General features: G+C 35.7%; 16 protein-coding genes, 3 long non-coding RNA genes and 1 pseudogene across 23 annotated transcripts; 7 read left to right on the top strand and 13 right to left on the bottom strand.

Moving 5' to 3' along the window:
* Positions 1 to 3,406: 3,406 nt before the first annotated feature.
* LOC110609854 lies at positions 3,407 to 4,262 on the bottom strand. The gene is made up of 2 exons (XR_002487090.2): positions 4,071 to 4,262; positions 3,407 to 3,782 (listed from the first exon to the last, which is right to left on the bottom strand). It is a non-coding gene; the product is annotated as an uncharacterized LOC110609854 (long non-coding RNA).
* A 22,600-nt stretch (positions 4,263 to 26,862) lies between these two features.
* LOC110609498 (probable isoprenylcysteine alpha-carbonyl methylesterase ICMEL2) lies at positions 26,863 to 34,411 on the bottom strand. 2 transcript variants are annotated; one of them, XM_021749096.2, is made up of 11 exons: positions 33,955 to 34,411; positions 32,959 to 33,035; positions 32,574 to 32,643; positions 32,361 to 32,441; positions 31,568 to 31,642; positions 30,892 to 30,993; positions 30,667 to 30,807; positions 28,036 to 28,101; positions 27,798 to 27,941; positions 27,396 to 27,486; positions 26,863 to 27,269 (listed from the first exon to the last, which is right to left on the bottom strand). In XM_021749096.2, exons 1-11 carry the CDS (start codon positions 34,275 to 34,277, stop codon positions 27,108 to 27,110), a joined length of 1,332 nt encoding a protein of 443 aa, XP_021604788.1. In that variant the 5' UTR covers positions 34,278 to 34,411; the 3' UTR covers positions 26,863 to 27,107. The 2 variants fall into 2 exon arrangements, with proteins under 2 accessions (XP_021604788.1, XP_021604789.1); XM_021749097.2 differs by lacking the exon at positions 26,863 to 27,269 and adding an exon at positions 27,585 to 27,643.
* Positions 34,412 to 36,557: 2,146 nt separating this feature from the next.
* Positions 36,558 to 44,518, bottom strand: LOC110609399. Its single transcript, XM_021748952.2, has 9 exons — positions 44,190 to 44,518; positions 43,292 to 43,412; positions 43,055 to 43,161; positions 40,301 to 40,426; positions 40,096 to 40,216; positions 39,893 to 39,977; positions 38,064 to 38,177; positions 37,923 to 37,962; positions 36,558 to 37,048 (listed from the first exon to the last, which is right to left on the bottom strand). The coding sequence occupies exons 1-9, from the start codon at positions 44,364 to 44,366 to the stop codon at positions 36,896 to 36,898; spliced, it is 1,044 nt and encodes a 347-aa protein (XP_021604644.1). The 5' UTR covers positions 44,367 to 44,518; the 3' UTR covers positions 36,558 to 36,895.
* A 3,710-nt stretch (positions 44,519 to 48,228) lies between these two features.
* LOC110608586 (cinnamoyl-CoA reductase-like SNL6) lies at positions 48,229 to 50,027 on the bottom strand. The gene is made up of 5 exons (XM_021747853.2): positions 49,731 to 50,027; positions 49,427 to 49,599; positions 49,138 to 49,323; positions 48,885 to 49,038; positions 48,229 to 48,776 (listed from the first exon to the last, which is right to left on the bottom strand). Exons 1-5 carry the CDS (start codon positions 49,939 to 49,941, stop codon positions 48,472 to 48,474), a joined length of 1,029 nt encoding a protein of 342 aa, XP_021603545.1. The 5' UTR covers positions 49,942 to 50,027; the 3' UTR covers positions 48,229 to 48,471.
* An 889-nt stretch (positions 50,028 to 50,916) lies between these two features.
* Positions 50,917 to 57,021, bottom strand: LOC110609016 (proline-rich receptor-like protein kinase PERK8). 2 transcript variants are annotated; one of them, XM_021748320.2, is made up of 8 exons: positions 55,330 to 57,013; positions 54,143 to 54,550; positions 53,345 to 53,431; positions 52,765 to 52,835; positions 52,426 to 52,508; positions 52,036 to 52,183; positions 51,526 to 51,687; positions 50,917 to 51,436 (listed from the first exon to the last, which is right to left on the bottom strand). In XM_021748320.2, exons 1-8 carry the CDS (start codon positions 56,336 to 56,338, stop codon positions 51,218 to 51,220), a joined length of 2,187 nt encoding a protein of 728 aa, XP_021604012.1. In that variant the 5' UTR covers positions 56,339 to 57,013; the 3' UTR covers positions 50,917 to 51,217. The 2 variants fall into 2 exon arrangements, with proteins under 2 accessions (XP_021604012.1, XP_043809960.1); XM_043954025.1 differs by lacking the exon at positions 54,143 to 54,550 and having other exon boundaries at positions 55,330 to 57,021.
* A 1,765-nt stretch (positions 57,022 to 58,786) lies between these two features.
* On the bottom strand, positions 58,787 to 61,562 carry LOC110609015 (probable endo-1,3(4)-beta-glucanase ARB_01444). The gene has a single exon (XM_021748319.2). It carries the CDS (start codon positions 61,262 to 61,264, stop codon positions 59,048 to 59,050), a length of 2,217 nt encoding a protein of 738 aa, XP_021604011.1. The 5' UTR covers positions 61,265 to 61,562; the 3' UTR covers positions 58,787 to 59,047.
* A 6,491-nt stretch (positions 61,563 to 68,053) lies between these two features.
* Positions 68,054 to 71,216, top strand: LOC110606810. Its single transcript, XM_021745800.2, has 6 exons — positions 68,054 to 68,513; positions 69,329 to 69,451; positions 69,650 to 69,835; positions 69,926 to 70,007; positions 70,547 to 70,611; positions 70,708 to 71,216. The coding sequence occupies exons 1-6, from the start codon at positions 68,229 to 68,231 to the stop codon at positions 71,002 to 71,004; spliced, it is 1,038 nt and encodes a 345-aa protein (XP_021601492.1). The 5' UTR covers positions 68,054 to 68,228; the 3' UTR covers positions 71,005 to 71,216.
* Positions 71,217 to 72,021: 805 nt separating this feature from the next.
* LOC110608721 (protein trichome birefringence-like 19) lies at positions 72,022 to 73,856 on the bottom strand. Its single transcript, XM_021748002.2, has 2 exons — positions 73,253 to 73,856; positions 72,022 to 73,138 (listed from the first exon to the last, which is right to left on the bottom strand). The coding sequence occupies exons 1-2, from the start codon at positions 73,706 to 73,708 to the stop codon at positions 72,329 to 72,331; spliced, it is 1,266 nt and encodes a 421-aa protein (XP_021603694.1). The 5' UTR covers positions 73,709 to 73,856; the 3' UTR covers positions 72,022 to 72,328.
* Positions 73,857 to 75,463: 1,607 nt separating this feature from the next.
* On the bottom strand, positions 75,464 to 76,818 carry LOC110603911 (annotated as a pseudogene).
* Positions 76,819 to 77,398: 580 nt separating this feature from the next.
* LOC110603897 (protein trichome birefringence-like 19) lies at positions 77,399 to 80,083 on the bottom strand. Its single transcript, XM_021741896.2, has 2 exons — positions 79,551 to 80,083; positions 77,399 to 78,374 (listed from the first exon to the last, which is right to left on the bottom strand). The coding sequence occupies exons 1-2, from the start codon at positions 80,019 to 80,021 to the stop codon at positions 77,541 to 77,543; spliced, it is 1,305 nt and encodes a 434-aa protein (XP_021597588.2). The 5' UTR covers positions 80,022 to 80,083; the 3' UTR covers positions 77,399 to 77,540.
* Positions 80,084 to 83,329: 3,246 nt separating this feature from the next.
* LOC110608624 lies at positions 83,330 to 84,025 on the top strand. The gene is made up of 2 exons (XR_002486908.2): positions 83,330 to 83,538; positions 83,660 to 84,025. It is a non-coding gene; the product is annotated as an uncharacterized LOC110608624 (long non-coding RNA).
* Positions 84,026 to 85,555: 1,530 nt separating this feature from the next.
* On the bottom strand, positions 85,556 to 87,346 carry LOC110610185. Of its 2 annotated transcripts, none has more exons than XR_002487174.2 (3): positions 86,999 to 87,346; positions 86,766 to 86,873; positions 85,556 to 86,579 (listed from the first exon to the last, which is right to left on the bottom strand). It is a non-coding gene; the product is annotated as an uncharacterized LOC110610185 (long non-coding RNA). The 2 variants fall into 2 exon arrangements; XR_002487173.2 differs by having other exon boundaries at positions 85,557 to 86,579; positions 86,766 to 86,900.
* A 564-nt stretch (positions 87,347 to 87,910) lies between these two features.
* On the bottom strand, positions 87,911 to 91,560 carry LOC110609841 (protein FLX-like 2). Its single transcript, XM_021749664.2, has 5 exons — positions 91,373 to 91,560; positions 89,785 to 90,364; positions 89,417 to 89,562; positions 89,225 to 89,334; positions 87,911 to 88,707 (listed from the first exon to the last, which is right to left on the bottom strand). The coding sequence occupies exons 2-5, from the start codon at positions 90,342 to 90,344 to the stop codon at positions 88,189 to 88,191; spliced, it is 1,335 nt and encodes a 444-aa protein (XP_021605356.1). The 5' UTR covers positions 90,345 to 90,364; positions 91,373 to 91,560; the 3' UTR covers positions 87,911 to 88,188.
* Positions 91,561 to 92,034: 474 nt separating this feature from the next.
* On the top strand, positions 92,035 to 93,510 carry LOC110608703. Its single transcript, XM_021747981.2, has 2 exons — positions 92,035 to 92,494; positions 92,563 to 93,510. The coding sequence occupies exons 1-2, from the start codon at positions 92,172 to 92,174 to the stop codon at positions 93,449 to 93,451; spliced, it is 1,212 nt and encodes a 403-aa protein (XP_021603673.1). The 5' UTR covers positions 92,035 to 92,171; the 3' UTR covers positions 93,452 to 93,510.
* A 324-nt stretch (positions 93,511 to 93,834) lies between these two features.
* Positions 93,835 to 96,680, top strand: LOC110610110 (tryptophan synthase beta chain 2). The gene is made up of 6 exons (XM_021749981.2): positions 93,835 to 93,990; positions 94,415 to 94,748; positions 94,846 to 95,062; positions 95,301 to 95,838; positions 95,920 to 96,018; positions 96,166 to 96,680. Exons 1-6 carry the CDS (start codon positions 93,921 to 93,923, stop codon positions 96,420 to 96,422), a joined length of 1,515 nt encoding a protein of 504 aa, XP_021605673.1. The 5' UTR covers positions 93,835 to 93,920; the 3' UTR covers positions 96,423 to 96,680.
* A 668-nt stretch (positions 96,681 to 97,348) lies between these two features.
* On the bottom strand, positions 97,349 to 102,110 carry LOC110609857 (probable 2,3-bisphosphoglycerate-independent phosphoglycerate mutase). The gene is made up of 6 exons (XM_021749682.2): positions 101,878 to 102,110; positions 101,059 to 101,377; positions 100,514 to 100,659; positions 99,776 to 100,052; positions 98,853 to 99,125; positions 97,349 to 98,354 (listed from the first exon to the last, which is right to left on the bottom strand). The coding sequence occupies exons 2-6, from the start codon at positions 101,365 to 101,367 to the stop codon at positions 97,875 to 97,877; spliced, it is 1,485 nt and encodes a 494-aa protein (XP_021605374.1). The 5' UTR covers positions 101,368 to 101,377; positions 101,878 to 102,110; the 3' UTR covers positions 97,349 to 97,874.
* Positions 102,111 to 102,394: 284 nt separating this feature from the next.
* LOC110605639 (uncharacterized protein At1g32220, chloroplastic) lies at positions 102,395 to 106,546 on the top strand. 2 transcript variants are annotated; one of them, XM_021744277.2, is made up of 10 exons: positions 102,395 to 102,667; positions 103,495 to 103,606; positions 103,695 to 103,783; positions 104,033 to 104,088; positions 104,172 to 104,227; positions 104,738 to 104,831; positions 105,279 to 105,358; positions 105,552 to 105,594; positions 105,988 to 106,079; positions 106,149 to 106,546. In XM_021744277.2, the coding sequence occupies exons 1-10, from the start codon at positions 102,609 to 102,611 to the stop codon at positions 106,314 to 106,316; spliced, it is 849 nt and encodes a 282-aa protein (XP_021599969.1). In that variant the 5' UTR covers positions 102,395 to 102,608; the 3' UTR covers positions 106,317 to 106,546. The 2 variants fall into 2 exon arrangements, with proteins under 2 accessions (XP_021599969.1, XP_043807234.1); XM_043951299.1 differs by lacking the exons at positions 104,033 to 104,088; positions 104,738 to 104,831 and having other exon boundaries at positions 102,401 to 102,667.
* A 2,568-nt stretch (positions 106,547 to 109,114) lies between these two features.
* Positions 109,115 to 109,889, bottom strand: LOC110610037 (protein RADIALIS-like 6). Its single transcript, XM_021749906.2, has 2 exons — positions 109,403 to 109,889; positions 109,115 to 109,321 (listed from the first exon to the last, which is right to left on the bottom strand). Exons 1-2 carry the CDS (start codon positions 109,687 to 109,689, stop codon positions 109,288 to 109,290), a joined length of 321 nt encoding a protein of 106 aa, XP_021605598.1. The 5' UTR covers positions 109,690 to 109,889; the 3' UTR covers positions 109,115 to 109,287.
* Positions 109,890 to 112,742: 2,853 nt separating this feature from the next.
* On the top strand, positions 112,743 to 113,213 carry LOC110603881. The gene has a single exon (XM_021741871.1). The coding sequence runs from the start codon at positions 112,743 to 112,745 to the stop codon at positions 113,211 to 113,213; it is 471 nt and encodes a 156-aa protein (XP_021597563.1).
* A 7,486-nt stretch (positions 113,214 to 120,699) lies between these two features.
* LOC110603863 (SEC1 family transport protein SLY1) lies at positions 120,700 to 123,024 on the top strand. Its single transcript, XM_021741846.2, has 2 exons — positions 120,700 to 120,874; positions 121,039 to 123,024. Exons 1-2 carry the CDS (start codon positions 120,844 to 120,846, stop codon positions 122,865 to 122,867), a joined length of 1,860 nt encoding a protein of 619 aa, XP_021597538.2. The 5' UTR covers positions 120,700 to 120,843; the 3' UTR covers positions 122,868 to 123,024.
* Positions 123,025 to 133,865: the final 10,841 nt, after the last annotated feature.

Here is a 133,865-nt window from a genome sequence, read left to right as displayed (position 1 = left end):
TAAATTTTATTATTAAAAAATAATATTATATTAAATGAGCCCATATTTAATTTTTGAGTAAAAATATAAATCCTTAATTAACTAAAAAAATTGAATTGGACTACAAAATACTTAATTAAACTTATATCCATATTATTATCATAGTACGAAAGAAAATCAAACTGTAATAATAATTAATTTCTGGGGAGAAAATAATAATTTTCAATTTCTTAATGTCAAAATAATCTTAATTTAAATGTTGAATGCAAAAGGTAAAATTTATTATATTTTAAGAGAAAATTTTAAGTTTAATTTTTGGAAATAGTATTATTGAGAGGAGTCACTACAATTTTTTGAATGATTAATATTCTATTAACTGTAAAATAGTTATAATTAGCTACTTGGTCATAAAATAAAAGAATAATTAATTTAAAATTTAATTTAATTTTCAGTTAAATGAAATTTTTAATTTTAAGCTCCATTTATTTTTCATAAAAAATATTTTTTGAGATAATTTATTTTTTATTATTTAATTTTAATTTAAAAATAAAATTTTATTAATAAATTTATATATAAAGATCCTAATAAATATTAAAAATCATAAAAAAATAATTTTATTTTTAAAGAGAAAGTTTTTTCTAGTATGACTTTTTTTATTAAAAAAATATTTTTTAAATTAAATTTTCTGAATGTAAAATATGAAAAATATTTTATTATTTTATTATAAAATATTTTTTGTGAAATAAAAAGAGGCTTAATTTAAATAACACGTACATGTGGAGACTAAAATTTTAAATAGAGAGAAATTAAGAAGTTGTTAGTAAATGTGATTATTATTTGATTTAAATTAAAAAATCGAAGGAATTGATTTAATTTAAAATTTTAGTTATTTTATATAATAAATTGGTTTGATTTAATTTTAAAATTAAAAAATTTAATTTATTTGATTTAATTTAAGAGAAATAATTTAAATAAATCAAACAGATATATTTAAATAGTCACATTTTAACTTATAACTCTCATGTTTAGCTTAGATTTTTTTGGATGACAATAGTTTTTTACTTTTTTACCTTTTAATCCTAACTATTTGTTAGTAGTTAATCTCAGTCATTGATTTTTCTAATATATGTTCGTTCTTTCCTTTCAAAAAACCCTAATCCCAATCGTCATCCATCCTTATTGCCATATTTTTTCCATATTCCTATTCCAATCGCTCCTCATTTGTTCCAGCCGCTCCCTACCATTGCGTTCGTCCGCCTGTGCTGTTCTAGTCACTGTGTTTGTCCGCTCGTGCCATTCCAACCGCTGTGTTCGTTCGCTCGTACAATTCCAGCCACTGCGTTCATTCGTCCGCCCATGTTGTCCCAGTCGTTGCGTTCGTCCGTCCGTCCATCCCAGACCCTGCGTCGGTCCGCCTATCCCCGCTGCTGCGTGGGTTTGCGTCCCTCCTCCTGGTGGTTTGCTCCGCCCGTCACAGCGGTTGCTTTTCTCCTCTACGGCGTCGGTCACAGCCGTTGCCTTTCTCCTCCACAGTGGTGACGGTGACAACGCAGATTTGCATGTTTTCTATTCTCTTTTTAATTTGTTTTGTATTTGAAATATTCATCTATATATTATTTTGTTTGAATGTGAATAATTTTAGTTTTGGTTGAAATTTTGTTCATCATTTTTGTTAATAAAAAATCTTTTTATTTTCTTCTTTTGAATGTTTGAAATTGAATTTTTTATTCAACATGAAAAAAATAACCGATTATTTAAATCTAATTGAATCTAGGGGTGTAATCCAGCCGAGCCGAGCCGAGCTTTGTAAAGCTCAAGCTCGTTTATTAAAAGAGTTTGGAAGCTCGAGTTCGAGCTCGAGCTCGACTCGAGCTCTAATATTTGATTCGAGTTCGGCTCGAGAATTAAATATTATAATCGAGCTCGATTCGAGCTCGACTCGTGAAAGGCTCGTTCGATTTAATAACGAGCCTAATTCGAGTTCGAAAAGCTCGATTAAGAAGCTCGTTAATAAAATTCGAGCTCGAATTCGGAAAGCTCGATTAAGAAACTCGTTAAAAAAGCTCGAGACCGAGCTCAAAATTAAAAAGTTTGGTTTGAGCTCAAGTTTAGGCTCGAACTCGAATTAATAATTACACTTTAATCAGTTTTTAATCATCATTAATTTAAATAATATAAAAAAAATAGTAAATAAAAAAAATTACGTAACACAATTTATAACTAAAATAACACAAATAAATATAAATTCAACAACATAATAAAATTAGATTACACACAAAGTTTAATATCAAACGAATAAAGTTGATTCCAACTTCCAACAGTTGAAACAAGCTAATATAATTTAATTATCTTTATAATCATCTTCATGCTTGTTCAATTAGTTAACTTGAATTTAACTTCAACATCCATATAACCTTAATTAATTATTATTAATAGACTTTGATAATTATTATCATCTTTTATATTGTATGCTTAATTATATACAAAAAATTTTTTATAATTATACTTTAATTTTAAAATGTATATAATTTTTACAACTCAACTCAATTTATCATGTAGTACTATAATTTTAAAGAATACTTATTATAATAATTAATATTAATTATTTGTGATTATACATTAATTTTATGGAATCTTATTATAATAATTATATATAAAAGATTTTTATAATTTAATTTTAAAGAATATTAATTATAATAATTAATCTTAGTTATTTGTAATTTTCAATACTATAATTTTCAAGTATTTATAATAGTTTAAATTTTATAACTTTATAGTTATTTTTATTTTTTTAATAATATATGAACTTGTTCATAAATTTATTTAACGAATTGGTTCACCAATTTATTTAAACAATATTACTCACGAGCCTATTTAACGAGTCTGCTCGTGAGCCTTCTCAGCGAGCAGGAGCCTAAAAACGAGCCAGCTCGCGAGCCTAAAAACGAGCCAGCTCGCGAGTCTTAACGAGCCGAATACTATGGAGCTCAAGCTCAGCTCGTTTAAGTGACGAGCCTCAAAATTGAGTTCGAACTTGGCTCGTTTAAAAAACGAGCCGAGCTCGGTCGAGCTTTTATCGAGTCGAGCCTCGAGTAGCTCACGAATAGCTTGACTCATTTACAGCCCTAATTGAATCCATTTATTTCGATACCATTTAATTTAATTTTATATATAAATTAATTCAATTTAATTATAATTTTAAATAAAAATTTAATTTTTAATTTAATTAATTTGATCACTTGAGAATATTTATTTATTATATAAGTGTGCTTGTAGGGAGAACAATATTAATATTAATTTTATTAAAAAGATGAGATAGACTCTATTATTAAATTGAAAATAATTTAATATTACTTTGTTGGATATAAAAAGTGATATTACTTAAAGAAAATATTAAAAATAGGGATAAAATATAAAAAGACATATATTATAAGAAATAAAAACACTTTCTATTAAATTATGCTATTCAGCAAAACACAAATACCATAAAATACAGAAGAATATAATAATGACTTTTAAACACTTTTGCCTCTTAATATTATGGGTGATTCTTGGATATTATAACTATATCAATAATAGCTAAACCCACGTCTGCAATAGAGCAAGGGTAGCGGATACCAATCAAGCCCTTTGATCGTTGATAACATTTTTATTCTCTGTTGAGTTGGATGACCCACATCACTTTTTCGGAGGAGGAGGTGGTGCTCGTGGCCCGCAGCGTTTGTAAATTCCGCATGGAGGTGAACCAGGAATGCAGTATCGCTTGCCTCGGCCGCAATTAAAAGGAACATTAGATCTTTTACCTGTATCTCACATGTTCAGTAATTAAAAAAGAGAGATTTACTGTTTAGTTTTTAGAAAAAATGTGAAGATTCAATTTTAAATTTAATAAAAAAAAAAAGAATAATTTGATTTTTTTGATATAATTTTAATGATAGAAAAAAAAATAAAATTTTAAAAATGCAAGAATTTAATAATGATAATATTTAAAAATTAAATAATAAATTTAAAAAAAAAAAAAAAAGACAACAAACTTGTATTTAGCATATCAGAACAATTAATTCATACAAATACTTGTCTTAAAATATTACCTGGGTCTTTTATTTCCTTCAATTCTCGAGCCACAATGAAAGAAGAAGAGAAGAAAATGTTTGCACAGAGAAGGCATACAATAATTATCATAAATCCTTTCATGATTTTGAGATTTTGATTTCTTCAATTTGTTCTCCTCCATCAGACTATCACTCTTATTTATAGCCCAACCAAATTGATTTATCAATATCTTTTTCAATTCAAATGGTTTGATTTAATACCCAATTAACCAAATATTCACTCTCTCCTATAAAAAATATACTTGTTTTATTTATTTATTTTAAATTATAACTCACTTTCATTTTTATGTGGTAAATTGTTAATTAACTTTTTAATATATCTCTTGAATATGCATTGAAAATGTAAAATTTATTAATTTTATGAATAAATTAATAATAAAACAGTATTAGTGAAGAGTATATTAAAAATGCAATATAAAATTTATTATTTTTTAATTATATTTGATTTCTAAAAAGAATATGAATGATACAAGAGAATAATTCTATCCACAGAGTTATTAGGATATTTGAGTAGACAACACTTGAGGCAAAAAACTTAAGAGGTCGACTTCCAAAGACCTAATGGTTGACTTGCTCCTACAAGTTAAAAGAGACATCACAAAAAGTAAGGTCCTTGATTATTTGATTTTATTATCATTTATCTTCATCCGACATAAATGATTTTATAAAAAAATAATTTAAATAATATTTTATAATTTTATTTTAAATAAATTTTTTTAAAAAATAATTTAATTAAATTAAATTTTTACAAAATGGAGGGATAATCACATGACATTTAAACATTGTTTTTTTTTTAAATAATTATTATTTATATAAAGAAATTGAATAATAAATACTTAATGTATAAAACTCAAAACCATTTCAATATAACTGTATATTAATTGAAATTCATACCCCTTCGAAAAAAAAAATTATATATTAATTGAAATTCATATAAATTCAATTGATATCGAATCTTGGAAATTAATAGACAGATTGCCATCATTAGTTTTGTTTTTTCTGTAGAAAAATTACATGATTATGACTCGCATCTAACTATACAAAATTTTCATTTTAAGAGTAATTTGGACTAATTATCAAAGGCCCAATTCTTGAATGTTTCGATTAAATCAATCGGACCATGCTGCCTTTGATTTGATAGTTGTGTCGATTCGTAATGACCATTATACTTCCCACACGAGATAAGAGGACAGAGCTAGATAGCATCAAAGGAGGTCCTGGTTCTTCAGCAACTCCAGAATTAAAACACAGCAGTGATGGCGATCTAAATTTATATCCACACCATATGTAAGGCGGAATTAACCCATTTATTTTTTGAAATAATGACATAATATAAAATATATTTAATATTACTGTTGTAGTCGTATGAAATTACAAATATTTTAATTCTAGATGTTTTAATTTATAAATTGATTTATCAATTTACACAGATAATGGAATACATAATTAATTTCATAAAAATATAATAGTTTTTTAAAATTGTTTCAAATTATATGCTGTTTTGCTTTTGGATATAATAAGTTATGATTATATAACTTTTTAATATGTATTGAAAATGTAAAATTAGTAGTCTCACCAATAAATTTTGATAATCTGAGATCCAATTGAATAGAGTTTTATAAGGGTTTTGTATTACTGAATAAGGCCTCAGCTTTCTGAGGAGGGGACTCCTCTTTTATACATTGTCTTGCTTGCTGGTGACGTGTAAAGGTCTCTCCAGGATTGGGCCACGCGTCTCTGCCATGCGGATTCGGAGGTACTAGGGTATCAGCCACCTGCTCCATGCGTAACGGCCTCTGATTCTCCTCGTGCGTACGTTCGAGTGGATCTGCCAGGCTGTCTGGTGAATATTACTCCGAATCCTGGGCTGGGCTGAGAGTTGGGCCGGATGCTAAGCCTGAGTGGGGAGGGTCTGCTTCGTGCGGGCCGGGCCGACTTGAGTGAGGAAGATGGGCCGAGCCCGGCCTTGAAGGTTGGATGAGCCAGGCTTGTTATGTACATCAGGTATGCGGGCCCCTACGTCGTGGGCCTTGGGCTGTAGTCAAGCCCCTGGTCTGGGGTGAAGGAATCCAGCGGTCATCAATTGCCCCTTCACCTTCTCGGCTGTTATTGCTCCAACTGCCGAGGGGGTGAATATCAAGAACTATTATGATCGCGTCTGTTCGGGTTTAAGTGCCTTAATAACATCCTTTCATCTTTCAGTCGTTGCGCAGTTTCTGAATTCTATCTGCTCTTTCCTTTTTCTGTCTTTTCTCTATTTTTCTTGTCCTCTGCCGCCTTTACTTTCTTGTCATCATTATCTGGACATCTCCTTTCTTTCCTTTTCTGTGAATATCTTTTAGAAATCTGACATCATTAGCTTAGGGTCTATTGTAGCTCTGCCCCATGCTAAGTCCTCAGGCTCCGAGTATATACCAGCGCCAGCTTTTCTTCATTCTTGGGCCTTCTGTTGAAGCGAGAAATTCTCGTTTTGTCTGTGGCAGGTCTATCCGACGCCTTCTTCAAACAGATTGCCTTGCGCCCCAGAGGTTTGCCTTGATTGTGCTCTCATCATCTTAAGGGAGAACTGTTTCTGACTTGTCCCTGTTTTGAAACTTTTGGCAGTTCCTGAGATAAAAATGGGTCAGTTCAAAATTCTTGAAAATTCAGTGTTACCTCTAAGGCGTCTGGATGGTGCATTGAAGATTCTTCGGATATGGCAGGCGAAGGGCGAGACCATTCAGCAAGCTGCTGAAACTGATTTACCCAGGTCGTCTGGCCGGCCTCCTCCTCTGCTTGTTGTCCGGGCTCCAGAGAAGTTCTGGACTGTTGAGGGGTTCGATCTTACTTTGCCTTTTTCCACAGAGAAACAGGGAATTTCCTCGATGCCCCTGTTGTCCTCTTTTGATATAAACGAGAGTGGCGCCGGCGCTCAGCTTGCTGTTCTTTTTGGTGTGAAGTACCAGTATTATTATTCCCTTTGGTGTGAAGTACCAGTATTACGTGAGACTGGGATCTGCTGCACTCAGTCAGGTCTCCAGCGATTTCTTCGAATGTGTACTTCGCGATCTCTTCGGGGCCATAGCCTCGAAGACTTATGTTTTTCATGTGTGATGCACGGCCGGCATACCATATCTGAGCTAGTTCGAATGTATCGTGCATCACACTTGGATAACCGGACGTTCGCCCAGGGGAACAGTGAGAAATGCTTATGGGAATCAACTTGTTCAGTTCCCCTGTAATAGCGAGACAGATCTTGGCCTTTTCTGAAAAACTCTCATTCCGAGCTACGAGAAGTCCTCCGAGCTGAAGACTAGAATAGTAGGGTAGGTAATAGTCGTAGATGAGGAAGTATCTGGATATGTAAATTCTTTAAGAATAGTCTTTTATCCCGTAGTGTAGGCCTTTGTAACGTGCTGTAATGTGCTTTTCTTTTAATGAAGCTCTTGTTCTGCTCTCATGCTTAAGCTGTTCTTCTTCTATTATGTGTGAAATACTTTAGATTGCTCGCCTTATCATTTTAACCAACTGAGCTCTGTCCTGCTTTTTCCCGAGCTAATCTAACCTATCTGCGAGCTCTGATGAGTTGAACTCCGGATCCACTTAGTCAACTGGGCTTCCAAGTTTTCGAACTGGACTGTCTGACCGACCTGTGAGCTCGGTCTTTACTTCGATGAATTGAGCTTTGAGTCTCCTTCATCCGATCGGGCTCTCAGGTCATGTTGTCCGAGCTGAATTGACCGACCTGAGAGTTTTGTCTTTACTTAGTGAAATGAACTCTGAGTTTCCTTTAGCTGGCCGAGCTCTCAAGTCATGCTGTCTGAGCTGGACTAATCCGACCTCTGAGCTCGGCTTTATATGAGTTGAACTCTAAGCTCTCAGCTTTGTATGACTCCGAGGTGCTTTTGGCGCCTTTTTCCGATCTTCCACCCTTTGTTTAGTAGTGGTAAATCAAATCTTATAACTTTTTAAGTGATGCGTAAGTCTGACCTTTATCATGCTCCCATTTGCTTGTACTTTTGAGTCTTTTCATGACTTGCCCCTCTGTTTCCACGGCATTGACTATAGGGATGGTAAAGTAGTAGGCTAAGTTGCTCTGACTGATGATTTGGGCCTGTATTATGTGAATGGCGAATGGGCTTTTAAATGATGGACTGTCATCGTATACTTGGCCCTTGATAGATGTAGAGAAGCCCAGCGATCATCCTTTTGCCCCTTTACCGTCTGGCCGGTGATTTTCTAACCGTTCGAGAGGGTAAACTTCGAGAACAATTAATGATCGCGCCGCTCCAAGACAAAACTGTTCAGTATCAGCGCTTTGCCTCATAATAGCCTTTCTTTCTTTCTTTTCGAATTCTTTCTGTCTTTTGAAGAACTAGCTCTTGGTTGCTCTCTGTCTTCCTGCAATTCCTTCTACGTCTCTTTTTTCATCCCATCGTGTTCTCAGGTACGCTTCCTTGTTCTTCCATGGCAAGTTTAAAGCTTCCTGATGTTTTTGACCTTGAGTCGCATATTACCCCTTCCAACATAGCTAATCACATTTCTCGGAGGCTTTTAGACACTCCGTTGTATCTTATTCGAGCACCTCTTCCGAATGAGAGGATAGTTCTTCCTTACCCTTGCCCACTTGGTTTAGTGGATCCCCAAGGGGTTCGTAGCATAGTGTTTTTCCTGAAGCAGAGAGAATTTGGTCTACCGCTTCCTTTTACCCCTTTCTTTGTTGAGGTGTTTGAATACTTTGGGGTAACTCCTCGAATGTTATCCCCGAATTCCATTTTGTTCATGTCCTGTTTCGAGTCTATCTGTCTGGGTTGGGGTTTCGCCCCTACGGCCTGTCTGTTTGTCACTTTTTTCCGCCTGGTTAGGGCGAAGCAAAACTTCTATTACTTTTCCCCCCGTAATGGGCTGTCTCTTCTTACGGGCTACAAGGATTCTATAAAGGGATGGGTAGAGAATTTCCTTGTGGCGGAGTTGAAATTAGGGTCCTGCCGATCATGGGATGTGGACCTAAGGTGGGGGGAGATCTTTCCTGGTTGCAACGATCTGCCCGAATTGAGTCTCATTGAGCAGGTCGGGCTGCTTCGACTGACTTCCGTTGAGAGGAAGTATGATGTCGAGAAGTGTATGTTTGCGTCCAACCTTGGGGATATCCGGGACACGGGTATAGTGCTTTGTCCGGCTATTCTGTTTCTTCTTTGCTCATGATATCAGGAAGTATGATGATTCTTTATAACCTCTGGTTTCTTGCAGCTTCTGAGGTTAGGATGGAGGGCATCAAATTCCCCAAGAATTTTGACCTGTCTCGGGAGAACATGCATGCCATTTTTGACGCCTTTGGGGATGGGCGTTCTGTAACTGAGATTGTTGCAGAGCTGGCTCAGGCCGCTTCCTCCAAGAAGATCAGCCGACCTCCCGTCAAAGCCTCTTCTCGAACTTCCAAGCCGAGCTCTCGCAGCACCAAATCAGCTCGGTCATCTAGCCATGGTGGGTCGAGCTCGACCTCGACGCCTGCTGAAGGGTTTAAATCCATTCCAGCCTCCTTAGAGGTCGTGAGGGAAGCTTCCCTAGCTGTTGTGGAGCAGACTCCAGCTACTGAACAAGTGGGGCAGGGTGCCGTTCATTCTACTGAGGAGGTGTTAGGGGGGAAATTTAAGTCCCCTGTTGAAGATAAGGAGATTTCTAGGACAGGGATGGAGATCGTCCTCCTGGAGGATCAAAGCCCAGAGGTTTCTGGTGAAGGTGCCCCTGCCCCTGTGAGGACTGAGCCTGAGGGATCTGAGGGTGTCCCCTCAAAGACTGGGGGCAAGCGTCCGACCCCTTCTGGAACGCCTGTCCCATCTCCTGCTCGGAAAAAATCCCGGACTGCTGTGGGTCCTTCCCCACCTCTTCCTCCCATTGGGAAAGGGAAGGGTGTGTCTACTGTTCCTTCGTCGTCCCCTACTGACAACATTCTGGACCTGTCAAGCATTTCCTCGGAGTCTCCGGCCTCCGCTGTTGCCGCACTTCTCCGGGAACGGATGTTCGGCGGGATAACAGAGGCTTCGGATCCTCGTCTTCTGGCCCTGACTGGTCACTTGGCCAGTTCTACCAAGGAGCAGGTGTCCTTCCAATCTCGCTCTCGTGAGGAGCTCGGATCCACGATTGGAGAAATGCTGCTGATGGTAAGTTATTTTTTCACCTTTCTTTGAGTTTGCTAAAATTGCTTTTCTTGACAATTGTTCTTCCGTACTAGGTGTTAGGCCTGGTTATGGAGGTGGATGCCCGTGATCTCTCTCTCCGGGAGTCCGTGGACCGCCGGATCGAGGAAGCGCATCGTGATGAGAACCTGACTGCCACCAGCGACGCGAGGGGCCACCTGGCAGCCGCCCGGGAGCAGATCCAGTCTCTCCGAGTGGAGTTGCATTCTGCCCTGGAGGCCTCTAAAAGAGCTGAGGACAAAGCAGTTGAGGCGGCAGAGCATAGCAAATCCCTGGAGTCAGAGCTATCTCGTACTCGCAGAGTTCTCCAGGAGTCTGATGAGAGGGCAGCTGAAGTGGAAACTCGTTGTGTAGAGGTTGTAAAACAGCTGTCCTCTATGACGACGGCCCTTCAGGAGAGGGATGAGGCTGTAAGCCAAAGGGCTGAGGTCCAGCGCCAACATGAGGCCTTAAAGGCTGATTTTGAGGGGCTTCAAGCTCACCTGAGTGGGGTGAAGGCTCAGAAGGAAAGTGCCCTAGCCCGGGTGGAGGTCCTTGAGCAGGAATTGGGCAAAAGTTCTGATCGTATCAAAAATCTGGCTTCATCGGCTGAAGAGTTCAACCTTCGCCAACAACAGCTGAAGAATGAAGTCGGGGCTTTGGAACGTAAATGTTTAGCCCTGCTTGAGGTGGTAAAGTATGCGGAAGGGAAGGCTCAGCTGAAGCGTGAACAGTATATAGCGGAGTATCAGGAGTCTGATGAGCTGAAGGTTAAAATTGATCAGGCCTGTGAAGCTCATCTTCAGGACTACAAAGACTCTTCTGAGTTTAAGGAATTTGTGGCTGAGGCTTGTGAAGAACACCTTGATGAGTATAAAGCTTCTGGTGAGATGAAAAAGGCTATTCTTGATAAGGCCTACCGTATGTATGTAACTGGCTACAATCGCGGTTTAAGAGAAGCTAGGCAGGCTCCTGATATTCCTTTGGCCGAGCTTCGTAGGCGCGAAGTGGACTCAGATGGCGAGTCAGTGCTATACGGGGAGGATGATTTCCCTTTGCCCCGAGGAGATTCTCGGAGGAACATAGACCGGCCAGCTGAGTCTTCGTCAGAGGAGTCTGAGGTAGGGTCGGAGGAAGATGATCTTGATTCTGAGAAGGACGGCCTCCATCTTAGGTCAGAAGTTGCCCCTACTATTAATGTTGAGAGCTCTGGCCCCAGGGACACCAAGCTTCCTTCGGGGGTGGCTGTAAATAGAGATAATGCGGGCGAGGGCGTTCTTGCTGATGTAAGTCCTTTAAGGACTATCTATCCTTCTTCTTCGCCGGAGAAATAAATTGTAATAGTTATTAATGAAATATTATTTTCCTTCTTGTTTTTCATATTTCTTGACATTTATCTCTACTCTTCGTACTTGTGATGTAAACTACATCTTTTCATTCAGAAGCTCTGAATTAAGCTTAAGTTGCGAGCTCAGCGCTTAGCTGATAATCTGAGAGATCAAGTCTCGTACCTTTTTAATGACAACTATCATGTCAGTTTTTGGCTTTTAGTCCTGCTTTCTTTGTTGTAATTTCGCATAGTTGTTTCAGATAAACTGATTTAGGCTGTAATATAGGCTTTGATTATAGCCTTTTTATCCTCCTAAGGATGTCGTCATTTATGAGTCCTGCTATGGAGAGAGCTCGGCCTTTCTCTTTGGCCTTTGTACCTTGATCCCTTAAGGATATGAGCCAACCCGAGCTGAGAGCTCGGTCTTGGGTTTTTGTGGACATCGGTCCGGGCTGGGAGCTCGACCTTGAGTATTGTAAGGATATAAGTCCGTTCGAGCTGGGAGCTCGGCATTTTTTTTTTTTTTTTTTCAGGAGATCTTACGGGATCCTGTTTTTCTTTGAATTTCCGGGACGACCTCGGGGCCTCGCCGGTAGTTTTTGTTTCCAGGAGATCTTACGGGATCCTGTTTTTTCTTTGAATTTCCGGGACGACCTCGGGGCCTCGCCGGTAGTTTTTGTTTCCAGGAGATCTTATGGGATCCTGTTTTTCTTTGAATTTCCGGGACGACCTCGGGGCCTCGCCGGTAGTTTTTGTTTCCAGGAGATCTTACGGGATCCTGTTTTTTCTTTGAATTTCCGGGACGACCTCGGGGCCTCGCCGGTAGTTTTTGTTTCCAGGAGATCTTACGGGATCCTGTTTTTTCTTTGAATTTCCGGGACGACCTCGGGGCCTCGCCGGTAGTTTTTGTTTCCAGGAGATCTTACGGGATCCTGTTTTTTCTTTGAATTTCCGGGACGACCTCGGGGCCTCGCCGGTAGTTTTTGTTTCCAGGAGATCTTACGGGATCCTGTTTTTTCTTTGAATTTCCGGGACGACCTCGGGGCCTCGCCGGTAGTTTTTGTTTCCAGGAGATCTTACGGGATCCTGTTTTTTCTTTGAATTTCCGGGACGACCTCGGGGCCTCGCCGGTAGTTTTTGTTTCCAGGAGATCTTACGGGATCCTGTTTTTTCTTTGAATTTCCAGGACGACCTCGGGGCCTCGCCGGTAGTTTTTTTTGTCTCCAGGAGATCTTATGGGATCCTGTTTTTCTTTGAATTTCCGGGACGACCTCGGGGCCTCGCCGGTAGTTTTTTGTCTCCAGGATATCTTACGGGATCCTGTTTTTCTTTGAATTTCCGGGACGACCTCGGGGCCTCGCCGGTAGTTTTTACAAAATTCAGGCTCATTGGCCTTACTGTCGCTTCGTCATCTCAGCTGGTTTTTGTGCCTAACTGAGGTCTTGTTTGCGAGGGATCTTTCTGAGCCCTGTTCTTTTCCTTATCATGAAAAATGTTTTTTCACACAGATAATCATATTGTATAAACAATTTTCATTTATTCACATTTGTCAAAATACGATGTTTTGTCTTTACAAATATTTCAAGGAAAATACCTTTTTAAGTGCTGGATGTTCCAAGCATGGGGCTCGGGGTTTCCTTGCATATATTCAATTCGGTATACCCCGGGCTTAACCACTTTTGTCACCTTGAATGGACCTTCCCAGGTCGGTGCTAGTTTGCCTGCGGCTGCTCTTTTTCCAGTAGCTTCCAGGTTTCTTAAAGTCAGGTCTCCCACCTTTAAGCTTCTTTCTCTGACCTTTTGATTGTAATATTTTGCCGCTTGTTGTTGATAAGCAGCAGTTCGGACTTGGGCTTCTTCCCTAACTTCTTCAAGAGCATCTAGGCTACTCCTTAATTTGTCCCCATTAGCGTTTTCACTAACGAATTGAACTCGATGAGTGGGGATCTGCAATTCAATTGGGACTACAGCCTCTGTGCCATAAGCAAGTGCAAATGGGGTTTCTTGAGTGGGCGCTCTGGGAGTGGTTCGGAGTGCCCATAGAGTGCTATTGAGTTCTTCTGCCCAATTCTCCTTTGCGCCATCCAGCCGTTTCTTTAATCCTTGAAGGATAGCTCTGTTAGTGACTTCTGTTTGACCATTAGTCTGAGGATGAGCCACGGAGGAGAATTTATGCCATATGCCCATGTTCGTCGTGAAGGCTCTGAAAGTGCTGCAGTCAAATTGTCTGCCGTTGTCTGAGATAAGTACTCTTGGTATGCCAAATCTGCAGATGATATGTCCCCATACGAAATCTATCATCTTACGAGCTGTGATTGTGGCTATTGCTTCTGCCTCTGGCCATTTCGAGAAATATTCCACAGCCACCACTACGAATTTCCTTTGCCCCGTAGTCTTGGGGAAAGGTCCCAGGATGTCAATTCCTCATTGTGAGAAAGGCCATGGACTGGATATGCTTGCTTGAGGAGTGGCAGGGGTCCTGATGGCATTAGCAAATCTCTGACATACGTCACACCTCCGGACAAACTCTTCTGCTTCTTTTTTAACAGTGGGCCAGTAGTATCCTTGCCTGAATATTTTATTGGCTAATGTCCCTGCTCCCTCGTGAGCTCCACATAGGCCTCTATGTATTTCCTCCATTACCTTTGCAGCTTCTTCCGGACTCACACATCGGAGCCATGGGCTGGATTTCCCTTTTCTGTATAAAGTTCCCCTTATTACTTGGTAATTGGCAGCTCGAGCTGCTATCTTTTTTGCTTCAACTTTATCTTCGGGGAGTTCGCCCTTCTCCAAGTATTTCAAGTATGGAGTCATCCAAGTTGGGCTCTGCTCCACCTGTAGTACCGTATATATTTTTTTGAAAGCAGGTGTGCTGACATGCTGTATGTAGACTTCATCAGGGAGCTGGTCTAACTCTTCTTTGGTCAGCCGACTAAGCAGGTCTGCCTCCTCATTTTCATCTCGAGGTATCCTCTGAAATCTCGTAAATACTCCTCGGCGCGTGAGGTCGGCTTCCACAGCTTTTACTTTATCAAGGTAACTCTGCATGATGGGATCTCTGGCCTGATATATTCCCGTCACCTGGTTGATCATCAGCTGAGAGTCACTATTTACTTCGAGGTCGGTTACCCCTATTTCCAAAGCTACCAACATTCCGTTCACCAAGGCTTCATATTCGGCCACATTATTAGAAGCTTTGAATTCTACCCGTAAGGCATAACATACTTTAAAGCCCTCCGGCCCCTTAAGTATTATCCCAGCGCCACTGCCCTCAGAGCCTGATGCTCCGTCTACATATAGCTTCCAGCTGGACTCTTGGAAAAGCTCTCCCTCTCCTTCTTTTCTTGGTATCTCCGAAGATGATCCTTCCTTTTCCTCGTTGAATGAGCATTCTGCTATGAAATCAGCCAGCGCTTGAGATTTTATAGCTGTCCAAGGTCGGTACTCCAGACAGTAAGGGCTGATTTCCACGGACCATGCTAACATCCGTCCTGAAGTTTCCGGCCTACGTAGGATCTTTTTTAACGGTTGGTCCGTCATCACAACTCCTTGGTGGCCTTCCAGATAAACTTTGAATTTTCGGACTGCTAACAACAAGGCATACGCCAATTTTTCAATGTTCGAGTATCTGACCTCAGTGTCTCGGAGTACCTTGCTGACGTAGAAAACAGGTTTTTGCTCCCCTTCTTCCACTCTTACTAGTACTGCGCTGACTGCTTGCTCTGAGGCTGCCAAGTATACCAAGAGTTCTTCCCCTTTTACGGGGCTGCTGAGCACGTGAGGTGAGCTGAGGTATTCCTTAAGCTCTGTGAAGGCTTTTTGGCAGTCTTCTGTCCATTCAAAATTCGGGACCTTTCTCAATTTTTTGAAGAATGGCAAACACTTTTCTGCCGACCTTGACATAAATCGATGAAGCGCCACTACTCTCCCGGTTAATCTCTGGACGTCCCTTACACAGGTCGGCTCTGGCATATTCAATATGGCTTCCACTTTCTCCGGATTGGGCTCAATGCCTTTTCCACTCACCATATACCCCAAGAATTTTCCTCCCCTGATGAAGAAAGCGCACTTTGCTGGATTCAGCTTCATCCTGTATTGATCTAACACCCCAAATATCTTCCTTAAATCCATTATATGTTGTTGAAAAGTTGAACTTTTAACCACCATGTCATCCACATACACTTCTACATTCCTGCCGATCTGATTTTTAAAGATTTTATTCATTAATCGTTGGTAAGTTGCCCCGGCGTTTCTCAATCCGAAGGGCATAGCTCTGTAGTAGTAAGTCCCGTCTTCAGTTATAAATGAGGTCTTCTCTTCATCCGTTTTTTCCATTGGGATTTGGTGGTAACCAGACATGGCATCCAAAGAAGACATATAATCAAAACCAGCCGTTGAGTCGACCATCTTATTAATATCGGGGAGGGGGTAACAATCTTTAGGGCAGGCCTTATTCAGGTCGGTAAAATCTATACACATCCTGTATTTGCCATTGGCTTTTTTGACTAACACAGGATTCGCCAACCACTGCGGGTACATAACCTCCCTAATAAAGCCTGCCTCTTCTAGCTTCTGCACCTCTTCCTGGGTAGCCTGCTGCTTTTCTCTTCCCACTACTCTCTTCTTTTGCTTTACTGGTCTAGCCTCGGGGAGGACATTCAATTGGTGTGTCATCACTTTGGGGTCGATTCCCGGCATGTCTGAGGGCTTCCATGCGAAGGTCGGTGAGTGACTTCGGATCAGGGCCATGGCTTCACCTTTTTGCTCTTTGGTGAGGCCAGCATTGAGACTGAAGACCTTACTCGTTTCTTCTTCTGATAGGGAGAAAGTCTCCAGCTCTCCAATGGGCTCTGTCCGGGCTTCCTTTGTCTCATCCCTGACCTCCAAAACTTCCGAATCAAGCGCTTCTCTGGTTGAGTTCGGTTCCGTCACTGTGGCCAAGTATACTGCCCTTGCTTCCTCCTGGCTTCCCCGGACCATTCCCACTCCTCCTTCCGTTGGGAACTTGAGTGCCAGATACCTGATGCTAGTGACAGCTTCGAAACTGAACAATGCCGGCCTCCCCAAAATCGCATTGTAGCTCAGTGGGAGTTTGACCACCAAGAACACCTCATAATGGGTGCGAGCTTTGGGTGCTTCTCCCAAGGTAAGGGCCAGCTTCACCTTCCCTTCTACAAGTACCGGTGCTCCTCCGATCCCTTTGATGGGTGACTGGTCCCGAACCAGCTGTTCCTCTGGTATTCCCATCTGCTGGAAAACCCGATACGGCAATAAGTTGACCTTACTCCCGTCATCCACCAGAACCTTCTTCACCCGAAAATTATGAATGACTGCTTCAATGACAAGCGCGTCATCATGGGGCATCTGAATGCCCTGTGCATCCTCCGAAGAGAAAGCGATGGTCATGGGAGAGTGTTCAACGATCTGCATCACCTCGCCATTGCTGGTCTCCCCTTCCCGGTTTCTCTTCTTTCCTCGACGGTTCATCCGTCCTCCAGTTCCTCCAACAATCATATTAATGGTCCCACTGGACCCATCATTCACTGGTCCAGCGCCAGTTCTCCTGGGCATCTGGGCTGCCGGACCGGGTTGAGGCCTCTGCCCCTCCGGTTTCTTCACAAAATTTTTGAGATGCCCCCTTTTTATCAATCTTTCAATCTCCGCGATTAACTGAAAACAGTTATTTGTATCGTGGCCATGCGTCCGGTGGTAATGACAGTACTTGTCAGGATTCCTCTGATCTGCTTCTGACTTCAAAGGTTTGGGCCACTGGAGAAACTCCTTATCCTGGACAGCCATGAGCACCTCGGCTCTGGACGCATTTAATGGGGTCAGCTTCTCCGGGACCCAAGGAGGGAGCACTCGTGATTCATGAGCCCTGGGAGGAGGGGGAGGCCTTTGATCCCTTCTTTCCCAGGCCTGCTTGTACGGCTCAGGCCTCTTTCCATGCTTCTTCTCGTGTTTCTCCGGTCTCCCCTCCTCCGGGGCTTTCTCTTTTCCTTCCCCCCCTTTGGCAAATCTACTCGTTACTAAGGCGTCGTCCTGCCTTATATACTTTTCCGCCCTCTTCATCAACTCGGCCAGTGAGGTCGGAGGTTTCCTGCTCAGAGAACCAAAGAACTCGGCAGAGGTTGTTCCCTTTTGCATGGCCTCTACCGCCCTTCCTTCGTCAAGCTCGGGAATCTGCAGGGCCTCCGTATTGAAACGGGCGACATACTCTCTGAGGGATTCACCAACTTTTTGTCTCACTGTTTCCAGATAGCTCGTCTTCCTATCTGCTGGCACCCCGGCTACGAACCGGCTAATGAAACGGGTGGCCAGATCTCCGAAACTTTTAATGCTTCCGGCTTCCAGGCTGTTGAACCATGCCCTCGCTGGCCCCGAGAGCGTTGTTGGGAACACCTTGCACATCAGAGCATCTGACAGAGTTTGCAACTCCATGAAGGTCTTATAGTTCATGACATGCTCTCTCGGGTTACCAGCTCCATTATAGGCCGCCATCGGCGGCATCATAAACTTTTTGGGAACGATCTCCTGCTGCATTAACTTTGAGAAAGGAGAAGAAGTAGGCAATGAGGTTTGACTCTGATCTTTCTTACCTAGCTCGGCTAGGAGCTGCTCCTTCAACCTTTTCAGCCTTTGGTTCATTTTCTCGTCTTCCGGGCTGGATCTTTTGCCCAAACTGCATTCTTCCTCCTCTGTTTCAGTTCCCGTTTCTCTGGTTGTTTCGGCAGAATAGTCGTTCACCTCTTCATTTTCTATCAACTCTCTTGCCCTTCGCCCATGAATTCGGGCCTCCGGTTCTTCCTCTTCTCTAGCATCGTGGTTATTAGTTCGGAGGCGGGCATAGGTAGGTTGGGGTTCATCGGTTCTGGGTTCCTCCACTACTGGGAGTGCGTTTACTGGGGTGCTAAGTCCCCTTTGTTGCATTATCTGGCCCAACCAGTGAGCAGTGGTTTGTAGCTGGAGAGCCATGGTTTGAATGTCTTGGTTAGACAGGGTCATGGTGGGAGTATTCCCTGCCAGGCTTGGCGAGGGATTAAGAGAAATAGGTGTTTGGTTATTCAACGTTGTAGGGCTAGAAAAGGAGAACTGCTGCCCATCTTGGGCAGAGCTCAGGTCATTTGGAATATTAAGGTTACTGTCTTGGTGGTTTGCCATCGTGGATCTCAGTGGGTTTTGAAAGTGAAAACTCCGGTGATGAAAAGATCTCCTTCATTTCCCACAGACGGCGCCAATTGATGATCTGAGATCCAATTGAATAGGGTTTTACAAGGGTTTTGTATTACTGAATAAGGCCTCAGCTTTCTGAGGAGGGGACTCCTCTTTTATACATTGTCTTGCTTGCTGGTGACGTGTAAAGGTCTCTCCAGGATTGGGCCACGCGTCTCTGCCATGCGGATTCGGAGGTACTAGGGTATCAGCCGCCTGCTCCATGCGTAACGGCCTCTGATTCTCCTCGTGCGTACGTTCGAGCGGATCTGCCAGGCTGTCTGGTGAATATTACTCCGAATCCTGGGCTGGGCTGAGAGTTGGGCCGGATGCTAAGCCTGAGTGGGGAGGGTCTGCTTCGTGCGGGCCGGGCCGACTTGAGTGAGGAAGATGGGCTGAGCCCGGCCTTGAAGGTTGGATGAGCCAGGCTTGTTATGTACATCAGGTATGCGGGCCCCTACATCGTGGGTCTTGGGCTGTGGTCAAGCCCCTGGTCTGGGGTGAAGGAATCCAGCGGTCATCAAATTTAATGAATAATGTACTGGAAATATAATATAAAATTTATTATTTTTAATTATATTGATTTTATTTTTTAAATTACTTAAAGAAAACAGGGTTATTATTTTAAAAAATACAGAAAATAAAATTTAAAAGAAATCAGTTATTAATTTGATTATTTTTAAAAAATTTTGAATAGTAAGCTATCATGGCAACCAACGCAAATTTGAAAATTAAAAGAGGAATTTTAGCCGCAAAGTTATTAAGATATTTAACTAGACTACACTTGGGGCCAAAGACTTAATTTTTTTGTTTTTATTATCATAAAATGACATGACATTAACTATATTTACATTTATATCCCTTGCGCATGGTTGATGTATTGCAAATGTTTTAAAATATGCTTTCACCTAAGGGTGTAATCGAGCCGTGCCGAGCCGAACTTTGTAAAGCTCAAGCTCGTTTATTAAAAAAGTTTGGAAGCTCGAACTCTAATATTTGATTCGAACTCGGCTCGAGAATTAAATATTATAATCGAGCTCGATTCGAGCTCGACTCGTGAAAGGCTCGTTCGATTTAATAATGAGCCTAATTCGAGTTCGAACTCGAAAAACTCGATTAAGAAGCTCGTTAATAAAATTCGAGCTCGAACTCGAACTCGGAAAACTCAATTAAGAAACTCGTTAAAAAAGTTCGAGACCGAACTCAAAATTAAAAAGTTTGGTTTGAGCTCAAGTTCAGGCTCGAGCTCGAATTAATAATTATACTTTAATCAGTTTTTAATCATCATTAATTTAAATAATATAAGAAAAAGAGAATGTACATAAAAAAAATTACGTAACACAATTTATAACTAAAATAACACAAATAAATATAAATTCAACAACATAATAAAATTAGATTACACACAAAATTTAATATCAAACGAATAAAGTTGATTCCAACTTCCAACAGTTGAAACAAGCTAATATAATTTAATTATCTTCATAATCATCTTCATGCTTATTCAATTAGTTAACTTGAATTTCAACTTCAACATCCATATAACCTTAATTAATTATTATTAATATACTTTGATAATTATTATCATCTTTTATATTGTATGCTTAATTATATATAAATTTTTTTTTATAATTATACTTTAATTTTAAAATGTATATAATTTTTACAACTCAATTTATCATGTAGTACTATAATTTTAAAGAATACTTATTATAATAATTAATATTAATTATTTATGATTATACATTAATTTTATGGAATCTTATTATAATAATTATATATAAAAAATGTTTATAATTTAATTTTAAAGAATATTAATTATAATAGTTAATCTTAATTATTTGTAATTTTCAATACTATAATTTTCAAGTATTTATAATAGTTTAAATTTTATAACTTTATAGTTATTTTTATTTTTTTAATAATATATGAACTTGTTCATAAATTTATTTAACGAATTGGTTCACCAATTTATTTAAACAATATTACTCACGAGCCTATTTAACGAGCCTGCTCGTGAGCCTTCTCAACAAGCCTGCTCACGAGCCTTCTCAACGAGCCAGCTCGCGAGCCTTAACGAGCCGAATACTATGGAGCTCAAGTTCAGCTCGTTTAAGTGACGAGCCTCAAAATTGAGCTCGAGCTTTTATCGAGTCGAGTCTCGAGTAGCTCACGAATAGCTTGGCTCATTTACAACCCTACTTTCATCCTCCTATAATTTTTATTTATTTTATTTTTTATATATATTAAAAATATAATTTTTTTATTAATTTTATAATTATATTCCTTTTAAATATATTAAATTTTATTAGATATTAAAAAATAATTTATAAAATTTATTAAAAATAAAATAAAAGAAGATTATAATAGTAATGTTATGAGATTTAGAAAAAAAAGAGTTTATAAATGTGTGTGTAACCTTAGTATGAGGGATCACATATTCTCTCTTTATTTTTTTGTCCTCTAGTGATGCATAACTGTTATCCTGTTACAGTATCACTTGTCCCTATCACACAGATCTATACGTACGTACGTACCATCGTACCCATCTCTGTCAGGCGGCCATTTAATTCCTCTCCGGCACGCATGTTAATAGGGCCGCGAGGTAGCTGGGTCTGCTCTCCTGCCTTTCGTCACGTCACCGAGCTAAGCTCTCCTCTGATGCATCCAAGTCTAGAGTCAGCCCGGCCTGCTTTGGTCACGGGCTGGATGGTGCGATGATGGGTCGGCCTGCTCAGTGAAGTTTATTGGGCTTTGGACATTTTTCCTCAGATCGGGTGTTAGAAGCCCAACGGTCATAAAGTGCACCTTTACTTCCTCAATAATTATTCCATAATTAATGATGAGGTAAATCCCTAGGTCCCCATTATGACTGTGCGGCCCTAGGGAGCTTCTGTAAAAAACGTCCCTTCTTCACTTTTACTCTTTTCAAATTCACATCCTCCATTTCTCTTCAGACTCTTCTTCTCGCTCTGTTTCCTGTACTATGTCTTTCTCACCTTCTGCAAAATCTCTTCAAGGTACGTCTTCTGCTTCCTAATGATTGCCCCTAGAATCCCTGAAGTCATAAATTTGAGGTCCACCATCACCTCTGCTTCCCTTACCAATTTCTTTTCTCGCGATTACCTAGATACCTCCATTTATAGCATTAGGGCTCCCTTCTACAATGGGATAATCGTTCTTTCCGTTCCTCCACCGCTGGGTTTAATTGACCCCCAGCGGGATTGCAACTTGATCTTCTATGTCAAGCAACCCGATTTTGGTTTGACCTTTCCTTTCTTCATTGAGATTTTCTGTTACTTCGAAGTAACTCCTCGCACGCTCTCACCAAGCTCCATTCTTTTTATGTATTCCTTTGAATCTATTAGTTTATGCTGGGGTTTTGCCCCTTTTGTTGTTTATTTTCTACATTTTTTTGTCTGGTCTGGGCTAGCCAGAGGTTTTATTATTTTGCTCCTCGAGGAGCATTGTCTATCTTCTCATAGTACAAGGACTCCATTAAGGGTTGGGTTGAAGATTTTGTGATGGTAGAGCTGAAGGATGGCTCTAGGATAACCTAGAGTGTGGATCTCTTCTGGAGGGATGTCCCTCCGGGTTGTAACGACCTTCCTCGGCTACCCCTGGTGGACCAGATCTGCCTTCTCCGACTGATCTTTGTCTCGTAGAAGCATGATGTCAAGAAGTGCATGTTCGTGTCCAGTCTTTGGGACAGCCAGGAAGCTGGTATTTGTTTATTGATGTTTTGTTGTTTCTTCTGCCTTTTCTTTTTTCCTTTTGTTTATCTCTGACTCGAGTTATTTTTGTTTTTTCAGCCTCTACTGTGCTTATGGAGAAGATTAAGTCTCCCAAGAATTTCACAATGTCCTGAGAGTACATGAAGGCCACCTTGGAGGGCTTTCGGGCTAGCCGATCGATGGCGAACGTGACTCGAGAGGTGTTTCATGCCGTCTCTCCCACCATGGCAGGCCGGACTGCTCCCTCTGCCCCTACTTCTTCCCAGGCGTTAGTGCCCACGTCCAAGGGCTCTTGTTCTACAGCCTCCCGGGCCTCTTCTCAAGGCAGGACTCCAGGCTCTTTCAAGTCTCCTGCGGCTCCGAAGCCTAAATCAACTTCCACTCCGGCTTTCCCAGAGCCTATCACCATCGACGAGACCATGGAGGGCGGTTCCAAGGGGGGACCGAGGCCACTCCTTCTGCAACTCGATCTAAATAGACCGCTGCCGTTGGCGCCATCATAATAGGTGGTGCCACTGGCAAGCGAGCCCATTCTTCCAAGGTTTCTCCTGAGGGCCAGGCAGCCAAGAAGGCACGCATGGCTGGGTCTCCTGAGGCTATTCTTCCTCCTCTTGCTGAAAAGGGAAAACAGGTCGTAGGGCAGTTGTCTTCATCCCCCGATAATGAGCCCCTCAACATTGCTGAGGTGACTCTTGGGTCCGCGGCAGTCTCTGTGGCCGGGATGCTGTGCGAGAAAATATTTGAAGAAGTCTCTGATGTCTCTGATCCGCGCTTCCTCGCTCTCGCTAGCCATTGGGCCTGCTCCACCAAGCAACATGCATCCTTATGCTCGTGGTTCCAAGAGGACCTAGGGGACAGTCTCAGAGAGGTGCTATTCATGGTGAGTTGTCTTACTTAGACATATATTATTTTTCTTACATCTTTCTCTGTTGCCTTTTTTTTGTTAGGCACTTGACATATATATGGAGATCGACGCTCGGGACCAATCCTAGTCTTCTTTAGAACTACATGGATAGGGCTTATCCATTTGCTGTCGGAGATTGGATAGATGACCCCAGTGTCTAGGAACTTTATTATCTCTTTCTTCATAACCTCCATCATGGGAGGATTCAGCCTTCTTTGAGCATCATGGATAGGTTTGCACTCCTTTTCCATGAGTATTCGGTGCATGCATGTTGATTGTGAGATGCCTTTTATGTCCTTTATGGTCCAACCTATGGCTTTCTTGTGCTTCTTCAATACTGGTAGGAAGCTTTCTTCTTCATGTTGGCTTAGTTGATTGGACACTATGATTGGTAGTGTCTTTTCTGCCGCCAAGTATACGTATTTTAGGTGTCCCGGTAGAGGTTTCAGTTCTGGTGCTGAGGCTGTTGGGTCTGAAGGTTAATGTCTGTTCATCGATTTGGGCAGGTCATTTCTTACCTGCTTTGCTGATTTGGTCAAATCGCCTCTGGATAAGTCTGTCTGTACTGGTGATTTGGGCAGATCAAAATCTGTCTATTCCGTTGATTTGGGCAGATCGTCTGTGGGCAAGTTTGTGCATCATGATCGTCTGTGGGCAGGTCGTTTTGATTAATTTCAAAAATTCCTTGACTTAAGCGATCAATAATATTTAAACTATAAACAAGAGATACATCATTGGGGAATTTAATGACATCATAAACATTAAATTTGATTACTTCCCCTTCAAATTTTATATTAACGTGCTATTGTGCATATCTATCTTTGTTTTGGTTGTACTCAAGAGTGGTCATCCGAATAGGATGTCCAAGGTGGTGTTGCTTTTGTCTTTCTCCATGTTACTTACATCAAAGTCCACTGGGAATACTAGTTGGTTCACCTGCACTAAAACATCTTTTAAGACACCTTTGCAGTAAACAATAGACCTGTCAGCCAACTGGATAACTATACTGATACCTTTTAGTGTACCTGCATTTAATGAGTTATAGATGAAAAGAGGCGTAACATTAATTGATGCTCCAAAGTCACACATAACTTTTTTTATCCCCACATTATCTATCTTGCATTAAACAAGAAACATCCCTCTATTTTTTGCATTTGGCTGAAAGCTTTCTTTGTATGACAGTTGAAATACATTTCCCTACATTTACCTTTTCATATTCAACAAGTTTCCTACAGTTGGTGTATAGCTCCTTCAAGAATTTGGCATACCTTGATATTTGTTTTACGGCATGAAGAAAAAAAGTATATTGATTTCCACTTTATGAATAATTTCAAGTATTTCTTTTTTCTTTTTTTTTGAAATCTTGTAAACTTTTTTGAAAAGTGAAGTGGTACTTTAAACTTTTTTTCCAGGTTACTGTTCTGTCTTTTTTCTGTTTTGACTTTGTTTCTGTCTGAATTGTAAATTTGGACAAATCAAATTTTACTTTTTATGGAGATTTAGGCAAATCGTTTCTATTAGGCAATTCTGTCTTTTTATTGATTTGGTCAGTAATTTGAATAAATCGATATCAAAAATTATAAAACTTAAATTTAAATTAAAAAATTAAAATTAATATGAACAACTTGAATCGGTATGCGAAAATTACCCGATTTCTACAAAGAATATGAAGGGTACAAGAGAGTAATTCTATCCACAAAGTTATTAGGATATTTGAGTAGACGACACTTGAGGCCAAAGACTTAAAGGTTGACTTCTAAAGAATTAATGGTTGACTTGCTCCTACAAGACAAGAGATATCACAAAAAGTAAGGTCCTTGATTATTTGATTTTATTATCATGTATCTTCCGACATAAATAATTTTATAAAAAATTAATTTAAATAAATTTATATATAATTATTTATAATTTTATTTAAAAAATTTTTAAGTTAAAAAATTTTAAATTCTTTTATTTTAAATAATTTTTTTAAAAAATAATTAAATTAAATTAAATTTTTATAAAATTTTAAATTTCAGGTGGACGGAAAAATAATGACATTTAATATTACTGTTGTAATTGTTAAATTTTTTTTTATGGAATTACAAATCTTTTAATTCTATATGCTTTGATTTATAAATTGATTTATTAATTTATAAGGTTAATCGAATACATGATATAATAAGTTATGATTATATAACTTTTTAATATGTATTGAAAATTTAAAATTAGTAGTCTCACGAATAAGTTTAGTGAATAATGTACTGGAAATATAATATAAAATTTATTATTTTTAATTATATTGATTTTATTTTTTAGATCACTTAAAATATAGGCCTATTATTTTAAAAACAGAAAATAAAATTTAAAAGAAATCAGTTATTAATTTGATTATTTTTAAAAAATTTGAATAGTAACATGGCAACCAACGCAAATTTGAATGGTAAGCTATCCTGTTAATTTCTATTGTAATTTTTTCTTGTGATTCCTCAAGTTTGAGAGTATTTTCAATTTCAACACTTTACTTCAATTTTTTTCTTAAAATTCTTCTAAGTTTAATATAATTTTAAATTTTAAATTATTGATTCTATTACTTTTAACATAACATCTGAAATAATTAAACTTTTATTAATTAATATATAAGTTATAATTTATTTATTATTACAATAAGTCATATTTATTAAATATTACTTATAGTTATATTATTAATTAATACTATTAAATATTTATTATATTTTTTTATAAATATTTATATTTTAAAATTTATTTCCATAGAACATTTAAACATAGTTTTCTTAAAAAATAATTATTATTTATATAAAGAAATTGAATAATAAATACTTAATGTATAAAACTCAAAACCATTTCAATATAATTGTATAAAAAAACTATATATTAATTAAAATTCATATCATTCAATTGACATCGAATCTTGGAAAATAATAAACATGTTGCCATCACTAATTTTATTTTTTCTGTAGAAAAATAGCATGATTATAACTGTACAAATTTTGAATTTTAAGAGTAATTTGGACTTGTCAAAGGCCCAATTCTGAATTATTTGATTAAATCAGTCAGACATAATAAGTTATCAAAATTTTTTAATATTATTATAATAAGATCCAAATAGGAAGAAAACTGAAAATAGCTATGGAATTATCCATAACCAAACCGTTGCTAAGACCTGCAGGATTGGAAGGAAAGATCCCAACTCGTAGCAATAAGAAAACATCCATCCTTTCCTTGTATCGTTCAAAATCAATAATTAGATGGAGGTTTTATAGAGTTCTGAACGCTAATTCATCACATATACCTCCCACACGAGAGAAGAGGACATATCTAAATATACACCAAAGAAGGTACTGATTCTTCAGGAACTCCAGAATCAAAATTGCTCAGGCTTATTCACTGGTCTAACAGCAGTGATGGCGATCTAAATTTATATCCACACCATGTGTAAGGTGGAGTTAATCCATTTATTTCTTGAAATAGAAATGAGAAGCCATACTTACACTAAAATAGTTTACCTATAATTTCCCAAGAAATTCATGCAGACGCAGTTCCTGTTAAAATTTTTGACTATATGCACAAAGCTGCCACGAAATATTTAAAAATAAGATACACAAAGGAGCCAGCTTAAGAAATAAAGAATAAAAAGCATGGAAGCTGCTATTGGTGTCAACCGTCTGAAAGTTGTAAGACCTAAAATGGACTAATATGACCAGCCAACCTTAACAACACTTCAGGAACGAGGCGTCTTCTTGGAGGTGGGTTAGCATCCTTGGCGAGAGCTTCCTTGTCATCGGCATGTATTAGTGCAACCAAATTGTCGAACAGGTCATCTTTACCACCTCTTAGTGGATCCTGCATGAATAACTTAATAATTAGGGATGGGTTGGATTTCTCGGTGCAACATAAAACATATTTTTAATGGAAAATTTCAAATTGGCGTTGAAAACTTGAAATAGAGATATCTGAGTCAGCACGCACTTGTAGAAACAAGTCTGTATGAGTTTTTCCCTCGTACAAAATTAGATCAGCCCGAGCTCCTAACCTTTGAAGAGCATCTACAAAAGTTTGACTGCAAAAAAAAAAAAAACTACCCGTTAATGTCTTAAAACAATGCAGTAAGAAGAATTAGAGAATTTATAAAATTGTCAATCATTAAGATGTCGATACCTAGGTGGATTAGAGTTTGTAAATTCATTCACATGCTATGGTATATTGTTGGCTTGAATCTGAATTCGGACAGATATTCAACAACAGTTAACCTATGAATGAATGTTGTGCAGCATATCAAATTTGATATACTCAATCTTGAATATACCCTAATTCTATATCATTGCATGAGAATACCACATTCATGCTAAAACAACAGCATCCAATTCTAACCTGGAAGTTGATGGCATGGAACAATCTGCAGTTCCGTGAAAGAGAGTAATACAAGGCAGGAGTGGAACAGCATCTTTAAAGCTTGGATCCTCTACTCTAACTTCAGGAGAAAATAGTTGCAAGGATTCTTCACCTTCCATTATGCTGTAACCATGTAAAGGAAAAACTTATAGGTATACAATGGAAGACGATATAATTAGTATGTACAGACTGGCAATCAGTAAGATATAGAGTGTACCTTAAGAAGAGAGAGCGATAGAGGCCTCGACTATTAAAGTGATCAACTAGCTTGCATAAATTGTACCTGTTGACAGAAATTAAAGGAAATTCACGAGTCTGGAGAACATTTCAACAACCTTCAGTAAATCACATAGCATTTGATAAACAAATGATTGTCAATTGCCAGCACCCCCTCACACCATTAACTTGCACATCAATCCTGATTGCATATTTCATATTTAGTTATAATTCATGTGCAAAATGCCTTTGGACCTTGTTAATTGAAACCGTTGATGAAAAGAAGAAGAAGAAAATAAAAGTTTTGTGAGAAAATATTTGATTATTCCCCTCAATCCAATTGGGGTATATATACTAGTTACAAGAATAGATAAGAAAATAAATTAATTCCCTAATTATAGCCTAATCATATCCCAATTATATCACACAATTATATCCCTAATTATGCACATAATCACTACAAATCTAGGTTATTTACAGAAACAATCTCAACATTAATAAACTATTAGCAAGGATATTGTCCATCATGATTTGAATGCAAAAAATCATGCACCATGTCCTTCATTATTATGAACTACAGTAGTTGTCTTTTACACTTTCCCTTTTGTTTCTGCATTATATTAGGTAATGCATAAAATAAGAAGGGAAAAAGTGATGTGGAATCAGGATTTTCTTTCTTCCTTTTTTTTTCCCTAGTTTCAGAAAAGGGAACAAGTTAGGGGGAAAAAACAATATTTTTTTCAATTTCATTTTCCTCCAATGAACTTAAACATCATAAGAACACCTGCAAAACACCAATAAATAAAACCTAGCCCTAGCCACTAATATTAAAATCAAACACTTTTTTTGAAAAAGTTAAACAACTGGAGATATTTAAAAAAATCAAAATACCCAAAGCACCCTTCTAAAGTTCTTCCTTATTATACATGGACTCCTTATAGGTGGCCCTACATGAAAAGAGGGAGAGAAGTGAAGGGACAGGCATTGAAAAAAACATAACATTGGAAACACAGTAGTACAGAGACAAGAAGTAGATATGCTTCACCTGGTCCCATGGTGTGCCATTACTAACTGAATGGGCCACTAATATTCCTAATATAGTTATGTTCTACAGTAGTATGATAGTAAGTTTCAGGTGTTCTGCAGTTAAAATTATTGTTTTTAGCATGTTTTAGTTAATTGTATTAGTTGTTTATTTGTTTTAGTTATTTAATTCTTTTAGGCGTTTTGGAAGCTTTGGAGTTCAAGTTTTAAAGGAGGAGTCGAGTTGAGAAGAAAGGAGGCAGCAGATTACACAAGGTAGACAGTCAACCTGTGTTGAGGTTGTGTAATTTCAAACCCATGTAAAAAGGTTTAAATTACACAGGGTTAAGCGTGTAATATCTGCAGGAAACATTGGTTGAGGTGCTGCACTGCTGCTTCCTGGCAGTCTAATACATGGCTCTAACTCATGAAATCTGACAGAATTACATGGATTGTGCCAACTTTGCTGTTTTAATTATTCAAAATATGCCTTCCCTATTTCTATTGGTCCATGAAGGTTTTCTGTTACCTGGAACTCCAATAAGGGTTTTGTTTGAACTATATGAGGATTAGGATGATAGATAGGAGTCGGGGGAGAACCAAATTTCACCGAGCAGAGCACATCAAGGGAGAAAGAGGATATAAGGGAAGAGACGAGATTTCTTTGAGGGAGATTCCAGCTGAAGTTCTACACTACAAGGCTAATATTTCTTTATGGTTTTTCTTCACTTATGTCTAGATTCTTTTACTGACTATTTTGGTTGTTTTAAACATGATGAGTAGATCTCTTTTATTCTGAGGTTAGGGTATTAACACTTTTGATTGCTGTGCATCTTATTTATGTTTGTTCAATATGTCCAGGATTTTATCTTTGATTTAATTTTATGTATCCTTAAGGCTTGCTTTATGTTTGGTAAGCACTTTGTATAGATCTAATATATTAATTGAATAATTGAAAGGTGAAAATTAATACTAAAAAAAAACCATAAAATTAAACCTCGTGTTTTAGATCAAGAGATAGCCATTAGCTTTTTGAGGAATTTATTGGTTAACCATAGATCTTAATAAGTTTTAGTTAATTAAATACCATAAAAATAGGTCTTAATTTAACTAGAACATAATCTTAAGTACCTTGAGAGAGGACTTTAGAATATCTTAGGATTAATCTCCTTCAGAGCTTAATTCCTCGTTTGTTAGATGGTTAAATTTTGGATTAATATTCAATTGAAGAGTGAACCCCTATCTCTGAGTGTTTTATTCATAACTGTTTGAATTAATTTGGTTAATTAGCATGCTTTATTTTAATTAGTTTTTATTTTCTCCTTCTTGTCATTTTGATATTCTAGATAATTAGTCATAGTTTTGGTAGTCAACGCAATCCTCATGGAAATGATACTCCATTCATCTCTATACTACTTTGTAGTATTTGTGCACTTGTAAATTTTACATAACAGTGCCATAACTATTTGAGCAAGAAGATCCATGAAAAAATGGCATTTGTAAGAGAATTCTGAATTTATATTGTTGAGAAGGTAGTAACTACTGATATTGCAATTTGGTATAGCATAAACAAGCACTTCTTTTTTAGAGATGAGATATGAAAATTTACCCCCCAGATAGGCCAAAATAAGCTTTTATCTGCGAGACACTCCAGGAGATGCTCTCTTCTCCCTTAGCTTCTTTGAGTGCTTGCTCCACAAGAGCACAAGCAGAAATATGTGCACCAGCTGATTGTCCCATAAGGTAAATCCTACTCAATAGGAATGAAGAAATAAAAAAATCATAGTTTTAAGACAAACGAAAGATAGAAAGACATAGAAAACTATTCTAGTACCTGTTAGGGTCACCTCCATAATCTGAGATGTTATTGCAGATAAACGAGATCCCTTGAGATGCATCATTTATCATATCACTTATGGTTCCCTGGGGAAAATTTCTGTGTAAACATGTCAACCAACATGATTGGTGAAGGTAGAGATCAAACATGTAAATGTTAAGACTAGAAAAATTGATAGTGCTCTGGAAATCAAGATTAACATGGATTCATGGAAGAAGCTGACTTCAACCAATGATCATCATGCATTAAACTGAAAAACTAATAGCAATAAGAAGGGAAGTTATCTAATGGATTGCCGCTAGCAAATATAAGGATCAATGAGTTAAAAAGTTGCCCTTGGATCCATCCCACTACAAGGACAGATGGTGGTTATAGCTTTTTAATATAGAGTGTGGGCATGCATGATCCTCTCCGCATTAGTTAATTTGCACACAATTGTAATATACATCATTGGTCAAATGAGGTAACCTATGATCCTTTCATTAACCATTTGTCATTTAGAGGATTAAAGAAGGAATAATGTACATGGTGAGAGTATTAAGGACTACAGAGATATCTCTTCACTGGAATTGGTGTTCTCAGAGTACAGGGATATCAGTACTAAATGTCTCACTTGAAATCCACGTACTAGCATAAACTGAAACATGGTACTGCTTGAACTGAAACCACATACCGATAATCTATACATGCAACTATGATGTCTCTTTCTGCCAACTGTTTTCCTAGAAGAGAACCCCAAGCTTTGTACCTAAATCAACATGCAGCTACAGAAACTTAATATCAAAGAAAAAAAAAGTAACTTCATATCATGCTAAGAAATATACAATTCAGCTACAACATCTTATTCAATATATACAGTGGTCAGTAGGTCAGAGACTTAAGTGATCATTACCATAAACACTTGCATTAACAGAGTCCAATAAGTGAGCTCCTTCAAAACCTATGTAAAGAACTCCAAAATTGATTTCCAGTTCAGTCTCCTTAGTATCATATATGGTTCTCATTGGGAAAGCTACACATCCCTTAAGCAGTGTTTAAATTCCAGAATACCTCCTTATGAATTTTAATTTTCAGTTATATTTGGTAAGAGCACAGATGATGACTGATAGCATTACTTCCCAGTTCCCACTTCCATGTGTGAACACAAATACCAAACCAAATTATAAAACTGCCTTACTAAAACAGGTTGAATTATTATTATTATTTCTTCTTATATAATAATATAGAAGCCATATTAATCTATCACATCCTTGAGCTCATATTCTATTGGAGGATCCTATGAATTCAATGAGGCAGCAATGCTGCCAGAAATGATTGATTTGTGCAGCATTTGCAATCAGTGCCTTAACTAACTTAATGAAAATCATAATAACTACAAAGACACCATGACATTGGCTCAAGCCACACCATACAGAAAAATCATGATAACTGTGAAAGAAACACAAGTAGATATTGAAATTACTGACCCGATAATCCAGGCACCACCAGTTACAAATGCAACAACTGGCTTTGGCCCATCTATATTTTCTGGTAAATATAGATCCAACCTGTAAAATAATCATTGCAACAGCAAAATTTAACTTTTAAGTCTCCAATATTGGATGCAAGCAAGTTTAAAGATGATGGATAGTAAGACACAAAAACTAATAGTTGTATCACAAATTCATGAACCACTGTACCTGTTTCTGGGTTGATATCCATAAATGATACTACGCCGCACCTGACTTGAGAAAAAATAATAGTATGCAACTGCAGAGAATACAAAGCAAGTAACTATTCACAATTCTGATATGTGACCAATGAATCCTGGAATCAGATTCTTTTCCCTGCTTCTATTAGAGCAACGATACATTTACAATTCTGCATAGATATGAACGTATAGTGATGTATTATAAGTGTACAATGGCTGATAAATATACCCCCCAGGTAAGAATTATGCTGGTATGCAATAAATACAATAAGTCTTCTAATGAGACGGAACCAACTCCAAATCCTCAATAAATGTATAATGATTTATTTAAGATAACAAGCTTGTATAATGAATTTATGCAACACAACACACACCTTGAAGGAAGCCGGGCATAAGTAAAATAGCATAGAATGCAAGTGCAGCTAGTCTCGTGATCCACCGGTATCCTAACCTGAATCAAAATAATTGATTAAAAGATGACATATTTCAAATAATACTTGCATAAGTGAAGTCCCATTCAAGGGAAACAACAAAGAAAAAAATAATACAGGCACTAACTTGTTAAAAAATTTTGCAAGTTTAACCTTAGAAAACATGATCTAGAGAAGATCTGAGGCACCTGATGGAAAAAAAAAATGTTTCAAGTAGCAGACCAAATGCAGACAGGAGATACAAGAAAATAATCAGATCTGTCCATATCCAATCACTTTCAAGCACTAAAACCGAATGGAGGCAATAGATACAAGAACAATAAGCAGGTCTCCATATCCCTTGAACTTGGATAAAACCATTTACTTTAAAGTATAGCAAATAGAAGAATAATCAAGTTCCACTCTTGCCCAGGAACTAAACATTGCACCAACTAAACAAGAAGAAGACAATACCATTCTTGAATTATTGCTCTGCAGCAATCACTGCATAATTGAGAGGTTTGAATACTTACATGAATGATGTTAAAAAAGAAGTTATATGAATGAATTTCACAGGTTTATTGTTTAATCAAAGCTAAAACCACAAAGCTTCCATCTTTGAGTTTCCTGATAAATGCAGAATAAAAGAAAACGTTTGTGTTTTGCAAGTACTTGATCGAATACCATTTCTGCAGAAAAGAAAGAGCAGAAACCTTCTTTTTAATGATATTTTCGTCTATTCTCCCATGAAACAATCAGACTTCAGATATAATCAACTAGGTATTCTGAACTGTATAACTGTTTTCCCCTTTTGTTTTTGTCAGTCAATCTCATAGAACACTTCGAATACATAATTAAATAAGAAATGGTACATCAACTGTAAAATCCAGAAGAAGTAGGAAAATAGTGAAGTGCACACATATCATAATTCCCTTATATAAATTCAATAAGGAAAGATACCCGAGATATCGGAGAAGCGTGAAGGTGAGCCGAGTGAGCAAGTAAGTTTCAGAGGCAGCATGCCCGATATCTCGGCTGAAAGACTGCTGCCTCTTCGGCTTAGAAAGCTTCCCAGCGGCAGCAGCTCGGCGACGTGGTTTGTGCTTAGCAGTACCATGTCCATTGTTGCTACTCAAATCCCTAGAAAGCAGGGGAGCATCAGTGATCTTATTATCAGCATCAAAGGATAAAGACGGAGATGGTGATGACGTTGGTGACAATGATGAAGGAAATGAACGGTCGAGATCTCGTGAACCATGATTCGCCGGCAGTGACGAGGTCATCTTCCGCCGGCGAGAGGATGCAAATCTAGCTACGTGAGATTCTTCTCGTGTTTATTTTGCTTTGAACGATTTACTGTAGAAAGCTAGAGCGCGTTTGTTTTCAATTTTTAATCAACTCACGAACGGTTCGAGTCAGAGAGCGAGGGAGAACACGTGTAATTTATCTTCATTAGCGTAAAAACATTTCATAATCAAGAAAATATTATACATATATAATTTTAAATTATTAATTCAACAATTAAATATCACCTATAATATAAATATTCACGATTAAATAAAAAAATTAACAGGAGATGGATGTCAGCCTTGTTAATTTAAATGAAATGGTTTTTTTTTATATATTTAGAAACAGATCAGTTAATATTAAATTTAGAGTCAAATTAATTTACTAGTACACGTAGGAAATTTCCAGTTCTGTTCTGGGGCATTCTGGATTGTGGAGGAGTAGCAGGGAGAAATTTGGTGGGGGAGAGACCTGGAAGGATAGGTAACCGCTCACGTTATGCCATGTGGAGCCTGCTAACGTTTTCTGACACGCCACGTCTATGGGCTCCACACAATTGCTGGTGATGGGTGATGTGTCACTCTAATAAACGACAAAAGATTCCCATAATTTTCAGTTTTTCACGACTCCGCGTCCACATATATTATCTTTTCCAACGTTCGCCTTTTATATTTTCTTTTATCCCCTTAAATTAATTTAATTAATATTTAAATTCAATTAATTAAAATTTCATGTTCTGATTTTAATTTAATAACTTTCTATTTTATGAATTTTGATTTGTCAATTATGATCTTAACCTGCTATTGAATTACGGTTGAATGAATTTTAATTTTAAATTTTATTAATTTATTGATAAAAACCACATCCAAAATTGTTAAAAGAAAAAACTTGGGAAAATGCAAGAAGGAAAAAGAAAAGGATGAGTTCAGTCGGTACAACAAGAAATGCATACACGTGCTGCATAATTCATTAAGTATTAATTATTTTAATTTTCAAAAAAATATATTTCTTAATTGATAATTTAGCAGTGACATACATCACATAATAATTTAAAATTTTCTGTCTTTCAATAAATTAATAAATAAGAGCGTAAATACTATAAAAAAAGAGAGAAAGAAATATAAAAATAAAAATTGGTTACCATGGCGAAGAGAGTCGAACAAGAAAACTCACTCTCGTTTAATAATAAAATTATTTTTTAAAAAAATTACTATTTAATTTTTATAATATAAAAAATTTACTGATTAATCTTTTTAATTTTAAAAAATATTTTACAATATTTTTAAATTTTTTAAATATTTATTAATTAATTTTTTATTAATTTTATCATTAAATATTTTATTGTTTAATTTTTTAAATTTAAAAAAAATTACTAACTAATGCCTTTACATTAAGATATTTTAATTTTTTATAATAATATATAATTAAAATTGATAAAAATATTAATTAATAAATTTTTAAAATTATAATTTTTTTATATTATAGAAATTAAATAATATTTTTAAAAAAATATATATAATATTAGTTGGTTTATCTGCTGTCCACAGATGCTGGGGCTGCAGGTACGGCTTAAAATATATCATCATTGATTAATTTTAAGTAAGTTTGGAAAATTATACATATTAAAAAGAACATGATCATCAATGGCTTTTTTTTTTTAAAAAAAAAAACCTTTTTTTGAAATTAAAAAAAAACATTTTATAATAAAATATTTGAATATTGAATTATATAATGCTCTATTTAAACTTTGTGCTACTTTTATTTCATAATTTTTATTTATGTTTTTATTTTTAATTATTTTACAAATATAAATCAATTATTATAATTTTATTTTATTTTAAAAAATTTTCAAAACAATATTAATATTTAATAAAATTTAATAATTTTAAAATAAATATAATAAAAAATTAATTAAAAAATTATTTTTTTTATATGTATAAAAAATTAAAATAGATAAAACTATAAAATGAAAGGAATAATTTATTTATAAATTAAATTATATAACAGTCCATTGGAGAAATTATCACTAATAACTTTTTAGTTCAAAAAATAGTAATTGCGCTTCTACAAATGATTACAAGTACCTAATACTTACTTCAGTAATTGGCAAAGGGATGAATCAATGGGAGAAGATCTACTGAGAGGATTAGATCAACGCACATAGCTGATAGCGCGACCCGGTAAAGACCTGCCTAGTCAAAATATTTGTTTTCAAGCTAATACTTCGATAATCAAACAAATAAAATATCCGCTAAATATGTGAGGGTCAACATTGATTTAACTAAAACCACGTTTCCATATAATTGATTCTCTTAACAATTGCATAAACCAGAATACAAGGTTTCAATTTCTTAAATCATTTGCAATGAATCATTTGATTACTCTCTGTTTTAGGGAAGAAGCTTACAGTAAACAAGTGAAACCCGGCACAATCAGCAGTAATGAAACAGAAACTTTAGATCTAGTAGTCCTGAGGTTTATTCATTCCACATAATAATGGCAGCTGCTTGGCCATACATCTGAAGTTAGTGCCCTACCAAATTTAATGCCAACGATAGAGTAAATACCAAGCTGAATAATTCTTTTTTCGGTTCCTATTCTCAACTTTTGCTATCTATCTCAACCACCACCTTTGAGCTGCAGATATTGGAGTCTTCAAGAATGGGCAATATTGGTGCACAAGTGGATTCACAGTCCTGCCAATCGCGGCCCACACACTCTGATGGTAACCAGCCGTTACAGGTGCATGATACATCAGCTTCAGAAGCTGCCAGAAAGCAAACACGCTTTAATTATAACATGATCTACATCATTTCAGGCATGGGGTACTTCAAAGTCACCCTTGGAGCCAAAAGAGAGAAGGAAAAACACAGCTTTCACTAAGCGCATCTCATCCACAAATATCAGACGAGCAAATTTTACAGTCAAATGAAAATTTGAGAAATTCCCATGATACATAATATGCAGTCCGCTTTAAACGAGGTTCCTTTTAAACATCACCATTCATGCACAAATGCAGAACCTTAAATTAGCACTGCACAAAATACTTTAGTACTTCTAATCGAAAAATCAATTAGATTTATTTCACTCAATGAGAAAACAATGAGAAAGTGAGTCAGATTCTAAGCAATTGGAACCTATTGGACTCAAGGAACAAAGAAAGGTAATAAAAAAGAAATAAAAGAAAAAAGAAACGAGGGAAAATAATATATATAAAATAAATAAAAATGAAGTACAAGACCTAGATTCAAAATGACAAATTCAAACTTGAAAATATCTTTATGATTCTCCAATTACTTCAATAGACCAACATTCAAATGAAAATTCACACATCATAACTGATGAAATTACCTAACGAGTCATTTTTATTGTGTTTGGAACCAAACGAACATTATGGTGCTGATTTCAGCATCTTTAGAAAATCCATTTAACATTGTAACTTAATATCCTTAAAGCAATTACCATAAAATATCCATCTTAATTCACTTGAATGCATGAGGGTATTTCATGAGGCTAGCCAAAATTAGATGCACACAGCTTTCTCATTGTATCTAAGAATGTAAATGAACCAAACTATATTTTTTTTGGTGGGGTGGGATTGGATTGGACACAAAATTGGTTACGATAGAAATGTATTTTACCTGCCAGTACATGAATGCTTGTATTATGTTGCGTTGCCACCTGCACGGACAAGTGAAAAAAAAAAAAAAAGACACGTTCCAAAGTTACAGGAGACAAAAACATCACAGTAGTAACAAGAGGAAAAGGCTCAAGCAACTGACGAGAACAAAGAGATAATTAAAAGGAAGCCAAGTCCAATTTCAGCATTGGAGGAAAGAATGCTCAGGGTAGTTGTGTTTGATTCCACCCACACACACGGGTCTTCAAGGTACTTCCTGTTCAGCAGAACAAAAATCGTTAAAAGATAATAAGTCACTTGCACACACCAAAAAAAAAATAGTAATACTAAATAGTAGAGAACACTGCAGGACACACCATGTAACAGAATTGTGTTTTTGGACTTCATTTCAAGATATTTTGAAGACTGACCTTCAATATTGTAAAAAAGACATGCATTTTGGTGAATTGTATTGCACATGTAAATAGATCTGTTATAGGTTATAGGAAGTAAATATGTTAATATAGGAAGTAAATATTGATAGATGGGTTAGTTGCTTAATCTTAGGGATTGTATAATCATAGGCTTGATTTTCCTTCCTACTTAGATACCGTCTCTCATGTATAAATAGGTTGTAATCTCTATTGTGATAGATAACAACAAATATTATCTTTCTACAAGATCAAAGAATTGACCTATATAATCTCATATATAATCAACCTGGAGATGCTTTCTAGCTTGTGCTTCATGTTCATTCTCCTTAAGTTGTGTATTTTATTCTAATTGAAAAGAAGCTTTTGTCTTTGTTCGATCTCTACTTGGGATTCCTTGGGTCCCTGTTTCTACAGTCTTGGAGACAATTCTTATTGGCATTGTAGCAGTGACAGGACAGAATAAAAGCTGATTTGGAGAATGGGTCTGGCATGTTTATAATGGGAAAGTAGTAGAGTATTCAATTGCAGGCATTTGCTACCAAGTAACCTGAGGTGGAGTTAAAATATACCTCTATAACGCTCTTCCTAAATAGATGGTGTTGGCTAGGCCTTTTTCTCTTTTACATCATAAGCTTTTGCTGTACTCTCTTTGTTTATGCTCTCCTCTTTTTCTTTGCCTTTTATATTGCTTTCAACATACTCAACACGCTACTTCATTTTTCAATCAAATTGCTTTTTTATCATGAAATGGGAAGGCAAGGCACAAGGGCACATTAAAGCATGTTAAGCAGTTGTTAGTGAAATAAAATATGAACAAGATAGTAAGGATACTGCTACAGCAATCTTGTTGCTAGCTTCCCCAGGAAAAGAGAAATATCAGGACAACAACCTAAATCCATGTTTAATAATTCAGACAAGCTGAAAGTGAAAAGATTAGTGGTACATGAGCATTAATGAAGTTAAAATGGCATAAACAAACCACCAATAAACCACAAATAAATGTTCTGACATAGCCATTCAAATCTCAGCAAACATTTGAACATGACAGGGAAAGAGAGAAAGCAGAAGAGGGGAGCGTCTTGTGTCTAATATGGAGGAGGGGTTTATTGGTTCCTAATAAACTAATAAAAAGAGCGAGTCAATACCTGCATCTGCAAAATGTTCCCAAGCAAAACTGGTTCACTTTTAGCAAATGAACTAGTCCGAACTATTAGGGTTTGCATACTGACAAAGATTAAACAGACAAGTGGCTCCTTTTATTTTTAATTTTCTCCAGCATCGACATTTTGATTCAAATACTTGATGCACATAACTGTAATCTAGATAGCATCCTAGAATCAGGCTGTTGACGTCCAATTTTTTTCAGAATAAAATCCTAACAGTAATTAGCCATAGTCCCCACCGTTCCAAAACTTGAAAGCCAAAATTAATATCATATTTCATTGAAAGATAAAGACAAATCACAAGGACAAAGTAACCATGACAAAACTTTATGATTCCCAAATGAAAAAAAAAAATAACAGTATATCCATCCAAGTAAACAGTATATCTCTTCTACCTGTATAAAGAGGAACGAGTGAAGTTGCGCCTTAAGAACTTTGCAACCAGCTCCAGCGCTCGGCATAAAATGGGAATTAAAGCAACTGCAAAAGGGTCATACCAATTCATCCACCATATTTATTGCAATCTCAGGAAACCCATTTAGATTCAAGAGCATCTTAGAAAACACAAATAAAATTACAAATTTAAGGTAATACTCACACTTGAGGCAAAGATGTGAAGTGACAAACGTAAGACAGTAGATGAAGTAAATAAAATCTTTGGTTGCAATTATTGACTGGAAGTAAGCTTGCACAGCCTGTAAATTCCATGCCCTTGGTCTCTAAAAAAACATAAAGCTAGTTACTGAAAGAAGAATTATTGGAGCATATTTAGAAAATTTTAAAACAATAGACATTTCGGTTACCCCATAAAGTGTGTACAAGGAATAGAGTGATGAACAAGCAGTGCCCATAAATGACAACCGATATGCCCTATTTGAGAGATTTTTCGGTACGAGAGGAATGATAGCAAGCACAGCTACAACAAAAACCTGTAGCAGAAAGCCATATGAGCAAAACTAACAAACATGTGCAAATGTCAAAGTCAACTGTTTACTTTCCAACTACGCCTTGTCTATAACACTACTGAATCTCTGTTCAGCAAACACAGACAAAGGCAGGGGGAATCTAAAAAAATGAAAAAAGAAAGAAGATTTAGGATGTAGAAGAATCTTAATCTTTTAAGCTGTGAATGCGTCTTATTCAAAGCTGGTCATTTGACCAATATGGCAAGCCAAAGCAATTCAAACTGCCATCAGAAAGAGTTGTTCTCTGAACAGTAATTCAAAGATTTCAAACAAAAAATAAGTTTAAAACAAAATGCATAAGGTATTAAGATTGACATTTTACTGAAGTTTTCATACAAGAAAGAAGATTTTCATGCCCAGACATTGCCCTTTGGACTGAAAGAGGAAGGGAACGGATTGGATTCAGCCTAAATTCATTCTTTTACACTGATGGGCACTGGAAAATTGGAAGTTCAGTGATGCATGCCTTAAGACACAAAGTTTAGTTCCATAGAAAACCATCATTCATGAATGCATAGAAAGATTTATGTGAGCTTTTTTTCACAAGCATTGATGCAGACGACTTTAAAACTAAAACTAGGGAAACAACTCAAGGAAAGAAGGACAATCAGAAGTGCATAAATCAACTCAATCAAGATGGCTAGCCTTGAAGGTGGTAGCAGTGGTTCTTATGATGGTGATCAGGGAACAAGAGCCCTAAACTCATCTCAGAATTGAGCATATAGAAAGACGCTTCAAAGAAATTGTGGTTCCCCTTAGTGCTTTGGGAAGTAATACAAACTGGAATTGGATTGATAACAGAAGATCAAGGGATGGTGCAGCCATATGACCCCATTGATTGGCCAAATCTGGCATGTAGACGATTTTGTCTACCATGAGGATTATCAAAGGAAAATTGATATTCCTTGTTTCTATGGAGATCTCAATATAGAATAATTCTTAGAGTGAATCTGCAAGTTAATGAATTCTTAGATCATGTGCATATAGCATGGGAAAAACAAATTAAATTGGTTGCATGTTGACCACAGGACAGTGCTTCTGCATGGTGGAAGAGACTGCAATCTAGAAGAGCAAGAGAAGGGAAAGATCTTGTTCGTACATGGTACACGATGAAATACTTGTTGGAACAAGAACTTCTGCCTCTAGATTATGAGGAACTTTTGTTCAATATAAACAATGTTGCCAACAAGTAAATAGAACTTTTAAAGTTTAGGAGAGTGTTTCTTCAACTAAATCACAAGTAAACCTTAACCAAATAGATGATTGCAAGGACATCAAATCCAATCAACTATTAGTGTAAAGGGAAGAACAAAGGAAGCTTCGAAATTCAATAGTCCAACTAGAAGTGGATCAAACTAAGTTTGAAGAATTTGAAATTAAAGCTTTTATTGAATTTCATTTTGCTATGATTGAAGAAGACGAGCTCGAGCAATGTGTCGCAGGGAGCAAATATCATGCCATGAAAATTTCAACAGAAATCAAAGAGGAAATCTATGAAAAAATATTGGAAATGAGGGAAACTCAAGCAAAGACGTTGAAAATTGAAAGTTTTACCAACTCTTTGGTTCCTATGGGTTTTATTGATTTTATAAGGAGCTCATGAAACGCAAAGATGGATAGAAGGTGCTCACTTCTATATTATTCAACTTCTCAACTCCTAACTAAACAATGGAGAAGGTGAGGTTTACATCCATGAATGAAGATTTTCAATCTTTCACACTTCAAAATTCGGGGAAGAGCTTATTTCAAGTGGGGAAGAATAATGCAGAGGCTGGCAGTAAATCCTTTTTATTCATTGCAAAAAATCTTAACTTGAGAAGAGCTTTTTTTTTTCTCAAATGGAGGATTATAATCCAGAACACTTTAGAACTAAAACATGGGGAAATGACACAAGGAAGGAAAGAGGATCAGAAGTGCATAAATCAGCAGCAATAAAGGGCTTCAGCATGCCCCAAAGTGTGCCATACATTCTAGAGCACGCCACAAGGTGTGCCCAAGGCAAGAAGACCTATTAGCTTTAGTCCTGCGCCCAACACACCTTAGGGCATGCTCCAGGGGCCAGGGTGTGTTCCTCTCAGTTCAGCTATGGAAGTCAGGACAAACAACACAAACATGTTGACTACATCTCCGAGAGGGTCTTCAACAATCCTAATACGATCGAACCTCTTATGGAAGAGTTTCTACCTGTTTTGGGAGAGTCTTTACCCTCCAAATCAGATTGGTTTATGTTTCCTTATTCAATTAAGATGAGTTATTTAATTCTAAAATTTAATTAGGATTTAGTTTTCTTATTTAGTTTAAATTTACTTACTTGTATTTTAGTTTATCTAGAGTTCCTAAATAGTAATTTTATATTCCCATAAGGATTAGGAGATTAAGAACTCTATAAATAAGCCTTAAACCTATGTACTTACAGTTCAGATTTTCAGTATCTTATTGAATAAAATATCAGTAGAGAGTTTCTCTCAAATTTCACTCTCATGTATTAGTGTGAGTTATTCTTGTGAGCTTCACGCTGTGTCAAGCATGTACATCTGAGAGTGCAAATTAAGCTTGAGGGGGAAAAAAAGGAAAGAGAATAAATTGCCATACCCAAGCATTGACAGAAAATTGTATAGTTTGCCGATCCCAACGGACAGAAGGTGGATTAGTATTTGGACCTGCAGTTGCTGATGTCCCAGAGGTTCTAGTAGTTGACCCTACAATAAAGTTTGACTCCATTAAATAAAAGAACAGAAGAAAAATGACTTCAGTTTTCTAAATATTATTGGCAAAGTGATTCATGTGATTTTTTCTCTTATTGAAATGGGCAGAACCAGCATCATAAACCTGTGTTACGTGGTCGAGTTTGGTCATTTGAAGTTGCTGATGATGTGGAAGAGGATGAAGATGGTTTCGTTGATTGAGATGAACCCGTTGAAGTCATTGCCTCCACAACAAGATCAGGATCCTGCCAATGAAACATGTGCAAAGTTAGCATATGTCAACCTTGACAGCCTCCAAAGCAAAATCAGCAACCACATTATGAAAGAAGTTTTGTCAGAAAAGAAATGGTGTTAACATATACAAGATAAGCATATGCAGCAGCATATTGAGTATGACTGCATCCACTCCTTTATCTCATATTCACATAGAACCTACTGCCAGAAGCATTAGATAAAACTAAGTACAACATAAACAGCATCAACAGTACTTCCAAGAAATATCAATAAAACACTTGATTTGCATATAGATAAACCAACCTATATACACAATTTTCAGGAGTTCAATTCAAAACACCAAATGACACCAACCTCAGACGAGCTCCTATTTAGCGTTTTGTCATAGATACGAGCTTACATACTAGAATTAATAACCAATAGTGACCGCCAATTCCAAATGCAATTGGAAAAAAAAAACATATAATCCATAAAGCAATAGAAAATAATCCAAGCTTAGATAAAAAGTTTACAATCCAACAATAACCTACAAAAGCGAGTCGGGAATCCAGAAAATGCCAAGAAACAAGCTCGCTTATATATAAGTCAGCGATGAGGGGTACAACAAAACCCCATCCCAAATCCCAAAGTTCATGGAGGAAAGAACATGAAAAAGACGCATAATAGATTCGTAATTTCCAATCCAGATATTCAACTAGCAACAGTAACCAAGAACATATGCGTATAGATATTCAAGGGGGGAAAAGAGAGACAATTATAATATAGAGGAAAAGGGAAGGTGAACGGACGATGTAACGCTGATAGAACTTGCGCTTGAAGTGGTCCACAACATCGGAGCGAGAGGCTAAGTGAGGAGGGATGAGGATGTTGGACCAGTAGTCGGCCCATCGGGGATCGTTCTCGTAATCATAAGCCGCCGCCGCCAACCTCTTTATCTTCTGTGGATCTTCTCTCTCTTCACCCATCTCGCTCTCTTATCTTCCCGTTCGTTAGCAGCACCGGTAGGTGGAGAACCCAATCTCTCTGTCTCTCTAGACTACTCTTAATCTCGCTGTGGCTGTGATGTGGTTGTGGAAGCTTTCGTGTTGTTTACTTGGGTTGAATGAGGAGAAGAATTTTGTTTTTTTTTTACCCACAACAGAATTCGCCCTTGCTTACCATGGAAACTTCCGGTTAAACGACGTTGTTTCTTTCAAAACGGCAATCCTTCTAGCTATAACTGAACCGTTTTCAATATCGGTGCAAAATTGCATTTAATACTGAGAAACTTATTTTTTAGTCCTAAATTAATAAATTTATTTTTTTATTTTTAAAATTTAATACTTTCATCTTTAAAATTTAATTTTATTAAAATTTAAGATTTATCTCTAAAAATTTTTTATTAAATCATTAATTTTAACTTGTTTAATAGGTTTAATTCTGTCAAAATTTAAAATACATCCCTAAAATATTTATGTAAATCATTAATTTTCAATTATTCAAAAAAAGGAAATAAATATAATTTTAAAAATATTCAATAAAAAATTATTTATTTAATGTTTATAATATAAAAAATTTGCTATTTAATTTTTTAATTTTAAAAAATATATTAAAATATTTTTAATATTCTAAAACGTGTATTAATCGATTTTTTTATTAATTTTATTACTAAATATTTTATTATTTAATCCCTATAATTTAGAAAAAAATTATTAGTTGATTTCTTAAATTATTAAAAAATTTATTAATTAATCATTTTGTATCAGAAGTATTTTAAATTTTTTTATAATATTTAATAATTAAAAATTAATGAAAAGATTAATTAGTGGACTTTTAAAATATTAGGAATATTTTAATAAATTTTTCAACTATCAAACAGTAAACACGGCCAACGACATTATAAAAGGTAATTTTTATTGAATTTTGATTTTTTATTTTTAATAATTTAAATTTTATATATTTTAATTTTTATTAGTTTTACTGAATTTAAATCTTAAATTTATTAAAATTTTTATTTGAAATTTTTTTCTTAAATTTTGATAAAATTAAATTTTAGGAGCTAAAGTATTAAATTTAAAAATAGAGGGATAAATTTATTAATGATGTAATATTTTAGAGATGAAAATATTTTTTTTTTTTCAATTCTTTGAGAGAGATCTATAAATATGTAAGAATTAAATTTCAGAAATTAAAGTGTTGAGTTCTAAAAATAGTAGTTTGGTCATTTTTTCGTTATTAACAGTATTTTTTATGAAAAGAACTCTTGACGCAGTTAAATTTCAGAAATGAAAGTGTTGAATTCTAAAATTAGAGAAATGAATCTGTTACTTATGTTATATTTCAGTGATTAATACGTAATTTTCCCTTTAATATTTATAATTTTTCTTTTCAAGTGATTGGATAGTCCCCACTGAAGAGTGCTGGGCGGTGGTTCGGTCTGGGCCAAAAGCATCGATTCCATTTCGGGGGAGGTAATGTGACAGAATCTAATTTGGTCCGACTCCAAACAGTTTTGGCATAAAATTGGTCCAGTTTCAGTTTGATTCAGAGAAAATTTCAATTTGAGATTTTAAAAATTGCAGTTCTATTTTTACATGCTTTTAATTCGATTGGGTTGGATTATAGGATAAATCCACAATTTTATTTTTTAAACTTAAAAATAAAAAATTTAATAATAAAATAAACAATCCCCTATTTCAAAAAAAAAATAATAAAATAAACAATAAAAATTTTGTATTTATCAGATTTATTCGATAAAAAATATTACAAGAGTGCTAATAAAGATGGAATAAAAAAATATATATAACGCTTGTCCAATCAGTCTTGAACTCTATTCCTATTTATACTATGCAATCTATTAAATTACCGGTGTCTATTTGTAAGGAAATGGAGCGGCTTTGTCGTAATTTTATTTGGCATGGTAACAGTGGGGATTCTGCTGTTCATTTGATTAATTGGCAAACTTTGCTATATCCAAAGCAAAATGGTGGGTTGGGCATTCGGAATTTTGGATTAATGAATCAAGCTATGATGGGTAAATTATGTTGGCGGGCATTTATGAACCCATCTGACTTATGGATCTCATGTCTTCTTTGGAAATATAATAATGGTAGAATTTCTTGGAATCTTCGAGTACCTCCTGGTACCTCTATGAATTGGAAGGCTTTATGCTGGGGCCTCCAATTAGTTTCTAGTGGTGTTTCTATTGACGTTCGTAGTGGTACTGATGTTAAGTTTTGGCAAGATGATTGGCTTTCGGTTGGACCTCTTTTCCGATTGGTTTCTGCTCCTATTGATCCTTTGGAATTAGAGGTGGTTGTGAGATATTATTGGATCCCTGGATATGGATGGGATTGGAATCGGTTGTCTTTATGGCTACCTGATTTCGTTTTAGCATTTTTACTCCCCATTTGCCTACATGATGATGCTAACTCAAGGGATGGAATAATATGGAGACATTCCATTAGTGGACAGTATTCAGTTAAAACGGGGTACTCTCTTCTAGTGGAGAAATGTGGTTTACCAGTTGCCTTACCATTATGGAAGCTTATTTGGAAAGCACCTGGCACGTAGAGGATGCGGGTTTTTCTATGGGAAGTTGCCCATGAGAAAATTATGGTCAATGTTCAGCGATTTCGGAGAGGATGGATTAATTCAGACTTGTGTATGAGCTGTGGTACTCAGTCTGAGTCGGTGCTACACGTTTTAAGAGATTGCAACTTTATTAAGAGTTGCTGGCTTAATTTATTACCTGCTAGTGAAGTCCAAACCTTTTTTGGCTTCGTTGATATCCGGGAATGGTTGTCTTGGTGTCTTAAAAGCTCTTTTTGTATTGGTGAGCTTCCCTGGCCTGTAGTTTTTATGGTTACAGTTTGGTGGGCTTGGAAATTTCGCAATGAACGGTCCTTCAATCTTGGAGTCCAAATATCAGTTTCTCGCCCACTAATCTTGGGCAAGGCTAAGGAAATATATCAAGCATGGAATGGTTATTTTCCTTCTTCTATTCAACGTCAATGTCGAGTGATTAGAGTGGCCTGGACACCAGCAGCTATAGGGTGGATTACAATCAACACAGATGGTAGTGTGCGTCAAAATTCAGGAGCTGCAACCTGTGCGGGTTCTTTTCGAGACAGTTTTGGTAAATGGCTACTTGGTTTTCGTTGTGTGTTGGGAGTTTGTGGTGTGGTTGAGGCAGAATTATGGGCCATATATCATGCTTTGAATGTGGCTTGGAGTAGGGGATGGCGGAAAATTGTTATTCAAACTGATTCTCAAATTGCTGTTCAGCTTCTTCAAGGTCAAGGCAGTGGTGTTTATAGACTGCAGTCTTTACTTATTAATTGCAGAGCTCTTATCCGGCGGGAATGGGAGGTTAAGGTCGTGCAAATATATAGGGAAGCTAATATGGTAGCTGATTATCTTGCGAATAGTGCGCATGGTGGAGTTTTTGGTATGAGTCTTATTGATTTGCCTTCATCTAGTATTAAGCTCCTCTTGGATGCTGACTGTATGAATATTTTTCATGATCGTATAATAAATTAAAGGGCTCTATCCCTCCTTTTCAAAAAAAAAAAATATATATATATAAATATATATTTAATTATACTTTTTTTTCATAATAAATATATAAAATTAATTATATTCCGTCTCATAATTTTTATCCACTCTATTTTTTCACACAACACTCACAAGTTTAATCTGATGTTAAATGTATCTAAATAAATGTAAAAAATTTAATGTTCTTATTCCCCAATCCCTAATTTTCGGTTCAAAAAAAATATATAAATGAAATCAAATCCTTTCCTATATAAGTAATACTTGCTATTCACTTCAAAGAAAATAAAGTGCTAATAGAAAATCACTTGACTATCATAATTTGAATTTTAAGTATTCATTAATTCTCATTACCAGTTTCACTTTCTACTCTGGCATGATTTGAATTTGTGCTCAGTCTTTTCTGCCTAGCTGTTTCATTTTCCATTTCCAGGAATAAATTAATGGGAGTTGCTGTAGATTATTGTATCTGTTGTGAGCCCAACATGGTTCATGAATTAGTATCACAAAACACGTCATCAATGATAGACTACTGAGTCACTGCCTGCAAGATTTGCCTTGAGAACCTTCAAGTAACAATTTGGCTAGCTTTGAATTACAAAGTTTGCTGTGTATTTCTTCTATTTCTTCAGCTAACACCAAACTTCCAGATGGCAGTCCATGCCTCTTCAATTCATTTTCCAGTTGAATCCCCTCATCCAATCTTTCTACTACCTTATCAAAGCAAAGATATCGCCCGAAGGCTCCATCATCCATGGCTTCATAAACCACGACGTGTGCTTCTGCTACCTTGTTAACATCTCCGGTTGCTAGCATGCCTCGTCGTAGCATGACCGAGCCCCCTGTATACCATCAACAGCAAATTATCATCAAGAAAGCACTCTTCTAGTTCTATTCATGAATGGAGCAAATTATACTAAAAAAAAAAGATCCATCACTGTGATCGTTACCCTTAAGGTACGGTATAGAAGTGTCTTTGTGAGCATAGGGGAACGAAGGAGCCATGAGAAGGCCAGGGCAGATTGCTACAAGCTTCACTTTCAATTCCATTGACTTCCTCCAAGCAGCCTTCTCTGCATTCGTCTTCCCCAAGGCAAGCCAAAGCTGTTCTCCATTTTCATTAGACATGAAGATTAGATGATTATTTGAATTTCATGGATTTTTCTGTTAATCTGAAGTCAAATTCCAATGATATTTAACTACCTTGTTTTCTCTGCAGAATTCCTCGTTGCTCCAACTACTCTCATCTATAGCTCTGTTTAGATTGTCATCATTCCAGACAGATGCAAGAAGAGAAGAAGTGAAAATACACCTCTTCACGTATGCTGCCCTACTGCAAGCTTCAATAACATTTCTTGCAACCTCAGTCTCCAGAAATGCCTTATTTTCCTGCACATATTGCACAGCACAATAGACTTATTTTTATTTTTCTTTTCGATTTTGCAGACAAGCAATATCACGATCCAGTTTTTGCATAGTACAGTAAACGTACTGAATAACCAGAAATCCCATGCGGATCTATGAAAGATGAGGTGTGGAAAATGGCATGACAACCTCTAAATGCTTCACAAAGACTTTCCAAATCTTGTAGTTTTGCTACTACAACACTTTCTAGTTGGTCTATCTCTTCATCTTTCATGAGTTGCTTTACGTCTTCAAAATCCACTAGTAACGCAAAAACCAAAGAATGGGTTTAAAGTAAAATCAAAATAGAAAAACATATAAAAGAAAACTAAAGAAGCATGTCTGTTAAAATTGACAATATCCATTTTTAAGCACAATTATGTTTTACCAACCTGGGTTTTGAATGGTGACTCGAACAAGGTAGCCATTAGCCAAGAGCTTCTTAACTATATGAGAACCCAAGTAAGAGTTCCCACTGGTGACGCAGACTAGCTTCTTCTCTCGTGCACTCAAACTGGAGCTAAAAGCTCTTCCAATGCAGTGGATTTCTTCTGCCTGGAAAGCTGGTAGGATTACCGGTTTTGATAGCACCACTTCTTCCATCTCTATCTCTCTTTCTCGTCTCTCGTTCTAAAGCGTAGTACTTAAGATAGGAGATGGCTGCAGGACATATGGGTGGCAGTAGTAGTAGATGGAGAAGGTTAGGTGAAATTGCACGAGGGTGGTAAGTGTAGTTTTCTTGAGACAATGAGGACATCATTCTGTTATCTTCTTATCATTTTTTCACGCTCATGTTACAAATGGCACTTATTCAGCTGATCCAAAGCCTGGACAGCGTCCACTTCCGGTCTCATTCAAGAGGTGCGTGCTCTGGAAAAGAAGGTAGAGAACGAGAAAAAAAAAAATCTAATTTTTATATTTTTTTAAACCTAATTAAACTATTCTTTTTAATTTTTTTTATTAAAAAGTACCAGTTCAACTAAAATGGAATTCTTTTTTGACGCAACCCTAGACTTATCCCTGAATTTCAACTCAAAATCCAATTTTATTTAAGGTCAAGAATCTGGTCCAATTAAATCAAAATTTCGTATTTAAACTTACTTATAACCAATATCTGATAGGAAATGTGTTACAAGAATAGTTAGGATTTAATTAAGATGGAGACAGAAAATAAAATAAAAGGATATTTAAATGAGTGGGAATGTCGGCCAGTTGTCAAGATGTTATAGATTAAAAATGTTAGTTGGCATGGCAGTTATATGAAAGGAAAGAAAGCTCCGTAGCTCTTTCTCTCCAGAGTCTGAGTAAGGTCTCTTTGAAATCATCTGCTGTGATAGGAGGAAGGGGATTTTGTTCCTCTCGTACTGGTAACACTCAGTAAAACTCACACAATATGGCATTAGTACATATAACTGTTAATTCTATGTATAATGATTAGATATTAACCATTAATTTTCAAAATGTCTTCTGATCTGGTTGATGAGACTGACCAACCAACCGTTATTCAGAAACACTGTACTCAGCTTCATTCAGTTCATTGACTAGAGTAGTATATGCATAACTGGGTTCAGTACAATAGAAAAAGGAGACTTGCATTAATTGGATGTATAAAATATACAGAAATTAAAGCTTTGTCAATGAATTGAAATAATAAAAGAATACAAAATGATGCAACCTTAGAAGAAAAAGCATATTGATTAGAGACTGTACTCGGTGTGCCCTGATTCCAAGATGAGCAAAATCATTAAGGGGTCTCAAAATCCAGGATTCAGCAAAGCTGTCAGCCTGCTATCAAGTTCTGTGTTATAGATTGGAAATTTAAGATAATTGTTTGCCATGGAAGTCTTGAACCTCAAATTAATTCTGTAGTGAGATGCATTTATGGCATGAAGTTACTCCGGCTATGCTGTCGACTCCTCCAGCTACTTCGACTGTCATCGAAAAAATCTGAACTGTAGTCTTGACTACCAAATGCCAACCTCTGAAAAATTCTGATCTCTGCAGAATGTTGTCTTGAGTCAAAGATTTCACTTTGGCCAGGTTTCATTCCATTAGATAGATCTGACAACTCATCTAATGAGTCCAAAGCTCTCACCAACTGGAGAAGTGAAAAGCAAGAATCTATTACTAGGTTTGCCCATTACAGTAAAGAAGCAAGGAAAATAGATATCAGAAATACCAAATCACCTGACTCATTCGTGGCCTTTTCGCAGCTGAATGACGCACACAAGCTGCAGCTGCCTCAATCATCCGAAACATTTCTCTAGGGACATAGTTCTTCTCCAGCCTTGGATCAACTAGTGCTCCAAAATCTTCACTATCAAGTGCTTCAACAAGCAGTGGTCGAGCCTGACAACATGTTATAAGCTGGGTTAAACTATATGATCAAATAAATTACTGGAGATCTTTTTATATAAAATATCTCTCCATGAAAGAAACCCAATAAAGGAGGGATAAAGCAGATGATGGTACGCATAATCATCTCCAAGTATAACATACGCTGAATGAGTGAATGTGGCATTCAGAACTGCTCTGAATTTAATAATTTAAAGGAAGTAGAAAAGGCAGATCAGATAATCAAAATCTGACACGGCATTACCGATTAGAATATATTACAAGCCATAAACTATGCATACATTATTAAATGTAAAGCATCTAAAAGACGATAAGTAACAAATTAACATTTTAACAGCTTACCCATTCAACTAGGCTTTCATCACCCAATGGCTGAGAGGCATCAACAGGCTTACGGCCTGTAATTAGCTCCAAAAGCACAACCCCAAAAGAATAAACATCAGATTTTTCAGTCAACTTGCCAGTTGTTGCATACTCAGGAGCCATATACCTGGAAATCGAAGATCCAATACAAATAAATATAGAGAAGGATTTGCTGGAACCTTAAGGATTTTTCTTATATGCATGATATTACCTTTGTACTAAAAAACAAAATCATACTTATAAAAGAATAATGTGGACCTTTAAAGTAATGCCAGCCCTTCTTTGATTTTTCCTAGATCAATGTCTATAACACTAGTTTTACCACACACTAGCATCTATTAAGGATAGAAGCATTGATGTTTCACCTACCCAAAGGTTCCCATCACGCGTGTTGTTACATGAGTGTTTGAATCCAGTTCCAGTGCTATCTTTGCAAGCCCAAAATCTGAAACCTGTGTTAGAAAAGAAACAATTTAAGAAACACAATTCGGTAGCAGAAGAAATTACAGTACAGAAGGAAAAACAATCAGCTTTATTTGCTAAGGCATTTTAACAGGAGATATTAGCTGTTCTCTAAAAGTATGCCATGTCAAGAAGACAATTAACATGTAGGTGAGATATTCCATCAACAATGTATCGACATTTGCAATCTTCTCTAGAACAAATTGTGGCTCCTAATAAAACATAGATTTGCAGAAACAGGCATACCCGTGCTTCAAAGTTGTTATCAAGAAGGATGTTTGATGACTTGATGTCCCTGTGGATAATGCGGGGATGACCTGATATGCATAACAAATTAGAGGGAAAAACATCTCAATATATATTGTAAATAGGAATGCACGAGAGAAAGGAAGAAATATAGTAAAATATGTAAACTTGAGAGTTGAATTTAAAATGTGCAGTGAGTAAATCGCCCCCTACAAAATTTCCTTTCTAAAGCTCATACATATGCTATGAGCATGTTAATTTTGTATAACAATCAAGAACCATTTCAATTATTTATGTCTCTTTGTTCTCATTATTTAAGAAGGTTATACACACATATTCACCAATCTTATTGTACACAATTTTGTGGATTTCCATTTAATTTTGCATTTATGGTTTGTCTCTGTATTCTGATTTTAATTTTGAACTCACACAATTGTAGGAGGGGGAGGAGATGGAGGAAGAGAGAACATCAGCACTTCAGACTTTTGGAACTCCAGATAGTGACCATAATCGTAATAAAACTAAGCAGAAAAGCTTGAAAAATATTTAAAAGAAGCTAGGAAAAGAACTAGGAAATTACAGTCTTCATGTAGGTAAGCGATGCCACGAGCTGCTCCAGCAGCAACCTTGACACGAATTGCCCAATCCATAACTGGCCTGCCTTTACCTGCAATAATGCAACAAATAAAACATTTTACTGGATTTGCAAGATAATGCAACAAAAGAAGGAAAAAAAAATACTAGCAATAATGAGAATAAATTAAGACTGATTATCATTAAGCCTAAGGAGAAAGCAGCAATACTTAGGAACAGTCGTAAGACAGCAACAAACCCTAATAATCTCAAGAAAAAAAAAAAAGATTATTCACCCCCTAGTCCATCCTTTTATCCAAATACTCCTGATTAAACAAATCAATTGAGAAAAAAAAAAACGACCAAAGCACAAAGCACACAGCTGCATCAACCCTGACAGAGAAGGACTAGGCTCTGAGAGGTTCAAACTCAAACAAATATAATTGTAGAAATACCATATTTCGAAGGGTTCAACAGATAAGAACAGCTCTCAAACAGTGGATTATTCATCCTTGCAGGTTCCCTTTAATGTTTGACTATACTTCCTGAGCAAACCCATTCAAAGGATGCAAATATGATAAGCCTAATAGCCCCTACTCAGCAAATATCCCGCAACCTAATATTATAATCCACTAACCCCTGTTCTTATAATATGTCTGCCAGCATCACATGAATTGACCAAGCAACTTAGTAGGAAATGATAAAGTTCAAAGTCCATAAGAAGACTAATATTGAAAATTCCACAACTGACACTCATGCTGATAGAGCAAAAGTATTCAAAATGAAGAATTTCTTCATATCTTACCATGGAGATGGTAGTGAAGGGTATTATTTGGGACATAGTCGTAGATGAGCAATCTTTGACTCTCAGATATACAGTAACCTACTAATGAGACTAAATGGCGGTGATGCACTCGGCTGATAATCTCAACCTCTGCTTTGAACTCACGCTCTCCTTGAGAACCACCCATCTTTAATTGTTTTACCGCTACTTCTCTACCATCCACCAGCTTACCTTTGTATACACAACCAAATCCACCTTCACCCAAAAGATTTTGTATTGAAAACCCATTCGTGGCTTGGACTAGCTCCTCATATGTGAACCATGACCTCGAAGTGCTTACTCCTGGCTCTGGAGGCCCATACATGAAGTCACTGCCAGAAGGGCTTCCTCTCAAAGGTCCATGAGAATGGGGTCTTACAAATACTGATTCTGCATGGTAAACAAAACTTCTTCATCAATTTTTTTTCTTTTTTTTCTTTTTTGCAGCAGTTGCACTACAATTCAAAATAAATGCCAGCTAACTCAAAGTTTTAGGCTGTCATTCAACAAAAGTAAGTTCAATAATTCAAATCAGTTTGGAAACAACCTAAAGAGAACACTAGCAACTTCTGGAACTTTGAAAACAAAATATAAGAACTTTCAGACTAAGTTTATGTTCTTATCCACAAACTAAATATTCAGAAGATGAACAGAACTGAATCAGTCTGTTTCAAGTGAAGGCTATACAAAGATTATGGTAGCTACTATTCAAGAATTGAAAATGGATATGGCCCAAGCAGAATGTAGTTGGAAGAATAGGAATCACGACCATAAGCCAAAAGGCTCAGATAGATTTTCAAGTAAATTTAAAACTCAATTAATTTGAATAGGCCATATAGCTGTTACCTGAGTTGCCAAATCGCTAGACCTTAGCGTCCAAGATCAAAATAAAAGAAATCCCTCATAACTCATCCATTAAGCCTCGTATTTCTTTATATATAAGATCATACATCCAGTGCATACATATAAACTTAAGAAAAGAAAAATGGATAGACTTTTTCAATTGACAGACCGCCCAAAGTTTATGACAAGATTGAAGTTCAGAGTCTGCATATAGTAATTATAAACTAACAGAGCCTCTACCAACAAGTATAACTACTTTGGAAATTCTACAGAATCAATAAATGATATCAGTAAGGTATTAGCAATAAGAAAAGTCAATTCTTTACCTGAATTCTGGGAGGAGGCAAATGGGGAAGGCATAGTGTACCCAATTTTTGATTTAGCATGCCTTCTCTTTCGTTTATGCACAACCCATACAGCCATCATGAGGAAACTGAGTACAACAAACCCAACCACAATGCCTATTGCCACTGCAGTCCCAGTGTTTAAATTCCGCACACCAGTGGATGTTGTCTTTGCGGAGATATTGGTATCATTAGTTGACGTTGCAGTTGGCTTTTCTGTAGGGATAGAGGGCATGGACGACAATGGAGAAGTTCCTGTTGTTGATGAATTATCTGGAGAAACAGGAGGCATTACAGGTGGCATAGAAGTTGACGGGACAGAAGGAGGTGGAGATGGCAATGCAGACGTGGGAGGAGAATTAGTTACAGGTGGAGGACTACTAGGCAGAGAACGAACATTTGGAGGTGCAGCAGGGGCCTTTACTGCTGGTGGAGGTGGTGAATCAACAGGAGGAGGCGTAGAGACATTAACAGGAGAAGGTTGAGAAGGGGCAACAGCTTGAGGGGAAGGCGGGGATGCAACAGGAGTAGGTGGGGAGAACTGGGGAGAGAGAGAGCTGCTCGCTGGTGGTGGAGGGGGAGGTGAAGTAGTGATAGCTGGAGGAGGGGCAATAGGTGTTGATGGAGGTGGTGATGTTGGAGGGGCTGGTGGTGGAGATGCCGGGGGTGATGGAGGTGATGTAGATGGTGGTGGTGTTGAGGGCGTTGTTGTAGATGCTAGCGGTGATGAAGGGGGCGCAGCCGGAATTGCTGTCGTGGGAGATTGAGGGGGTGGAGTTGAAGAGTTAGAAGGAGTTGAAGGGACCGTGGGATCAGTGGTCTGATTAGGCAAACTTACTGTTGGCGGAGGTGAAGTGGATGTAGAATTTGATGGTAAAGAAGGGGCTGGGGGTGAGGCAGTGGAGGAAGCTGTTGGTGGAACAGCAGAAGGAGAAGAGTTTAGTGAAGGTGATGTTGTTGAGGCCATGTCTGTATCCAACAAAATGTACATGAAACTATACCTCCATATCAAATCTAGACATCTAAATCTCAAGCAAGCAACTTTCCCCACTGCATATATCCAAACACCTCAATATAATTCCAATTAAAAAATTCTCCTCCTAATTACTGATGGCTCAATAAAAATCCAAATTCACAAAAACCAACCAAAATTCAGCACAGAAATCCCTATCTGACCAACACTAGAATTTGAATCCTAGCTTTAACTTCTTCTAACCAAAAATCCAAATTTTATACACTACAATGGAGTGTAAACTGTCAATGGACAAATGCAGCAATACCCTGATCACCAAAATGAAAAAAAAGAAAACCCAGAAGCTCAAAGTTCAAAAAAGCCTTACCCATCTTCAACATGAAGATGTTTGGGGCAGGCTTTTGTTGTTACAGGTTGGAATATTAGAAATTGAAGTGGATTTTTCCAAGAAAACAGAAAAAAATGGAAAGAGGAAGTCCGCCCATAAAATATGCAAAGAAAACGTGGGGGCAACTTTGGGAGTAAACTTTACTTCACATGTGCAGTAGAGAGGAGAAAATTCTGTCTTTGCTAAATTCATTCACACCATGTTCTGAAGCAGAACACCATCATCATTCACCACCTTAACTTGTTTTCTATTAAAAAATAATAATAATAATTACATAACATGAAAATATTTTTTTAGTTGGAAAAAGAAAACTTTTATTTACTTGAATTATGCTTATGAGATAAGAACATTGGGAATTTGTCAAATTCTTATCTTGAAATAGAATAAAATCAAAAATTAAGATTTTGCCTTTATCATTTAATTTTACAACTTTCTTGAGATAAATTTTTAATTTAAACACATTAAACTTTTATTTTATAATAAAATAAAAATAAAAATTATTTTGAGGCAAATGTCTTATATATATATATATTTCATAATGAATCAAGCACATGATGTAAGACTGAGTGGTGGTGCTGAAATAATTGGTCATCGTGTGCATGTAATATCAAGAAAGTCAGCTTCCCTTCTGATGCCAATACCATTCATATGCAGAGGAAGATTCTCAAGCTTCAAGAATTATTTTGTATTTTATATTTGTTCCACCTGCAGAGTCTTTCAACTGTCAAGTTGTTTGAATGTGAAATCAAATAAACGAAATTATTAGATTGGTGTGAGTGGCTTTTCTTTTTCAGTCTTTATGTGAGGCAGTTTATAACATGAGATTAAATAATTGAAAAAAAAAAATTACTAATGCATTCTTAAGTTTAGGTTTTTTCTATAATAAATACTCAAAAAAATAGTTATCCCAAAATAGTTGTTGAACTAACAATGAATAGGTTGGTTTCTTAATAGTTGAGCAAAGAAAAGTGTCGTTTTACCAGTTATAAATTTCAAAATTCATTACAAATATAGTTTTTAAAATTTTAGATTTTTTATATATAAATTACCATTATTTTAAATAGAATATGACATAAGCACTTACCTGATCACAAAATTATTGGCATAATTTGGTGGGGCAAATGCTGCTATAAGATGCTGAAGATATTTTATTTTTCACAAGTTCTATTTAAACTTCTAAGCTATAAATATAATAATGTAACAGAAATTTGTTATGGAGGGCTTAATTCTAAATGAACCACCAAGACAACGACAGTATGTTTAATAGACCATAGTAATGATTTTTCTTGCCAGACATTATCAGATTAGTAAACCAAACACATTATAAATGAAGAAAAAGAGCAACCTATTGAACAAAAGAAATAGTAACCACTGTCCATTCTGCAATTAAAGAACAAGCAAACAAGTAAACTTGGACGCAATTGCACATTCTTGCAGGCAGCCCTGAGTGCCTGTGAAACTCTCCGGTTCAGATGCAATCTGAAATTGTTTGAGCTTTGCATATCAAACGATAAAGATTGCAATTTGCAGAGTCACCATTGTTGCAACTCCAACCACTATCACAGTGCATTTGAACATTTTTTTTCCCTGTTACAAAGTCTGAGGTAAAAGCTTTAAGATATTTACATATCCTACACAACCCAAAAGAAACTTATTTTTGACAATGGTGACAACTTTCTTTTTGTATTCAAGACAAGGGAACCTGGAGATTTTTGTGATTCAACAAATATAAGTATGCGTACAGAATCAGTGTATTGTGAAGTGTAAACTTTTCCTTGGATGTGATTCAGATGAAACATTGTAAACATCAAGCTATCTCACTTTGACATCCTTTGAAATTAAATATATATGACATGCCAAAAGCATACATGGTCATTTACTCAATAGCATGTTGCTGTAAATACAATAAGTAGATTGAAACAGTACTTTTTCATGGCAAAATAAGTTCACCAAAGGCTTCAATAGAATAAAAAGAGGGTATGCAGTAGTTCTACTTCAATGTTTCCTTTTTCCAAATAAAATAATTATGGAGATCAGTTAATGACCAACAATTTGGCAGGAAGCTAAAGCAGGGACTATGCTCGTAAGCAGCTCAGTATTTATTGTATAAAATTTGCATATAATAATAAGGGTAATGCATTAGAGAAAGCATATCTCCAATTCATATTTGATATTCATATAGACACTCACTATAAAAAAAACAACATAAACAAATTCACTGAAAATGAATTAACATAAATGCCCAATTTAGTCCTAAAAAACAACAGTTTCCTCTTTAAATACTCTGATGAGGACTTTCAATTCTTTTTCAATCCTGTGTCAATTATAAGGAAACAAATTCAGTGACAATAGTGACCAAACCAGCAGAATTTCCCACCTCCCTCACACCATTCTTCCTCTTCATAACATCTGCTGTAAATCCACCATAAGAGATTAGTAAGTGAGTTACCATCATCATGACCATTCAAGTTTCTGACATTCTTCAAAGCACTTTCTTTGTCATAAATTGCTTGCAATGCATAGACAAAGCCTTTCCACCCTTCTCCCACTCCTTCTCTTCCTAAAGCTGGCAATGTCCAATTCACAAGCTCCCTTACAAAGCCCACATCAGAGAACAAAACCTCGCTGATAGGTAATATGGGCAATAACTGAATTCCAAGCCTACACTCTCTCCATTCAGCAGGTGCAAACCAAAGCCCACTATCCCTCTTGTTAGCCCACAAAACACCCACCACCCTATTCTCTCTAGTGAAATCTTCCTCGTACAAGTTATCACCCTCTCTAACTTGCCACCATGTTTGTGCTGCATGAATCTCCATTGCAGCAAGCATTGATCCAATGGACACAAGATGGGTATCTCCATAGGCTAATCCCATCAAAGCTGCTGAATAGTACGCATTCACTGCCTCACTTGTGCTCTCCTGGTTCCTTCCATCGGCAAATTCAGTTAGGCCTCCAGCCCAAGAGTGCAATTTATACAAATCAAAGCACCTCAAACGTGGATAATTTGAATTTGACCGCCTGCCCAAGTTCATAAAATCAGCCACAAGAGTATAAGCTTGTGGCCTATACTTCCTCCCCCACAATGGATCAAATTTTGCAAGAACAGCAATGCCATAAAGAAAGTAGCCTATGTGATAATGGTGATCATTATAGACTCCAAATCCAAAATCTGCACCAGAATCACTTGAACCTTGTTTTGTGACAATTCCACCCCACTTATCATCATAGACAAAACCATTGGCACCAAATGTACCATCCAGCCATGGCTCAATTGTTTCCTTCAAGTACTTCCTTATCACCGGAATCACATCAAGAAAACCTACCTCCTCAGCGATCAAAGCCAACCTTGCTGCTCTTGCAATCAATTTTCCATAAAAATAAGATGAGGTGGTTGCTATAGCTGATGCATTTAAATCCTGAACATCCTTACAAAGTGCAGAGACAATTTCAGCAAATGATTCCTCTTTGACACCCTTAATCGAATGCCAAGTTACTGAAATGGGATCAGATTTCAACAACCAGGAATCTCCAACAACACCAACAAGATCACCATCGATACTTTTATACTTGAAATCATTTAACACAATAACGTTTTCACCCGATAAAAGCTTGACATGTAAAGGGTGTGCAAGCATAAGCAAATCCCCCCACCCTTTCTTTTCCCATTTATACTCTAAACAAAAAGGTTTAGTGAAGACTGCATCACCTGATACCGCATAGCAAGAACTGAACCGATCAAGAATTGCTTCATATCTTGGGTCACATTCCGGCAATATTGCAATCCTGATCATGCCCGAAAACCCATCAGAAGTGATGGAAGAAAGGCTGTGACTCAAATTTATCTGCGAAGAGGAATATATAAGCCATGTTTGACCGTTATTAAGCGTAACGGTATGCTTGGTCAGTGAATTATTGGAAGAAAACGAAAGAATGGCGTGGATCGTTGATATAGAAATTGCAGTATTGCCAGTTACGGAACATGTCAAAAAGGGGCTTCCTCTAACAAGAAAGAAACGCAAATTTGAATAGGGTATATCCAAAGTGACACTAAGATCACTATAAGAAGAGATGATATGACTTTTATTCGAACCTGGGTAGGTTTTATTGGATGCAGAGATGGTGATATCAGGAATAAAAATCTGGTAGATGAAAGATGGATTATGAAAAAGAGATGGGTAAGATACAGAAATCGAAGATTCAGAAGATTTAACGAGATAAGGGTGGATATACTCAGGCTGATCACCATTTTTAAGAGTAAAGTTCTGAAAGAAAGTGTTTGTAGGCAATGGGGAGGAAAGAAGGGAAGGAGAAAAGAAGAGAGAAGGATCAGGGAGAACAGAGGATTGAACCTTGGGGAAGAGAAAAGGAAAAGTAGCAGGCCTGAGATGGGATTGTGTAGCCATGGTTGAAGCTGTAGGAGGTGATGAAGCAGGTGGTGGTGGTGGCGATGGAGAGGAACTTGGCGTGGGGGATTTATAAGGTGGATGTCTACGAGGCTTTTTGAAGGACTTGGTCACTAAGGTTTTGACCCGCCTGCCCAGTTTTTTCAGCATTTCCTGCAGTGGGGACGCGTATTTGGTGAATTTCTTCGTTAAGATAATAAATTATTAGTTGGGATTTCGTGCAGAGGAAAGAGCGAGGAAATGGAGGAATTTGTTTGACTAGTCTGTTAATTTTTTATGAGTTTCCTTTCAATGATTAGAGCAGGATTGTTGGAAATGCAGTGTTTTTGTGGGGCTGAGGCTTGGCTTTGAGGTATTGTTGAAGAAACGGAAATGGAGGACAAGGGAAGTAGAAGACGTAAGTTGGATTTGAAGTGAAGGTGGTGAAGGATTCGAAGTCAGGGTTTAAGAAATGTGATGATTGCAAGATGCTTGAGAAAAGGTCCATTTGATCCCAACAGGAAAAGAAAAGAATAAGAATTTGGGATTTGAGTGTTGTATGCTTGAGAAGAAAGGAAGCCAGGAAATTGAAGAGCCTACTTCAAGTTGTTCTTTGAAGGCAGAGTTTGGACGAGATTGATATTATTATTATTATTATGCAATCACTATTAGTAATATGTAAAAATTGGCAGCAGGAAGTTTGTTTTGGTAGAGAGGAGATTATTGTGTTGTTGCTTAATGGGTTTGTATTAAGGTACGTAGTATGGTGATTTGTCAATTGCATGCTTAGATTTTGGGTTGAAAAAACAAGCAATTTATATCCTGCAATATCATCTTTTTTTTCCCAAAAATAATTCATTACTACAAGAAGCCAGAGCTCAATATAAACAAGAGTCATAAAAAAATCCAGAAGTACAATGCATATTGATGAGAGAGGCCCATAAAACTTTTTGGAAGGCTTTGTTGAAGATGGTAAAGATCCGGACCACTAAACACTAAAAGTTCAATATCGGATGGAAACACCCCTTATACCAGAATTTTACTGATGCATAATATATTTATGAAACGTTCAATATTAAATGATAGGTTCTGTCATTATATTAGATAATTATAATTCATTCCAAAAATTAGTTTAAAGAGAAATAGTGTTTATAACCCATATAAGAGATATATTATTTCTTTCCACCATAACCGGTATAGAATTCAACAATATCAAACCTCACAACCAAAAACGCTTTGCTATGCCTCCCTTATTGTTTCACTTGCTATGGTATTTCTTTTAGTATCATTAGTATGACTCTCTTCAGCTCGACAATATGACCTTAAATTGAGGTTGGTGGCATTTTTGCATTTTAGAATTTCACATGTTTCAATATTTATATAAATAAATTAGTTCTATATACTCTCCATTTGTGTATATTTATAAGTTTTTTATTATATTATTTTAAAAAATTCTATATAAGTTAATTAATAAGACTCGCAAATAACAAAAACTTTTTATCTGTTATTTATATTCATTATACAAATTGTAATTTAATTTTTATGTATTTTTTAATAATATTTTATGAAATATAAAATTATTAAAATACATAAATTACAACCAACTAAATTTATAACACTCTTACTGGATTATTTAATTAGCCCAATAGAAGACCTCACAGGTTATAGAGGTTCTCTTATTATAATTTTAAATTAATATCATAAATTTATGGTAATTTTTTTTATAAAAAATCAGATAAGAGTTTTTTCTGTAACATGAATTTAACTTCACATTTAACTGATGAAATCACACTTCTATAAACTTCCACATTAACTTTCAAATTTCTTTTAATATTAACACAAATTTAATTCAAATCAAACACTTTATATACTCTCTTATTAATTTCAAAATAAAAAATTTATACTAATAATTATATATTTACACTAAAATTAAAGTTTTTAAATATATCTAATTCACAACCATATATAATTTCATATCTAAAATTTTATATTTATACCATATTTTCAAAATCAACTTTAAACAAAATTTACAAAAATATATTCAAAGATAGTTAACAATACAGCTCTGATCGAATTCATGCAAATTTTGATTCTTTTGAGGGCTTTTTGCAAAATTAGGGGCGGAAGAAAACTTATTTGTGGATTTAGGGTTGAAGATAAATTATTTGCGAATTTGGGGTTGAACTGCCGGGTGGCAGCCGAAAAGAAAACCTGCCGCTTGTTTAACCGGCGCCAGGCATTATGTTTTTTTTTTTTAAGAATGGCCTGGCGCCACTTAGAGTGGCGCCAGGCCATTCTTTATTTTTTTTTTATTTTTTATTTATTTTTTATAAAATTATAAAATAATATTATTATATAATTAAAAAATTACTGATATTATTTAATAATAATATTATTGTATTAATTTATTAAAATAATAAAAATTTTTATCATTAAATAAATATATATAACATTATTAAATTATTTTTATATATCTAATTACAATCGAATTGTTTTTATATATCTAATCGCAGCATAATATTAATTTTATAATTATGAAATTATAAAGTACAGTAATTTTTTATTTAAAAATTAATAATAAAATTTATTTAATATTAATATATTAAAATTATAAAAAAATTATTATTATAAAAATATCTAATATTATTTAATTACAACCGAAACTACTTAGATCGTTAGTACGGAAATGTCACGACTCTTTTCACGTCAGACGGTTATTTAATTTCTTCAGCGCGAGTTGCGAATTGACTGGGTTTGCTGTCCTTCTTCAAGTCACATCACAAGGCTGGACTCCTCGTGCTGGATCCAGACTCGCAGGCAACTCGATCTGTCTCGTGTCTGGATCAGGACCGAATATGCTGGACCGGCTAAATAAAGTGGGTTTTTGAGACCTTAGACCTATTTCACTTTTTCGGGTTTAATTTCCCTTAGAGTGAGAAAAGTCCGGCAGTTATCAAATTATATAATAATATATTTCATAACTCTCTAAAATATTAGGACATTAATATTATTATATACGATCGGATAATAGCAATTCAATAAAAATAAATTTAATTTTTATAATTTTAAATATTTATATATTCATATATTAAATAATTAATATAATTATAATATTTTAATAAATAAAAAATAAATAAAATAAATAATGGCTTGACGTCACTTAGAATGGTATATTTCATAATTCTCTAAAATATTAGAATATTAATATTATTCTGTACGACTGCATAATAACAGTCTAATAAAAATAAATTTAATTTTTATAATTTTAAATATTTATATACTCATATATTAATTAATTAATATAATTATAATATTTTAAATAATATATAATATTATTGTTAAATAATATGAATAATTTTTAATTATATAATAATATTATTTTATAATTTTATAAAAAAAAAATAAAAAAAAAGAAAAGAATGGCCTGGCGCCACTCTAAGTGGCGCCATGCCATTCTTAAAAAAAAAAAATAATGTCTGGCGCCTGTTAAACAGGCGGCAAGTTTTCTTTTTTACTTGCCACACAACCCCAAATCCACAAATAATTTATCTCCAACCCTAAATCCACAAATAAGTTTTCTCCCACCCCTAATTTTGCAAAAAGCCCTTCTTTTGAACTACAACCTGAGCAAGAAAAAATAAATTTTTGCACATTAAGCAATTTATTTAGTGGTACTCAATTTTTTTAAAAATAAAATATTTAAATAAAAATTTATTTTACAATAATACTGATTGATAATAAATTATATAGCAAATAATTTAAAATAATTATAAATTATATGATTATTTTATGTATTTAAATTTTAATTTTAATTTTTTTTATAATATAAAAAAATTTATTGAGTTATATCTCTAAAGTACAAAGTGTGAAGCAATTAACTCAAAAGATAATTGTAGCAATAGGACATATCGGCCGTTTATGTAGGGTACTTTATTATATCCAAAACAACAATATATTTATATATGACATGTACCACTCTTAATTTAACTCATAATTTTCATTAAATTCATTAAAATCAAATTTTAAATTATTTTATATATTTAAATATGAAGATAAAAATTTAATACAATATAACTTTAAATTATTTTGTTTATGATATTTTATAATATTATAATTATGATTTTAAGCATTTTCGTGTAAAGTAATACTTAATTATATAAATAATAAATTCACAATTAAGTTTTTAATTAATTAAATATTATATATATATATTTAATTTAATTTAATATATTTTTTAATTATCACATTTACCCATATCTCACTTTTCTTTTTTTTAATTTTAATTTTTATCTTAATTTTATAATTAAATCAATAATTTTTTAAAAAATTAATTATGTTCATTCAAGTCCAGAAAAATTACTTTTAATTACATAACTTTTTAAATTACAGACTTATTTTCAATTTAATTCTTAGTATATTTTCAACTAAATACCTAATCCACCACAGATTTTTTTTTTCTTTTATCTAACAACTTTTTTTTAACTCTAATTTAACCTAATTTATAATATTTAACATATAAAAGTAATATTTCTTATTTAGTCTAATTTTAACTCTTTTTTTAATTGAATAAAATTCTCTTTTAAAAATTTCTTTTTTTTTAGTCTAATAAATTTTTATTATAACTATATTTTAGCCAAATTATATTCCTATAAAAAAAGTAGAAGCATTCTATTTGAACTGTATAACTTGAATTTTAATTATATTACATATTAATTTTAAAATTTTCTATCTACCAAATTTATTATTTTTTAAAATTTAATTATGCAATATAACTAAAATATTATTTACTTGATTTAATTCTGTTAACTTAGTAAAATTTTCAAATATAACATAATTGACAAAATTTTGATTTTATTCAAGTAAAATTGTACATAAACCTTAAATTTTTAAAATCTTTCACAAATTTTAATTTTCTATTATTTTTTTTCCTTTTACTTCATTTTCATAAAATATAAATAAATAAATTATATTAATACAATGTTCTCCATAAATATTCATATAAAAAATAATAAAAAATATTTTTATATCAAGACTTTTAATATATTTTTAAAATTTTTAAACAGCTGGTTACTATTAACTCTCTTTTAATTTTGAATCTTCTCATTAATTTTTCAATTTTTTTAAGTTATATATTGAAAAAGTGTTAAGTTATATATTGAAAAAGTGTTGGGAGAAAATAAATATTTGATTTAAAGTGAAAATTTTAAAAATTTAAATATAAAGAAAAAGACGGAGTAGATGGGAAACTTTCTCCTTAATTCACGGCAAGAAAATGAAAAAGAAAGTAGATGGTTTTTTTTTGTCTTTTCTGTTTCGTATAAAAGTTTTATTTTTTTCTTTTCTTTTTAGTAGAAAAGTTATTTTGGTTTAAGTTGTTAGTAGTGGACGACATGTTGTTAATTTAATTTTTAATACTTTTTTTTATTTTACATTTTAAATTAAAAATTAATTCATTTAAATATTTATCTCTTATTTTTATTTTTATACTTAAGTTTAATCTTGTTAATTTTAATTAATTAATTATTTATTTATTATTTAAATATACACTTTTCGACTGATACTATTCACTTTCCGAAAATAATATTATTCACAGCGGAATTGAAGTATTACAAAATTTAATGTTATACATATTGATGCAATGACTATAATATTTTCAGATAAAATGTGAAGTGGAATATTTATATCTGTGTTTATATTGGTAATATAATATATGAACATAAATACAACGTTGGAGTTTGGATGTTGGAATCTTAAAAAGAATAATTGATATATTTCATCAGAATTATAACTTTTAAAATAAAAAAAAAAGTTAATTAAAATTTAGGAAAAAACACAATAAATCAAGTTTAACTAAATTATGATCTATAAGTCATCTCAAATACACCAACTTAAGATTTAAAATTTAAATTAAAAAAAATTGGAATAACATTATAATGAGGAAAATTTATAAAAATAAAAATAAAAAATTACAAGAAGAACACAAAGACTCAAACCATGAATTACTAGTGCAATATTCTATCTCTATTCTAATTATATTCTCCGATTAAATTAAAAATTTATTCAAAATATAAAATTAAGATGCATAAATAATTTGTGGGAATTCAAATTAAATTAAATTAAATTAAAAAACAAGATTTAATTATTTTAATTTCAACAACTAAATATAATATATAAAGAAAACACAAATATATCTAAAGTCTCAACAAAAGCTTCACACTTGCTCAGTTTTGAATAATGAAATAAACTCATATTTCTCCGAAACAAAATTCAAAACCCAACAGCCAGTTCAAATTTCCAAAACTGGCAACCATTAACATAAACACAAGCTTGTGAGTTGTGAACTCAGAAGTAGATCAGACTCACAATTTTCGCCGCTGGTGGCGGCGTGCAGATCTGCAGTCTGTTCAATTGAGTGGCTCTTTTGTTGAAATGTTTCTCAAGCTAAGTGTTCTCTTTTTTTTTGGGCTTGGGTCCTTATTATTTGGATAGGGTATTGGACCTTTGGCCTCCAAATTTTTATGATTGAGCCTCAAAGTAAAAATTAAATATAAAGGTAAGGAGTTTCCTCTAAAAGAAAAATAGAGAGATAATTATGATGGTAGACAATGGGAGATGCAAGAAGCTCAGCAAGTAGAACAAGTAATCGAGGGATGAAAAACAATAACAATGGAGGCAAGAAATGAGCATAGAATGTGAGAAATTGTCAACAAGAAAAGGACAGGAAAATTTAAGATTTGGAAATTAGAGAAAGGCAACAACATTTCCTTATAATTAATGGGTAAAAAACAGAATAAATTAAATTGAAATCAAACTGGTTTAACTACGTCATTTTTTTAATCTTACTAATCTAATTAAGTTGAATACGTTTTTTTTTTTTAAAAAAGAATTATAACTATTTTTTGTAGAAATATAACTACTTGTTATAGAATAATATAATACAAATTATTTAAACTGAAATCAAAATGAAAGCAACACTATTCAATCCAGTATACGGTGCTGTTCCGGGTCACTGCGCGATCTGAACCGGTGCCGTTCCTTTTTTTTTTTTTTTTGATCGAGCCCGTTCCAGTTTAAGCCTGGCTATTATTCGTAGATTTTTCCCAGTTTCAGACGGTAGTTGTACGGATTTTGAGAGATGGCGGGATTACTGGCTTGGGCAGCGGATGTTGTCGGAGGTCACGGCGGTGCCCAGACCAATGAAGCAGACGCCATCCCGATGATATTTACTGAAGAGCAGCAAAACTATGTGCGAGAATTAGATCGAAAGGCAGCCTCTTTGAGCCGCACGATCCAGGATCTACGGCTCAGACTTCCTCCACCCGATATCTCCCAACGCCTTCCTCACCTCCATGCTCACTCTTTAGCTTCCAATGCTGCTCTTGCTCTGCAGTTGAACGCGCACTCTGCCACCAAGGAGCAAGTAATTCATCCATTTTTATGCTAATTGTGCTGGATTAGTACCCTGGTGTTTCTTTTTCATTTTTTTGCGTTTTATGCGCATTTTGGTATATATTGCAGTTTGTTATTTTTGTTCATGTTTTTTATCATATGGATCTTTCTGGCTTTGTAATTTGTTGATGTTTATGAATTTATATGCTGCAGAATTCTTAAAATAAATTTGTAACTATGATTGGGATTTTTTGTTTTAGTTGGGAATCATTATGATAAGATTACATTTTTTTCTCCTCCGATATACGTTTTGCTGTTCTTCTGTTCTTGGCGTCTTAATTTTGGTTCTGATCTTTTTTTTAGGTAGTTATTCCCTATAAATCTGTTTTTGTGGTATATATACACTCAAATTTCAGGTTTTTTCTGTGCCATATTTGAATTTTGGTGCTATGTTTTCATTTTGCCCTAGAGGTTGCTGTACATCCCTTGAGCAGAATATGTGAATTGCGATTGGAATTACATTTTCTGTTTAAGTTTTACTAATTAGAGCTTTTTAGTTACTGAACATGCACATGTGGTCCATTTAGTTCATATAAAAATAAATTTTCATCTATTTACTCCACTCATTGAAACTCTTTAAACACAGACTTTGCTGCTTCTGCTTATGATAGTGTGACCATGAGTTATAATAACTGTGGGTGGCTTGGATTGAGATTTGATATAAAGGTTACTATATCTCGGTGTATTATGTGTTTATCTATTTCTTGAAGGCTGATATATCCCTATTTCAATAATTGATTATTTCCTTTCCACCTATTAATACTTTGAACTCATCTTTTTGACCAGGCCCAATTGAGGGAGGTAACTTTGCAAGAAGAAAATGTTGCATACCAAAAGGCTATATCAAATTGTGAAAATAAAATACAGGAGAAATTTCAGGAAGCAGATTTACTTCAGAGGAAGTTACAGGTTGGTGCTGAAACTTTGGGCGTGCCTATATGGCTTTGTTAATACCTTTCACATTATGTGTACCTTTTTTTTTTTTTTTCTGTCAAAAGGATTCTCTTTGACTGATTTTATAGCCATGAAATGTCATTAGATTTAGGTGAATTTTAATTACTTGAATTTATTAGCATCTTCGATGTTTTTTTGAATTATTAATGTCAGGAAATGGATGAGAATGAAAGAAAATTGAGACAGGAATTAGTAAATGCAGAAACTGCATTGAACTCCAGTCAGTCTGCAAGGTCTGGTGATTCAGTTGTATCTGAAACAAAAGTTGAAACTGGACTAGATACACAAACTACAAAGTCCACTTTATTGGAGAAGTTGGAGAACAAGAAAAAAGAACTGGTTTGTTATTCCTCTTTCTCTAAGTCTTTCAAATTCTCTCCCTGTTAGGTTTGCCATTATTGAGTAGTGAAATCTGCCTGATCCTCTCAGATTTCAATGGAAGAAATTGTTCAAGATTTAGAGAAAAAATGGGCCCAAGTTCAAGACAGTGCACTGAAGCAGCCAATGCCAGGTATTCATATCATATATTTTGTAGCTATTTTGCATGAGTTTCTTATAATTTTGTGTGGGTGTGTTTGCATACACAATCACTTGAATGCACAGCACACATAGAGGGGCTGAGGTTAGGCTTCCAGTTTTCATCTTTCCCCCTTTAGCAGAAGGTATAAAATTACAAAAATGAAAAGCTTGAGTTCGATTCTAGGACATTAAGGCTTAGTTTTGCTTTCACCGGCAAAGGAAAAGCATTCCTTTTATAGAAAAATTTTTTAGGCATCTTTCTCAATCTCTATTCCTTTTTGGTGATAGATCACAATTCAGAAAGGGTTTATTCCTAGGCTGCAGGCTGACTTCTCGAACTTTATGATTCAATCATATGTGGTTATCTTATGACTTGGTCATAGGATTGTCATTTTCTCAGTTTCTTTTCTTGCAGTTTCGTTAAAATTCAATGTTTAAATGTGTAATGAGAAAAGCTAAATGATTAACTTGCAGGCTGGAAGTGTCAACTGTTATTAGGGAATTACACTTACAATTGATTTCTTTTTGCAGCTCAGAGAGAAAAGATATTGGATAAACAGCTTCATAGCTTAATTGAGCAACTAGCAGCAAAGCAGGTGATATAATTATTCTTTAAGCTATTGTACTTTGTTTATTAGATGTCCTCTGAAGTGAATGGCAGCTTTTACTAATATAAGCCTTCTTGTTTATAGGAGCAAGCAGAAGGCCTGGTCAATGAAATCCATTTGAAAGAGATGGAACTAGAAAGATTAAATGGCTTGTGGAGGCAGCTTGAAAGCAGTAATGTAGAGGCCAATACCACTAGATATCGGTTTGGAAGAACCAACTCAGGCAGGGGATCAGCTTCTTCGGATTCTATTTCTGACAAGCTTCCTTATTCGACTGGTGGTCGAACAGAGCAACAACAGAGGCTTATGCTACTTAGGTCGGCTTTTGTGCTTTATATTTTAATGTTGCACATCTTGGTCTTCATCAAGATTTCGTTTTGAGTTGCATCTGGATGTACTCTCTGTTGTCTTCAAAAGTTTTTTTTTTTTTCTTCAAAAAAAAGTATTGCTTGTTGGACGTAATGTATTATCTTATTGTATAGAATTTATTGATATTTTTGTACACAGAAGAATTTTTGGCAGGTGGTTGTACTGATATTCTCTCATATATATTGAATGAAGTCCTGTTTATCATGCTATCGCATATTATGATCTGCCCATCTTGTTTTCCGCTTCCATTTCTTTTCCCTCTTGATCATCCATGTAAGACTCATCACCTCTACCTCGAATCCATCGTAATAGATCACCATCTGAATTCCCAGCTGGCACTCTTTGCCCTCTGTTGGTGCAAGAACCTCCAGGGCAGCAACAGGTGATTTAGAGGCAACAGGATGGTTGTCTTTGCATGCATAGTGGAATTCAGCAACATGAAATTCCTAATAAGATTTATTTTTATTTTAAAAAAATTATAATTTTTTGATTGTTTGGGAGGAAGAAAAGATTTTTAAAGATTATTTTGATGGTTTACTTTAAAGAGAGACACACCCCTTTTCAATTCACTAATTCTCTGAGTTGGAAAATGGAGGTTTTTAAAGTTACCAAAAACTGTTAGGTCCTAGGCTCATGAACTAGACCAAGCTACAATCTCCCAGGGAAGCAAAGGAGATTAACAAGGAGAAATTAAACTTGTTTGATTGATTTCATTATGTTTTATGGAGAAAGTTGAAGGCAAAAGTGGAAACTCAAAAGGAAAAAGGAAGAGAAGAGAAGAGAAGAGTAGAGGATTAAAGTTTGAAAAGATTTTAGCTCTACATATTTATTTCAACGTAATTGTGCCTCAATTAATTCACATTCATTAACAAAGTATACTACCAATTTGAGCATAATTGATAAATTCAAAAGTTTATTCAAGAAAAATGGAGCATAAACCATAGGCTAAGAGAGGAAGTAGAACAAAAGTAGAAGAACAGAGAAGATAGAAGAAGAAGAGAAAGAAGAGTCGATAGAGAAATAGAAAAATAGTAGAAGAAAGGAATTCCATAGATATCGTTCAATGCCTGTAATTGTACATTGAAGCCTATATATATACTCTCGTAATACAATTCTCCCTTATTTTTCGGTTACAGCTGATTATTGACTCCTGAACCACTGATTATTTATACTGTGGCAGAACTATTGAAATATCAATTTTCCAACAAGGAAAATCTGAGAGATATCTCAAATATAAGCTTTTAATTTACGTATAAATAACAAATCATTACATCACGAAGAACACTCATTAAATAGTATCTGCAACATATATGTGAAAATATATCCATAGAAACAATCAAACAATTTTCTGCAGCTCCCCAAGAAAGGATCTCTGAGCTTCCCTCTTCATTACATAAAGCAGAAACTCATTCCAAGTGTCAATGGGTCCTGGCAAGCACCAATGAACACAGTCGGCTATGGTCACATTCCGATGCAGCAAGGGCCCATAATGGTTTGGATGTCCATCAGGCCTCAGCAGCATTGCTTCAGTAGTCGCTAGAACCACAAATTTCAAACCTCTTTTCCTCCCTTCTTTCTCTGCCTTCTTTAGTTCCTCAACCTGTGTCAAGTAGAATTCAAAGTTATAATCATCTGGCTTCATTTCTTTGCTCGTATAGGGCTTCGTCCTTGGACAACTCCCTCCTGCATTCCAAGCCCCATTCTCAAAGTGGGATGGGGAAAATGTCCTTAAAAATGTAATACCCTTGAATCCTTTTTGTCTCAGAAGGGTCCTAAAAGCAGTTCGAAAGGCCATCCTGTATCCATAGTACTTAGAGACAGCAGTAATGTTTTCTAAATTGCAGTCGTGACAGCCAACAATATGGCCATTCATGTAATATATCAGAGGACGAAAGAACCACTGTCCAGCAGAGATGATCACATAATCAAAATTTTCAATCTGAGTCGCCCATGCCTCATCAGCCTGGTCTAAATAAAGGTTCATGAGACTGTTGAGAGAATGACCACTGGGGTCTGCATCACAGGCTTTAACCAGGAAGGGAGACCACAGAGTGGCTAAGGTAAAAGTGTAATCACTATAGAACCAGAACCTGAAATATGTTGTGTCTGATGTATATTTGTGAGAAACATCCTCAGGTTGGACCACCTAAAAGATGTTGCAGGGTAGAAATGAGAGCACATTCTTTTTGGGTTTCAATTTAGAATCATTATGCTGGAGCATGCTTAGTAATTGAATGGAAATGAGCAATTGAGAGCTTACACTGGCTAGGAGACACAACAGTGATTGCATTTGGTTCCTTCCCACAGAATCCCCAACGAAGGCCATAGATTTCCCTCTAACAAGCTCCAAGAACTGCACTGCATTAAAGAAAGGAAGCTCACATTCATCTGGTCTCCATCTCCATCTCATGAACTCTGTATCAGGCCTCCCAAATTTCATGCAGTTCTGCTGATCTATCATCAAATTGCATGTTGCATTAGTATAATAAGGTCCTTTGAGATAAGGCACCCATTTTCCAGTAAAAATATCACACTCCTTCACTCTTACTCTGCTTCTCAACTCACTGACATTAGCACCACGAGATGGTAAAGGTGAGCGTGAATTCTTCAACAGACACAGAGGGATAGTGGCAAGGAAAATTAAAGAAAAGGCTAGCAGGAACAGCCTTTTGTGGGAGCTCTTCCCACTGGAAAGTTCAGTGGCTTGAAACTTCATGGTGGAGGGTGATTGAAGTAAACTTAGCAGTTGGTGCAATTTTATACAGGTGCAAGTAATGATGTGATTTAGTTGTGTAATTTGAACATGGATGCTATGACCATTCTAATTAATTTGAAACAGCTCTTTTTGGTTGATTAGGCAGCTCTCAAGAGGCGAGGTTTGTGTGCACCAGCTAAATCCTCCAACTCTAGTCACCTTTATTGTTTGGTAAGTCATCATGACTCCTTAGTAAATTAGAGTTTTTGGTAGTATAATACTTTCATTATTGCCTGTTTCGTCTTTTACTAGTAGCACACTCCAGGGCTCGAGTGTTTGATCTCGTAATGCAGAAACTCTCAATGCCCAAAAAAAAAAAATTGTTGCTTGACATACACATAATGGTCTGTTAGTATACAATTAGTATCAGTTCAAATTCAATAAATCGTTGAAAAGTATGATTAATCAGAGAAGTATTGATATACTTTTCTTGCAGAAAACAGTATTCAGCAATCATAGAGTTGATGAATACCTTGAGACAGTTCATGGTGGTTGGGTATCTTGAGATGTAAGTAGATGGGTTAGTGCTAAATGACAATGGCGTGGCTTAGGAGGAAAGCAATTGAACTGATGACCCGAAATTTTCCACATGTGTGAATATGGTTCCTTACCCTCTTCTTTTCCATTTTTCTTTTTCTAGAAAAGAAGGTTAATCTCCTTCTGCTTTTGACAAACCCCCGTTTGATTGATTTTCTTTTAAGAAAAATTTAAATAAAATTCTTGTGAAATTTTATAAGGTGATTTGATAGAATGTCGAATGCTCATTTGTATCGTTTTGCACTAAAATTGAAGAGTCTTGCGAGTCTGGTTAATGTCAAATAATACTTATTATTACTTGATAATTTAGCTAAGATCAAATATTTCTGCCCCACCAAACTTACTAAATTTTGGTACATCAAAATGTTAGAAATGTTATCAATAGACCAAACTAAAGAGGCACTGGCTACTCAAGGTTGTTTGCTAAACTTATGCTTCAGTAGACAGCAGCCGCAAGACCTACTTGATATAATACTAAATGTAACTACACTGCTGAAGGAAAGGGATATTTCAAAGAAAAATGCTAGAGATTTCAAATTTATTTGCATTCATGTCGATCCATCTATTGGCTGGTCGGCTTCAATATATCACTTTTGCTCGGCAAATCCTTGGGCCCTGTATTTTCCCTGTCAAAAATCAACAGTCTTACCGTGTATTCTCTTGCAATTCTTTTTTTTTTTATTTTTCCCTTAGAATTGGGAAGTCTGATTAATCTTTCTTTATATAAAACGATTGTGTTCTAATATTTCATGTGCAAAGCAAAATGATTCCTAACGCACTTGGGAACACCATAATTCCAGTATATAAGTATAAAATAGAGGTATTTGAGTGGTGGGGACCTTATATTATTACATCTAAGTGTGCTCTAATGCTATCATATTCTTCATCTTACCAGGCTAACTTGGTCTTATCAGAAAATTTCTAACCTTTTAATTGAATCTTCTAGAGTATAAACACTTGAAGAGTCTCTTTGAGAACTGCACTTGTTAATGGACTTTTCTGCATTTGGAAAAGCCAAGAAACTTAATTTGAACAGAGAATTACTCTGTTCCATTCAAGTACTATCTTTGCTAAAATGATATTCAATCACTTACATCATATGCTTTTTATAATTCAACTTTCATCACAAGATTGAAACACAGTCATAGCCTAATGGCAGCAATTAAATCTAAAAATTTCTCACAGAAAGAAAACTTCTGCAACAAAGGTTTGGGCTAGCATAATCTTAGAAATCAAATGTCCTCTCAATAGCTTTCCATCTTTATCAACAGGACCTGGCAAGCACCAATGCACACAATCAGAAATGGTCACATTCTCATTTGGCCAATGCACATAATGGTTAGGGTGTCCATCTGGCTTCACAACCATTGCTTCATTTATGTCTAGCAATCTAAACTTCAAGCCTCTCTTCTTCCCTTCCCTTTCTGCTCTCCTTAGCTCCTCCACTTGAGTTGAATATAGCTTCAAATCATCCCCATCCAATTTCATTTCTCCTCTTGCAACTGCCTTTGTTCCATTCCCTATTCTCAAAATGTGCGCGCAGGTGATAATGTCCTCAAAATTGTCACCCCATTAAAATTCTGTATCCATATAACATAGTAAGGTTTTTGATTTTGTTATTGAGGCATAAATGGCAACCAACAACCTTGTCATTTTCAAAGAACACCTGTGGTTCATAGAACCATCTTCCAGCTGAGATGATGACATAGTCAAAAGCTTCAACTTGAGATGCCCAGACATCATTTGCCTCATCTAAGTAAAGTTTCATGAGGCGATTGTTGGTTGGGCCATTAGGATCTGTGTCAATGGCTTTAACCGGGATCTGTGTCAATGGCTTTAACCAAATGAGGTCACCAAAAGAATGCCAGTGTGAAGTTGTAGTTAACATAGAACCACCTTTTGAATCTTGAATTTGATGTGTAAGAAACATCTAAAGGATAGACCACCTGCTAGAAGAGAGAGATAACGGTTGGGATTTAATTCAAAATTTCAAATATTTATTTTGATATTTAGTTTTTTTTTTCTTTTAAATTTTTAATTATTTAAATAAATTATAGGATTTGTTAAGATGTTTTGTTGAAATTTTTAAAATTTTGAATCATGATTGTAGCATGATGAGCCATGAACTTACAGTGGCTAAGAGACAGAGAAATGATTGCATTTGGTTTATTCCCAAAGAATCCCCGACAAATGCTATTGACTTTCCTCTTACAAGCTCCAAGAATTGGTTTGCATCAAATAGAGGAGATCACTTTGGTCAGGTTTCCATCTCCATTTTAAGAAACCAGTGTTAGGTCTACCAAATTTGAGGCAGTCCTCTTAATCAAAGATTTCAAGATATGTTGCATTATTGTAGTAAGTTCTGTTGGGGTACCAAACCCATCTTCCTTGGATAGTATCCCAGGTTGTCTTCCCAAAATTTCCAGTCTTAAGAGTTCTAAAAAATGGCCATGGTAAAGAGGAGTTGAATATGCAAAATGGGATAATAGTAACAAGAAAAAGAATAAGATTAGTAGGAGAAGTTTAAACATCATAATTTAGCTCCGAATATGTTTTAAAGATAATATATATGAATGATTGTAATATTTGAAATTCACATGTTGGTGACATGTCGACTAGAGTTGAAGTATCACCAGAAATAAAGTTTAATAAATGATAATAGTAATGAAATTGAATAAATATTTCAAATAAATTGGAGGAAGAGCTAAAATTAGAGAAAGTAAAAGTAAAATTTACTTTTTTTCGAATAAAAGGACTATACATAACTGAATCCGTATAAAATAAGCTTATTACATTTCTCTTTAGAATGGATAGAGAGAATTTCAACTTAATTTTTTATATTCTGATGACACGATATGTTAGAATTATCATCGCCTATCATCCACATATTTAATGTTTTGTATATTACTTGATGACATCGATCCAAGTATTCTTGTGTCAAACTTTTAAGATGGTCAAATCATTCAAAACTCTTATGAGCTATTTCTAAATTTTATATGTTAAAAAAACGGATGTCATGTGCATTTTGATAGTTTAATTATTTTTTTTAAATTATAAAAATAATATAAATGTGTCGCGGAAGGAATATATTTTATAAATTATCATAAAGATAAAAAAAAATAATTAAATTTGCTTCCATTCGATTTCGTTGCATCGTGCCAAGATTTCCAAAGCTACCACTTCCATCAAAGACAATAATAAGAACTACTAAATAACTAATAAAAATTAATAAAGGACAAAAAACAAAGAATTGAATTTATCTGAACTTCATTTTCCTGTCATTCGAATGAAGCTTCGCCTGATTTAAGGTCTCATCATGACCGTCACCTTCCATCTTCAACATCTCCATCAAGAAATCATTCCATGTGTCAATTGGTCCAGGCAAGCACCAGTGAACACAATCATTATACAATGTGACGTTCTCATGTGGCCAATGTCCATATGTACTGGGGTGACCATCTGGTCTCAACAACATGGCCTGTGTAGTGTCAAGCAACCTAAACTTCAAGCCCCTCTTCCTCCCTTCTATTTCAGCAATCTTAAACTCCTCCAACTGAGTCATGTAGAGCTCCAAGTTTATGCCCTCTAGTTTGATCTCATTGGCCCTAAAAGGTCTTGTTCTCAAGCAATTGCCCCCTTGGTTCCACAACCCATTTTCAAAGTGTGAAGGTGCAAACGTCCTGAGGAAGGTTATGCCCTTAAAATGCTCTAAGCTATTAATGGCTCTAAAGGCAGTCCTGAAAGCTTTCTTGTAGCCATAAGACATTGGAAGATCTGTCACATTGTGTAGGAGGCAATAGCGGCAGCCAACAATTTGGTGATTTTCGTAGTAAACGCTTGGACGAAAGAACCAATGGCCAGCATTTACGATCAAATAATCGAATTCTTGGATCTGGGTTGTCCATTCCTGATTGAATTGATCAAGGTAGAGATTGAAAAGGCCAGTTTGGGTTGGTCCATTGGCATCTGCTTCTTCTGCTTTCACTAAATGAGGTGACCAAAATGTGGCCATGGTGAAATTGTAAGATGGATACCTCCAACGTTTGAACTGCTCATCCGGTGTATATGAAACATCTATGGGATATTCTACCTGAAATTAGAATGCCATCAAACTTAAAGAAAATGGATAATAATATTACCTTGTCAAACTTAAAGAAAATAGACAATATTTGTGTTAAAAAACTAAGCAAACTAGCCTAAATTTCTTTGCTATTCATGAACGTAAAGCCTATCTCGGCCACCCCATGGCCAAAGTGCATACCACGTTTGTGTATCTTTGATCGTGAAGAAGTTGCATAAAAATCCTTGTGCAAGATCTAGAGCCAGATTGGCAATTTTATTTGTTGACACCATATACTATGATTGACAAGATTTTTATTTGTTTAATATTTTTCAAAAAATATACAACTTATTAATTAATGTTTGAATCATTCCTCTTTACCCCCTACAATTTTCATTATTACAGCAATAGATTTGAACTAGTCACCACTGATTTGAAATTTTGTTCCAACATTATTTACATAACCCAATAATTTGGGAGATTAAATGAAAAAGCTTACTATATTGATCCAAACCAATATATTGTTAATTAGGTTTCTAGGACAATAAGATGCACGATTGTTAAGATTCCACATGTCATGCCAGCATGTTGTATCATTTACCTAATCTTTGAATCACGTAATGCCTTAGGTCAACTAATTAACCTAATGCATCCAAATCAAATTAAACTGATATGGCGCTGTAAAAACATTAATTTTGCATATATAAATGTTCTTTTTTTATTTTTTTTTAAAAAAATATATATATAAGAAAATTTCATATATTTTAAAAAATTTCTTAACAATTTTTTTATTTAAATTTAATTTACAATAATAATATAAAATAAGAGTACGATGAAATTTCATATATTTATATTATAATTCAGGTAAATCTAGTTTAAATAAGTCTTTCAATATATTTTGATCTAAATATTGTCTAGATAAGTCTTTTAATATATTTTAATACGAGTAGATTTATTTACATACATACGAATTTTTATATAGATTCACATTAGTTGATAAATATATGTTTCTTGTCAACTTAACCTACAGTTCATTGTCCGCTTAAACAAACCACTGAAACAACCAGAAATAAATACAAAGTAATTCTGACTATTTCTGATGATGAAGTTTTCATGCATATAGACTGTCAACTCCTCCTCCTTTACAAAAGCATATAGAATTTCAACATATAACACATATATAGAGAGTAAATAATGAAGACTTACCCTGGAAAGAAGGCATATCAGGGACTGCATGTGATTTCTACCCACAGAGTCTCCAACAAAAGCCATAGATTTGCCTCTAACAATCTCCAGAAACTGAGCAGGATCAAAAACAGGTAGCTCACACCCATCAGGTTTCCATCTCCATTTCATGAACTCAGTATCTGGTCTCCCATATTTCATGCAATTTTGATGCTCATGTATAGCCCAACATGTTGTGTTTGTGTAGTATGGAGCTTCAGGATTTGGCACCCAATCTCCAGAGAATATATCGCATTTCTTAGCATCCTTATAACCATGCGATGAAGAGGGTGGTGAGTTAGAAAAATTTTGCAACAAGTACAAAGGGTACCCTAGTAAAGGGTAACATATAGGAATGAATGTGAGAAGAATCATGGCAAAGGTTCCTACTACCACTAATATTACTGGTGTCTTTTGTAGTTTGTGGGCTTTGCTAAGGGGAATAAGCTCCATAGCTTGAAGCTTGATTTGAGTGGAGAAATAAAGGGAATGAAGAAATTAGAAGAAGGAGACCATGCCCTTGTATTTATTGAGAGCTGTTGCTTTCGTTTATATGTATTAGGTTTGGCTAGTTCAAACTACTAATTAATTAATTATTTTTCTAGAGGATTAATAAAAATATAAAAATTAAAGCAAATAAGATTACAGTTAATTAATATACTAATACTACATTTGGTGGGATATGATTTTCCCATTTAATTCTAATCTTTTGACTTTTTGTCTCATCTGCAAATCAATAATAATTTTAAATTAGAATTTTGCAGTAATTTAGACATGTATGTGAGCAGGTACACAACACAAAGCGTCTGCCAATAACTTCATCATCATCAGAATCTAATGCTGTGCGTTTAACTACATATGGAGGGGGCTTAACTTCATGTACTTGAAAATAATATTTACAAATAGAGTTTTTTTTTTTTTTTTTGATGGTGATTGGATCATTCATCCATTTGGACAGCTCAACACAAGATAGGTGAGTAGCAACTATCATGAGAAAAACCATTTCTATTCAGTTTCTTGTCTCTTAGTTCTTGATCATTGAAGAAGAACAGTTTCACTTGAAAAGATAAATAAATAAATAAATAAAAGAAATGGGTATATTTTTTTATGAGTGATTGGTAAAATAAATTCATCATTCCCATTTAATTTAGAGGTGTACTCTACCAATAAATTTTTTTTTATAAAGGAGTCTACACATTATACATCACTAGCTAGTTTGGTATTACATTTCTATCATCTATATATATACATACACTGTGCAGAAAAGAATTCTCACATTGATTAGTTAGTCTATTAGATGGGCTGTCATCTTAATCTTCTTTTACTTGTTACACTGGTTTAGTCATGCAGTAGTTAGAAGAAACTCTTGATCATTCGTGAAATGTGACCATCAATAAATAATAGTTTATAGAATTGGGAGAAGAGGAAAAGAAGAAGAAGAAGAGATAACATGGAGCCGCAGTTTCGGTTGGGTTGAAATTGTTTTCCGTAGGCACAGATCCAACCAATATGAGTATGATTTGGGCCGAATCGGTTTTGATTTGTGGATCACATCATGCTGGTTTTGAGCCCAAAAATATGAAATATTTTCCATACAACATTAAATTTATAATTATCACTAACCAAATTAACTATCATAGAATAATTATAGGATAATTTGAGATTCTCTTTTATCACATGTGCAACACCTGTTTGACAAATTAAATAAAGTGAAAATAAGATTTCAATAACCTAAGTTTAATTCTGGATTTTTTTTATCAGAGATAATAATTCATTAAAAAGCATTAAAAGCTAAAAAATGCAGAGGTGTTGGCCCATACAGTAAAGAAAAAGCCCAAGAAATCAATCCATATATAATCCAGCTCAAAGAAAAACAAAGGAAAACAGTTAGGCAAACCTACCTCTACTACCCAAAAAAACCAAACCTAAGCAGATGAATTTGCCGCCTCCACAGGAACCACACCTCCACCTCTTATTATCAATACATGTGAACTTGGAATATGTTGTCATAGCATATATATCAGCAGCCTAACATTTTGGATAATTTATAATGTAGTCCTCATTATCTTATACAAACCATAATTTAATCTTATTTTAAGATTTTATTACATTAACAAATTAATCATTCTATTAAACTATAAAAAAAAAATCAAAATATTAGAATTTAAATGGTTACGAAAAAGTGAAATTTGATGAACTAAATTAAATTTAATAGTAAATTTTAATAAAATAACTACATAAAGATTAGAGGTTAAAAATTGTTTTTCATTTAAAAAATTAGAGGCTAGATTATAATTTTAATAGAATATCAAGTACTATATTGTAAATTAGTCTTAACATTTTGGTTTTTTTTTTTGCTCCTGAGGGGTTGAAACCCAATTACATGAAAGGCTACCCTAAGCATCAACTTTGCTACACAATTAGCAAGTCTATTAGCCTTCCTATTCATAAGAGAAAACTTAAAATCGGAATAACGCAGTTTAAAAAATTTATGTTCTTGCATGTTATTTTTTCTGAGGAAGGAGGAAGACCATGTGGTTGCTATACTTCTTCCCGATTGTGTTGCATGGCTTCTCTCGTAGGTTCCTTATGTTAGTTTGGTCTGGATACATCAGAGGATATTCTTCGGCACCACCTATATGTTTAGCTTCCTGGTCCTTCATCACTTAAACGAGACTAAGACGGCTTAAGCTCTATCTAACTGCCCGCCGAAACCTCCAAGCTTACTATCTCCTCCTTTCCCGTTTTGTCATATTGGATACTGGTCGACTTTTTGATGTGAATTATGCATAGTTTTGGCTTGTTGCTCTATTTTCTACTCTGTTTCAGTTGATTGGCTGTAGACAGAAGGGGACCTTGCGGCACAAATGCTTCTTCTTTTCGAGTCCCTCTAACTGACGGATCGAATCTCTAGATAGCCTAGGATTCTTTTTTTTTTTTTTTTTTTTTGCCTTTGAGTTGGGCTGTTTTCTGGGGATTTAATTTTGTATGATCTGGGCTTTTTAGTCCAGGAGCCTGTGCTTCTCAGCTTTTATCCCTTTGCTTTAGGCCTTATTTGTACTCTACTTTTTAGATAAACACTGGTTTATCTTTGGAAAAAAACAAATTCCACAAAACAAAAAAAGACAAAATTCTACACTTGGGGGACCAAAAAAGCGTGCCTAGTAATTTTCAATGAACCATTATCTAGGATGCTGGACTGATGACGTTGGGTCTGTTTATTTTAAAAATAATGTTTTTTAAAAAATATTTTACCTATTTTTTTAATGGTCAAAATATTTTAAAAAATTATTAGTAAAAAAATATTTTACTAATGAAAGAAGAAAAATAAATAATTTTTAAAGAAAATGAATTTTTAAAATTTTTTTAATTGAAAAACTTTATAACAGCACTAATTTTTTTTTTACATAAATTAATTAATATAAAATTTTCATACAAGTTATTGAAAATAAATTTATTATCCACACGGACCGTTACCGTGATATCACTTCTTTTTCTTCCCAACCCACTGGTATCCATAAGGAAAGTTGCAACAGAAAAGGAAAGCGTTGCTCCTTGATATTTCAATGGTCTTTTTCCCATAAATAAAGGGAATTTATTTAGCATCTTGAATTCACAAATTTATAGAGGCTCTTTTTAAAAAAATAATAAATTCCAAAATAAAATAATTATTTCTGGAGGGCATTTATGGAATAAAAAAGATCATGATTGTACTATATGTACAGAATAATATTTATATTTCTCCACAGAAAGTCAGAAGGGCTTAGCTCTAAACAATTGCGTGGTCTGCCTTCCAAGCCCTTGAGCTTTCAATGTGACTTGCGGCCGTTAAATTCGCTCGCATCTATCATCTCTCTATTACTTGTTTCCTTCTCTTCCCCAACTCTTCTGTAACCTTACCCTTTTATCCCAACTTTAAACTTTTCTTCTTGTCTAACACTTTCATTTCTCACTCTCAATCTGCCATAAGGTCTCTGTCTTTTGTTTCTTCTCTTCTTCATAGCCCCCCAACCCACAAAAGCTCTTTTCTCTGTAAGATTTAGATTTGCCTATGAGTTACTAACTTTAACTCGTTTATTTTCTTTTAACAGGTAACTGAACATGGTGATGATGGGATTGGAGAGGTTGATGGTGACCTTAAAATCAAAGATAAGGTCTCTGAAGATGAAGAAACCATATGATAAGATAGACAAAAGTGAAAGTATGAGAGTTGAGATAAGAAGCAGGAAGGCCAGGAAGCTTATTGAAGAAACCTTGAAAGTTGCAGATTCACCAAAGAGCAAGACTTACGCTTTTTGAGTGTCCGAATATAAAAAAAAACAGTTAAAACAGTAAGTTAACAGGGTCTTTATGCCCTGTTTTGATGCTTCATCAACTATGGTTTATAGAATATGAATGTTTAAGCCACTTAGTTGCCTTAGATATGGTGTATACATCTTGTCCCTGTTTTTTCTCTTCTTCTGTTCCTTCCATAAGGAAAACCATCCAAGCAAATTAATACGATTGAAACATGAAATCCTCTACTTAAAATTTCCTAAATTAAATCACTGGGCAAATAAAAAATACAAAGAATTATGAAATATGCTATAAAATTATTATCACTCATATTATATACATTTTTTTGTCTAAATTATCGCTTATATAATATTATTAAAAGCATGAGGTATTCACATGGCTACTGCTAAAGGAAGTGGAATCTCATTTTTGTTAGTTTCCGTATTAATAATCTTTTGACAAATGCCATGCACCCGACTGTCAATTTTCAGCCTAAAATATATTGTACGACTCAACCTTATTTTATTTTCCTTTTAATGTATTCTTTTCGTTTCATAATCGTTAAGGTATATGCCAAAAGAGTAGATGAATGAAAAGGATATGCTTCTTAATTTTGATTATCAAAAATCTAAGTTACAAACAAATAATAAATATACCTTGTCATCATGTGAAGTTTATATTCTCTACCAGAAGTTTGTCATCTCGTTCTCTTTCACAGTCACACACTAGACCTAGCAAAAATTTGAACATGAAGATTTAATGGATCCAAAATCTTACACTAGCTTTTAGTGTATTGCTTTGAGAGTATCTTATGACTTAGAAGGATTTCCTACGAACTAACATTTTGAGATTGTAAATTAAAAAAAAAAAGTATTCAAATCCCATTGGGATTGTATCAATTAGAAAACCCTTCTTTTAAGGGAAGATCTACTACTTTCAAAGGAACTTGAAATGAAAATTATATAGATTGGACTATTCTTGATCTCAATGCGAAAGAAATCTCAGAATACATATAGTCAATTCCCATAACATTGAGGCGCTGACCTACAATTATCTGTTTAATTTAATGCATGGATCATCTTACTTTAATCGAGAAATGTTTTTTTCCGTGGAAAAAAACCATAACGTTTTACCTAAGGAATCCTTGCTGACAACATTTTCCTTGGGCTGCTAGGCTAACCTGATAAGGAGAGTGACGAATAATAGAATTTTTTTAAAAGAAATAGTAAAAAACTAAAGAAGAAAAAGGTGACCATATGGCTAACCCTTTCCGTAACAATAACAAGAGAAAAAAGGAGTAGAAGATGACAAATAAGAGGCTAAGAATCTGTGCAGAAACACATGAAAAGTAGGTGACTGATGTGGCACTTGTTTGTACATGAAAATGAATACCTTATTGCGGCAATGATAGGTACAAAATTCATAGGCTCAAATTATTTAAAATCTTGAGAAGAATAAGCCCACATACATTCCCACTGTGAATAAGAGCAAAAGTTACAGATATAAAGATATATTGTATCGAAAATAGGGTTCTTAGAGAAAAGCATAAAATATCATAATTTAATGAATTTCTTATGACACAGTGGTCAATCTATATTCGCTGTCTAATACGCAAGAAAACAAAAACAAAAACTGTGTGCAGTGTAGATGTTGAGTCAGGACCTTTGTCTCATTTTGTGAGAACCCAATTGATTAAAATTAAAATTGAAAAGCAAAATCAAAGGGGCAATCTTTCATCTTTTGTAAAGGCTAATTATCATCTCTACAAGAAGTTGAAAGGTTTGTAAGCTTCTTGTAGTAGCATTTTTATTTTATGATTTCTACTCGGTCATGTTTTAGTATGGTAGCTTTGTCTATCGTCTAACTAGACCGAACAAAATGTTAGAATAAGTTATACTCTGGTTTTAAGCACCACTAAACATAAAAGGTTCGGAATCCATCAAGGAATTGTTCATAGAACAGTCCTACGCTCTATCTCTTTTACAAGAAGGCAAATCCCAGCAAATTGGAATTTATAATCAATATGAAAAGGAAGTACAGGTTTGCAGATTATAACTCATATGAGCAGAGGAAAAGGGAGAATCTATCAAATAATTTCACAGAATGAATGATGAAGTGTGGGGTGAAGAAAAGAACTTGGCAATGTAACTTTTTTCCATTGAGATCCATAATTAGAAGTTCACAGCGTTGAATGAAAGAGTAAATAAACATCTATCCAACTGCAAATTGCAAGAAGTAAAGGGATGCTTTTATTAATGATCCTATATAGAAACTTCGTTTGGGCACGAGTTTGCAATTATTAGGATAGCAGCACAACAAACTTCTTACAAACCTCTTACTTTAAGAGCACCTATTAAAGTAAAAAACATCTAAACTCATAATTGCTAAAGCGATTGATCTTTGATAATTATTCTTCAAAATTTAACAAAAGATTGCACAAGCACTCTTACCGCCAATACCAGCCATTATTTTAAATAACATCCTTTTTTACCTTTCAGAAGCATATATATTAAATAGGGTAAGGTTTAATATACCTTTCAGAAATTATGCCTAGCAGTTTAATATACACAACAGATTTATAACAAATGCAGCATATGCACCTTTGCAACGTGTAAGGTTGCTCAGGTACACGCTTCCCTTGCTTTACGCAATCTTCAATCCACTGATGATTCCCTGCAACTGTTTTAAACTTCTTGGCAAGGTCCTATTTTCTTCCCTCAAATTTTCAACACACACCTGATGATCCAAATAAAACACAAAGAATCACCTGTTGATCCAGATAAAAGATCCATAATCAAACAGCAAAGCTCAAGATCCATTTAGTGGGTATCATGTTTCATATTTCTAAAAGTGCTTGCACCTTTAAATGAGCCCTAAAAACTTGTATTGCAAATAATTGAAATTCAGAGATAGAAAACCTACCAAATGCGTCTTAGAGCTTGACATCCCACCTACAAAACTGCATCAAGCCATGGTAATAGTTGTTTCCACAGTTTCCATTCCTTGAATGGGAGCATCCATGTATTAAATCTTCAAAAAAATAAAATAAAGAAAAATCTGCATCAAACAAAATATAATAAATTAAAGAAATGCATATAAATTCAAAAATAAATTTATTGAAAGAAAGCACCAATCATGGGGGCTCAAGGTCTGACCTTACCAGAAGACGGAACGGCAGTTTCCCCACAATTCAATCGCTACACCGATCTGAACTATATTCTTAGAATTTTGAAATCCGCTGTCTTTGCTGAGAAATATAAATAATTCTTTGGAAATGCATTTAACGTTCCGGTATTTGCGGTTTCTGTCGAGAGAGAGATGATAGAGAATTTCACCTCTAGATCGACTGTGCAAGATGGAAGACAATGTGGAACGATCGTTTTCTTCTCAAATTACAGCGAGGTTTGCCGGGAAAAGAAGATGTTTGAATTTATTATAAAGTCCTTGGCGGGGTTTCGGATTTCAGAATTAGGACTTTGGGCCCGACCCGAATGCTAACCGGTTTTAAACTTTTAAAAGAGAGAGGAGAACCCAATGTAAATTCATAATTTTAAATTCATGTTTAGACCAAAATCCCTCTTCCTCGTTCTCATTTTAGTATTAATCAAAATATTAGATTTAGCATATATATATATATATATATATATATATATTATCGAAAGAACTTTGCTTGCAAAATTTACTAATCGCATTTCACAAAAGCCCTTTTGAATTATCTGTTCTTCGTAGTCTGCAATTTTAGATCAACTGTTATTCAATCGAGTTACAATTTTGGAGAGCGGACTCGAATTAAACCTGTCCCCCTCAAAAACATTCAAATGATAACAAATCTAACAAATGGATCTCATCTTCTTTCTGCTTATCTTTTGAATTAAGTTTAATATGAGTGCCCCTAAAATTTGAACCTGCAGGCATTAGGCTGGAAGTTTTTTCTTTCAGGACAGAAAAATACTAGCATCAATAATCAGTTCACGTAATCTTACTTTCAATTTTCCTGTCAATGTAAATTTCTATTTCAGATAATCTCCAATCCAATTAATGATCTCACACGAGGTACACAGCAAGTTGCTAGAATTGCAAAATTGCTGGGGAAGTATGATAATATAACTCAAAAAAGTTATAAACATGTGATGTGAATACAACTGAGAAATTAATGAACCCGCAACGATAGGATTGGGGTTTGGGGAAGAAAGGGCGCTCAAGGAATGCAGCAATAGTATTGTTACTAAGAGTGCAGCTGCAAGAGGCCAACTAGATTAGAAAGCTGATAACAAAAATAAAGAAGATGCCCAACAGGGACATGCCTTAGATTTCATATTTTATTTTCACTGTATTATCCAAGTCCTCATCTCCTAACAGGGTGGTTTCCGCCTCGAGTTGGTGCCTCATATCCACTTCCAGCATGAGCTGGCGGTGTTGCAGACCCGTAGTGCATATTGTTTGCAGGTGCCATTTGTCCATGCGGTCCAGTTGTTGCTCTTGAAGCTGCATCATAGCCGGCACCCCTGGATGCATCATAATGAGGTCCTCTCTGGATGTCATACCCAGGTAATCGCTGTAGCTGTGCATCATAACCGGGTAATCGTTGTGCATCATAAGTAGGTCCTCTTGGTATATCATATCCAGGTCCTCTCTGAGCATCATAAATGTGTCCCCTTTGTGCATCATAGCCAGCTCCTCTCAGTACATCATATGCAGGTCCTCTTGATGAATCATAACCAGGGCCTCTGGACGCATCATAAGCAGATTTTGGGGCAGTAGAGCCAGATTGAGCTCCAGCATAAGTAGGAGTCCTAGCACCAGAATTAGTAACTGTACTCGCAGCAACACCAGCACCCGATTTACCAGGAACGGCAGCTTGTCCCTGTCACAAAAAGAAGCAAAAGTTTTCAGCTTTGACATACTCAAAAGAAAAGGACAAAGAATATAACAATCTCATCATCATCATAGTAAAAATAATAACAGCAGAAAAATTTTAGGAGTAAACACTTATAAGACTTCCAACTAATCTAGGATTACCACTTGGTTGAGTTGAGTTGAGTTATTGTGAGAGTTCATTTCAACAAAGAGTCAGCCAGGTTCGTTTGCCTAAATCGATATTAGCAACCGGTTCAGTTCAGCCAAATCGGTAGCTTCTATGCTTCATATAAACAATCTATAATATCATTCAGGTATCTGCACTGGGCAGAACATTTCATATTCATCTTTTAATATTATTTCATTCAGTATCTTTCTATGGTTATAGAAGAAACAGAAAGAAACTAATTGAGATAAAGTTCACCTTCAATGAGAAACCAGGTGTGAATCATAAAACAAACAGGCCTACAATATAAGAGGCAAAAAGTAACTTAATAAGACATTTGTTGTGGAAATTGACAAACCTGGCCGTGTTGAGCACCATAGCTATCTTCATAAATATTTTGTCCAGCAGGTCGACCAGAAGTCTCATTCTCATTATTCCCAGCGACACCACCATATGTCCCACCAGCAACTAAACACAAAAATAAACTCAATATAAAATGAACAAATAAGGAACATAATGAGCTTTAGATACACAAACAGGAATAAAATACCAGCTCTCCTATCAACATTAGCTGTGTTAGTAAGTTCTACATGAAGATTTTCCACTTCCCTAGCCATCGTAACATAGTTATTCTCCATGGCCTGAAGCGACTCCAGGTGGTCACTGAATAATTTCTTTTCATAGTCATATGAAACCCTGCATGGAAAAAGTAACAAGGCATGTTTGTGATTGGAACTAACCAGTTACAAGAATTGTGACAGACCAATATCGGCAGGCCATGGTAGAGATTTATGGAGAAAGGCCCATGTGCATATGTATTAGACAATAAAACTCATATGAAGAATATATGCAACATGCCCAATGAAAGCTTTGAAAATAATTTCCAAGTATGGTTGGAAGAAACAATTGAACTAGCACCTGCATTGCTGATATTCCTGTCTGAGGGTTTCAAGTTCCGACATCAGAACTGGAATCTGCTGCACATCTGCATGGGCTCTATGCATATCCTGTGTTAACTGATGCAATTTAGACACAAGCTCCTGCCTTGCTACAACCAAGTTCTCAGCTTCTGCCCGTGCCTGCTGCAACTCCAACCTAACAGGCTCTGCAGACTTCAGTTCTGTTTCCGTCTTGGAAATGTTGTCCACAAGGCTCCTCATCTGTTGTTCCCTTTCAGACTTCATAGCACCTATGTGAGCACGTAACATCTGCAACTCATGCTGTGCAGCAGCAAGTTCCTGTCTCAAGTTTCCATGTGTGGCAGCCAACCTCTGGTTCTCTATTGCAAGTCTTTGCATCTCCACATGTTGTGCAGCAAGCTTTTGTTCCATAACTTCTAGGGGTGGTAACATGTCAAATGGAGGAAAAGGGCCAAGTGGAGGGCGTACACCAGGAACAAATGCATCAGGGTGCATTATACCCGGCCCAGGATGAGGACGCCTCAGATGAGGGGGTGGAATGCGACCTTTACTTCCCATTTAAAATATATAATTTTGACCTGCATTGAAAAATGTCAAGAACAAGACCGATAAAAAAATATGCATTACTATGATTTAGCTTGCAAATAAACTAAAACTTGGAAGAGATGAAAGTTCTAGTTTAGGCCATTGCATGTTACTGGCTGTTGAAAGAACAGTAAAGAGATGGCAATCAAAATTAAAAAGGGCAAAAAAAACACTTGGAGAAGTAAATTCATAAGCTCATCCCACATCCTATATTCCATTCAGACTCAGATATCCAGATTGAAGAATATAAATTCATGTATCTAACAACATAAATTTATATAAAAATTTGCACCTATATCCACACATATAAGCTTTTAAAGAAATCAAATGAACATGAAAAAAACATAATAAATTTTCTCCTAGAATCACAAATACTCTAAGGTCACACTTGGTTCACTCTGCAAATAGAATGGAATGAAAATGTAGTCCCTTATGCCAAGTTCAGTTTTACAATAAATTCAATATAATTCAATTTCAATATTAAAAGCTATACATTACACGCCATTCTCACGAGCTCAAGCTACTCATAAACTTTTAATTTTTAATAATAATTTTTAAAAAAAATGTATTCCTTATATGCCAAACAAGAAAATGAAACCATATTCCCCAAATTGTTTTCCATTTCCATAGTGAACCAAACATGAACACATGTGAATTTATATTCGATGCTTGCACAGACCACTCAAATTCATTTGTGCCATTCATGCATATGCAAGCCTATACCTTGCCGGAGCAAATCTAAAAAACCCAGACGAAGCTACTTTCGAACTGAAATTGAACTGAGATAAGGCTTATTAGCCGCCAAATTTTTTGAATAAATGTTGAAGATAAACCCTAGAACAGAAAAGATAAAGAAAAAGAGAAGGCAAAAGGCAATAATTAAAGGGACATGCTTGATACCATAACAACAACTTCTAAAGAAACCTACTTTATTATTTTGAAAAGAAGGTAATTGCAAAAAATGAAAATTGAAGAAGTAGTCGAGGTGGTTTCCGCCTCACCTGGACGGAGATGCCGTACAGAATCTTTGACGGTAAAACAGCACGAGCGATTTTGGTAACTGAGGGAATGGCCCTGGCCAGAGTGAGAGCACCTTGTCAAGGAGAGAATTCTGGGGCAATTAAACGCTGTCGTTTCGTTCTTTAACTGTTATCGTCTTTATTCGTGTTGCATGTGTGCTCTATCCTGTTCTTTGCCAACAAATAAAATTGGTAAGAGTAAATACTGTCGAAGTATATTAAGAAAATTTCTCAACGAAAAGACATACATAAGAAATTTTCTTGAATTTTTATGTTTTTTCTTTTTTTGTTTGAATTGATACTTATACATAATATATATTTTAATTAATCATCTAACTATAATCTATATATATTTTAATTAATCATCTAACTAACTATAATATAAGAATATGTGACTTTAGCATGCGATAATAAGAACTCGTGACTTTGAAATATCAAATTTTACTCTGTAATTTTCAATTTAAAAAAAAATTATAATTTATCCTACTATATAATATATACGTATTAAATAAAAGAAATAAAGAAATCCAATAGGGATCATAATAAATAAAAGAAATAAAGAAAAGTTTGAGATAATATGGTGAAAGAAAAGTGGAAAACAAAGCAAAAGCATTATCTTTGTGCAGTTTATCTTTAACATATAAAGGCTTCATCTTCATCAATTCTTTATTGCAAACATGGATGTGACTTTCTAAAAATGATGATCACAAATCTTAACATACAAGAAAACAATATCTGATAAATCTGCAAGCTACTCAATAATTTCCTTCAGGAGAGAAACATGTATGTGACAAGGCCTCTATCCTTGTACAGGAAATTCCCAAGTGCCCTTTCTGCAGAACCACCAGAAGGTCCATACACAGGCTATCTAGTGATTACAGATGAAGAATCTGAAACACAGGATACTTATTGTTTTGGTGCCTGTAAAAAGAGGAGAGTTAAAAGGCTTCCATTTCCTCAGGACAATATTTTAAATGTAATTCATTCATCTGAGTACCATGAGACTATATTAGCAAGAAAGAAAGTTTGGTTTCTCCCAGTTCTTGATCAGCCTCTGTCTTCTAACTGCTACTATGTCATCAAAGCTAAGGGCAGATATAAAGGGTATGTTTGCTCTGTATATTTCAGTTCAAGCTTAAGCAAATTTGATGTGTTCTTGTCTGAATTTGCAGGCAGGCGTTCACATGTTCAAGGGATGATGACATGGGTTTACTATGTTGCCTCAAGAAAGTTATAAAAGATGTAAAACCAAAGCCGTTGGATCCCAGAAACATATACCAGCAATTCAAGATTCATCGTCATTATGGAAGGAGTTTCTTCGCCAAGTCTCTTGCTCCTTATGGTTATCCTCCAGAATTGCTGAGAAATAAAGGATGGGAAGTTAGAATCTCATCATCATCAACTCACAAATTTCAACCAAGAATTGACGATGCTCTAGGCCTTGATGAATCTCTCAGGACACAACTTCCAAGCTTCAATTTTCCAATATCCAGCAAGAGTTCATCCTCTGTTATTGTTGGAACATGGTACTGCCCATTTGTGTTCATAAGGGAAGAAGCCAGAATAAGAGAACAAATGAAGAGATCAATGTTATATAAGATGACCCTTGAGCAGTACTGGGAGGAAATTTTCTCGTGTGATAATGTCAACAATGAGACTAACACTGTGATTGTTGTTGATACAAATGTGCAAAGAGAAGTAGATAAGGTGTTTGATATGGAAGCTGAGAAGGGCGAGAGAACTGGGCGTGGAGCGTTCATTTGGTACAGAGCAGTTGGGAACAGAAACAGGAGGATTTGCAGAGGGTTTAGAGTGGGTTTAAGCTTTGCAATTGCAGAGAAAATGAAATGGGTGTTGGAGGCAGGAGGATGGGCTGATGGGCCTGAGAGGACTGTGAGAGTAGGGGGAAGAATTGAAATTGGAAGCGAAGGCGAGTGTGAATGGAGGAGATTTTCTTGTTATGTGTTGGTAGAGAGTTTCGTTTTGAAGAGAATGGATGGAAGTTTAGTGCTCACTTGTGATTTTAGGCATACCAATAAAATTAAATGTAAATATGAATGAAATTTTCTCATATTCATATGGATTTATGAAACAAACTTATTTATTTATGATTTCTTAAACATATTTTCATATATATTAATATATTTTTAATAACTAAAAATTTAAATGCGATATTGAACAGTAAAGAAATTTACATTACAAAATTTCAAATGCAGTAAAGCAATGAGGCAAGTTGTGAAAAGTCAGGGTGACATTCCTTATTTTCAATTGGTTGTGAATGATATAATAATTTATTTATTATGATGTATATCACCTCAATTTGATGAGTCAGCAATCCAGTAGAAAGTAATAATTTTTCTTTAATAATTTACCTAACATGGAAAAATGTAGAATTTAGGGCGGACGATTACACAAGCACGTGGATACCTTAGCCTGACAGGTTGAAACAAAACAGCATTTTAATAATCAAAGCAGTGGACTTCAGATACGCAGCCAAGACCGGAAGGAAGGATCTCTGGAAACCTCTGAAATGATTCCTCTGTCCCCTTCCTCTGCGATCTCATTTCCCATTTCAAGCCGATCAAACACCAGTATCAGAGGTAACCAACTCCTTTCTTTTGTAGCTCCAGCTCCCTCTTGTTCTTTGACAATGTTGAAACTTCTTGGTTGGATTTGAGCCCTGGTTTGTCTGTGTGTTTGATGTGAACCGAAGTTTCAGTTTGCTTTATTCTGTACGTTTGAGTTCATGATGGTCGTAAGATCTTTTTGATTACTTGATTTACTGGGTGATGATGTCAATTCCTTCAAGAACCCAGCAAAATGAACTTCGGTTTGCACCTTCTGTTGCTCTTCTAAAATACATCGAGTACGAATGCTTGGACCTGTGTTTGGTAACTTGAGACCTCAAAATTCAAATCACTGTAAAACTTTGCTTTTTGCATAGCATGATTTTTCCGGTCATTACCTGTTTATTCTATTAATGCTTTGTTGTTGTGAATGACCTTTTGGTTTTCCGGCTGATAGGTGAGAAGCAATGGCTTGGTTGTTTTTTAATGAAAACAAAGCCAACGTGTTTAAGGCTTTCAAATGGGTTTAGAGCAAGAGCCAAAGCTGCTTCAAATGCTAATTGGAAAGCAATTGATATTCCTCCACAATGGTACAATCTCATTTCAGATCTTCCTGTGAAACCTCCTCCTCAACTGCATCCAAAAACTTTTGAACCTGTCAAACCTGAGGATTTAGCTGCTTTGTTTCCTGATGAGTTGATTAAGCAGGAAGCAACCAATGAAAAATTCATAGATATCCCAGAAGAAGTTCTTGACATTTACAGCCTTTGGCGCCCAACTCCATTAATTAGGTTTGTTCTTATATTGTGTAAAATATGCTTTTCTTTTTTGGTGTTCTGTTCCTTGATCTCTCATACGAGCATCTTATATAGTTTTAACTGAATTTAGGGCCAAGAGGTTGGAGAAACTTCTCAATACACCAGCCAAAATTTACTATAAATATGAAGGTGTGAGCCCAGCTGGATCACACAAACCTAACACTGCAGTCCCACAAGTTTTTTATAATGCAAGACAAGGTGTTAAGAATGTTGTGACAGAAACGGGTGCTGGCCAATGGGGAAGTTCGCTGGCCTTTGCGTGCAGCTTATTTGGTCTTGACTGTGAGGTAGAAAACCCAAGTTAATCATTGGTCTCAATGTGTATATCTTACATGAAATTAGGTGGAATCCTATTTTGGTTTACTGAATACTATAATGGAACAAAGTGAGATTAACTAGTACAGTTGCAAATGTTGTAAGCTAAGATTGAACCCATTGATGCTGCCCTTGCTGATTTGCTGCAAAGTGGTGCCACTGCCAATTACAATTAGTTTGGTTCGGGTCCTTATTTGTATATTTGTACAGGTGTGGCAGGTACGAGCTTCTTATGATCAGAAACCATATCGTAGATTGATGATGGAAACTTGGGGTGCAAAAGTACATCCATCTCCATCAAGCATTACTCATGCAGGTAGAGAAATCCTTCAGAAGGATCCTTCAAGCCCAGGAAGTTTAGGAATAGCTATTTCAGAAGCTGTTGAGGTTGCAGCAAGAAATACTGATACCAAGTATTGCTTGGGCAGTGTACTTAATCATGTTTTGTTACACCAGACCATTATAGGTGAGGAGTGCCTAAAGCAAATGGAAGCTGTCGGTGAAACTCCTGATGTGATCATAGGATGTACTGGTGGCGGCTCCAACTTTGCGGGACTCAGTTTCCCATTCATTAGAGAGAAGCTCAGTGGGAAAATCAATCCTGTCATAAGAGCAGTTGAACCTACAGCATGCCCTTCGCTAACAAAGGGTGTTTATGCATATGATTATGGTGATACAGCTGGGATGACTCCATTAATGAAGATGCATACACTTGGGCATGACTTCATTCCTGATCCTATTCATGCTGGTATGCAGTGTTGCTATTGAGAATTCAGATATATTCAATGCTTTTCCCTTCTTTTTCAACAATACATTCTCTGTTCCATAGGGGGCTTGCGTTACCATGGTATGGCACCATTGATTTCACATGTGTATGAATTGGGTTTTATGGAAGCAATTGCAATTCCTCAGACCGAGTGCTTTCAAGGTAAGTGTCTTCCTCTTTTCTGGACTTGAATCAGTAATTCTACAAGTGGTTGCAATTGAGGAAGGAGGATTCATGCACAAGTAGTCTTTTTATGATGTTTGAATGCTGGAACAAACATGTTCAGATAATAATATTATTTTATTGCAGCTGCCTTACAATTTGCTAGATCTGAAGGGCTAATACCTGCACCAGAACCGACTCATGCAATTGCTGCCACCATCAGGGAGGCTCTCCATTGTAGAGAAACTGGAGAAGCAAAGGTTATTCTCATGGCAATGTGTGGACATGGCCATTTTGACCTAACATCTTACGAGAAGTATTTGCGAGGAAATATGGTTGACTTGTCATTTGAAGAGGAGAAAATACAGGCATCATTAGCCAGAGTTCCTCAGGTCAAGGCATGAAGTGCAGTAAACATGAAAACTGCTATCTAAAATGAACTTTGGAGTGAAAAAAGGATTAGAAGTTGACAAAGTTCCATAAACCTGATGCCTGTTTAGAATTAAGAATAATAATTAGAATATCATGAGGGTTTAGAAATGTTTTAGGACTTGGTCTTTGAATTCTACAAGCACTAAAATTTGTGGTTTTGTTTGGACAAGTTCTTGGTTATCATGAACGAAGATTCCTTGAAAGCTTGATAGAATTACAAAAACCACATTGTGCCAGCAATAATATAACCCGGAGCAAATCTTCTCTACACGGGGGCATATATAACGAGCCAATTCACAAATTTCATATAAGTTAAACTCATAATAGGTCCCAATTGTAAATGCATATCGGTAGCTTTTTATTGATTAGGTGAATAACACCTAATGTGGATCATACCTGCTGTCACTGTAACTTGTTAACATTGTAGTTCAACTTTATTGCATGTTAAAGAGGAGGCAAATTGTTAAAAAAAGAAAACTGAGAATAATTTCCTTCACAGTAGGAGAGACCAAGAACCTATGATTTGGCACAAATTTTCATATGGGACAGCAAATTGGCAAGGGCACTATTCTGCAGTCTTTTTTGTTTGTTTTGTGTGTGTGGGGATGGGGTGGTATATCTATCTTATTTAAAAGTTGGCGGCTTATGTTTCTGGAAACCTCAGGGAAATTTATTAAGATTTCAGCAGCCAGATCTCATAAATCATAATTATTTCAAGTTTGAGAGAGATTACTGAATGGAAATTCTGGGAATATAAATGGGAATCAAGAGATAAACACAGCTTGCTGCATCATACCTTGCTCTCCTCTAAAATTCACTTGCATCTGTATATTTAAACTAAATTGCCTGCAGTATTCATCAGATCATGAATCCTGAAAATAAATCAGAAAGAAGAACAAGAAGAAAGTATTTAGTGGATTATGTTCATGAAAAGGCATGCAAACGTGACAAAATATTAGAGAAGAACTAGATAAACGGCGAGCTAGTTCTCTCCTTGCTTCTCTGTGAATATATAAACAATAAAGAAAAAGGTCAGCTAGTCATTCTCTGTGACAACACAACTTGCGCAACATGTTCTAGTAAGGCTTCGACTCATCACAAATCAAATGATAAAAATTGTCTTCCTTCAAAATTATGAATGAAAACAAGATACATTTGTGAGCTCGCTGTGACAAAAAGGATTCTAGATTAGACCATCTATGAGATCTGAGCAACGAGAGAACCACCACATAAATAATTTAGTATTGTTTACTTTACACAGGTTCAAATTGCATAAAATTTCTTTAAATATTAGATTAAGAAGCGTTGAAAATTTCAATGATGTCAAAAATCATCATGAGACGATGGCATTGTTATTTGTTCAGTTTCAAAATGTATCTTATTAGAAAAACCCTTTGTCCAACCCCTGTTCCCATAAAAGCATCTCATGCATTTAGTTTAAGAAATGCCTTTATGACACCCATCATTTCTCCTCCAGGAAACCGTCCAAGACACCCCCTTGCTGCTGCTATTTCGCTGAATTCACAAACTGAATCACCACTGGAAGCTTTAAGTTGCTTGCTAGTTCTATCCTCTTCCATATTATCTTCATCTAGGTCTTCACCGGCCTTAACGGTTGGAAGAGGAAATGGTTCAAGGGATGTTGCCACAACAATGGGCTCTCCACCAATGGTGCCCACAAAGTCAGTTAACCGGCAGATGGCAAATGGAACTGGTTCAAAACTATGGTCTCCATACTCAACCGGAGTAGAGTGATCTCCAGTGACACAAAGGAAATACTGGAACTTTCCGCTTGATTCTGCCTGCCAAAGAAGTTTGGCCAGCTGACCTAAAGCTCGATCTACTGCTTCCAACGCCTTAACTTTCAAAAGGCTAGCCTTATCATGACCAGCATCATCTATTGCCTGAAATGCAAAAAGAAAAATCCATCGTCATAATGAGATAGAAAAATTCAACTTAGGCCACAGGTATTGAAGTGTTCAAACAAATTTTAGGTCCGAAAATGTAAAAGAAAAGGAAGGGGGTGGGGGAAGCCAAGAAAAGAAGAAAAAGGAGAATCTTAAAATTCAAACGATTCTGACCCATCAAATTAGCCTTATCAAAGAATAAGGTGAGATGTTTTGTCAAACAACATGCTGAAGATGTCTTTAATTCTCGTTGTTAAAGCTTAATCAGTAGATGCTAAATGAAGAAGAAATTACAAAGTCACTCCAGTGGCCTTAAATCCACGCTGGTTCCTCTTGCTTTTTTTTTTTACCATAATAATTGTGAAAAACTTTGTTAAACAGAAAACAAAGATGAATGGAGAGAGGAAACAATTTAAAAAGATATTTTTGTAGAAGGCACCGTTGTGGATTTGGAACTAGAAAGATGAAGGCCTATAAATGCTGATATGTTAACACCTTAATGTGGAGAAACCCAAAGTCGTATCCATCTGGTTTGCCTGGTTTGTGCTCATCCTCTCCAGGTACAAAAACATTGGGAGAAGACTGGGAAGGAGCAGAGAGTGCCTTAGCCATGGCAGTCACTTTGGAAGTCAAAAGTGTTCGATAATCTCCAGTTGCCCCTGGAGCTTCTAGAATGTCAATATCAAGTGATAGGCCCAAGCCAGCTATGATTTTAGTGGGAGCTACCATGCACGGCTGTAAACCATGTTTCTTTTCAAATGATGGAACCTGTACAATAATGAGAAAACCTTTCAATGATGCAAATTACTTCAATTCTTAAGCATAGAAATATATACAAATTAGCTTGCCCAATTCGTGAAACACTTCCGTTAATAATCTCAAGTGTTTTCCTTCTCTGCAAGAACCATCATACTATATTGCAAACTTGCATTCTCAATTATTTGCATATCTGAATTCACAAATTCGAGATATTAACAATAGCGTAGTGCATCTCACTGCCAAGATTATTCCTTAATGTTCAGAGCTACCAATTAATGTAACTAACTTAAAAATTTTGTCAAATGCAAACAGTCATATGATCGAAACATAAAAGACAAACAACCAATGTCAGAACTTCATGGTTATATTTTTCATTTTGGATTCATTGTCATGAAATATTATCCCTTTCTTTTTCTTATAAAAATTGTCATGCATTTTACAAGCTCTAATAATGGTTGAAAATCAAGACTAAAAGCCAAGAAAATAAGTTAGGATTGGGGGTTGATGCAACCATTTCCTCCTCAAAAAAGGAGAAAGCACAATAATTGATAATACAAAATAATTTTAGAGAGCAAGGTCAAGATATACTACAAGTGGAAGTATCCATTACTTTCCTATAAAACAGTAAAACGACATGATGATGGATATAAGAACCACACCTCAATTCGAATTCCACATCCGCGTAAAAGAACAACATTGGCAATGTTCTTCCCTTCGGCCGCCCTTTTTGCGTTCAATGGGTGCGAGACTAGAATTCGTGATATCTCCCTAGACAATTCATTGACAACTGCAGCTGTATGCTTTGCTTCATCAGTATCATCTAAGGCTTCAGCTTGCAGAAGTAAGCGGTTGTCCTTCAATGGGTCTGTTCCTGATATATTGCCACTTAATCTTGGCCCCTTTACAACCACTCCACATCTATGTTCTGTTGCATACCTGCAGGGGTTGATTCTCATAATTTTTTCTTCATTATGTTTGAAATAAGAGCCTTTGACTCGAATCAAAAGAAAAGGACCTCAATATTTCCCATTATTGATTTCAAAAAACCCAAAGTTTCCCATTTTGATTTCAAAAATTTACACAAAGTTTCATTCTTGAACTCATGGATACTCTAGGCTTACTTCCAAAACATGCTTAGTCAGGCAATCATTTTTGTCCCTTACTTGTTTCACTTTCCATTTCTTTTGGGTTATTAAGGTGTGATCAATGACTCACAAACAAGAATTGCATTACATGCATCCACTACACCTACCACCCATAATTTTGCTTGTCAGAGAAGATCTGCAGAGAACAGGGCAACTTCAAAGTTCCAAAGAAATGTTTAACAAAAAGCTGCAGTATGTATATTTCTAGATCAATCAAGAAACAAGATTAGCACAACTAAGATAGCTGCACACCTGACTCTAACTTCATATTCAGGGTAGGATGGCAACTTCATTCTATCAAGAGCAGCACAGAGAATTGGTCCTTCTTCTTCAAAGTGCCTGTCAGCCCTTCTGCTGGTGACTACTCCAGTTTTCTCGTCAAAAGTTGCAAAATTTGACTACAGATTAAACACAGTAATAGAGATTAGATGAGAATATCAATGGTGAAAAATTAAAAAATATTCTTGGAAATGCCTAAATTTCTTCTGCAACAAATATAACCAGAAACATTAAATATTAATAGAAGAAGGCTGGAAGGAAGGCAATAAGTGTAGAGCCATGGCCAAAAAATACTTTTTCATACATACTCACTTTGAATGCAATATCAAGGCCAGTATGTAGAAGAAACTGAAGGGAATGCAATATCAAGGTGAAGATCAATAGTGAAAAAGGATTTTTGGAAATGCCTAACTTTCTTCTGCAACAAATATAACCATGAAGCATTAAGAGAAAAGGGCTGAAAGGGAAGGCAATAACTGTATAGCCATGGCCAAAAGCCGTTATTCCTAGGTACTCACCTTGAATGCAATATCACCAGGTGACATAGCCAATCCAGCACCCATTGACTCGAATGCACCTCGACCCTTATAATATACTCGTGGGTCATAACCCAATAATGAAAGGTGAGCAGTATCACTTCCACAAGCCAAGCCTACTTCAACAGGGTCCATAAGGCCATTAATTCCTGCAGATGCAAGGGCATCCAGGTTTGGAACATTGGCTATTTGCAGAGGAGTCTTGTATCCAAACCTTGGCAATGACACATCACCCAGACCATCAATAAGCACAAAAGCTACTCTCCTCTTTGGTTGTTGGGGACTTCCCATGCTTCTATACCTTTGTTATTCAAAATGAACAAGAATGGAAAAGTTAAGAATAGGATACCTAACAGCAAGGATTTTACCAGCGGATTCAAATGACAAACCACAATAATCCAAGGAAAAATTAAAAGAAATTAAATGCTGTAAAAAAAAGTTCCTTTGTGAACCAAGAAATTTCAAATGAAGATTCTTGAATTAAACAGTTAAATGCAAATAGGTGGAATTGGCACAAAACCGGTGATTGAACTACAGAAATTGAAATTAGAAGCAACTATGCTAACTAGTCGAGCAACCATAAATTAGATAAACGCCGAACACACAGCAGTATGCCAATTAGCTTTACAAAGAAACTACAACGAAATGATCATCCAATGCCAAAATGAAAAGAACTATTAAATCAAAGACCGCAATTTGACGACAAACAAAATGAAATACTAAAAAATTAACAAGTGCAGGTAAATAGAAATAAGCCAAGAGAAGCGCTGATCAATGGCTGCTGAGTTAGGAAACTCTCACCTCAAAAACAGCTTCACCGTCAAGTAATTCAACCCTCCAGGAAGCAGAATAAGAAAAAAGGAAAAAGAAAAGCTCCAATTTGCCTTCTGTGATCTGGGCTTGGATTCGACAAAAAAAAAAATCTGGGTTTGGATGGCTCAATGAAAGGAGGAATCTTTGCAATCACAGTGTCACTTACGCTCTACCTTTCGGTTTCGGCTTTGGAAGGCTAAAAGAAAAGGTGGTTCTTTTTTCCAGACGATAACTTATTTTATAAAGTAGAAATATTATGGGTAAATATAGTTGTTTTCTATTTACTTTTTTTATATATTTTTTATAAGATGCGGATTTATTATATTATAATAATAAAAAATATTGATTCTGACAAAATTAACCGATTTTTATTTTTAAATATTAATATAATTTGAATTTTTAGATTTATTTATTTTAAATTTAATTATTTTTACAACCAGAAGATGAGAATTACCGGTGGACCTTCTACGAATAATTTATATAAAATCAATAATAGTAAATGAGCAGGGGACCTAGCGGTTGGACTTGTCCACATTCCGCGCCATGTGTTCTGTGGGTCGTTGCTACTGCTATTACTTTCACTAAATGGATTACTGAGTGTTAACCAAATCAATGCTCTCTAATTTTCTTTCAAAGATTTCTTCATACACGCTCAAGTGACCCAATTCTTACCACTTTCCAAGGAAAACCCATTACATTAAAGAAAGAAAGCGGCAAAAATGAAGGCCGTCATGTCACGCTTGAAGCTGCAGTCGAGGGCTTCATTTCCCCGGCTCTGGTGAGTGCTTGTGACAACTCCATGACCTGTTTGTGATTTTGACAAGATCAATTTTCCTTTTTGGCTGAATGTGTATTGTACAGCTGTGTTCTTATCTGGGTTTGTAATTTACAAGATTAATTTGCATGATGAACCCATTTTGGTTTGTAAAATTACGATCTTTGGGTAGTTTTCATTAGATGGGTTTTCTTGGCGTTTATGAAATAAATTGAACTTGTCATCGAATTTGAGGAATTATGATTCGCAACCAGCTGTGGGGATAACTGTAGTTTTTTTTTTTTTGCTAGACTATTTGTTGTTTTATGCCTTTCTTTTAAAACTTTGTTAGGATTTAGAGTTCTGAGATATCAGTTGTGGACTAGTCTTGGCTGTTGAAACTTTTAAAAGATTTTAATAGGTGCATAAAAAACAAGAGAAGAACAAAAATAATGAAGGACAGCTGCATTTGTTGTTGTTCTCATTTGGGAAGGGAAAAGGGGGTGGGGAGAATGAGGAATTAGATGCTTAAGAACCTTTACATAATGGCTGTTATAATGATTTAATTCCATGGTAGGAATTATAGTACAGTTACATATCCAAAACTTATTTAAACTTCCTTGTTCCGATAGTGTTTATGCTTCTATATTTGATATCCTTATTTTATGTTACAATGTTGGTGATTCCTGAATATATACATAGACAATACAAGCATTTAACTGATTTCCAGCCAAGTCAGAAAGGATATTTTCTAGTCTACTGAAATGATAAAACTTATTCACCTTGATTTGCTGTCATATAACATATTTATTTTTTATTTCTTTGTAACTGTTTTGGTTATGCCAAAACAGTTCACTGGTTGTGTTGAAAAATGGGAGATCATTGTCTATAAGTTCTGATAAGGTTGATGGTGCACCAAAAGTTCAGGAAGTGGAGACAGTAAAAACTCCTCCAATGGAGAAGGTATGTTGCAATGTTAAATTGCTGATAAAGGGATGCCACATACACTTGACATCAGCTTGTTGCTGATAAAATTATGCCCTTGTTTCAGCTACTTGTTTTGGGAGGAAATGGATTTGTTGGTTCACATGTATGCAGAGAAGCTTTAGGCCATGGTTTGACTGTATCCAGTCTTAGTAGGTATTGTTTCTTTATTTGTTGTCAACAAAAATTTGATGTAACAGATCTTAGCAATTTTAGCTCTCCATGAAATTTGGGTTGTGAAGATTGAAGAACAGTTAGATTAAAGAAAAAGATATGGATCAAAAAAGATTAAAGAAAAAGATTGACTAGAAATAAAAATACTATAGTTATCTAAGTGATGTCTCCAAAGTATTTTCTGTCTGCTATTTTCTTATTTATTCTTTTCTTTATATAAATATTTATTAGGTCTGGTAGATCATCTCTACATGATTCTTGGGCTGACAGCATAGTCTGGCATCGAGGTTCTCCATGAGTTCTAATTTACAATACACATCCTACTTTCTCAATATGAAGTGTAATGCTTTTTTGCTTTATCCATCTGCAGGAGATTTGCTTTCACCCGATTCCTTAAAGCATGCACTAAATGGAGTAACCTCTGTGGTATAAGATCTTTTTTATTAGCAATCTTGCTTTTAGATAGTGTGATCTGAACATGAACTAAGGAGAAAAGTTAAGGTTATAGATATATTCATCAGACAGTGCCTTGTTTATGCTTTCCAAATTCCAATCACATTGGTATGGATGCTGTGCTTCCATTTTTTTTATCAAGCATAACATGGCATGTTACTAAAATAACTCATAGCTTTTACACATGACACATTTTATTTTGCATGCTTTAGCCAGTTAATAGGTTGCAGTGATTTATGTGAGCAAAATTATGGAGTATGTTTTATTTGGTGATTATCATTTTGGACACTCCCATGTTGAAGAGGGAAAAACTGTGCATGATTTATGAAGGAAATATTTAGTTTTACATGTTCTAGTCATTTCAGTTCCTGCATAGTTTATTATTATACAGTTGGTTTTATTAGGTGGTACATTTAATATATTTCTTCCTATTTTTGACAAAAAGTATAAGCTGCTTAATCTTATTTAAGTTGAACTTTTTAGATCTCATGTGTTGGCGGTTTTGGCTCAAACTCTTATATGTACAAAATTAATGGATCTGCAAATATAAATGCTATTAAAGCTGCCTCAGAGCAAGGTATGGTATTATTCTCTCCCCAGTGTGCCTTTCTGTCCTTCTCTAGTCATGCCCAGTTATTCAAGATTGAAACCATGCTTGGGCTTTATCACAGAACTATCTTGTAACATATTTGGCAATTTCTGCTTACGCTCTCACACCATTCTTTCTAAGTTTTCCTTCCTCTTAAGGCCCACATTTAAAAATTTCTTTTCATTACTGTTTAGAATTCTGAGTTAACTGATTGATTGGAATGATTATGCACCATCTTGAGTGGCTTCCAGACGTTCTGAAAACTATTTCCATTTTACTAACTAAAGAGGAATCGTGTTTGCTCAAAAACTGAGTTTTGTCATTATCTGATGGAACTTAATGGTGTTGTACACATTTTTCTGATATGTCCAGTTTTTCACATCTATAGTTATTTTCTTTATTTCCTTACTTCCCCCTCTGTATGGGTGGTTTCAGGTGTAAAAAGATTTATCTATATATCTGCTGCAGATTTTGGTTTGATAAATTATCTACTACGAGGATATTATGAAGGAAAGGTATCTTCTAGCTCATGATGTTCATTTACTATTTAGTCTTATTTCTATCGTTGTTCAATTCCTGATGGGAACAATCAGGTCAATTAATAGTAGCGTTGTTAATGCACTAGTTATTGATACCATATCATAATGCTCAACTATATGATTCTGTTTGCTAACCTCTATTAAAATTTCTCCATCCACTTTGATGCAGAGATCAACTGAAGCTGAACTAATGAAAAACTTTCCACGTGGAGGTCTAGTTCCTCGCTATCTTGTATCTTTTTCTCTTTTTTGTTTTTTTTTTTCAATTTTTAGTATATATTATATGGCATCATGGTAATGCTTTGATCCAGTTTCTGTGTTCATCATTTTGCCGTGCATTAGTAGTGCCATACAGAAATTTTAACTACTTTATGCTGTTCTGAATCTTTCAGTTTCTCAAACATATTGTGTCATTATGACTTGTATGTTTGTTCTTCTTGAGATAGTTGTGTTCAACTTTTTAAGTCATCTCAGTTTCTGAGACTACTGTAATAACTTGCCATCCCCGCTGTCCTAGGATCTTTTTCTCTTAACTGATTTCGACAAAGAATTCGGAGAATCATAATATTGAAGAGGGATGATTTCCTTCAATTTTTGGATGACAGGTGTTTTTCTTAGGCCTGGATTCGTACATGGGACGCGCCGAGTTGGAAATGTGAAGTTGCCTTTAAGTATAGTAGGGGCTCCACTTGAGATGGTAAGATGTGTGTGTAGTGGTGTAGTGTTTTGGCCTCAGGGGTGGTTATGGTTATTATGGTTTTTGCAGGTACTCCAACATGCGAAGCTACTGACCCGAATCCCACTCATTGGCCCTCTCTTTATACCTCCAGTCCATGTTAGTTCAGTTGCAAAGGTTGCTGTTAGAGCTGCAACAGATCCAGCTTTCCCTCCTGGCATTCTTGATGTGTACAGTATATTACAGCGTAGCCGATAATCTCCTGTTTAGGCCTTAATCATAAGTATCTGCCTTGCGATTGTTCTGAAAGAGCTTGATCATGTGCTTCCTTGTTAACCAAGCTTCTGTATTCGTGGAGGTGGCTTTGTAGTCGCTTTGTTTTAAATAAAGTAGCTAGGATTAATTTGTTTTAAAAAATAGTTTAAATTTTATAAATTTTTGTATTTTAATTATCTCAAATTTCTATACAATGATATTCATTTTATTAAGTAATTACGTTATACAAAAATTATATTATAGTAATAAAAATAATAGTAGTTGAAAGTGTATATCTATATATAATATTTCTTTTTGGGAATTTATTTAAAAATTTAATTTCTATAGGTTTTATGAACATAATTCAAACTTCATTTTCCAAAAAAAAAAAAAAATGGTTTAATTTTAGTTTATAAACCAATCATTTTATTGGGAATACATTAGATTATTTAAAATTATTTTTGTATTTATATTTTGAAATAACACCTTATTGAATTCTTTTATAGAGAAGCTAATCGGCTTTGCTAAATGGAGTTGACCCTCTCTTGAATCAGGATGCTGCTGGCTGTTGGTAGTGTGTGTGTGTATAAGAAGAAGAATAAATTCTTTTACTTGTTTGCTCCAACAGCAGCTCCCTGTATTTTAATTTTCAATTATTAAATTCTGCTGAGATGGTAATGTAAAATAAATAAATTAATAAAAAAAGATTGAACCTCTTTGGCATGATTCCTTGGCAGAATGGGCAGCACGCTAACCTCGTCCAACAACTTCTGGTTTCCCTTTTCTATGTAATATATATATATTATTATACTACTGAGCATGAGTAATTTTCAAATTTTAAATGTAAAGAATATATATTATGAGCATGAGTAAAAATCCATCAATTAATTAATTATTGATAGGAAGCAATAACTACTGAGTAGGAAATTGTTGAGACAAAGAATCAGCAAATCCTTTTCATTCAAGTAATTCAATGTCGCATGCATGCCTCCATTAATCTTGGCTTTTCTCTTTTTATTTTCCTCAATAAATTCCTGCATACTATAAATTTATGGGTATCACCTCTGTCTTTTGCAACACCCACTAAAGAGAGATACAACATTCTTATGCTTCTTCGCAAATCATGTAAGCTTTCTCGCACTGCTCTCTTTCATTTTCTTAGTAATTTTCTTAATAAGTTTTTTTTTTTTTCAGTTAAAGGCCGAAGGTTGAGGATGGGTATACTTACGCTAGCTATTGTGTTCACGATCATGGTGGTCTTTATTATTGGAATTTGTATGTGGTCACTGTACCAGGGTAAGAAAGTAAGAGATGCAAAGAAAAAGAATGCAGCCCAGAACGAGGAGGAGCAGCCAGCCAACCAAGAGGAACCGCGGGTATAGCTTGCCACTGCCCAATGCCAATTCAGCCACCAACTCATTATTTAGTTCTTTCCAATAAATACCATAGGGAGCAGTGAGATTGAGTTTGATAAATTCTGAAATAAAATGATGCTTTTTATAATTTCAAAGTCTTTTTTTTTTTCTTTTTTGTCCAACATCTCTATAATTTGGAACTATGCTTCGTTGGTATAAGTAATTTATCTAAATTTAATATTAATAATAATAACTAAAATCTATGCATGAGATTTTATTAATTTTATCAGAATTATGGATAATTTATTTAAAATTATTAATTCAAAATTTCTTTTTTTGCATAATTTCATGATTTAATCATTTTCAAAAAAAGTTGTAAAAAACTATAGTGAATTTGTATTTGCAGCAAATAAGTCTAATTTGATAATAGCACTAAAATTAAATATAAATAAATTTAGATAATTAGTATTGAAATTTAAAAAATAATATTCATTGCAGATTGAAATTGGGTTTGAATTTTATATATAAAATATTTATTACTCAAATTTGTTTATATAAATAATTAATTTAATATAAAAAATATATTTTATAATAATATTTATAAATTTTTTATATATTTTTATTTAAAAATTAAAATTTAAATATTTTTTAAAAATATTAAATTTTTAAATGAGAATTATTAATGAAAATATTTTTTATATAAATTATTAATTAAAATATATAAAATTAAAGGAATTTAGATTTTATACCAATAATAATAATTAAATTTAAAATAAATTTAAATAGTTTAGATTAATTTTTAATCGAATCCAGAACGAATTTAAATATTATTAGTATAAATTAAGTTAATATTTAGATAGTTTAATTTTCGCTACAACCATCTTATTTAAAGTGGTTTTTGATGGAAATATGATTAAAAATCTATTATTATGGAGTGAAATTAAAATTTCTTATATTAAAAATTTTAAATTATTTTATTTTTCAAATATAGAAAAGTCAAAAAAATCAATTAAAAATGGGCCAAGTGTATTTTAAGAGATTCCTTTTTATTTCTTTTTTTATATTGGCGATATTCCAGTTCAGGATAGAGCTATTTAATCTGAAATAAAAGCTAACTAAATTTTAATTAATTGAAATCGGATGAAAATTAATCAATTTAATATTTTTTTCTTAAGAAAAGGAAATTGACTGTTAAATGTAATAAAAATCAGTCAAACTAAAACTAAATAACAGATTATGCTTTAATCAATCCCATTATTTTTTGCCCTAAAATAGGATCATGACCAGATCTATTTGGAATTATTTAGACTCCATTTCATTTTATTATTATTTTTTTTTAGTTGCTTTCTTTAAGATTTCATTGAATATGTTTAATTTTATTTTTTGAGACAAATAATGCAAAAAATAAACAAACAAAGAAAGAGAAAGCTAGTAAAGAGAGTTAATGCAATAAATTAAAGAAACTTTGATTTATCTTCCTTGATGCACGCATAGGATGAGAATTTATGGGATTCAAAAGAAAATTGAAAAAAAAAAATTTGGGAAACTGACAGATTCTAAATCTAATTTTTCCGGTAAAATAAAGATGACTCTCTCTTCAGCTTTCTTTCATTTTTCATTTAGAGCTTCTTCATCCTTAGTTCTGCAGTATTCCTCTGCAAGAGGAAGTCTCAAAGTTAGCAATAATGAAAATTATTACAGAAACTTAATGAAAAGAGGGGAAATATACATTACCTGATCTTCTGTTCATTGTTTATTGTCGTGGTCTCTTCTCTGATTATCCCTTCATCCTCGTAATTAGGAAGTGGGACTTTGTCTGATTCAATGTCGCTGATATCACTTACAAGGATCTCAAACTGTAACTTCACTTCCTCCTCAGTTGTTCTTCCAACAGCCTTTGCAATATTACTCCAACGATCAGGTGTGTCCTTATCGTATATTGCAAGAGCATCTTCAAACAGCTTGTGCTGCTCTAATGTCCAATTTGAGTTCTGGCTTTGGACAGAAGCATTAGACGCCATGTTTCTCCGGCACAGAGATACACTGTTAGATCAGGTTTCTGAAAAGGAAAAAAAAAAGCGTAAAAGGGGAAGTCAAGGGGATAAGCGGTGAAAAAAAGTAGAGAAATTGCAGTGCAAGTTCCTGAAAGAAGACTTGTTTGACGGGATGAAGTGGAAGTTGGGTTCAGAAGATGTAAAGTTTTCAGGTCATATAAAGGGAAGAATCGACAATTTGAGACTTAGGGTTTAGTTCCAAGGATGAAGTTTTGCTACTTTAGTCATTTATGGTATTAATTATTACTTTAAAGTACGATGTTGTCTTTTTTAAGGAATGCAATAGAAAAATTCACCCTGACATTCTTGAAACAAACAAAGCCCTTCCCCACTAAGGATATATTAAATTCATATTCCATTTTGAACTCTCTGTATGGAAAACCAAAACCAATCCTGGTTATCTCCTTTGTCTCATTTTTTTTTTAATAATTAATCTAGTAATCCCTAATCCATTTTCCTTAGGATACCCTTTTCTTTTTTAGGGAGTATTATGGCAAGGACCACTTTCTAGTAAAACTCCATTTTCAGAAACTATAACCAATGAAATTTTGATCTATTTATAGTCATGACTGTAAAAAATAAGCTAGTGGATAAAATATATTTTCTGGTTTTTTAGGAGCTCAAAAATTGCGCCCAAGATCTGTTGTTGGATATCATAGATAGGAATTTTAAGCTTTTGTCCTTTCTTTTATCATGATGTAAACTATTAAATTATTAATATATAGTTAATGTAAACTATTAAATTATTAATATATAGTTATGAAAAATTTGGAATGAAATATGAAGTTTCGTGATGGGTAATTAACATATTTTAATGATAAAATTTTAAGACATCTATTTATGTCTAGGTCCAAGTGGGCTAATCATGTCTCCATGAAACTTGTGTTGCCTACCTTCGACAGCAAGTCGGAGAAAATATGTCTGTTTCTTTTGGCTGCGATATACATATTGATAATATAATAATGGTGGACTACTGATATTGTATGTACAAAAGAATGAGAAGAGTTTCCGTATCAAAACACTCAGGAAGCAAAAGGCCTGACCAACATAGTATGTAAGATCAGACTTCTATACCACCGACCTTATTAATACTCGAAATATACAAACTGACCTCACCAATACTCGGAATAAGAAGACTGACCTCATTAAAATACACAGATCCTTTAGGGTCATATTTGCGTGTGCAGTAAGGTTAATAGAAAAGACACGCGTGATGGACAGGGTATAGATGAAGTGACTCAACATTTATTAGCCGACTGCCCTCCATTAATGAGTCGCCTGACACTTCTACTACGGCACGCTATCATCATATCTGATAGGACAACTAGTCAGAACATCTTGATACGGTCAAAATATTAATATTCCTAGACCGATTACGTTAAGGGACGAATTTTAACTATCCTAGATTTCAGAAACTCTGAATCACTCCAAGCAACCTCAACCTCCATGAAGTAGAAGGGCAAGCCCTATTAATTCCCATTCAACCCGATCAAAGCCATTAACTTTTCCATGAATCAAACCATTTGACGTGTCTCCATCTCTTTCTCTCGTCGGGTCTCAGACATATCACTTAGGGTCGTCTGTGGAAAATGGAGAAAGATTATCCAATCAATCGAAGTTTTTCAAATGAAAACCAACTGAGATCCATCATGACTAACCAATAAAACAACACATTGACACCCGTTGGAAACAAAAATCTAACTCCTGAAACACCAAATTCTCAAAGCTTTCTCATGACACTGTTCCCATTTCCCCCATTCAAATATTGCCAAATACACCTTCCACCAGCAATCCTACTCCAACAAATATCATACCACAAACACACATATTGAACCAAAACTTGCAAGCAATGTCCATGCAACTGCAACAAATGATGATGTGGATGAATCAAATAATGCAACAAAGGGGTCTCACCCCACCCATGACCATAAGTCCAACACCCATCACGACCCTCAGCCAAATACCTACACCAACCTTTGTCTTAGAAACCAAAAACCATGACCAAACTACCACAATACACTTAACCCAAAAAAGGAAAGAAGGTGAATCTGCCAGGGAGCCTCCAGCTAAATCCAAGAGCCGCTAGTGAGAAGCTTGATAGAAGAGGATACTGACGTGCCGGAGAGATACGAAGTAGAAAGTGAGAAAGAGGGCACTAGTTCGAAAGCTCCTATGACTAGTGGAAAAACCAGCATGAAAGATGAGGAAGTAGCTGAGAAGCTGGAGAAGCTGAAAGGAGAATTGTTAGTAGAGCTAAAAAACCAAACAGGAGCTCACACGAGCTTAAGAAAAAACCTTCCCATTTGTATCCTGCATCTAGGAAGAAACTATCCCTAAAAAGTTCCAAATGCCAACTATGGGAGCATATAACGGCACGAGCAACCAGGGACCATGTGATCAACTATAAAACCTTAATGGAGCTACAAACTCATTCTGATGCCTTGCTTTGTAAAGTATTCCCTACCACTCTTACCAGTGTCGCCCTGACCTGGTTTAATAACCTAGAAGCGAAAAGCATCAGGACCTTTTATAACCTAGCTAGTTCATTTATGGGAAGATTCATAGTCAGCGTCCCGGCTCAGAGAAAAACTAGTTATCTAGAGACAGTCAGGCAGAAGAAAGATGAAACCTTGCGATAGTATGTTGCCCGTTCTAACGCAGAAGCTCTCCATATTCCTAACTTGGATGAACCTAGAGCAGTAGAGGCAATGTAGAAGGGGACTACCTCAACAAAGTTCTTTGGGTTCCTAAGCAGAAAGCCACCGACCACATTAGGCAAACTGATGCAGGGAGCGGAGAAATACATCAGACAGGATGATGCCCTCATGACCAGTCAATTCACTAAAGAGTCCCTAGAGAAGGACTAGACTAGAGGTCCACTGGAGGATCGAAGAAGGAAACAGGTAGACCGGAGGCCTGACCGAAGCGCTGGGGCTCTGAACAGATACCGATATGATAGGGAAGCCGACCGCCGACCCAAGCCCCTTCCCCATCGAGAGATCACCCCTTTGAATGTCTCCATGGTAGAAGTGTTGGTTACCATGCAAGACAAGAACCTAATCACATGGCGACAACCTTTGCAATCGGATCTCAGGACCAGAGACCCCAACCAGTATTATCAGTTTCACAAGACTAATGGTCACAGTATGAATAACTGTTACCAGTTGAGAAATGAAATAGGAAAACTGATCAAGTGGGGCCATTTGAAAATCTTTGTGAAGAAAAAGGCAGCGCTCGAAAATAGGCCGGAGGAGAGAAGGGAACCCGTCAGGAAAAGGGTGGCGAGACTTGTGAATGATGGATCTAGCGAGACCATAAACATGATAGTGAGGAAAGAGATAGAGCAACCCCTCCAGGCTAACAGAAAGAGAAGAAGAGGTGGCAAGTTAAAAGAAGTAGAAGTCATGCAAGTCGCTGAGCACATCCCAAGAGTAGTGAGCTTTTCAGTCGCTGACGGGGAAGGGGTTAGAATGCCCCATGATGATGCCTAGTGGTAGAGGCCATCATTCACAATTTTATAGTCCAGAAGATCTTGGTCGATGATGGAAGCAAAGTGAATCTTTTGTCATACTGAGTGTTTAAAGCCATGAAGATAGCTGATGAGAACATGGTGAAAGACCAGGCACCGGTGAAAGGCATAGGCTATAACGACCCGAAACCGGACCGCTACCAGCGCTAGGATCCATATCGATATAAGATCGCCGGGACCCGTAGCAAGCCTAACATACAACCTGTCATACCTGATAAATCCCATACATGATCACACATTTACATAAAAAATTTAAACTTTTTCATTCACCAAGCTTGACCTGTGCATGCACTATAACTATAAACATAAAACCCCATACTAGAGCCCTCATCAAATGCTCTAGTGGGGCAACATATCATATGCCAAGCCTGGTTCAACATAACTCATCATAACATTAACATAAGATCATGTACAAAAAGGGATTACAATTTAACAATAGGGTCAAGCACAATGCTAATCCTCAATACATCACTATACAAGACCTTACATTACATTACATATCACTTCATGTCCACTACTAATCTATTACATACACATAACCGTAGCCATTACCCTTGACGACTTCCCGGTCTATCCTGAACCTGCAAACCTGGGGGTTAGGGGAAAGGGGTGAGCTACTAAAACCTAGTGAGCAGAACAATAAAAACAGTTTAATAATTTTGTGTTTTCATGAAATGCATCACATCACAAATAATCCACATCAAGGATAGATTTGTCGCCACTACATATCCAATTGTGCCAGGAGCGTAGAATGGGCCTCACTGGTCTTTCTCTTAACATGACATAACATAACATATCCAATATGCCAGGGGCGTAGAATGGGTCTCACTGGTCTTTCTCTTACATCGTGCCAGGGGCGTAGAATGGGCCTCACTGAACTTCCATACCGTACCATAACATATCATATCAAGGGCTAGTGGGTCATCCAATATCCATCCACATCAACAACATATTATGCAATGCATCATATTCGTGAATTCTAATGCAAAACAGCCTAATACATATCATGGCATTCGTGATGCATGGATCATGCTAAAATGATTTCATTGCTTTGAAAAATAAAAGGAGTTATGTTCTACTCACCTTTGGCTGACTCTGAAACAGCTAACTCTACTGGCCTCCTTGGTTCCTCGGGTCCGATCCTACATAGGTGGACTCAAATGAGGGACCAAACAAACTCTAACATGACTCTAAACATCTCCCCAAAACCCCCCCCAAAAAACATCATAAAACATTCATAGAAAACATGCAAAGGAAGGCTGAACAGGGCACTTTCGGCGGCAGGTTCAGCGGCCGAAAGTCCCTTCAGAGCTGAAAGTCATGCACTTTTGGGGGCAAGGTTCGGCGGTTGAAACTCCCCTCCAGAGCCAAAAGTCCAAACTTTCGGGAGCGAGTTTAGGCGGCCTAAACTGCCTTCCCTGGCAGGTTCGGCGGCCGAACCTGGATCTTTCTGAGTGGCAGAACCCGATTCTGCCATCCCACATTCAGCCATCCCAACTTCCCAACATGCAACCAACTATACTAAAACATGCATAAACACTTATTCAAGCACATAGGGACATAAAACTAGCCTATACCCCAACAAACATCACATTAAGCATACATTTATCATTTAACTAACATAAACCCTAACATTTTACAACTAACCTAGACATGCATCAAAACCCTTAACCCCTTCTTAAAACTTACTTAAAATATCATAAAAAGCATGGATCGACACTTACCTCTTGAAGATCGAGAGGGGGTGATCCAAACTTGGAGATTAGGGGAAATCGAGCTCCGGGGGTCCCCAAACTTCAAAAACTTGATCTTTAGCTCAAAAACTTCAAAACAAGATGAAAACTATCTACCTAATGTTTTATAGAGTACTTATGGCAAGTAAAAATAGCTAGGCCGTTTCTGCCATAGAAACTTAGGAACCCAATATTAGCCTTTAAAATCTTTAAAAAGGCCCTAAACAAGTTCAAAGAAAGAGCAAAATCTCAATCTCGGCATGCCGCCTCAAAAGCACTAATGAACAAAATAGAGTTCGGGGCCAACATCTAAGGACTGACCTGGTAAAAACTAAAGATAGAATGGACAAACTCAGAAAAGGGGAAAGAGAGGCCGTAATCAATTTGTTTCAAATAAAAAACGAGCCTCCTCTCAGCCTGGGCGTCCATCATATCAGGGGGAGGAGGCAAGGAAAACAGAACAATCCGTTCATTAGATTCGGAGCTCAAATGTAGTAAGTCTTCGTGGAAAGGAAGGATCGATGGAAAGTTTCTCGAAAAGAGGTGGGGTTACCCTAGAAACAATCTTTTCAACTCGAGGGAATGATAGAGGAGCCATTGGAATAGAGGTGCGTACATGATACTTGAAAAATTGAAAAAAAGAAGAGAAAAGCGAGAGAGACTCTAAAAATAGCAAACAGATGCAACAAGAATAGCAAAAGTAGCAAAAGTAAAGAAAATGGAGACGAATATCTATTTTTATACTTAAAAAAAGAATTTATGAGCTTTCAAGATATCGCGTTTTAACAATCTAAACAGCGATAATCATCAAAGCGCATTTGGGAGGACGTGCGCACATGTCTTATGACAACTCCTTGTAACTCAAAGGGAGTTAATGGACACACACTTGACAATAACGTACCAAACATGATTCGCTCCTCCGACCGTCATAAAAAAATCCTTAAAAAAGCGAAAAAGTATCCGATAATATAATAATAATGGACTCTGTTGAGATCACGATACGTGTACAAAAGAAATAGAAGAGTCTTGTATTAGGACACCCAGCTCAACTGGGCAATAGAATGCCTGACCAATATAGTATGCAGTTCAGACCTCCTACACCTTCGACCTTACCAATATCCGAAATATGCAAGCCGACCTCACCAATGTTTGGAACAAGCAGATCGACCTCATTAAAATACATATATTTCCCTTAAGGTCATAATTGCATGTACAGTAGGGCTGACAGAAAAAACGAGCATGATGGACAAAGTATGGGTGAAACGGTTCAGCATTTATTAGCCAACTGCTCGCCATTAATGAGCCGCCTGACGCTTTTATCATGATATGCCACACCACCATCATATTCAAAAGGACAATCTGTCAGAACGTCTTGATACGGTCAAGATATTAATACCCTGAACCGATTATATTAAGGGATAGATTTTAACTATCTCAAATTAAAAAAACTTTGAATCTCTCCAAACAAGCTCAAATCTCTACGAAATAGAAGATCGAGTTCTATCAAAACCATTAACTTTTTCATAAATTAAATCATTTGACTATGTGTCCCCATCTCTTTCTCTCATATTTATAATATTCTTATTTCTTTTTTTAAACGAAGATTACTCTAAACAAGAATGATAATGTCAAGGAGGAGTAAGTACAAGTCTCTTGCTTATCAAGATCTCATTTTCTTTATATATATATTTTTAAATAATTTTTAATACACTTATGGAAAGCACAAGAACATCTTCCTCGACATTATTCGTTCCGAGAGACTTTGCCACTTGGCTTTAGTCTCACCACATGGCACCAACTCCCTTTTGTCTTTAGCCCACATGAGGATTAAAACCAGGATTGATTACTTAATGTCTACTTCCAAACAATTCGAGACACGTCAAACTTTAATTTAGGTAAATGTTTTCCCTTTTTATAATAAGATATATAAAAAATTTGATTTTATTTTTATATTTTTTAACTATTTACTATTGATTTAAATTTTAAATGAATAATTATTTTATTACTTAAATAATTTTTTAAAATAATTTTAGATAATTATCATTTAAAATTAATGTATGTTTAAATTTCTTATTTATGATTTTAATTAATTTTATTTGATAATTATTAAAAATTAATAATTTTGATAATATTTAAATTAATTTTTAGATAAGATTATTAAAATAATAATTTTAAATATTAATTAAAAGTATTAGAATAATTATTATATATCTTATTATTAAATTTATATTTAAATATTAAATGATTATAAAAAAATATAAAATAAAAATTTTATTAATATTAAATTATTCAATTATAAGTGGTTCTTCTAATTATTAATAATTATATCAAAAATTTAAATTAAATATTAATTAATTATAAAAAAGAATATAAAAATAATAATTTTGATAATATAAAATTATTAAATAATGTGTTGATATTTTAATTATAACAACTATATTTTATTTTAAAGTAAAAATAATTGTTACTATCAAAATTAATTTAAAATTAGTAATAAGTATATAAATTTTAGGATATATATGAATAGTAAAAAAAATTAAATTTTAATATTAAAAATTATAAAATAATAAAATAATAATACAACTCAAATAACGGTAAACTAATTTTTAATTAAAATATTAAAATACTAAATAATTATAATAATATTAAATTATTAGATAATAAATCTAAATTTATAAAATTAAATTATAAAATAATAATTAAACTAATTATAATAATTTTAAAAATCAACTATCAACTATATATAAAAAAAATTAACAATTTTAATATAATCTAAAAAACCTCTTTATGTAATTAAAAAAGATTAATAATTTTAATTATATAAAAATATCATATAATAAGTTATTGTTTTAATTATTTATAATTATATTTAAATTTTAAAATGAACAATAATTTTTATTATTTCAATATATTTAAATTAATTAAATAAATATGTAATTATACTAGATATAAAAGTAGGAAGAGGATGAATAAAGGAATTACTAATTTTACCCTTATATTTTTTAACTATTTATAATTGATTTTAAATTTTAAATGAATAACTATTTTATTATTTAAATAATTTTTGAAAATAATTTTAGATATTTATCATTTAAAATTAATTCATATTTAAATTTTTTATTTATGAATTTAATTAATTTTATTTAATAATTATGTAGGATAATAATTAAAAATTAATAATTTTGATAATATTTAAATTAATTTTTTAGATAAGATTATTAAAATAATTATTTTAAATATTAATTAAAAATATTAAAATAATTATCATATATCGTATTATTAAATTTACATTTAAATATTAAATAATTATAAAAAATAATAACAAATTTTTTATTAATATTAAATAATTTTTTTAATTATTAGTAATTATACTAAAATTAAAATAAAATATTAATTAATTATAAAAAAGAATATAAAATAATAATTTTAAAAATATAAAATTATTAGATAATATATTGATCTTTTAATTATAACAACTATACTTTATTTTTAAAGTAAATATAATTGTTATTATCACAATTAATTTGCAACTAGTAAATAAGTATATAAATTTTAGGATATATATAAATAGTAAAAAAAAATTAAATTTTAATATTAAAAATTATAGGATAATAAATAATAATATAATTGGAATAATAATAAACTAATTTTTAATTATGAATATTAAAATATGATAATCATTATAATAATACTAAATTATTAGATAATAAATCTAAATTTATAAAATAATAATTAAACTGATTATAATAATTTTAAAAATCAACTATCAACTATATATATAAAAAAAATCTAACAATTTTAATATAATCTAAAAATTTCTTTTATGTAATTATAAAAGATAAATAGTTTTAATTTTATAAAGTTATGATATAATAAGTTGTTGCTTTAATTAAATATAATTTTAATATAATCTTATGTAATTATATAAGATTAATAATTTTAATTATATAAAATTATCATATAATAAATTATTGCTTTAATTAGTTATAATTATATTTAAAATTTAAAGTAAACAATAATTTTTATCATCTCAATCTATTTAAATTAATTAAATAAATATGTAAATTATGATATATATATTAAAAAAATAAAATTTTGATATAAAGTTATAGAAAAACACATTTAAATGTTGCTAAATTCTGAAAAATAATAAAAATTAACTCAAATTTATAAAAAAATAAATTATTACAGTGATAGATTATGGTTTTAAAAATCAACTTAATTTTAAATGTTAATATTTTATAAAAATTAATTATATGTATGTATTATTAATTATAAAACATTAATAAATTTAGTAATATTATGGTATAGGATAATAGTTGTTGTTAATATTATTAATCATTATATTGAAAATTTAAAGTGAATAATAATTTTATTATCTAAATTAATTTGAAGTTAGTAAATAATTATTTTAATTTTAAAATATATGTAAATAGTAAAATAGATATTTTGAGACAAGATTTTTAAAATAAATTTTAATTTTGATAATATTAAATTGATAATTAAATGTTTTAATTTAAAATATTAATTATAAGGATAATAAAGTGAGAATATAACTTATTAAATGATAATGTTAATTTTATATTTATTTAAAAATATTAAAATATTAAAATAACAATTGTAAAATTAAATTATAAAATAAAAAATTTAAATTTATAAGATTATAATTATAAGATAATAAATTACAATTTTGATACATATATATATATCAAAATCAAAAAATTTAATAATATTAATCTTATTTTTTTAAAAAAAGTAGGATAATAAAGTAATCATATAATTAATTTTTTTATATATTTAAAAAAATCATATAAAAATAGTTTATATTCGTATAAACTATTTTTAATATGCTAAATTAAGTTTCAAGATAATTATGATAACTTATTTATTATTTTTATTATTTTTCGTACATCTCTTTATTCTAAAAATTTTTAACATAATGTTTTAATTTATAAATATTAATATGATTTCATTTTATTTATACTTTTATAATTAATTTGTAGATCACATTATTAATATGAAAAAATAATAAAAATTAATGCATAATTTATTTTTATTTATAATTTGTAACTTTAACAAAAAATATAAAATTACTAAATTTTACTGTTGGTCGGTCACATAATTTTAAAATTGATTCAGCCAATTAAAAAATTAATATTAATTAATTTTAAAATAAATATTATATTTTATTATAAATTATATTTTTATATTTGTTTCGTTATTTTAAATTTTATAATAATTAATTTTTTATAAAAAATAAAGATATATTTAAACATTCATTTGAAAAGAACAATCCTATTATTTATTTTAATGTTCATAAAATGTTTGAATTAATTAAGATTTTACATTATTTTATTTTAATGCTTATATTTTATTAATTACATTTTTCTATTGCATATATTTTAATAATATTTATAAATTTTTTAATATATTTTTATTTAAAAATTAAATTTTAAATATTTTTAAAAATATTAATTTTTTAATAAAAAATATTAATGAAAAATATTTTTTTATATAACTTATTAATTAAAAAAGATAAAACGAAATGAATTTAAATTTTATTTTAATAATAATAATCGAATTGAAAACCCATTTAAATAATTTAAATTAATTTTTAATTTAATTTAAAATAAATTTAAATATCAATGATATAAATAGATTCAAATTCAAATATTTTAATTCAATTACTAATATAAGTCGGTTCGGATTCTCTAGTTTAATTTTGGCGGTAGATACCCGTTTACGTCCCTGCGTCCACCGCTACTGAAGCAAGCAGAAACAACTCTTAATCCTTGCACGGAGCTTTGGAAGAAATACTTGGCTTAGCGAACAGCAACAAAGATCAGAATTTTCACGGTCATGGCTCTCAACCTCCGTCAAAAACAAACCGGTAATTTTTCCTTCCTCTAGATTCTCATTCTTCCTTTAAGCTTAAACATTGGTAGTCGGTTCTTTTCTCAGTTATCTTGTATTATCACCGACGTTGATCCTTATTCTTCTACGAATTGAATGAACTGATATTTTGTTATTTTGATCTGTTTATTTTGGATATAGAATGTATAATCCGGATGCTAAACCTAAATCAACCTGTAAATGCAACTGGTACTGCCAATGAAGAGGTGTACAAGATCTTGATTTATGACAGATTTTGCCAAAATATCTTATCCCCGTTGATTCACGTCAAGGATCTGCGCAAGCATGGGGTTACCCTCTATTTCCTTATTGATAAGGATCGGAAACCCGTTCATGATGTCCCTGCTGTGTACTTTGTTCAACCAAGTCAAATCAACATTCAAAGAATTATTTCTGATGCATCTCGCTCGGTTTATGATAGCTTCCACCTGAATTTTTCATCTTCGATCCCTCGTCCACTTCTTGAGGATCTTTCATCTGGGACCCTGAATTCGGATTCGATACAGAGGATTTCCAAGGTGCATGATCAATATTTGGAGTTTGTGACTTTGGAGGATAATTTGTTTTCATTAGCCCAGAAATCTAGCTATGTTCAATTAAATGATCCGTCTGCTGGGGATAGGGAGATTGAGGGGATAGTTGAGAAGATTGTTAGTGGTTTGTTTTGTGTGCTGGCAACCCTGGCTGTTGTGCCCCTTATCAGGTGCCCACGGGGAGGGCCAGCAGAGATGGTGGCATCAGCATTGGATCAGAGATTGAGGGATCATTTGTTGTCAAAGAATAACCTGTTTTCAGAAGGTGGTGGTTTTATGAGCTCATTTCAGAGGCCGATTTTGTGTATATTTGATAGGAATTTTGAGTTGGCAGTTGGGATACAGCATGACTTTAGGTATCGCCCCCTTGTTCATGATGTGCTTGGACTGAAGCTGAATAGGTTGAGTGTGCAGGGGGAAAAGGGAGGGATGAAGTCATATGAGTTGGATAGTTCAGACCCTTTCTGGGTTGCAAATGGGTCTCTGGAATTTCCTGAAGTTGCTGTGGAGATTGAGACACAATTGAATAAGTACAAGAAGGATGTTGATGAGGTGAACAGGAGGACTGGTGGAACGGATGGGACAGAATTTGATGGAACAGACCTGATTGGTAATACTAAACATTTGATGAATGCAGTGAACTCACTGCCTGAGTTGACAGAGCGGAAGCAGGTGATTGATAAGCACACAAACATTGCAACTGTGTTATTGGGTGAGATCAAGGAGAGGTCTCTTGATTCATATGCGAAAAAGGAGAATGACATGATGGTCAGAGGTGGGATTGATCGAAATGAACTTTTGGGTGTGCTTAAAGGGAAGGGGTCCAAGATGGATAAGCTGAGATTTGCAATCATTTACCTTATATCCTCCGATAGCCTTAACCAGTCAGAAGTTGAATCAGTGGAAGCAGCTCTTCGGGAGTCTGAGGTTGATACTTGTGCATTCCAGTATGTGAAGAAAATCAAGTCCTTGAATGTTTCATTAGCATCAGCAAATTCTGCAAGTAGGAGTAATATTGTAGATTGGGCCGAAAAGCTTTATGGGCAGTCAATTAGTGCTGTGACAGCTGGTGTTAAGAACTTATTATCTAGCGATAGGCAGCTTGCTTTAACAAGGATTGTGGAAGCTTTGATGGAAGGGAAACCTAATCCTGAAATCGACTCTTACCTTGTGTTTGATCCTCGTTCTCCTAAGTCAGGGGCTGGTAGTAGCCATCTCAAAGGGCCATTTAAAGAAGCCATGGTGTTCATGATTGGTGGCGGTAATTATATGGAGTATGGGGGCTTGCAAGAGCTTGCACAGCGCCAGCAGCCTGTCAAGCATATTATATATGGAACAACAGAAATTCTCACTGGAACAGAGTTTGTTGAGCAGCTCACACTCTTGGGGCAGAAGATGGGGCTTGGTAGTACTGCTGCAACTGCTTCCACTCATTAATACGAGGAGTTTTGTACATGAACTTTGAAGTAGGTTGTTCTGTGCTTTATGCATCAAAGAGGAGACTGGCCATCATGAATTGTGTTACCATTTGATTTAGAGTAGGCTTTGCTGATAATTAGTTTGCCGCAAGACTTTGACAGTGTAACGACCCGAAAATCGGACCGCTACCGGCGCTAGGATCCGGATCGACTTAAGGCCGCCGGGACCCGTAGCAAGCCTGACATGAAACCTGTAAACCTGTTTAATCTCATACATGATCAACAATCATACATAAAAATCAAAACTTCTCTTTCATGCATTCTATCATACGCCAAACTCAACCTGTGCATGCACTGAACATATACATAATCATATCTTGACCCCTCTGTGGGATCTCATCAATGCCCCCAATGGGTGGCATAACATGTGTTGAGTTGGCTAACATAGTCATCAATAAACATAAGATCATGTAATAAAAAGGGATTACAACATCTATAGGGTCAAGCACAACTTCTAATCCTCAATATCATTATACATAACATAACTATTCAACTTTACATTATCTTACAATTTATCATGTCCACTTTCTAACTATTACAAACATAAGACTTTACTCTTCTTGACTTCTCTGTCTAGCCCGTACCTGCAATCCTGGGGGATTAGGGAAAGGGGTGAGCTACAAGAGCCCAGTGAGCAGAATCATAGAAAACAATATTTAAATCTCATGCCATTATGTAATGCAACACATCACAACAAATCACATCTCGGATGGTATTGTCACCAATAGTCCTCTACATTTCCAAAGTGTCGGGACGTAGAATGGGTACAACCGGTCTTTCTCTTAACATAACATATCATACATACCAATGTGCCAGGGACGTAGAATGGGTACAACCTGGACTTTCTCTTACATAGTGCCAGGGACGTAGAATGGGTACAACCTGGACTTCCATACCATCTCATGCCGTAGCATCATCATACCATATGAGGATTAAAGGATCATTCAATGACCAATCCACATCAACATCATAAATGCAATGCAACATATTCGTGAATTCTAATGCAAACAACCTAATTCATCACATGGCATTCATGATGCATGAACATGCTCAACTTTATAATTCATTTGCTTTAAAAACATAAAGGTTTATTCTACTCACCTCTGGCCGAAGCTCTACTGACTCAGAAGCAGCTGAACTCACTGCTGGGGTCCTCGGTTCCTCGGGTCCGAACCTATACAGGTGGACTCAAATGAGGGACCAAACAACTAGAACATAACTCTAAAAACATCCCCCAAAAACCCCCTAAAATACCTCAAACAATCATGCAAAAACATGCAAAGGAAGGCTGAACAGGGCAGGTTCGGCGGCACCTTCGGCGGCCGAAAGTCCCTCCAGAGCCGAAACCCAGGCAGGTTCGGCGGCACCTTCGGCGGCCGAAAGTCCCAGACAAAGATGAAAGTCTCTTTTCGGGGGCAACTTCGGCAGCCGAAAGGCCTCCCTCCCCAGCCATGTTCGGCGGCCGAAAGTTCCTTCGGCTGCCGAACCTGGTTTCTGCCAAAGGGCAGAAACTTGGCTCCTTTATGCACATTTGCCTCCCAAATCTCTCAACATGCATATAACTCATCCAAACCATGCAAATATACATACATTGGCTCCTAGGGGCTTCAAACTAACTTAAACCCCAACTACAACACACAAATCCAACATACATGCTCAAAACATAACATTAACTCAAAACCTAACTATGAGCTAAACATGCATTCTACCCCATAGATCTTGCATAAAACTTACTTTAAACATAAAATGAGCTTAAGATCGGCTCTTACCTCTTGAAGATCGAGAGAGAGACGTCCTAAACTCGAAGGTGGGAGATTTTGAGTTCTTGAACCTCAAAGCTCCAAAACTTGCTTTAAACTCGAAAATCTTCAAAATAAAGCAAAAACTTGTGAAAAACTTGAAAGATTTGAAGGAAAGAACTCAAGGATGGTGAGGAATGGCGGAAGGACTCACCTTGGCCGAAAATGGGGAAAAAGCTCGCCCGTTTTCGGCTAAGGGACCATTTTATAGTGGCTGGCCAGGCCACGTTCGGGGGCCGAAAGTGCCTCCGCATGCATGCCATGTTCGGCGGCCGAACTTGAGATTCGGCGGCCGAACCTGGACTTCCCTCACTTATGCCTTCGGGGGCCTAAAGCACTCCCGAAGTGCATGCATGTTCGGCGGCCGAACTTGAGTTTCGACGGCCGAACCTGAGTTTCCTCCAAGGGTGTTTTTATTCAAAAACTCATTTTCTCTTTACTTAAAATCATCAAAAACATTAAAACATTTCATGAAAATATGGTTTTACCCTTCTAGAGGTCTCCGACATCTGAAATTCCACCGGACGGTAGGAATTCCGATACTGGAGTCTAGCCGGGTATTACATTCTCCCCCCCTTAAGAACATTCGTCCCCGAATGTTCCTCAACTAGCACATAGCATGGCATACACATAACATACATACAAAACACATAGAACTCACAAAGAACTAACCTTAGAAAAGATAAGGGTATTCCCAGGTGCACTCTTCCATATTGTGGTGGTTCCATAGGACTTTCACCATCGGGATTTCCTTGTTTCTTAGCTTTCTGATCTGGGTGTCTATGATCCGTACTGGCTGCTCAACATAGGTGAGATCCTCTTGGACCTCCACATCAGGCTCACTAAGAACCTTGCTCGGATCCGACACAAACTTTCTTAACATGGAAAACCAGATGGATTTTTTCCATTGAAGCAGGTAAATCCAGCTTGTACGACACATTCCCAATCTTTTGTAAGACTTCAAAGGGTCCGATGTATCGTGGGGCTAGATTACCTTTCTTTCCAAAACGAACCACTCCTTTCATTGGAGACACCTTGAGCAATACCAGATCCCCCTCCTAAAACTCTATCTGCCTTCTGCGGATGTCTGCATAACTCTTCTGTCTGCTTGCAGCAGTCTTGATTCTCTCTCTGATTATGGGTACCACCCTGCTGGTAATCTCTACTAACTCAGGCCCTGCCAAGGCCTTCTCTCCAACTTCCTCCCAGCAAACAGGTGATCTGCACTTCCTTCCATATAAAGCTTCATATGGAACCATCCCGATGCTAGCATGATGGCTGTTATTGTAGGCAAACTCCACCAAAGGTAGATGCTGCCTCCAAGAACCGCCAAAGTCCAGCACACACATTCTAAGTATATCCTCGATAGTCTGGATGGTCCTTTCTGACTGTCCGTCAGTCTGGGGGTGGAAGGCAGTGCTGAAATCCAACCTAGTACCCATGGCATTCTGCAGACTCCGCCAAAACCTGAAGGTGAACTGGGGCCCTCTATCAGACACTATTGAAACAGGGACCCCATGCAGCCTGACGATCTCATCCACATATACCTGCGCCAACTTGTCCACAGAGTAGCCACTCCTGACAGGAATGAAGTGAGCAGATTTGGTGAGTCTGTCCACAATCACCCATATGGAGTCCACTCTGTTGGACGTCGCCGGTAACCCCACTACGAAGTCCATAGCTATATTCTCCCATTTCCACTCTGGAATAGGTAGCGGGTTAAGCATTCCAGCCGTCTTCTGATGTTCCAGCTTCACCCTCTGACATACTTCGCAGGCGGACACAAACTGTGCCACTTCTTTCTTCATCGCTGGCCACCAATAAATCTTCTTCAAATCTTGATACATCTTGGTGGCTCCGGGGTGAACGCTGTATCTTGCATTATGAGCCTCCCTCATAATGTCTCCTTTTAGCCCTATGTCATCTGGTACACAAAGTCTGCTCCCATAGCGGAGGATCCCCTTACTGTCAAATCTGAACTCACTGTCCTTGCCTGACTGAACAGTCCTGGCAATCTTTACCAACTCTGGGTCCTCATGCTGTTTCTGAGCCACCTACTCCAGAAACACAGGTGTCACTCTCATCTGGGCCACTAAAGCACCGGCACCAGACAACTCCAACTGTAGACCTTCATCAATGAGCTTGTAAAACTCCTTCACCACTGGTCTCCTCTCTGCCGTGATGTGGGATAGACTGCCTAGTGACTTCCGGCTTAGGGCGTCTGCCACGACATTCGCCTTACCCGGATGATACTGAATCTTGCAATCATAGTCACTCAGCAGCTCTACCCATCTCCTCTGTCTCAAGTTCAAATCTCTTTGACTTAGGATGTACTGCAGGCTCTTATGATCTGTAAAGATCTCACATTTTACCCCATAGAGGTAGTGCCTCCACATCTTGAGTGCAAAGATTACTGCTGCCATCTCAAGGTCATGTGTGGGGTAATTCAACTCATGCTTCTTTAGTTGCCTAGAAGCATAAGCAATCACCCTCTCATTCTGCATCAGTACACAACCCAGTCCCACACGGGACGCATCACAAAAGACTGTAAAGTCCTCATCACTAGATGGCAAAGCTAAAACTGGTGCTGAAGTCAACCTCTTCTTAAGCTCTTCAAAACTCTCTTCGCACTGGTCGGTCCACAGAAACTTCTGATTCTTCCTGATTAGTCTGGTCAGAGGAGCTGCTATTTTCGAGAAGTCCTTAATGAACCTCCTGTAGTAACCTGCCAAACCCAAGAAACTCCTGATCTCCGTCACTGAAGTGGGTCTAGGCCAGTTAGCCACAGTTTCTGTCTTCTTGGGGTCCACCTCTATCCCATTCTCTGACACTACATGCCCCAAGAACGAAATGCTCCTCAGCCAGAACTCACATTTAGAGAACTTGGCATACAAGTCATGTTCCCTCAGGGTCTGCAAAACCAACCTCAGATGATGGGCATGCTCCTCTGCATTCCTGGAATACACTAAAATATCATCTATGAAGACAATAACAAAGTGATCCAGGTACTGACTAAACACTCTGTTCATGAGATCCATGAATGCTGCAGGGGCGTTGGTTAACCCGAACGGCATTACAAGGAACTCAAAATGCCCATATCTGGTCCTGAAAGCTGTCTTTGGCACATCTTCTTCTCTGATCCTCAACTGATGGTACCCTGATCTCAGATCTATTTTGGAGAAACAACCTGCTCCGGCTAGCTGGTCAAATAGATCGTCGATCCTAGGCAACGGGTACTTATTCTTGGTAGTGACTTTGTTCAACTGCCTGTAGTCGATACAAAGCCTAAGGGATCCATCCTTCTTTCTTACGAACAAAACTGGTGCACCCCAAGGTGAGGTGCTCGGTCGGATGAAGCCCTTTTCTACCAACTCTTGCAACTGTTCCTTCAATTCTTTCAACTCGGCTGGAGCCATCCTGTAGGGAGGGATAGAGATCGGTCGGGTTCCAGGCATCAATTCTATCTCGAACTCTATCTCCCTAGTAGGTGGTAAACCTGGCAGCTCGTCTGGGAAGACGTCTAGAAACTCTCTAACCACTGGCACCGAGGCGGGCTCTCTAACCTGACTGCTAAGCTCTCTCACATGAGCCAAATACCCCTGACATCCCTTCCTAACCAACCTACGAGCCTGAAGAGCTGATATCAGACCTCTAGGTGTACCCCTCCTGTCTCCCCTGAAGATAACCTCTGACCCATCCTGAACTCTGAACCTGACTACCTTGTCCCTACAGTCCAAGATAGCACCATGGGTAGATAGCCAGTCCATCCCTAGAATGACGTCAAAATCTGTCAAATCTAGAACCACCAGGTCGGCGGACAAGCATCTTCCCTCAACAAACACAGGACTACATTGGCAGACTGACTCTGCCACTGATGGATCACACTTGGGTCCACTGACCCAGAGAGGACACTCTAACTCAGAGATCATCAACCCCAACCTCTGGACGGCTCTCGGAGCAATAAAAGAATGAGATGCACCAGGGTCCATCAAGGCATACACATCTGAACAACCAATGACTAAGTTACCTGCCACCACGGTGTTAGATGCATCTGCCTCCTGCAGAGTCATCGTGAAGATCCGTGCTGGAGCTGATGGACCTTCACCTCTGAAACCCGCTGAAGAAGAGGCTGACCCTCTCCCTCTGCCTCTGCCACTGGCCTGAGTCATGGCTGGAGCTGCTGGCTGAGCCACACTACCAGAAGCTGTGTAACGACCCCAAAATGGACCGTCACCGGCGCTAGGATTCAGGTCTGCTTAAGGCCGCCAGAACCCGTAGCAAGCCTGCTATACTCTCTCCAGAAACACAGGTGTCACTCTCATCTGTGCTATCAATGCACCTGTACCAGACAACTCTAACTGTAATCCCTCTTCTAAGAGCTTGTAAAGCTCCATCACAACTGGTCTCCGCTCTGCTGCTATATGGGATAAACTGCCTAGTGACTTCCGGCTGAGGGCGTCTGCCACGACATTCGCCTTACCCGGATGATACTGGATCTTACAATCATAATCACTGAGCAATTCTACCCATCTCTGCTGCCTCATATTCAGCTCTCTCTGACTCAAGATGTACTGTAAACTCTTGTGATCAGTGAAGATCTCGCATTTAACCCCGTAGAGGTAATGCCGCCACATCTTAAGTGCAAAGATAACTGCTGCCATCTCTAGGTCATGGGTAGGGTAATTCAACTCGTGCTTCTTCAACTGTCTAGAAGCATAAGCTATCACCCTATCACGTTGCATCAAAACACATCCCAATCCCACTCGAGATGCATCACAGAACACTGTGAAATCCTCATTACTGACAGGCAGAGCTAACACTGGTGCTGTGGTCAATCTCCGCTTGAGCTCCTCAAAGCTCTCTTCACACTAGTTTGACCAGATAAACTTCTGGTTCTTCTGAGTCAATTTGGTCATAGGAGTCGCTATCTTTGAGAAGTCCTGAACGAACCTCCTGTAGTAACCTGCCAGTCCCAGAAAGCTTTTAATCTCAGTCACTGTCGTGGGTCTGGGCCAGTTAGCTACAGCCTCGATCTTCTTGGGGTCTACCTCAATACCTTCTGCTGATACCACATGGCCCAAGAAGGAAATGCTCCTCAACCAAAACTCACACTTCGAGAACTTGGCATATAAACCATGCTCTCTCAGTGTCTGCAAAACTATCCTCAGATGCTGGGCATGCTCCTCTGCATCTCTGGAATACACTAAAATATCATCGATGAAAACAATGACAAAGTGATCCAGAAACTCACTGAAAACTCTGTTCATGAGATCCATGAATGTTACAGGGGCGTTAGTCAACCCAAACGGCATCACTAAGAACTCATAATGCCCATATCTGGTCCTGAAAGCTGTCTTAGGCACATCTGCCTCTCTGACTCTCAACTGATGATACCCGGATCTCAGATCTATTTTCGAGAAACAACCTGCTCCAGCTAGCTGGTCAAATAGATCATCAATCCGAGGTAAAGGATACCTATTCTTGGTAGTGACCTTGTTCAACTGTCTGTAGTCGATGCAAAGTCTGAGGGATCCATCCTTCTTTCTGACAAAGAGCACTGGAGCACCCCAAGGTGAGGTACTGGGGCGGATGAAACCCTTATCTACCAAGTCCTGCAACTGCTCTTTTAACTCTTTTAACTCTGCTGGCGCCATCCTGTAGGGAGGAATAGAGATAGGTCTGGTACCTGGCAGCAATTCAATTTCAAACCCTATCTCCCTATCAGGTGGTAGTCCTGGCAAATCGTCTGGGAACACATCGAGAAACTCTCGGACTACTGGTACTGTGGCTGGTTCCCTAACCTGACTGTCTAGCTCTCTCACATGAGCTAGAAACCCCTGACAACCCCTCCTAAGCAACCGACGAGCCTGAAGGGCTGAAATCATACCTCTGGGTGTACCTCTCCTGTCTCCTCTGAAGACACACTCTGACCCATCCTGGTCTCTGAGACTCATTAGCTTCTCTCTACAGTCCAAAGTAGCACTATATGTAGATAACCAATCCATCCCTAGAATGACATCAAAATCCGTCAAATCTAGAACCACAAGGTCAGCTGGAAGGTATCTACCCTCGATAAACACTGGACTGAAACGACAGACTGACACTGCCACTAATGGGTCACATTTAGGTCCACTGACCCAGAGAGGATACTCTAACTCAGAACTGATCAAACCCAATCTCTCTATGGCTCTCGAAGCAACAAAGGAATGAGAAGCACCGGGGTCCATCAAAGCATACACATCTGAACACCTAATGATGAGATTACCTGACACCACTGTGTTCGACATGTTAGCCTCATCCTGTGTCACTGTGAAAATCCGTGCTGGGGCTACCGGATTTCCACCTCGGGAACCTGTTGCTGACGTAGAGGCTGCCCCTCTCCCTCTACCTCTGCCACTACTCTGAGGCATGACTGGAGCTGCTGGCCGTACAACTGGCTGTACCACATTGCCTGAACTCATCTGCTGGGATGGTGCAAAAGTCACCTGAGGACAATCCCGAGCAATATGCCCTTCCTGTCCACATCTAAAACAAGCTGTAGATCCCAACTGACAAACTCCGCCATGTGGTTTTCCGCATCGTCTGCAGACTGGAGCTGTGCCAGAGCTTGAGCCACTACCTATTCCCAGACCTGACTTCACTTTACTCCAGAACTTACTCTTTGTTCCTTTTGCTCTGTCCCATCGCTTGCTGCCTGACGTGCCTGCACTGGGGGTCTTAGAACCCGAAGCCTGTGCCTTTGATTGTTTCTGAATATTGGCACTAGCTTCCATTTTCCTGGCTGCGTCTACTATCGTGTGGAAACTCTCCTTTTCTGCTGGAAGAATCAAGGAAGAATACCTGGGATGTAATCTCATAGTATATCTCCTTGCCTTCTTCTGATCAGTATCATAGGCTTGACCCACGTACTGAAGCAAATCCAGGAATTTATCTGTGAATTCATCAACACTCATCTCATCTGTCTGTCTCAACTGTTCGAACTCTATCACTTTCATCTCCCGAGAACTGTCAGGAAAAGCCCATCCTGCAAACTCATTGGCGAACTCTCCCCATGACATGCTGTCCATTCTGGGCTCCACATAGTTTTTAAACCATTCTCTGGCTTTCTTGCATTTTAATGTGAAACCTGCCATCTCAATGGCTCTCCTATCATCTGTTCCCAATTCACTGGTTATCATCCTAACTGCTCTGAGGTAATCAAATGGATCATCTCCCGTGTTGTATTTAGGAGCATCCAATTTCAAGTACTCCGTCATTTGTACTTTCCCTCCAGATGAGTTAGGTTGATGTCTGTCAACAACAGGGGCTACTGGTTCTGGTGGTGGTACTGGTTCATTTGGCTCTGGGTGTGCTGCACTTGGATGGGTAGGGGAGGGTGGATACATAGGATATGGTGGATAGTAAGGAGGATAAGGCATATATGGCATGTAAGAAGGATATGGCACAAAACTAGAGTACTCCGACATACCTCCCATCGAATACTCTGGATAGCCAAAACCTGAGGTCTGAGCACCTCCCTGCGACTCTCCCATACCTTCCTCAAAGCTGCCTATACCCATGCTATCATCTCTAGACTAATCAATCTCCATAGCTTCCCTCCTTTCCTCTGACCTTTCTCCCCTAGTTGTTCCCCTTCTGCTCTCGTCGACAGACCTTCTAGGGTCTATTGACGTACCTTCCCTGCTAGATCTCTGCGACCTTGCCCTTGGCAATGCAGGAGGACGAGCAGCTGGTCTCTCACTCTCTGGTGGGACTCCAGTCAATCGAGCTGATCGACGAGGTCCTCTCATCTTTACTCTCTCTGGAAACAACATATAACATAGCACTTTAGCACATAAACAACACATAGCAATAAGGCACATGCATAACTCATGGCATATCACAGATAGGACTCAAAACCCTATCCTAGTGGACATGATTTCCTATTGTGCTTGACCACTTCTAACCTCTATGAGCCCGACACTGTCTCTATAGGTCCGATCATGTGAACCTAGGGCTCTGATACCAATCTGTAACGACCCCAAAATGGACCGTCACCGGCGCTAGGATTCAGGTCGGCTTAAGGCCGCCAGAACCCGTAGCAAGCCTGCTATACTCTCTGTGTACCTGTAAAACTCATACATGATCATACATTTTCTGTGAAAAAATAAAAACTCTTTTCTCTGTACCAAGGCTTAACCTGTGCATGCACTATCTCTGTACTCTGTACTCTGTACCCCTGACTAGAGCTTGCTCTAGATGGGTTAACTTATACCTGTTAAGCCTGGTTTTTCACATATAGTAAAACATATATACAGATCCAGATCATGTACAAAACATACATCACTAAGTCAAGCACATTTCTAACTTTATACACAACTATTATAGCTCTTTAATATTACATGTCCACTCTAAGCTATTACAAATCTCTTTACTCTTTCTGTACCCTGCTGGACTGTCCCTGTACACTGTACACTGAACCTGCAAAACTGGGGTTAAGGGAGTGGGATGAGCTCTATAGCCCAGTGAGTAGAACAGTAAAACATCTCAGTAAAACATGATCTCATGGAATGCGTCATAACACAGACAAATCACATCAAGAGTAAACCTGTCACCACATAGTCCCAGTAACTCTGTGCCAGGGCGTAGAATCGAGCACCTGGTCTTCCTGTCATATATGTATATGTGTATATAACACCTCTGTACTTACCATTGCCAGGGCGTAGTCAAAGGCTCCTGGACTTTACTATATACCTGCCAGGGCGTGTCAAAGGCTCCTGGACTTTACTATATACCTGCCAGGGCGTAGTCAAAGGCTCCTGGTCTTTCCTATACCTGCCAGGGCGTAGTCAAAGGCTCCTGGACTTCCTGTCTGAGACTATTGGATCATTCAGCATTCACCTACACCAACAATTCACTATGCAATGCAACATATTCGTGAATACTAATGGAATCAACCTATGGCATAATTATGATGCATGGGATATGCTAAAACATTCCATTAGTCAATTAAAAGCATTAAGTTTAGTTCCACTCACCTTTGGCTATCTGGACTGACTGACTCTGCAGGCTCTGTAACCTCTGGAGCAGAACTCACTGCTGCTCTCTCTGGTTCCTCTGGTCTGTACCTATACAGATAGACGCAAATGAGGGACCAAACTAGCTTATGACCCACTCTA

This window comes from Manihot esculenta, chromosome 2 (genome assembly GCF_001659605.2).
Source record: "Manihot esculenta cultivar AM560-2 chromosome 2, M.esculenta_v8, whole genome shotgun sequence".
NCBI classification, from domain to species: Eukaryota; Viridiplantae; Streptophyta; class Magnoliopsida; order Malpighiales; family Euphorbiaceae; genus Manihot; species Manihot esculenta.
The sequence above is the reverse complement of the archived record's forward strand: the minus strand, read 5'-3'. Positions and strand labels throughout refer to the sequence as shown.

What these genes read in the sequence shown, in the direction of transcription:
- LOC110609498 (XM_021749096.2), bottom strand. Translation starts at nt 34,277, where the DNA reads ATGACCTCGTCACTGCCGGCGAATCATGGTTCACGAGATCTCGACCGT. An exon ending in TATGGAGGTGACCCTAACAG is followed by an intron (nt 30,808 to 30,891) that starts GTACTAGAATAG and finishes CCTATTGAGTAG; the next exon opens with GATTTACCTTATGGGACAAT. An exon ending in ATACAGACTTGTTTCTACAA is followed by an intron (nt 27,270 to 27,395) that starts GTGCGTGCTGAC and finishes TTATTCATGCAG; the next exon opens with GATCCACTAAGAGGTGGTAA.
- LOC110609399 (XM_021748952.2), bottom strand. Translation starts at nt 44,366, where the DNA reads ATGGGTGAAGAGAGAGAAGATCCACAGAAGATAAAGAGGTTGGCGGCG. An exon ending in AACTCGACCACGTAACACAG is followed by an intron (nt 43,162 to 43,291) that starts GTTTATGATGCT and finishes ACTTTATTGTAG; the next exon opens with GGTCAACTACTAGAACCTCT. An exon ending in AATTTTCTGTCAATGCTTGG is followed by an intron (nt 40,427 to 43,054) that starts GTATGGCAATTT and finishes TTTCTGCTACAG; the next exon opens with GTTTTTGTTGTAGCTGTGCT.
- LOC110608586 (XM_021747853.2), bottom strand. Translation starts at nt 49,941, where the DNA reads ATGGAAGAAGTGGTGCTATCAAAACCGGTAATCCTACCAGCTTTCCAG. An exon ending in AATTCTGCAGAGAAAACAAG is followed by an intron (nt 49,039 to 49,137) that starts GTAGTTAAATAT and finishes AATGGAGAACAG; the next exon opens with CTTTGGCTTGCCTTGGGGAA. An exon ending in TTCTATACCGTACCTTAAGG is followed by an intron (nt 48,777 to 48,884) that starts GTAACGATCACA and finishes GATGGTATACAG; the next exon opens with GGGGCTCGGTCATGCTACGA.
- LOC110609016 (XM_021748320.2), bottom strand. Translation starts at nt 56,338, where the DNA reads ATGTACATTTTGTTGGATACAGACATGGCCTCAACAACATCACCTTCA. An exon ending in TGCCTCCTCCCAGAATTCAG is followed by an intron (nt 54,551 to 55,329) that starts GTAAAGAATTGA and finishes TTTACCATGCAG; the next exon opens with AATCAGTATTTGTAAGACCC. An exon ending in AAAGGCCACGAATGAGTCAG is followed by an intron (nt 51,437 to 51,525) that starts GTGATTTGGTAT and finishes TCACTTCTCCAG; the next exon opens with TTGGTGAGAGCTTTGGACTC.
- LOC110609015 (XM_021748319.2), bottom strand. Translation starts at nt 61,264, where the DNA reads ATGCTGAAAAAACTGGGCAGGCGGGTCAAAACCTTAGTGACCAAGTCC.
- LOC110606810 (XM_021745800.2), top strand. Translation starts at nt 68,229, where the DNA reads ATGGCGGGATTACTGGCTTGGGCAGCGGATGTTGTCGGAGGTCACGGC. An exon ending in ACTCTGCCACCAAGGAGCAA is followed by an intron (nt 68,514 to 69,328) that starts GTAATTCATCCA and finishes CTTTTTGACCAG; the next exon opens with GCCCAATTGAGGGAGGTAAC. An exon ending in ACTGAAGCAGCCAATGCCAG is followed by an intron (nt 70,008 to 70,546) that starts GTATTCATATCA and finishes TTCTTTTTGCAG; the next exon opens with CTCAGAGAGAAAAGATATTG.
- LOC110608721 (XM_021748002.2), bottom strand. Translation starts at nt 73,708, where the DNA reads ATGAAGTTTCAAGCCACTGAACTTTCCAGTGGGAAGAGCTCCCACAAA. An exon ending in TGTTGTGTCTCCTAGCCAGT is followed by an intron (nt 73,139 to 73,252) that starts GTAAGCTCTCAA and finishes AACATCTTTTAG; the next exon opens with GTGGTCCAACCTGAGGATGT.
- LOC110603897 (XM_021741896.2), bottom strand. Translation starts at nt 80,021, where the DNA reads ATGGAGCTTATTCCCCTTAGCAAAGCCCACAAACTACAAAAGACACCA. An exon ending in TGATATGCCTTCTTTCCAGG is followed by an intron (nt 78,375 to 79,550) that starts GTAAGTCTTCAT and finishes TTCTAATTTCAG; the next exon opens with GTAGAATATCCCATAGATGT.
- LOC110609841 (XM_021749664.2), bottom strand. Translation starts at nt 90,344, where the DNA reads ATGGGAAGTAAAGGTCGCATTCCACCCCCTCATCTGAGGCGTCCTCAT. An exon ending in CAGGAATATCAGCAATGCAG is followed by an intron (nt 89,563 to 89,784) that starts GTGCTAGTTCAA and finishes TTTTCCATGCAG; the next exon opens with GGTTTCATATGACTATGAAA. An exon ending in TAATGTTGATAGGAGAGCTG is followed by an intron (nt 89,335 to 89,416) that starts GTATTTTATTCC and finishes TTTTGTGTTTAG; the next exon opens with TTGCTGGTGGGACATATGGT.
- LOC110608703 (XM_021747981.2), top strand. Translation starts at nt 92,172, where the DNA reads ATGTATGTGACAAGGCCTCTATCCTTGTACAGGAAATTCCCAAGTGCC. An exon ending in GCTAAGGGCAGATATAAAGG is followed by an intron (nt 92,495 to 92,562) that starts GTATGTTTGCTC and finishes CTGAATTTGCAG; the next exon opens with GCAGGCGTTCACATGTTCAA.
- LOC110610110 (XM_021749981.2), top strand. Translation starts at nt 93,921, where the DNA reads ATGATTCCTCTGTCCCCTTCCTCTGCGATCTCATTTCCCATTTCAAGC. An exon ending in ATCAAACACCAGTATCAGAG is followed by an intron (nt 93,991 to 94,414) that starts GTAACCAACTCC and finishes TCCGGCTGATAG; the next exon opens with GTGAGAAGCAATGGCTTGGT. An exon ending in TCAGACCGAGTGCTTTCAAG is followed by an intron (nt 96,019 to 96,165) that starts GTAAGTGTCTTC and finishes ATTTTATTGCAG; the next exon opens with CTGCCTTACAATTTGCTAGA.
- LOC110609857 (XM_021749682.2), bottom strand. Translation starts at nt 101,367, where the DNA reads ATGGGAAGTCCCCAACAACCAAAGAGGAGAGTAGCTTTTGTGCTTATT. An exon ending in CTGGTGATATTGCATTCAAG is followed by an intron (nt 100,660 to 101,058) that starts GTGAGTACCTAG and finishes TTTAATCTGTAG; the next exon opens with TCAAATTTTGCAACTTTTGA. An exon ending in GATGTGGAATTCGAATTGAG is followed by an intron (nt 99,126 to 99,775) that starts GTGTGGTTCTTA and finishes ATTATTGTACAG; the next exon opens with GTTCCATCATTTGAAAAGAA.
- LOC110605639 (XM_021744277.2), top strand. Translation starts at nt 102,609, where the DNA reads ATGAAGGCCGTCATGTCACGCTTGAAGCTGCAGTCGAGGGCTTCATTT. An exon ending in GAGGATATTATGAAGGAAAG is followed by an intron (nt 105,359 to 105,551) that starts GTATCTTCTAGC and finishes ACTTTGATGCAG; the next exon opens with AGATCAACTGAAGCTGAACT. An exon ending in TAGGGGCTCCACTTGAGATG is followed by an intron (nt 106,080 to 106,148) that starts GTAAGATGTGTG and finishes TGGTTTTTGCAG; the next exon opens with GTACTCCAACATGCGAAGCT.
- LOC110610037 (XM_021749906.2), bottom strand. Translation starts at nt 109,689, where the DNA reads ATGGCGTCTAATGCTTCTGTCCAAAGCCAGAACTCAAATTGGACATTA. An exon ending in AACAATGAACAGAAGATCAG is followed by an intron (nt 109,322 to 109,402) that starts GTAATGTATATT and finishes CCTCTTGCAGAG; the next exon opens with GAATACTGCAGAACTAAGGA.
- LOC110603881 (XM_021741871.1), top strand. Translation starts at nt 112,743, where the DNA reads ATGGTAGAAGTGTTGGTTACCATGCAAGACAAGAACCTAATCACATGG.
- LOC110603863 (XM_021741846.2), top strand. Translation starts at nt 120,844, where the DNA reads ATGGCTCTCAACCTCCGTCAAAAACAAACCG. An exon ending in CCTCCGTCAAAAACAAACCG is followed by an intron (nt 120,875 to 121,038) that starts GTAATTTTTCCT and finishes TTTTGGATATAG; the next exon opens with AATGTATAATCCGGATGCTA.